Here is a 144,179-nt window from a genome sequence, read left to right on the forward strand (position 1 = left end):
TCGAACACTATTAGTGTTGCACTCATCCAGACAAGTGGGGACTATCCCAGTAAAATCCTTGGATGCTGGAGAGGCTTTGGGCAGTCTTGCCATGGAATTCCCAGTCTCTGACCTGCTCCCTTAATCATAGTATTGATATGATTAGCCCAGTTCAGTCTCTGGTTAATGGAATCCTCTGAGATGTTGAAGGTGAAGGATTTAGCAACAGTGATATTATTGAACATCAAGGGTGTAAAGGTGCTGTGCCTTTGACAAGATTATTCTGTCCTTGGTTCTTCTTGAGAGGGGTCATAAACGCAGAAGTTCCGATGTGTCTGGTTTGTATGGGTTTTAGGGCCAATTTGATTTTGCTAACAGATACTGCCTCAGCCAAAAGGTTTTCAAGTTTTAAAGAAACACTTGTACAATGAAAGGGGAGTGGCCAATTCTGGTTTGTTTTGGTTTTAACAAGCTGTTTTGTTTGTAGGTGCTGGTCAAGTTAGTTAGCTGGGAACCCATAGGAGCTGCTGGACCCAAAGGAACAGCTCCATGTTGATGCCAAGGAGGTGTTTATGGGAATGTTGCAAGTATTTGGAGCAGCATCATTAAGTTGTGATAGAGTCGATTGGGGTTTTGAGATAAATTAAGTTATTCAATATTCTGTTTTATTTTGTTCGTGTTTAAATAAATTCTGTTTTGTTTAAAACTCAGTGGTTGGGCCAGCTGTAGTCACTCCTGGTACATAACACTTTTCACCAGCTTAAAACTAGAAAAGTTAGGGTCTGGGCTACCTTCTTGAAATTGTTTGAGGGGGTCTGGCCTGGTCCTTAGCAGGGGGTGATGATTGGATTCTCTTTTGTCGGAGGTGGTCTTTCCCTGACTTATGTCTGGTGTGAATATAACTTGTCACTTGTCATCCCATACCAGGATATTGTTCAGATCTTGCTACTTTTTGACACTGCTTCAGTATCTGAGGTTGAAAATGATACGGAACATCGTGCAATCATCAGCAAACATCCCTACTTCTGACCTTATAATGGAGGGAAGATCATTGATGAAGCAATTTTAAATGGTTGGGCCTAGGACACTACCCTGAGGAAACCCTGCAGAGATAGATTCATAGAGTCATACTGTATTGAAATAGACCCTTCGGTCCAACCAGTCCACACCAACCATAATACCAAACTAAACCAGTCCCATCTACCTGTGCTTGGCCTACATCCCTCAAACCTTTCCTTTTCGTGTACTTATCTGTCTTTTCAATGTTGTAACTTATCTGCGTCCACCACTTCCTCTGGAATTTCATTCCACATACGAACCACTCTCTGTGTAAAACAGTTACCCCTCATGTCTTTTCTAAATCTTTCCCTTCTCACCTGAAAATATACCCACTAGTTCCCCAATCCTAGGGAAAAGACACCTGACATTCACCTTATCTATACCCCTCATGAATTTTAACATCTGTATAAGGTCATCCTTCAACCTCCTACACTCCAGTGAAAAAAGTCCCAAACTCAAACCCTCCGTTCCTAGCAACGTCCTGTTAAATCTCTTCTGAACCCTCTCCACCTTAATAATATCCATCCTATAACAGGGCAACTAGAATTGCACACAGTACTCCAGAAGAGGTCTCACCAACATCCTGTCCAACCTAAACATGTCCTGGAGCTGAGATGACCGACCTCCAACAATCATGACCATCTTCCTGTTATATATGATTCCAACCAGTGGACAGTTTCCCATCTGATTCCTATTGGCTCTAATTTTGCCAATGCCTCTTGATGCCACACTCAGGGGTATTTGGGTAGTAGGACTGAGGTCTTGAAATTGGACTTGTAGAAAAAGTGGATCATTGGGATGAGGGATTTGGGAAGGAAGGTGGGCAATGAAATGAGGGATTTGCGGAGAAGGTTGGTCCTTGGGATGACGGATTTGGGGAGAAGGTGGATTCTATACTGTATGACTGTATGATTCTATAATGGAATGAAGGAACATATGATTGAGGAACAAGGCGTAATCTGTGAAAAGGGAAAGTCTTGTAGAATCTGCTGATCTATGTTCCTCCAATCCATTCCACTTTATGTTTAAACTAAACAGCATGAAGTTTCAGGGGAGACCTAATTTGTCTTAATACAGTCTGTACAAGGATAGAAAATTTCTTTCCAATTTATGAACGCACTGGCACCATTACTGAGACTTTACATTTCAACCTTTCTTTTATTGATTGAGTTTTAATTCCACCAGCTGCTATTATGGGATTTAAACACACAACTCAGAGCAATGATTGGCAACCTTTGCGTTGCTATTCCAATGACATTACAACTACATCAGCCAATCCCACACATCTCAGATTTGAATTCAGAACCTCTGGATTGTTCATACTGTACAAATGGCTGAATAACAGAATTCTGTAACTGCCATGATTAGAACCATAGAATCCCTACACTGTGGAAACTGGCCATTCAGCCCAAGTCCTTACCAAACCTCTGAAGAGTAACCCACCCAGTCCCATTCCCCTACATTTCCCTTGACTACACATCCCTGAACACTATGGGCAACTTAGCATGGCCAACTCACCTAACCTGCACATGTTTGGATTGTGGGAAGAAACCAGAGCACCTGGAGGAAACCCTGACTGTGTGCAAACTCCACACAGACTCCGAGGCTGGAATTGAACCTGGGTGCCTGATGCTGTGAGGCAGCAGTGGTAACCACTGAGCCACCATAGCATTACTAATCCAGAGATTGGCAGAAAGGGCTCTCTTACAATGTAGATGTTACAGTTGGGGCATTGGAGGAGAGGGATGGAGAGCTGGGTCTGTGTGAAACCTGATTGACTTCTATAACTTAGTTGTGTCTGTGGTGCATTGTATAAAATACAGAAAGGCATTGGGGACACTGAAAAAATCAAAATGTTCAGAACAGAATTTGGAGTATATGGGATTGAGATGAGGATTTTTTTACAATCAAGAGGGTGAGTTCTTTATCTCAGAGGGCTGTAGCTGTTCAATCATTGAGCAGGTACAAGACTGAGACTGATTAGATTACATTACAGTGTGGAAACAGGCCCTTCGGCCCAACAAGTCCACACCGACCCGTAACCCACCCATACCCCTACATTTACCCCTTACCTAACACTACGGGCAATTTAGCATGGCCAATTCACCTAACCTGCACATCTTTGGACTGTGGGAGTAAGTTTCTGCAAATGAATGACCAATAAGACATGAGGAAATAGTGCAGGAAAGTGGTGTTGAGGGGATGGTCAGGCAATTTCTCCAATAACCAGGGAGGCTGGATGGGTTTGAGTGGCATAATCTTGTTCCTATGTTGGGCTCTGTCTGAAGGGTGTCACTAGGTCGTGGATCGCAGAGGGGCTTCAATGCAGAACGGAGATTCTCTCTGCCTCAGACCTCCTCCTGGTTTTGACCTGATGTGGATGTGGAGCAGCCTCTCAGCCCATTCTGCCCCCTCGCCTGGGTGAAAGGAGGGCAGTGCCCTCTGGGCAAACAGCTGATCTCTGAGGGGAACTTGCTGGGACCTGCCGAAAGGTGGCAGCACCGCCAACTTAAAGGCTCCTCCCAATTGGTGGAAGCATTGGCACCGCCTGTCCAATCAGGGGAGAGAGAGAGAGAGAGAGAGCATGCGCGGAAACCCGGAAGCGAATGGGCGAGGGTGGGCCGTGACCCGGTAACTGTCCGTCATCGAGGCGCACGGGGGCGGGGGAGAAAATACGTATTGTGTAGGTTCAAAAGGTAAATATTATAAATAACTGTATATTAGTGAGGAAAGAGTCGGGGAGAGAAGTGATGAGGTTGTGGGAAGAGGGAGGGATCGGGATCCCTGGGAGGAGACAGGGAGAGGGGGTGGGTCAGGGAATGGGGGGGTGGGTCAGGGGCTTGGCAACAACGGGGGGGACAGGGGCTTGGCAACAACGGGGGGGACAGGGGCTTGGCAACAACGGGGGGGGGGACAGGGGCTTGGCAACAACGGGGGGGGGAGGACAGGGGCTTGGCAACAACGGGGGGGGGAGGACAGGGGCTTGGCAACAACGGGGGGGGGGGACAGGGGCTTGGCAACAACAGGGGCTTGGCAACAACGGGGGGAGGACAGGGGCTTGGCAACAACGGGGGGGGGGGGGACAGGGGCTTGGCAACAACAGGGGCTTGGCAACAATGGGGGGGGGGGACAGGGGCTTGGCAACAACGTGTGTGGGGGGGGGGAGTTTGAGGGGGTTATTGTGCTGCTCCTCGTATCTTTGTTTGCGCCAATAAATGCTCTCATCGCTTTTCCTTCAGGATGGTGTACCTTTCAGAGCCTGAGGCTGACCCGGCTTGACTGGGAGGAGAAAGTGAGGGCTGCAGATGGGAGCTGAAAATGTGTTGCTGGAAAAGCGCAGCATCCAAGGAGCAGGAGAGTCCTGAATTCCTGAAGAAGGGCTCCTGCCCGAAACGTCGATTCTCCTGCTCCCTGGATGCTGCCTGACCTGCTGCGCTTTTCCAGCAACACATTTTCAGCTCTGGCTTGACTGGGAGCCAATCTGGTATTTCTGTCGTGTTATAATGTAGCAACGCAGTGACCAGTTAACTTTCAGCTAAGTCCCATGAGCAGCAGTGTGTCAATGCCATTTGATAGCAGATTGGGCCGTGGATTAGATTCTCATCTAAAGACAGCACTTTTGACAAGGCAGCTTTTCCCTCAGTGTTGCTCCCCTCATTGGAGATGAGAAGGTGATATAAGGATCCTGTGATAAGGAGGAACAGGTGAGCTAAGGACCCTTAGAGAGAAGCAGACAGTTCAGTAATGAGTTTGACTCTGGACAAACAAGGATAAGATTTTTCTCGGCTGTATTTAAGTAGAAGTAAGAGTAAATGAAAAGCAAATATTCCCTTTAGTTAAGGTATGTCTGGGAAGATCCTGATTTGTGCATCCTGCTTTACTGTATGTGGGAAATCCTAGATGCTTCTGGAGACCTGGCCAACTGTGTGTCTGGGAAGTGTCTCCAGCTGGAGCAATTTGAGTCCAGGGGTTTAGAACATAGAACAGTTAAGTGCAGGCCCTTTGCTTCGAAGTTGTGCTGGCCTTTTATCCTACTCAGACTAACCTTCATTTTACTAACTTCCATGTGCCTATCCAAGAGTCACTTAAATGTCCTTAATGTATCTGACTCGACTACCACTGCTGGCAATGCATTCCACGCACGCACCACACTCTGTGTAAAGCTTGTATCTCTGACATCTCACCTAAACCTTCCTTCAATTCCCTTAAAATTATACCCCCTTTCTGCCATGGGAAACTGTCTCTGTCTATCTACTCTAACTATGCCTCTCAACATCTTTTGGAGATGCCGGTGTTGGACTGGGGTGTACAAAGTTAAAAATCACACAACACCAGGTTATAGTCCAACAGGTTTAATTGGAAGCACACTAGCTTTTGGAGCGCCGCTCCTTCATCATGTCGTTGTGGAGTATGCAATTGTAAGACAGAATTTGTAGCAAAATTTTACAGTGTCATATAAATGAAATTATACATTGATTGTTTGTTAAGTCTCTCATCTGTTAGACTGACCATGATAGTTTTCACTTTTTAGATTAGATTAGATTAGATTAGATTACATTACAGTGTGGAAACAGGCCCTTCGGCCCAACAAGTCCACACCGACCCGCCGAAGCGAAACCCACTCATACCCCTACATTTACCCCTTACCTAACACTACGGGCAATTTAGCATGGCCAATTCACCTGACCCTGCACATCTTTGGACTGTGGGACGAAACCGGAGCACCCGGAGGAAACCCACGCAGACACGGGGAGAACGTGCAAACTCCACACAGTCAGTCGCCTGAGGCGGGAATTGAACCCGGGTCTCAGGCGCTGTGAGGCAGCAGTGCTAACCACTGTGCCACCGTGCCGCCCACACTTCTTTCATTGTAACTCTCAAAACTTTTTTTAAAAAAGTTACATTCTCAGGTTAACTGTAACAATTGGTGTCAGCGCAGATAGGATGTTGAGATGCTGAAGGTGTTAGACCCCTGTGTTCCCTGTCTGTGCCATAATGTTTAGACTGATTCTAATCAAAAAAGTGCATTAGCAGACTCATGCAGTTTTTGAGCAAAGTACAATGTAACTCTGCAAGCACAAATTCACCCCACAAGCGTATATTGTATGTGTGCATATGGGTTTTTGTGTGTGTCTGGGGTGGGGGTTGTGAGTGTCTGTGTGAGAATGTATATGTGTGTGTGAGTGTAAAGTAGTCTAAGTCTGTGAAAGGGTGCATGTGAGTGTGGGAGTGTGTGTATCTGTAGGAGTGTGTGTGAGTGTGTGTATAGTGCAATGGTGGTCACCTGTCTGGTGACATGAAACCAAGGTCTCGGTTGAAGCACTCCCTATGGGTACCGAACTTAGCTATCAGCCTCTGCTGGTGACCACCATTGCACTATACACAGACACTCCTACGTGCGCACGCACACACACAGATACACATACCCACTCCTACAGACACACACATTCCCACACTCTCACATGCACCCTCTCACAGACTTAGACCACTTTACACTCACACACACACACACACACACACACACATATACACTTTCTCTCACAGACACATTCAAACCTCCACACCAGACACATACACACAAACCCACAAGTACACATATACATTTGTGGAGTGAATTTGTACTTGCAGAGTTATGTTGTATTTTGCTCAAAAACTGCATGAATCCATGTAACACTTTTTTAACGCACTTTTTAGATTAGAATCAATCTAAACATTATGGCACAGACAGGGAACACAGGGGCTAATGCCTTCAACATTTCAACATCTTATCTGCGCTGACATCAATTGTTACAGTTAACCTGAGAATGTAATTTAAAAAAAGTTCTGTGATTTACATATGAAAGAAGTGAAACTATCATGGTCATTCTAACAGATGAGAGACTTAACAAATAATCAAGGTATTTTTCAATGTATAATTTCATTTACATCACACTTTTGCTCCAAATTCTGTGTCTTACAATTGTGTATTCCACAACGACCTGATGAAGGAGCAGCGCTCTGAAAGGCAGTGCTTCCAATTAAACCTGTTGGACTATAACCTGGTGTTGTGTGATTTTTGTATGCCTCAATCAAGTTACCCCTCATCCTTCTTCGCTCCAATGAGAAAAGCCCTATCTCCTTCAGCCTTCCTTCATAAGACAGGTCCTCCAGTCCAGGCAGCATCATGATATACCTCCTCTACAGCCTCTCTAAAGCTTCCACGTCTTTCCTATAATGAGGCAAACAGAACTGAGCACAATATTCCAAGTGGGTGGTCTAACCAGGACTCTACAGAGCCGCAGCATAACCTCGCAGCTCTTAAACTCATTCCCCCTGCTAATGAAAGCCAACACACAATACACCTTCTTAACAACCCTATCAACCTGGGTGGCAACTTTGAGGGATCTGTGGACGTTGACTGCAAGATCCCTATGTTCCTCCACACTGCCAAGAATCCTGCCTTTAACCCTGTATTCTCCATTCAAATTCGACCGTCCAAAGTGAATGACTTCACTTTTCCAGGTTGAACTCCATTTGCCACTTTGCCGAGATCTGCATCCTGTCAATGTCCTGTTGCAACCTACAAGAGCCCTCCACACTACCCACAAATTCCACCAATCTTCGTGTTTGCTCGAACAGCTTGCTCTAGGGTGTGCTCAGGAGACCGAGAGGTTTGTAGCTCAGGATATGGTCACTCTCTAAGGAAAATCAGGCAGTGAAGGAATGGGTGCTAGTGAGGAGGAGGAGACTAAGAAGGGAGCGAAGGAGTCTTCTGAGTGCATCTTGTTTAAAAGCTGTTTTTCTGTGTTGGTTCCTCAATGGGGGCCAAGGACACAGCACTGAGCAGGGGAAAGAGATGTGGAAAGACAGTAGTGGTTGGGGACTCATTAATAAGGAGAATAGATGGGTACCTCTGTGACGTGACTCCAGGATGATAGGTATGTTGCCTTCTGGATGGCAGGGTCAAAGATGTCAGCGAACAGCAGCTGGGCATTCTGAAGTGGGGAGGGTGAACAGTCCATATTGTATAAAATTTTAAGGGCCCAAATATTAACTGGACAGTTCTACTTATAAGGTGAGGAAGGAATAACACTTTTTTCCAATGTTTTTAGCCAGTATGTAGAAAGTCCAAAACAGTTCTGAACTTAATATTGGGAAATGAGCCCAGGTAGGTGGAAGATGTATCAACAGGGGAACATTTTGGAGGTGGTGACCATAATTCAGTTAGATTTTGGCTAGTTATGGAAAAGGGTAAGGATAGGCCAGGAATTCAAGTTCTAAAATGAGGAAAGGTTAATTTTACAAGGATAAGGAATAATTTAGCCCAGGTAGACTGGGAGCAGCTACTTACAGATAAATCAGTGTCAAACCAGTGGGAAACAATCAAGGGATAATAATCAGATTACAGGGTAAATATGTTCCTATAAAAACAGAGTGGGGCTGAGACTGGAGAATCCTGGATGTGAATGTTAAGGTTAGGTAGCAAAAGAGAAATTAATGGCAAGTGCCCAAGACCTCCATGTCTGCATGGGTTTCCACTGGGTAATCAGGTTTCCATCCACAGTCTAAAGATGTGAGGGTTAGGTGGATTGGCCACGTTAAATTACCCATAGTATCAGGGGTTATGCAAGCTAGTTGGGTTAGCCATGGGAAATGTAGGGTTTACTGGTATAGGGTGGGTGAGAGGGCTGAGTCTGGGTGGGATGCTCTTCGGAGGGTCGGTGTGGACTCGGTGGACTAAATGGCCTCTTTCTGCACCATTAAGGATTCTGATTCTATTCTATGACTTCAAAAGGAAACTTATTGGGCTCTGGGATAGAATTGGGGGTTGGACCTGAGTGAATTGCTGTACAGGGAAACACGGATTTGATAGGCCAAATGTCCCACTGTGTCAAAATATGTACATGATGATGACATATCCAAGAACTGCTTGGATGCAGCAACTGGGATTATATTTCCTCTTTGTTTTTCCAAAGATCCGACATGGACACGCGCTTCACCAGAGGCAAGTCTCCCATCCTGGAGCGCTCGCTAACTCGTCCAAAGACTGAGGTCAGCCTGAGTGCATTTGCTCTGCTCTTCTCCGAGATTGTACAATACTGTCAGAACCGAGTGTACTCTGTGTCAGAGCTGCAGAACAAGCTGTCTGAGCTGGGTCAGCAGGTCGGCATGCGTATCCTGGATGTGCTGGTGATGCGCGAGAAAAATGGCAAGCGTGAGACCAAGGTCATCAACATGCTGCTCTTCATCAAGGTCAATGTATGGAAGGCACTGTTCGGCAAGGAGGCTGACAAACTGGAGCAGGCCAATGATGACGACAAGACCTACTACATCATTGAGAAGGAGCCCCTCATCAACGCTTACATCTCAGTGCCCAAGGAGAACAGCACGCTAAACTGTGCCTCTTTCACTGCAGGCATTGTGGAGGCCATTCTTTCTTACAGTGGCTTCCCTGCCAAGGTCACTGCTCACTGGCACAAGGGCACCACGCTGATGATCAAGTTTGACGAGTCGGTCATTGCGCGAGATAAAGCTCTGGATGGACGCTAAGCTTCCGCCCGACTCACTCTGCCCTGTTTAGGTGTATCCTCAGCCCTCCCCTTTCTCTTACTACACTGTCCACCATCCTGCCCTTCTCAAACCAATGAATGTCTGCTTCATGTTGTAACATTGAAATAATCTTGCCTTCAGCCCTCACTGACCTTTCTAACTTCCAAGATTCTGCTATGGTCACGCCTCTGTTCCTGGCTCTGTCCTGCAGTAGCCTCCCCTGTGCTGTGGGACCTGACCGATACAAATCGTATCTGAAAGAAGGCCAGCTCTTCCAAGTGTTTGCACTATCTGAACTTGTATGGAAAAGTTAACAGTTATAAAATCAAATTGCAGAGATGGTGGCAAAACTCTCTTTTGTCTGGGAGGCTGCCACGATTTAGGAATCATTCTCACCTTGATAATAGTTGGCATGAACAGTGGGACAGGATTTTACAGATTTCAGTTTTAATCCCCTGAAAAGGACCACTGAATGTGGGATATGGGATATTTCTGGAAATTGGCAAACTGATCCCTCTGCATCTAGGGCTGATATTGTCTCACTGGGACATTGTGGAGGAAGCTTCTTTCTCTGTTTAACCCTGTGTGTAATTGCTTTGGGAGTGTTTGGGAGGTGGGGCCGCTGGAGGGGAATGTTTGGGGACAGTGTACAGGAAACATTATACTGTGTCAACCCAATGGCATACCTGTGCTGAGGGTGTTCCAAGTGTAGAGGGAGCTTCACTTTTGGTTTAAAGTAGTAGATGGACCTGTACTCTGTATCTAACCCTCTGCTGTCCCTGTCCTGGGAGTGTTTACTGGCACTGCATACCTGAAACCACTCACATTTGACAATAGATTGCTTTGTTTCTCTTCTTTCATTGAAGAACTGTGAGATGGTTGGGTGTCTGAGTTGAGGGTTTGTTTCCCAGTGTTATGTTGAGGTGGTTCATTTGTCCGATCTCCATGTGAAGTTAATCCTTTTACTTGAACCCAGCCCAAGCAGAAAGTAGAACTATGAACAACTGTGTATATTATTTCAATAAATCCAATAAACCAAATAAATTTATGTGAAGAGAATGGGCTGTCTCATAATTTGTGATTAAAATGGGTGTAGCTGGTGTGTAACTCCCTGGTAGTTTCAGTTCCAAGTCAGTGTGTGCTGCAGAGAAAAGCCTCCCCCTCTAAAAAGTGTGTAAAATCTAAGAGGTTATCATCAGCACAGTGAATCACAGTGAAATCATTTGTTTATCTAATCAAGGCTCCAATTCTTTGCCTGTTTGAGTTTTTGCCTCTGGGTACCTCTGTAGCTCTCTCCCTCTAATTTTGTGGCTGGTTTTTCCTCAATGGTATATGAAGGGTTTAGTTACAGGAATATCAACTAATCTTTTGACCACCAAAATCCCTCTCTGAATGCAAGATTGTCCAAAATAAGATGGACCAAAACGTTTTGGGTAGTACTGCGAATGTGCTCCTTACCAATGTCCCGTACAGCTGTAACATGGATGTTCCAATGCTTTCCTCACCACCCTGTCTGCCTGTGACGCCATTTCAAGGAACTATGTACCTGCACCCCAGCTTTTTCTATTCCAATAGAATCTCTGTAATATGGAATTGAGTCCATCGGGTCCACAGCGATCACCTAGAGAACACACCACACGCGCACACACCCTCCCCAACAGCTCTGGAGTCCTATATTTACCATAGTTAACCCAACTAGCCTGCACACCCATGGACACATTGGGCAATTTAGAATGGCTAATCCACCGAACCTGCACAGCTTTGGACTGTTGAAGGTAACCCACGCAGACACCGAGAATGCAAATTCCACGCACAGTTGTTCGGGGGTAAAATTGAAACGGGGTCCTTGCACTGTGAGGCAGCAGTGCTAACCACTGAGGCACTGTGCTGCTGGGTCACTGGGTTGTTTCAGCAGTATGAAAACAGAAGCAATTCTGAACCCATGACCTCCATACCAGAAATAACACTATTCCCTACTTGATCAAGCTCAACCCTTCTTTGCTTAACCTCAATACACTATGCTGAGCTAAACATCAAAGGAAGAGACTGCCTCTCTTTAGTGCCTTTCATCACCTCAGGATGTCTCTGGGTACTGGTGACGCAGTTGTTGCAGCGAAGAAGGAAGCTATTTGGCACTTGTGTCTGTGGAGCAATCTGGTCAGTCTTATTGCATGACGATATAGGAGCAGAAGGAAGCTGATCGTCCTTCGAGACTGTTCCACATTTAATAAGGTCATGATTGATGTGATAATCATCAAGCCTTTTCTTCATAGCCCTTGATCCCCTTACTGATTAAAAATCTACCTCTATCTATTTGATTATACTTAGCGATCCAACCTTGGCAGCCCTCTGTGCTAAAGAATTCCACAAATGTATTACCCATTGAAGAAATTACTCCACATTCCTGTTTTAAATTGAGCTATGTACCTGCACCCTGGGTCTTTGTTCTCCGTAGAATCCCAACATGTAAAATTTAGCTCATTGAGTTCGCGAGTGGAAGCATCCACTCCCCATCTATTTTATCCATACCGTTTATCATCTTGAATACCTCACTTTGATATCCCCTCATTTTTCTAAATTCCAGATGATAAACTGTTCAATCTCTCATCATATGACAAACTCCTCATTTCTGGGATCAATCCAGTGATCAGGAGAAGCACAGCAGCAAAGACCAGGGAGGGTTTTCAGAGGAAAAAAAAAGCTTCTTTTAAAAGTCCCTGTATCTTCCTCTGGTCAATTCCCCTGATCTCTCAACCCTTGGGCATCTATTCTAATTTACAAAATGACATTGCTTTTCTTGCTGCTGGCTTGTGTAGATTTGGATTTGGATGCCCAGCTGAATCCACCAGAACCACCCACAGCTTTCCACTCTTTGAGAATTGGCAAAGTGGCTATGTCAGGGGAGATCCCTACCCTCCCAGGCTTGCTTCAGTCAATTCCTTTCCTCCCCTTCTTCCAAAGTTTGCCAAAGCAAAATGCTCTCGTTCACTGCTGTGTGTATATAAAAGAAAGCTCCCTTACATGACCTTCCTGTAGACTGAAATTACAAACTTTGGAGCTGTAACCCTTTCCGCTGACAATCTCGCCCTGCTGATTAAGTGCTGATCTACCTCCTTATTCTGGGCCCTAGTGGTGTTCATTTAGGTTAGATTAGATTCCCTACAGGCCCTTCGGCCCAAACAGTCCACACCAACCCTCTGGAGAGCAACCAAGATCCATTTCCTTCTGACTAATGCACCCAAAACTATGGGCAATTTAGCATAGCCAATTAACCTGACCCGCACATCTTTGGACTGTGGGAGGAAACCCATGCAGACACGGAGAATGTGCAAACTCCGCACAGGCAGTCGCCCGAGGCTGGAAATGAACCTGGGATCCTGGTGCTGTGAGGCAGCAGTGCTAACCACTGTGCCGCCCCCAAAGGAATGTGGATCATTGTGGCAATGAGCGGTTTAACATATATTTTACAGCTAGGAACTATGGCTAATGATAGAGGGCCCAACATTCATTCTAACACAACAGAGCAGCAATCTTTACTGCCTGTCCCTGGAAATTAGGATTTTCAAGTTGATGCTCAACCTGTTGGTCTACGTCATGAATGCACCTTCCTTGGCTATCCGATCCTGGAGTGAAACTGGAATCCAGACTTTCTGGCAGGGGCAGGGGTACTACCCACTGCAGTGAGCTATTGTCAGTGTTCACGCTACCAGTGAATGGGAGCAGTTTTTCTTTGTCGTCATTCTGTATGCTTTCAGCTACACCAACAACCGATTTAAGATCATGGTTCAAGCTTGCAGTGTGGATCATTCTATTTGCTGGAAGTTTTTATTGATTCATGGGCTGTGGGTGCTCCTGGATGAGCCAGTATTTATTGCCTGTCCCTAATTGCCATTCAGAAGGTGATGGTGAGCTGCCTCCTTGACCTGCTACAGTCCATGTGCTGTGGGTTGACCCACAATGCATTTAAGGAGGGAATTCCAGGATTTTGACGCAGTGACAGTGAGGGAACAGTGATATGTTTCCAAGTCAGATTGGAAGACAACATGATCTGTGACCCGATTCCCTTGTCTTTCTAGGTGGTCGTCAGTTTCCTAAGGAGCCTCAGTGAATTTCTGTAGTGTATTCTGTAAATAGTGCACACTGCTGTTATAGAGCTTTGATGGTGGTGACTGAAGGTTTGTGGATGTCAATCAAGCAGTCTGTTTTGCCCTGCCAGCTTATCAAGTATTGTTGGAGTTGCACCCATCCAGGTAAATGGGAAGTAGCTGAAAATGTGTTGCTGGAAAAGCGCAGAAGGTCAGGCAGCATCCAGGGAACAGGAGAATCGACGTTTCGGGCATAAGCCCTTCTTCAGGAATGGGAAGTATTCCATCACAGTGCTGACTTGTGCCTTGTAGGTGGTGGACAGGCTTTGGGGAGTCAGGAGCAGTATTTGTAACCCCACTCCCCAACTTTTTCTAGTAGCCACTGTATTTTAATGGCTAGTTCTTCCAGTTTCTGGTCAATGGTAACTTCCTGGATGTCGGCATAAGGGATTCTTTGCAGGGACTCGTTCTCAGAAACCTTGCACCATTTTTCAAATTACCTGGACACTTGGGGGCTGATATCACCTGTTGTTGTCTCAGAAGATGCTATTTAATTATAAACTCACATTTTTCGGTATTTTTCTCAAATGTCAAAGATTGAAAACATGTCATTTCCACTTAATTGGAAAAAACACCCAACTACTTCCTTTCAACCTGGTTTATACTCCCTAGCCCTTTTGTTCAAGATGTATAGCAGGGATAGGCCAGGTAATTACAGGCCAGGGAATTAATCAGATGTCAGCAGTAGAGAATTTATTCGAAAAAATTCTGAGGGACAGGATTAATCGTGGATAGTCAGCACAAATTTGTTAGACTAATTTATTGTCTGACTAATTTTAGAGTTTTTTGAAAAGTTCCCTGAATATATTGATAGTACAGTTGATATGATTTACATGGACTTCAGTAAGGCCAGTTTACAAGGTCCCACATGGAAGCCTAGTCTAAAAGGTAAGATCCCATGGGACCCAAAAGCAAGTTGATAAAATGGATCTAAAATTGGCTTGCAAATAGGCAAAAAATTATGGAAGGTAGTTTTTGAGGTTGGTAGCCTATGATCAATGGTGTTAGGGCCTTTGCTGTTATGTAATTTAACGATTTGGATGAGAATATAGAAGGTATACTTAGTAGGTTTGCAGATGACACAAAAATTGATGGTGGTATTGTTAATAGTGAAATGGCAGATGGAATTCAATCCTGATTAGTGTGAGGTGATGCATTTTGGGAAATCTAATAAGGTAAAGATGTACAAGGGATCATGGCCAGGAGTTATTGGTGTGTGGGTGGAACCACTTGTGATTGAAAGTTGGTGTGGAGCCCTGAATGATAACAGGGCCAAGAAGAAAAATTATGGATCCTCGCACACTCCTATTTTCTGGTGTTTTCACCATCCCCACCCCCTTAACCTTAACCATCTGCTATCAATCACCCATGTTATTTTTCCATTTCCAAGATTCATCAAACAATTTCCCATAGAGAGGGTCTTGCTAAACGATGATTCCTACTGATGACATCTGGATATAATTATCATTGCATATTTGTAGGATGGGTCACCATCAATGTAACAGTACAATGGCACACTAGTTCGTCTGTGCTCTGCAAGTGATTCCCACTGCAACTATTCAATAAACCAGAAAGTACAAATTTTGTTGTGATAACGTTTTGCAATCTTGTTAATTTGGCAGGAAAGTATTCAGTGACTGCCTGAGCCCTCAAACATGTGGTGTAAATTACAGAACATGTCCATGGTGACAGTAAATTTGTGTGTAGGGGAAAGATGCAATTGGTTTGCAACTGAGAAAAGTGCACAAGATCCTTCCTGTTCTGTGGAAGAAGTAGAAGGATTGGGCAGAGCAATGGTAAATGGGATTTAATCCTGTTAAGTGAGAGGTAGTATATTTTGGTGGATCTGATAAGAGAAAGATGTACAGATGAACTGTAGATCTCTAGGGAGTACTGAGGGACAAATGGATGCTGATGTGCAAACCATAAATCCCTGAAGGCGTCAGCACAGGTAAACAGAGTGGTGAAGAAGGCGTACTGGATGCTTGCCTTCATTAGACAGGGCATATAATATAGGAGCAAGGAAATCTTGTTACAACTTAATAAAACGTTGGTCAAGCCACAGATGGAGTACTGTGCAGTTCTGGTCACTACATGATCAGTAGGATGTGATTGCATTGGAGAGGGGACAGAGAAGATTCATCAGGATGTTGCCTGCGGTAGAAAGTCTGCATTAAGAGAGACTGGATAGGCTAGATTTGTTCTCCTTGGAGTAAATTGACATGGGATCTAATTAATATACAAAATTATGACAGGCGCAGATCGAGTACAGGTCATTCTGTAATAATGCACATTTCATCTGTGCAAATTGGCTATAACACAATTGACTAATTGTTGATGCCATTTGGATAATGTGAACTTTCTACTGAATAGGTATCGTGATTTTCTATTAGCAATCCTCTACAGTGTGATTTTTTTATAGTGAGTTTCCACACTGTGATTTTTGTAGAGTGCGAGGTTATTATGGAACGCAATTGTCTTGTTATAGTAGAACGACCTGTAATTAAAATGACACAGCATAGTAGGCTATGGACCAAGTGCAAGCAAATGGGTTTAGTGTAGTTTGTTTGTCAGCATACATAGGGGGCCAAACATCCGGTTTCTGTATGACTTTCTCCTACCTGGCTGAGTGATGTTGTTCAATATAATTATTTCACAGCAGGATTGTAATTGGGTTCTATTTTAACAATAACAGGGGAGATCGAGCATATGACATCTAAGCAATGAAGTGAAATGATTGAACAATGTGAGTCTCTACTGCCAGTGAGGGGTGCTGGAGCCTGGGTATCTGTGCCAGGGACGAGCGGGCACATTCTGAAAAATTCGCAATTACGTCTGCATTTACTTGATCAAGAAGACTCTACTTCTGAAAACAACATAATTTCAATATCACCTACAACTTTATCACACTTCAAACAGTCCTCACAAAAGCACCAAGATAAAGCCGGATAATTAACCAGAGGAAAGGGCAGTGGTTAAGACTATTATAAGCCATGTACATAGTGAATCAGTAACCTAGTTTGCAATGGTCCATCACACATCGCGGGTCCTGACATTTCATCCCACAGTGCCTGCAGCCATTTGCAACAATTAAACAGAAATCCAGCCATCATCCCATTCTCTCATCACAAGAGAATTCTGAATGATTTAGGCCATCTAGCCCAGCTCAACCACGTCCAAGCTAAATGAGCAGCATGGTCTCCTTCCATACTATACAATAAGATGACATATGAATGCAGGTTTTAGGACCAGGACTACCTGCTGACAGAAGAACTGAAGCTTGGGATAGCTGCTGCAGCAGGACAATCAGGAAAGGTTGCTGTCTAAGGCCTTTCAGCTGAGGGGCTGGAGGCCGGCAGAATCCCTCAGGCAGTGTGCCTTACAAAAAAGTTACATTATGAACATCAACAGTATTGAAATTGTATGAGAGAGCTCAGAGTGAAACATGGAGAAAAGTTTACAATGAAAGTCCAATGCCTACATTAGACTAGCTTTGAGAACTGATTGGCTGTAAAGCAGTTTTGGACATGTGAAAGGTACTATGTAAATGTAGGATTTGTCTTTTTTCATTGTCTCTGCATGCTGTAGGTGGTAAGTGAACCAATGGCTAGAACAGATTCATAGAAACCCTACAGTATTGAAGCAGGTTATTTAGCCCATTGAGTTCACATTAGACCTCTGAAGAGTGTCCTATCCAGCCCCAGTCCCTCACCCTATCTCTGTAACCTTGCATTTCCCATGGCTAACCCATCTATCTTGTACATCCATGGTTAAGGGACAATTTAGCATTGCCAATCTACCTATTAGACTGTGAGAGGAAACTGGAGTACGCAGAGGAAACCCACACAGACAAGGAGAATGTATAAACTTCAGACAGGCACAGTCACCTGAGGGTGGAATCAAACATCGGTTCCCTAAGGCAGCTGAGCCACCCCAGATTCTCAGGATAAATGAATCATGTGAAAATCAACTTGTGTTTGCAAAGTGCATGTAAAGAAATCATGGCCTTTACAAAACAATTCAACTGTATAGCTTACACAGCCCTTTTATTCTGACTTCTGTGGTATTAGAAGAGGATCAATTGTTATGGGGGTAAGGCATAAAAGTAGAGTTGAGAATTATGGGATCATCCATAATCTCATTGAATGGTGATGGGTTAAATGGCTTATTTCTGCTCCTCACTGTTATATTCTAGCCCACAATATGCTGTAAATGACCAAGAAATACATACCTCAGGAGAAACGATAATTACTGACCTGAATTCTCAAAGGTGAATGATACCTGGTACAAAAAGTCAGTTTGGTCTTAAATAGACAAATTGATTGTTTACCCTGCATTCAGAAGCTGTCCTAAACTGTGAATTTACAGCTGATCCCTAAAGATTCCATATGGTTACCTCTTACACTTATACTAAATAAATGTGAAATTGGAACTCTTAAAAATATTTGCTGTTTGAGGTATGAAACACGTAAAAATGCGAATAGTCAGACTCTTTCTCTCCACAGGGCGAAAGTGAGGACTGATAGAGAGCTTTTGCCCGAAGCGTAGACTCTCCTGCTCCTCGGATGCTGCCTGACCTGTTGTGCTTTTCCAGCAACACACTCTGGACCCTGTTTCTCTCCACATGCTGCAAGACCTGCTGAGATTAACCAGCACCTATTGCAAATTCACTCAAGAGGTGCCAAGAAACAGGACCATTAATACATGCAATATTCCGTGTGGCAAACAAAAGGCAAATAGTGGGGTTCTGGAAAAGTACAGTTGGTCAGGCAGGATCTGAGCAGCAGGAAAGTCGAAATTTCGAGTGTAAAGTCATCTGGAATCGTGAGGGGGCGTGGCCCAATCTGATTGACAGTTGCCAGGGACACGTCCTAGTTTGATTGACGTATTGGGTCGTGTCCTTATTTGATTGACGTGACAGGGGCGGGTCCTGGTTTGCCGGGCAGTGGGGGCGCGCGTCCAAATGTGATTGACGTGTGCGGGGCGTGGCCTAATCTGAATGACGTACCGGGGGCGGGCCCTCCTCGGTCACGGGTTGATGGCGCCCTGGGCCTCCGGAGCTCCCGGCTGTGGGAGTGAGAGCGTCCGCCGCTGGAGCCGGCTGTGGGTGGCGGAGTGAGGCTGAGTGTGCGGTCCGCCTGCAGACGGGCACCATGGACGCCGAGAGCCGGCCGTCAGGTAGGAGCCGGTAAACCAGACACCGGAGAAACACGGGGCCCCGCACAATCTGCTGCTTTCTCTCTCTGGAGATACAGGCGGACCTGCTGAGCTTTTACACCCAGCCCTGGTCATGTGAGGCTGTGAGGGGGGGGTGAGGTGGTGAGGGGGGGGTGGTGAGGCGGTGAGAGGGGGGTGGTGAGGGGGGGTGGTGAGGCGGTGAGGGGGGGGATGGTGAGGGGGGGGTGGTGAGGCGGTGAGGGGGGGGTGGTGAGGCGGTGAGGGGGGGGCGGTGAGGCGGTGAGGGGGGGGCGGTGAGGCGGTGAGGGGTGAGGCTGAGGGGGGGGTGGTGAGGTGGGGGGGTGGTGAGGTGGGGGGGGGGGTGGTGAGGCGGTGAGGGGGGGGCGGTGAGGGCGGGGGTGAGGCTGAGGGGGGGGTGGTGAGGTGGGGGGGGTGGTGAGGTGGTGAGGGGGGGGTGGTGAGGCGGTGAGGGGGGGGCGGTGAGGCGGTGAGGGGGGGGCGGTGAGGCTGAGGGGGGGGTGGTGAGGTGGGGGGGTGGTGAGGTGGGGGGGTGGTGAGGTGGGGGGGTGGTGAGGTGGGGGGGGTGGTGAGGTGGGGGGGGTGGTGAGGTGGGGGGGGTGGTGAGGTGGTGAGGGGGGGGCGGTGAGGCGGTGAGGGCGGGGGTGAGGCTGAGGGGGGGTGGTGAGGTGGGGGGGGTGGTGAGGTGGTGGGGGGGGGTGGTGAGGCGGTGAGGGGGGGGTGGTGAGGTGGGGGGGGTGGTGAGGGGGGGGTGGTGAGGCGGTGAGGGGGGGGTGGTGAGGTGGGGGGGGTGGTGAGGCGGTGAGGGGGGGGTGGTGAGGCGGTGAGGGGGGGGTGGTGAGGCGGTGAGGCGGGGGGGGTGGTGAGGCGGTGAGGGGGGGGTGGTGAGGCGGTGAGGGGGGGGTGGTGAGGCGGTGAGGGGGGGGTGGTGAGGCGGTGAGGGCGGGGGTGAGGCTGAGGGGGGGGTGGTGAGGTGGGGGGGGTGGTGAGGTGGGGGGGGTGGTGAGGTGGGGGGGGTGGTGAGGTGGGGGGGGTGGTGAGGTGGGGGGGGTGGTGAGGTGGGGGGGGTGGTGAGGTGGTGAGGGGGGGGTGGTGAGGCGGTGAGGGGGGGCGGTGAGGCGGTGAGGGGGGGCGGTGAGGCGGTGAGGGCGGGGGTGAGGCTGAGGGGGGGGTGGTGAGGTGGGGGGGGTGGTGAGGCGGTGAGGGGGGGGTGGTGAGGCGGTGAGGGGGGGGTGGTGAGGTGGGGGGGGTGGTGAGGGGGGGGTGGTGAGGCGGTGAGGGGGGGGTGGTGAGGTGGGGGGGTGGTGAGGCGGTGAGGGGGGGGTGGTGAGGTGGGGGGGGTGGTGAGGCGGTGAGGGGGGGGTGGTGAGGCGGGGAGGGGGGGGGTGGTGAGGCGGGGAGGGGGGGGTGGTGAGGCGGGGAGGGGGGGGTGGTGAGGCGGGGAGGGGGGGGTGGTGAGGCGGGGAGGGGGGGGTGGTGAGGCGGGGAGGGGGGGGTGGTGAGGCGGGGAGGGGGGGGTGGTGAGGCGGGGAGGGGGGGGTGGTGAGGCGGTGAGGGGGGGGTGGTGAGGCGGTGAGGGGGGGGTGGTGAGGCGGTGAGGGGGGGGTGGTGAGGCGGTGAGGGGGGGGTGGTGAGGCGGGGAGGGGGGGTGGTGAGGCGGTGAGGGGGGGGTGGTGAGGGGGGGGTGGTGAGGGGGGGGTGGTGAGGGGGGGGTGGTGAGGCGGGGGTGGTGAGGCGGGGAGGGGGGGTGGTGAGGCGGGGAGGGGGGGGTGGTGAGGGGGGGGTGGTGAGGCGGTGAGGGGGGGGTGGTGAGGCGGTGAGGGGGGGGTGGTGAGGCGGTGAGGGGGGGGTGGTGAGGCGGTGAGGGGGGGGTGGTGAGGCGGTGAGGGGGGGTGGTGAGGCGGTGAGGGGGGGGGTGGTGAGGGGGTGAGGGGGGGGTGGTGAGGGGGGGGTGGTGAGGTGGTGAGGGGGGGGTGGGGGGGTGGTGAGGGGGGGGTGGTGAGGTGGTGAGGGGGGGGTGGTGAGGTGGTGAGGGGGGGGTGGTGAGGTGGTGAGGGGGGGGTGGTGAGGTGGTGAGGGGGGGGTGGTGAGGTGGTGAGGGGGGGGTGGTGAGGTGGGGGGTGAGGTGGTGAGGTGGGGGGTGAGGTGGTGAGGTGGGGGGTGAGGTGGTGAGGTGGGGGGTGAGGTGGTGAGGTGGGGGGTGAGGTGGTGAGGGGGGGGTGGTGAGGCGGTGAGGTGGGGGGTGGTGAGGCGGTGAGGTGGGGGGTGGTGAGGCGGTGAGGGGGGGGTGGTGAGGCGGTGAGGGGGGGGGTGGTGAGGCTGAGGGGGGGGTGAGGTGGTGGGGGTGAGGCTGAGGGGGGGTGAGGCTGAGGGGGGGAGGGGGGGTGAGGCTGGGGGGGGTGAGGCTGAGGGGGGGTGGGGGGTGAGGCTGGGGGGGGGTGAGGTGAGTCGGTGAAGGTGAGGGTTGCAATGAGGAGGCTGAAGGTGAAGGGGGGGCAGGGATGAGGAGTGTGTAGGATCTGATGGTAAGGCTGAGGATGATGTGTGGGGGTGGGGGTCTGCTGCTGAGGGTGGAGGAGTGTGATTTCAGGGGTTGAAGAATGGTCATGGGAGTGAGAGAGTGGAGTCTGAGTCTGAGGTTGAGGTTGAGGCTGAGGCAGGTGAGTTTGGTGGGGGGTTATCTCTGCCAAGGTTTGGGTGGAAATCAAGTTATTTCCCACAGCTGGAAGTCGCTGTCCTTCACCAGCAGTGTGTGGGTTACCGAGAAGGGCTTTCCTCCTGCCTCTTTCCCCTGACTCCCCACTCATCCATAGGACTGGGCTGTCTCCCCTTGCTCATTTTTGGCGTCTTGGGCTCTCCTCTTGATGTCCTGTGTGAAATGCTTTCAGTTGTAGAATGGCTGTCACTGTGTTGTGTGACAAGTTAACATTTTGATTGTGGCATTTCTGATTGTTGTTCAGGGTATCGTGTCTTTTATTTTTCTGCGTTCTGTGTGAATTCATCCCTGTCCTACCCCCAACTCCCATGCAGTCAGTTGATTTCAGACATCTATTGGAAGCAGCTATGCTCACTGGCGTGAACAAAATGTTTGAATGGTAAAGGAATGAGGAGAAAGTGAAGACTGCAGATGCTGGAGATCAGAGTCAAGTGTGTGGTGCTGGAAAAGCACAGCAGGTCAGGCAGCATCCGTGGAGCAGGAGAATCAACGTTTCAGATGTAAGCCCTTCATCAGGGATGAGGCCTGTGGGCCGGAGGGGCTGAGAAATAAATGGGATGGGGATGTGGCTGGGGTGGGGTTGTGGGGGGGGGGGGGGGGGAGGTAGCTGAGAATGCAATAGGTAGAATAAGGTAGGGACACACTTGATAGATCAGAGAGGACAGTGGAGCAGATAGATGGGAAGGACGATGGACAGGTCAAGAGGGTGGTGCCAAGTTGGAGGCTTGGGACTGGGAAGTGAGGGGGAGGGGAAATAAGGACACTGGTGAAATCCACACTAATCCCATGTGGTTGCAGGGTTCTATGGCAGAAGATGAGGTGTTGTTTCTGTAGGTGTCGGGTGGTTTGGGTTTGGGGACGGTGGTGGAGGAATTAGTCTTGCAGTTGTCTTCTCCGTGTGTGTATGGATGGAGTCTGTGTACATTTGGTATTTTTCGAGGGGGTATTTAGGGGGGGATGTATGAGTTGCATGGTCTGCCTTCATGAGGAGGACAACACACCTGAGAAACAGGAGCAAGGGGTCTCCAACCTGTTTAATTATGACTTTCTGCACCTCCATCTGTTTCTTTCCTTTATCCTGATATCCTTGTCCAACAACATTGAAGGACTTGAACAGCTATTGATGCAGTGAGCTGCGTAACAACAGCTTGCCCTTTATAAAGCACGTTTAAAAATATTGGTGCTGGAAATCACAGCTGGTCAGGCAGCATCTGAGGAGCAGAATAGTCAACGTTTCGAGCATAAGCTGTCCTTGAAATGTTGACTCTCCTCCTCAGATGCTGTCTGATCAGCTGTGCTCCTCCAGCACCATATGTTTTGACTCTGATTTGTAGCATCTGCAGTCCTCACTTTCTCCACCTCTAAAAATACAGCAGGAAATTCCGAAGAGCCTAGTCAGAAATTCTGCGCTGAACTGCATCAGGGCAACATTTTTTTATAGGAGCCCTGTGTTTGAGGCCTAAGCAGTGGAAGGTACCATTTCCTGGAGTATGTTGACAAAGCAGAGCAGAATTGGAAGGCTTCTGGTTGAGTGTGGATTTTTGGCTAAGTTTAGCCGAAGTGGGAAGAAACTTTCAGTATGTTTGTACGATGTGAAGAAGCTGCTGCTATTTGTAAAATTGCACTTCAGAATGAATCAGCTTTCCCTATAAGACAGAGGAACTTAAAGCCAAAGCAGCTTTGCACATGACCTGCAGCGTGTGATTGTGTGAGGTGGTTTGCAGCTAAATTGCTGTTCTCGATTTCTTTTGTCTCTGCCTCATTGTTCACACATAGTGAACAGGATGAAATCTGATAGCACCTTGAGCCTATCCCATGCATGTGGTAGCCTGTTCATCCCAATATTTACTCCCTAATTCAAAACCAATTAATCCTAGAAAGGTGAAACATAGGGTTACTAATCAGGAGGATGGTATCTTATCTCATGTCCAATCTCTCCCTCAAGTATTTGCTACTTGTGGTCGTGAGTGACAGCAGGAAGGTCTCAGATAATTTCTTGGTCCCTGGACTTATAGCATGCACAGTGGCTGCCAATTATTAAACTGCGCGAGCCTTCTCTTCTGGGCAGCCCATGGCGTCTGAATTCAGCAGCTTGTGCTCCACTCCTTCCCACACCAAGCCACTAATTTCCATTCCATAGATATAACTGCATAACTCAAACTGCATCCCAGCACCACATTGTCTGAGGTATGTTGGTGTCTTCGTGATCTGCTCACTCTGGTGCACATAAAGGATCCATGTTTGGAAAAAACACATGGATGTTCTTTTCCCAGTATCCACTCCAGTATTTATCCCACCAACAGCATCGTCAAAACCAGCATAATCTGGTTTTGACTGTACTGCCTTGCTTGACTCAACTACCCATCAGGAGGTAGAGTGGGCAAAGGTGGTCTGCAGTCCATAGGGAAATAGAGGAGCACTGAATTTATAATGCACCTATCATGACCACCAGTGTGTCAGAAGGTTGCACAGCTAATAATGGATGTCAACTCAGTGTTCCAAAGTTTGGATTTTGATTTCTAGTTCCTAAGGAAGTTCCTAAGGAATACTGTTCCAATGCCTGTTTCTCCAAGGTTACCAATAAAATTAGGCTTTTCACTGTGCCTTATATCCAGCTTATCACCTTAGTCACTGCATCTGGTACAGCACGAGGGACTTTGCTTCAGTGATTATGGGCATCACATTGGCTCAGTGGTTAGCACTGCTGCCTCCTGGCACCAGGAACTGGGTTTGATTCCACTCTTCAGGTGACTGTCCATGTGGAATTTGAACGTTCTCCCTGTATCTGCATGGGTTTCCTCCAGTTGCCCTGGTTTCCTCCCACAGTTCAAAGATGTGCAGGTTAGGTGAATTAGCCATGCAAAATTGCCTGTAGTGTCCAGGGATGTGCAGGCTTGGTGGATTACCCATGGAAAATGTAGGGTTACAGGGATAAGTTAGGAGGGTTGGGTCTGGATGGGATGATCTTCAGAGAGCCGGTGTGGACTTGATAGGCCAAATGGTCTGCTGACACACTGATATCAGTGGGCAAGAAGAGTTAGTCACATTGCTCTGGGTCTGGAGCCTCATGTCAGCTGAAGTGGATAAGGACAGCAGATGTCTTCCCTAAAGGACATGGGTGAACCAGATGGTTTTGTTTTTAGTTATGGTCACCATCACTAGCTTCCAATTCCAGATTTATTTATTGAATTTAAATTTCACCAGGGACTGTGATGGGATTTGAACCCTGGGACTGTCGATTCCTAATGCAGTGATATTAATGGTATATCACTATCTCCATTCATTCCCCTTGAGATTCTGTGGGTACTGAAATGCCTGTTCTTTGTATGACAGCCTGAATACAGTGATAACAGCATGTTGAACATGGGCTTCACAGCTGAGCTCCAGTCTTGGCCTGACTTTGTGCTCCCACTTGACACTAAGTGCAGTCAAAAGACAGGAGACCCTGATGTCTTGTTACGTACATATTTATGTTTGTTGTGGAACTGACTGCATGTAGTCGGTGTATGAATACAGGTTCTTAAATCTGTTCAAGGACAGGGTGTAGTTTAAGATGCCTACATAGCAGGAGGGAATTTGATTACCATAATTGTTCTTGTGACTAAACATTAATCCACAGTTTCCTCATTAGTATCGATGTAATCAACTTTAGAGTAACATGATAACTAATCAAATGTTAGTTTTAGGTATGCAGTTAATACTTGTTTATATTCTTTATATTAGAGTGCCCTTTTGCCTGCTTGTGTGCTTTGTTTGGCTTCCAAAATACTTTATGACACAACTTGAGATGTTCATTTGTGATGAGTGTTGCTTGAGGTGTCATACCATTTCCCCCTCAGTTGAAGCAAAATGTTCAGAGACACTGTATAGTTTTACTTCCTTCATCTTTATTCCGGGCCCTAAGGGAGAGGGAATGATCGACCATGTGCAAAGGGAGATGAGTTCACGGTCTTCTCTGGAGCAGCAGTTTCTCAATGATCTATATAGTAATTTTACAGGGAGGAGCATCCAGATAAGGCAACATACATACTAATTGGATGACCGTTACAATCAGTGAGTATCAACAGTAAAGATTAAGCCATCTGCTGTTACATGATTAATCATTGGCTTCACTCAACGAATATCTTTCACCTTGTTAACTGACATTACATACTGAATGCTACCTCGTCTTTGTTACATGGCTCTATATAATGAATGCTTTTCCACCTTGTTAACCCATTACCCTTGCCTTCAGCACCCATTGGTAACTGTAAGTTCTTATCTGATCTGAGTCATGCTCAGCTGAACCTCTTGTTTCACAAAACTCAGAACTTAGCTCTTTCCCTGCCTGCTTATATCCTATACACATTCTTATTCCCTCCTTTATTATTTCATGATAAGCAGCGCAATGGCACTACCAGCTTTTGTAAGACTCTGACAGCCAGTATTTAAGCAAGTTATTGACACACAACATGCAGTGATTATAACAAAAATTACTAGTCCGTTACAGTAATTAGTTTGAAGAATAGTCCCACGTGAAAAAAATTCACCAGTAAAGTTCTTAAATCCATAGTCACCACTCCATCCCCTCCAAGTCGAGTGGAAATGAGCCAGGTCTCCAAGATCTCCTTTAGTAATGTCCAATCTGAAAGCAAAATTCAGTCTGTCCTTGTTTATCGCTCCACGGAGAAATCTGATTTCTTGGATAATGGCGGCTAATACTTAACAAAACTGACGAGACTTCCATCCTTCCGAAGATGCTTCAAATGGAGGATACCAGCGCCTGAGTGTGCAGTGCAGCAGCTGCAACTGCAGGCTCAGTGAATGCAGCATTCTTTGTTGAGTCTGCTCTCGCTTTGCTGTTAAATGTAACAAAGCCAACTGGCCGTTTTGATGTTAGCTTGGTCAATGAACCATCATAACCGTAAATGATCGAAAGATAAGGTAAAGCTCACGTGGTTTAATGTCCATAGTAAGGCCACTGACACAAAGTCTACAGACCTTGATTGTTGTTAGCTGCTTCACTTTTCATGCTTGTGACTGCGGAGCTGATTGAATCCGTTGGATCAGGTTGTGGAGGGTTGGGCAGTGGTCTGAAGATGTGCTTTACCTGTGAATGGAGAAACTCAAGAGAGGATGTTAGCTGCTGAAAGTATCTTTGCATTTCTTCTCTCATGCCTTCCATGCCAAGTGGTTATCAGTATAGACAGTCACGCATTTAACTACACTAAATCGTGTCAGCCTATTTCAACATTATTTGAATTCTTAAAGTCTGTTACTCTGTTCACTATTTATGACATTATCGAGTTTTATATAATCCATAAACTTCTAAGTTATATTGCCTTAACTATCAACAACAATCGATGGTCCTAAAATCAAACCCTCAGGAGACCCCATTCAGGGTTATTCAAAAATTATTTTCCTGTAACAAATTGATACCTGGCTACTGTGAAAGCTGTCAGGAAACGTATTTCAAAAATCTGGAACAGCAAGAAAACAACAATGCCTCTTCAGTTGCTAAAGCACAGGAAACAGTTTCAGTTTTGATTTAAATTCCAAATATTCATGGAAAACAAATGCTGAATATCTTAAAATATGGTGACAGGCCAGGCAAATACTTAGCATATCTCGCTAGGAAAAGGAGCGCCCCCTCAAGGCATTACGGTGATTAGGGAAGGGTCTGGGAGCCTAACATGTGACGCTAAAAAAAATAAATGTGACATTCCAGAGATTTTACTCTAAGTTATACCAATCTGAGGATTGTGAGGAGGATGGGCCAAAATGGAATTTTTTTAAGGATCGGGCGTGACCCCCGAACAAGAGTCCTTTCTCAATGTTCCCTTATCAGAGCAAGAAGTGCAGGATGCTGTGAGGCAGCTACAGAGTGGAAAGGCGCCCATTCCTGACGAGCTTCCCAGTGAATTCTATAAGGAATTTATAAACATACTGTCAAGCTCGATGCTCAATATGTTTAATGATTCATACACTCATGATTATCTGCTGCCATTTGAGTGTGGCCAATATTTCACTTATGCTTAAAAAAGGGAAGGTCCTGGAGGACTCAGCTTCACACATGCCCATTTCACTTTTAAATGTGGACTTTAAAATCCTCTCTCATACTCTGTACAAACAAATACTACAGTGGGCAGCATGGTGGCACAGTGGTTAGCACTGCTGCCTCTCAGCACCAGAGACCCGGGTTCAATTCCCACCTCAGGCGACTCTGTGTGGAGTTTGCACATTCTCCCCGTATCTGCGTGGGTTTCCTCTGGGTGCTCCGGTTTCCTCCCACAATTCAAAAAAGTGCAGGTTAGGGTGAATTGGCCATGCTAAATTGCCCGTAGTGTTAGATGAAGAGGTAAATGTAGGGGAAAGGGTCTGGGTGGGTTGCGCTTCGGTGGGTGGGTGTGGACTTGTTGGGTCGAAGGGCCTGTTTCCACACTAAGTAGTCTAGTCTACATTGGACAAACAGGCAGAAAACTAGCCAGCAGGATACATGAACACCAACTAGACACATGACCCTCTCTCACTAGTATCCTGATAAACGGATGAGGAAGGACACTTTGACTGGGACAATACATCCATCCTAGGACAAGCCAAACAAAGACATGCACAAGAATTCCTAGAAGCATAGAGTTCTGGTTGGAATGCCATCAGCAAACGCACCAAGTTAGACCCCATCCACCACCCCCCTGAGAAAAGGAACAGGAAGTGTCTTCACAGGAAATGACATCACCAGCCCAAGGAAACCCAAACATATAAATAGAAAGCAGGAATTTTTAGCATTGCTTCACATGAGGTCCACTGAAGATGTTACCTGTTAAGGTAACAAAACATCTGGAAATGAACCTTTCAGCTCAGCGAGCAAACCTACATCCAAAATGGTTAGATATCGAAGCCTCCCAGGCAAGGTGCCCCCTTACCAGTTTTCTGTTTTTGGGCAAAATGAGGACAGTTAGGGAATATTGCCATAACCCAATAGTCTTCAATGTTGTTAAAGCATGGAGGGCAATTCGGCAGAGGGAAGACAGTATTGGCAAAACATCTTCTTTTACACCTTTTGTCGGTATGCTCGGTTTTCAACAGGGGATGATGGATTCAGGATTCAAACATTGGGCAGCTGGAGTGTGTCTTGCATGGGCAGTTTATTTGAGGGAGACGTAATGTCCTTCGATCAGTTGATACGGAAATATGAGCTATCTAATAGGGACCTCTTTCATTTTTTTAGAGACTTTATTCAAAAAAAGCTTCACTTTTGACTGATCCCTACAAATCTGACGTAGAGAGGGGTGTGCTCAGTGCTAAAAATCACTGTCAGTACTTTATATCATCAATTGGGGAGTGCCCCCTCAGATGAGTTTGATTGACTCTGCAGGATGTGGGAGAGAGAGCAGGGTGTTGAAGTTTCCTCAGAGGCATGTGACGATACTTTGGGAAAGCGCAAGAAAGATATCAATTTGCAATAGGACCTATGCTTTACAGTTGAAGATTCTCCAGAGGGTGCACTTGGCTCCAGACAGTTTGTCAAAATTTAAACCAGGAGTCTGTTCAACATGTTCCAAGTGCAAGGTCTGCACGGGCACTCTGGTCTTGTGGTAGGCTTCAATGGAGAGGATTTTGAGTGTAAGGGTGGAGAAGGACCCGACCCCTCTCTTCTGGGCCTGCCCAGTGTGTTCCCTGCAGACGCGCATATGAAAAAGTTTTTCAATATTCTCACGTTCTGTGCAAGAAAGAATATTTTGCTAGGTTGGGTATCCGAAAACCCCCTGGGCCAGTTGGGTTGGCGGCAAAGTGTTATGGAGCATATTCCCTTGGATTTTTCTCACAAGTATGGTCCATCACAAAACTGAGAATTTTTATAAGATAAGGGATTTTATAAGCCCTTCTTGGAATATTTGGACACTGATTTATCTGTATAAAAGAGCTTTTATATAGTCCGTAACATTTGTGTTTTCCGAGTCCAATATCTGGGGAGGAGGAACCATAAACATTTGAGTGTTTGGCTGAGCTGACTTATTACTATTTATTAGTTTGTTGGTTATTTGTTTATTTGGTTAAATAGCTAGTTTGGTTTTTTATTCTATACTTATCTATGTTTATACATTTGTACATGACGGTGGGTTGGGGTTTTTATTACTTGTGTTTTTTTGTACTGTTTTGAATTATATTGTTTTGTATTTGTAATGTTAAAAATCTATTTTTTTCAATAAAAAATATTTTTAAAAAAATACTACTCAAACTGAGATTGACAGAAGTTTCAATGCCATTGGATTGAGAGTGAGAGTGTGAAGGTGAGTAAATGATCTTATTGAGTGGTGGGGCAAGCTGCAGGAACTGAATGGCTGACTCGCCCTCCTGTTTGTGTTTTTGCAAGCAAAGTAGTTTTATTTTGTTAAAGTGGGATATCTATGAGGGACAGTGAGCACGTCTACAAGCATTGCACAGTCAGCTCCATGATCTCTTACTGCTCCTTATTTGAAGACAGTACAGTGGACCCAATGTGTGAGCTGTTTCTTTCATAGTTTAGTCACTTTGTGCCAATAATGATTCTCAAACAGTAGTCCGTTGAGTGACCAGATGCTGGTAGTTACTGAGGAAGGAGTGTCGATGAGGGAACCTCTCCTCAAGTGGAAGCCCTCCATCTTTAACTCTTCAGATGAAGAAGGTGCTTTGGATTCGCATACCACATGAGGTGTAGTTAGTGCCTTGAGAAAGCCATTTGCTTTGTACTGTTGTGACATGGCTTATGGCACAAGGTGAAGTAGTGGTGACACCTTGGAACAGTTTCCTCTGAGCAAAAGGGAGGCACAAATTGTGATAGGGATAAGTCTAGTCTGCTCTGCCATTTAATTAGATCGTTACTTATGATTATTCCATGTCGTTAGTGGGGAGCTGGAAAAGCACAGCAGATCTGGCAGCATCCAAGGAGCAGGGGAATCAATGTTTCGGGCAAGAGCCTTTCATCAGGAATATGGCTTGTGAGCCGAGGGGGTGGAGAGATAAATGAGGGGGAGAGGTGGAGGTAGCTGAGAGTGCGATAGGTAGACAGAGATGGGCGTAATCGTGATAGGTCAGAGAGGAGGGCGGAGCAGATAGGTGTGAAGGAAGATGGACAGGTAGGACAGGTATCGCCACTACGCCCATCTCTGTCTACCTATCTAACTCTCAGCTGCTTCCCATCCCAGCACCACCCGATATCTCTCCACCCACTTGGCTCACAAGCCTCATTCCTGATGAAGGGCTCTTCCCTGAAACATCGATTCTCCTGCTCCTTGGGTGCTGCTTGTCCTGCTGTGCTTTTCCAGCACTTCACCCTCGACTCTGATCTCCAACTTCTGCAGTGCTCACTTTCTCCTGATTATTTCATGTCCCGTAGACCAATAGCCTGCCCCCCACCTTGCTCATCAAGAATGTATCCATCTCTGTCTTAAAAATATTCAATGTCTCTGCTTCCAGCACCTTTTGAATGCCATTGTGTCAGGCTGGGAGTTGGACTTAATAACCAAGGCTAATGTTTGCTGCTTGACTGAAAGTGTAACACTGGATCCCATTTGGTATTTTTCTTCTCTCTGTTCAGAAAGTGCGAAGCTGCTGACTCCGGTGAACAGCTATGGTTCCCAGGACAGTGACCATGTTGTGGGCTCTCAGCCTACCCACCTGTGCCAGGGGCAAGAGGAAGAACTGAGGAGGAAACTAAAATATTTCTTCATGAGTCCCTGCGACAAATTCCGAGCGAAGGGCCGGAAACCCTTCAAACTTATTGTGCAAATATTGAAGCTCATCGTAGTCACAGTGCAGGTAAGGAGTAACCTTGGAGAAATCCACTGAGAGAGATTGACACAGGTTGGACTATTGAGCCCGTGATGATAAAGAGGAGACTTGGGGGTAACCTCAATGCTTTAGTAATGCAGATACCCAGGATAATACTGCAGGGATGTGACTTTAGATCTCACCTTTGCTAGAATTTAAATTAAATTCATTGAAGAAACAAAAAAATCTGAAGTCCTGTAATAGTGACCATGAATAAATTGTCATAAATACCCATCTGGTTCATTTTAGGAAGAAAATCTGCCAACCTTGACCAATCTGACCTACATGTGACACCAGACCTACAATTATGGGACTGACTCTTAATGACCCTCAAGGGCAATTAGGAGTAGGCAAATAATCTGGCCTTGCCAGTGACGTCAACATCCCATGATAGAATTTAGTGAAGGATGTTCACTGTTAGAGTCATCGTTATAGAAATATATAGCCAGAAAAAGGTCAGTTGCATTCCCACTGGTCAAAACCAACCAAATAGCATTCTAACCCCATTTTCCAACACTTGCCCCATAGTTTTGCATGCCTCGTGCACACCTAAATACTTATTAAACATTGAGGTTTCTGTCGTATCACCCTTATGGCAGTGAGCTCCAAATTCCCACCACCCTCTGGGTGGAAAACGTTTTTCCTTGCAGTTCCTCTGAACATCCCACCCTTACCTTAAAACTATGTCCTCTGGTCATTGATCCCTCCATCAAGGGGAAAAGGTTCTTCCTGTCTGCCCTATCTACGCCCCTAATAATTGTCATGTCCCCTCTGTCTCCTGTGCTTCATGGTAAACATCCACTCTGTCATTGAAACTTCTAGCCCAGGCAACGTCCTGGTAAATCTCCTCTGCACCTTCTCCGGTGCTACCACATCCCCCTATAATGTGGATTCCAGAACTGCATACATACTCTAGCTGTGGCCAAACCAACAACTTCCAGCATAACCCATCTGCTCTTAAACTCTGTGCCTCAGCTAATAAACGCAAGTATCCCATATGCCTTCATAAAATAATATAGCATGGAAACAGGCCCTTTGGCCCAAACTGGTCCATGCTGACTCAGCTAGTTTCAATTGCCCGCAATTGGTCCATATCCCTCTAAACCCTTCCCATCCATGAATCTATTCAATTATTTTTGAAATGTTGCTGTCTTCTCTGGCAGCTCATTCCATATACGCATCTCTCTCTGTGAAGAAATTGCCCATTAGGTCTGTCTTAACTCTTTCTCCTCTCGTCTTAAATCTATGCCCTCTAGTTTTCAATTCACCATCCCTGGGAAAAAGACTATATGCATTCATTCTATCCATCTCCCTCATGATTTTATACACCTCAATAAGGTCACTCCTCATTCTCCTATATTCCAAGGAATAAAGGCCTATCCTGGCCAACCTCTCCCTATAACCCAGGCATACTAGTCTTGGCAACATTCTCATAAATCATATTTGCACTCTTTCCAGTTTAACTACGTCTTTCCTATAACAGGGTGACCAAAACTATTCCCAATGCTCCAAGTGTGGCCTCATCAACAACTTATACAACTGTAATATGTCAGCTTCTATACTCAAAGCCTTGACCGATGAATGTCAACATGCTAAATGCCGCCTTCACCCTGTCGACCTGTGATGCTGTTTTCAAAAAACGATGTACTTGTACTCCTAGGTCTCTCAGTTCCACAACACTCCTCAAGATCTTACCATTTACTGTATTAAGTCCTACCTTGGTTTGACTTTCCAAAGTGCAACACCTCTCATTTATTTGTGTTGGATTGTATTTGCTAATCCTCCGCCCACTTCCCCATTTGATCAAGGTCCCTCTGTGATTTTTGATAACCTCTTAACCACTTTATGCATCTGATAACCTTGAGGGACCAACATATGTGCACACCATGGGCACTCTGATTCTCGGTGCTGCCCAGAATCCTACCTTTTTTCATATTTTTGCTTGCCTTATTTGTTCTACCCAAATGTAGCACTTCACATTTATCCAGCTTGAATACTATTTACCACTAGTCAGCCCCTTTTTATTTTCTTGTAGTCTAAGGTGGCCTTCCTCCATCTTTATCACCCCACCAATTTTTGTATCATCTGCACACTTACTTAAGTGTAGGAGTCTTGGTCAGTTTAAATCACATATAAACCACAAACCACCTAAAACCGACCTCTGTGGGATTCCATTGGAGACAGACTTTCAGTTTGATAAACACCCTTCAACCGTCGCTCTGCTTCCTGCCACTGCAACGAATACAGATCTAATTTGCAGGTTTTGCACTTCCTGCAGTGGCAGAGAAAGGTACCAGGAGTGTGGTGTGGGCTGACTACCCCAGTTGACCCATTGTCTCAGCCTGCGCCTGTCCCACCGAACTCCCCTCTTCCTACATCGCCACCATCCTGTCCCCTTTAGTCCTGGAGCTCCTCACCTATGTTAGTGACACTACGCATGCTCTTCAGTACCTCCAAGATTTTTGTTTCCCCAGCCCCCAACGCCTCATATTCACCATGAACATCCAGTCCCTGTACACATTGATCCACCACGACAAAGGCCTCCACTCTCTCCGTTTCTTCCTCTCATGCCATCCCAAACAGTACCCTTCCACCAACACCCTCATCCGTCTGGCTGCATTGGTCCTCACCCTCAACAACCCCTCCTTCCAATCCTCCCACTTCCTCCAAACCAAAGGGGTAGCCATGGGCAGCCGCGTGGGACCCAGCTATGCCTGTTTGTCGGATATGTGGAACAGTCCATCTTCTGGAGTTACACCGGCACCATCCCCCACCTGTTCCTCTGCTACATCAATAATTGTATCGGCGCCGCCTTGTCCTCCCACAAGGAGGTTCATCAGGTTTACCAACACCTTCCACCCCAACCTCAAATTCACCTGGACCATCTCGGACACCTCCCTCCCCTTCCTGAATCTCTCCATCACCGTCTTTGGCGACCAACTAACCACAGACAAGCCCAATTCCCACAGCTACCTAGACTACACCACCTCCCACCCTACCTCCTGTATAAAAATGCCATCCCTTATCCCCAATTCCTCAGCTGCATCTGTACCCAGGATGACCAATTCCACCACAAAGTCCCAGCTGGTCGCCTCCTTCCACGATTGCAACTTCCCTTCCCATGTGGTTGATGATGCCCTCCAGCGCATCTCCTCTACTTGATGCACCATCGCCCTTAAACCCCACTCCTCCCAATACATCAAGGACAGAACCCCCCACCCCCAACCTCCGTATACATCGCATCATCCTTCCCACACTTTTGCCATCTCCAAACGGACCCCACCACCAGAGATATATTTCCTTCCCCACCCCATCAGGGTTCTGAAAAGATCATTCCCTCCGTGACTCCCTCATTAGGTCCACACCCTCCGCCAGCCGACACCCCACTCCTGGCACCTTTCCCTGCCAATGCAGGAAGTGCAAAACCTGTGTCCACACCACTCCTCTCACCTCCATACAAGGCCCCAAGGGATATTTCCATATCTGTCATAAATTTACCTGTACCTCCTACCAATGTCATCTGCATCCGTTGCACCCGGTGTGGTCTCCTCTACGTTGATGAGACTGGATACTGCCTTGCGGATTGTTTCAGAGAACATCTCTGGGACACCTGCACCCACCGACCCCACTGCCCCGTGGCTGAGCACCTCGACTCCCCCTCCCACTCCACCAAGGACATGTAGGTCCTGGGCCACCTCCACTGCCAAACCCTAACCACCCGACGCCTGGAGAAGGAACGCCTCGTATTCAGCCTTGGGACTGTGCAACCACACAAGATCAATGTGGATTTCAACAGTTTCCTTATTTCCCCTCTTCCCACATTATCCTAGTTCCAAGCCTCCAACTTGGCACCGCCCTCCAGACTTGTCAATCACTCCTCCCTTTGACCTATTACCTTCTCCCTTACCTTCATTACCTATTGCTTTCTCAGCTATCTTTCCCCAAACCCCACCCCCTGCCATTTATCTCTAAGCCCCGACCCACAAGCCTCAAATCAAAGCAGGACTTATACATTTAATGGTAAGGTCCTGGGGAGTGTTGCTGAACAAAGAGACCTCGGAGTGCAAGTTCATGGTTCCTTGGAAGTGGAGTCTCAGTTCGATAGAATAGTGAAGAAGGTATTTGGTAAACTTTCCTTTATTGGTTAGAGCATTGAATATAGGAGTTGGGAAGTCATCTTGCGTCTGTACAGGACATTGGTTAGGCCACTTTTGGAATACTGTGTGCAACTCTCGTCTCACTTCCAGCAGAAGGAGGTTGTGAAACTTGAAAGGGTTCAGAAAAGATTTACAAGGAAGTTGCCAGGGTTGGAGAGTTTGAGCTATAGGAAGAGGCTAAATTGTCTGGGGCGGGTTTCCCTGGAGCATCGGAGGCTTAGGGGTGACCTTTTTAGAGTCTTATAAAATTATGAGGTGCATGGATAGAGTAAATATCCAAGGTGTTTTCCCTGGAGTGAGGGAGCCCAGAACTAGAGGGCATAGGTTTAGGGTGAGAGGGGAAAGATTTTAAAAGGGGCCTGAGGAGTATCTTTTTCATGCAGAGGGGGTGTGTGTGTGTGTGTGTGTGTGTGTGTATGGAATGAGCTGCCAGAGGAAGTGGTGGAACCTGATGCAATTACAACATCTGAAAGTCATCTGGATGGGTATATGAATAGGAAGGGTTTAGAGGGATATGGGTCAAGTGCTGGCAAATGGGACTAGATTAGGTGAGGATATGTGGTTGGCATGGATGAGTTGGACGAAAAGGTCTGTTTCCATGTTTCTCTATGACTCTAGTCCCACCTGCCTGCTCCTGGCCCATATCCCTCCCAACTTTTCCAATTCATGTACTTACCCAAATGACTTAAATATTGTAACTGTCAACATCGGCCCTTTCTTCTGGAAGCTCATTCCACATACGAACCACTCGCTGTGTAGAAAAAAAAATTGCCCTTTTATGTCTCTTTTAGATCTCTGTCCTCTCACCTTAAAAGGATGCCTGCTATTAACCCTATCTATACCCCTCATGATTGTATAAACCATAGAAGGTCACCTTTCAACCTCCTATGCTTCAGTGGAAAAAGTTCCAGTTATTCTTTATAATTCAAACCTTCCATACCCAGTAACATCCTGGTAAATCTTTTCTGAACCCTTCCCAGTTTAATAATATCCTTCCTACAACAGGGTGACCAGAACAAAACATGTTACTCCATAAGAGGCCTCAACAATGACCTGTACAACCTCAGCATGACGTCCCAACTCCTATACTCCAATATTCTGAGCAAGGGAGGCAAGCTTGCGATATTCAATTCTTTGATTATAGGGATCAAGGAAATGAGTTTCGGTCCTGAAATTGAGACTCTGGCTCACTGAATGCTCTGTTCTCATCACTAGGAATTAATTATGTTGCCAGTTCTAAAGAAAGGAGTTTGAAGAAAACATTGCATTTCTGTGGTGACTGGTAGTGACTGTTGCAATGTGAGAATCAAAGCAGTCACTTTGTGCCAAGCAAATTCCTGCAAACAGCAATGTGTGGTCATAACCAGACAATTTGCTTTTATCTCTTAGATGATTGTTAAATGCCGCAGATTCTGGTGAGAACTTGCCTCCTGCTCTTTGAAATAGTGTTCAAAGATCGTTTACACCCAGCATAGGAAACTTGGTCCCGGTGATTAATCTGGTGGAGCTCTGTTGTACAGTTCTCTGTGGCAGATGTAAGCTTATTTGGATAAGCACACCAATCCTGTAAATGCGATTTCAGGTGTGCTGCCCTGTGTGGGACTGGATGCTGTATTTTATTTTTTGCCTGTGAGCATTACTAGTGAGACGAGCATTTACTTCCCCACCTTAATTGCTCAAGAAAGTGGTTGTGGGCCTCCGCCTTGATCTGTTTCAGTCAGCAGGGTGGAGGTACACCCAGAGTATGAGGAGGGAGAGAGTTCCAGCATTTTTCCTCTTTGGTAAAGTCCCAAGTCAGGTTGGTGTGGTTTGGAGGGGAAGTTGCATGCATTCAGAATTCAGTGCAAAAGGACCAAGGAATTGATGAAGAAAGGAAAAATGGAATATGGAGGTAAATTACCAAAAAAAAATCCACACTGGCTGTAAAAAGGAAAAGATTCACCCAGACCAATGTGGGCAGAGCCAGGGGAATTTATAACTGAGAATAGGAAAATGGCAGAAACACAAGCAATTGCTTTATCTCTGTCTTCACAAGGGAGATGCAACAACATCTTCACGAGCAGCAAAGATCTGGGAGGAATTGGTATTCATAAGAAAGTAGTACAGGTTAGAAAGAGCAGTTAACGGGTCTGAAAGTTGTGAAATTCTCTGGTCCTGATATGTTACATTGAATGCGGTGGCTGCAGAGGTAACAGATGCATTGGTGGTCATCTTTAGAATTGGTTCCTGCATACTGGAGAGAAGCAAGTGTAACCCAACTCTCTATGACAGGAGGGTGACAGAAACCTGGGAACTAGACATGTCAGCCTGACAGCAGCAGGGAAAATGCTGGAAATTATTTATAAACTAGACACTTAGAAAAAAAGTAGGGTTAAACCGTCAGTGTGGATTTATGAAAAGGGGAAATCTGATCAATCTGTTGGAGATCTTTTGAAGCTGTGACTAACAGAGTAGAATAGGCTAAACCAATGGATGTAGTGTATTTGGATTTTCAGGAGGCTTTCGATAAGACCTCATACACGTTACGAAGCAAAATTAAGATATGTGGGATTGAGAATAGTATAAAGGCATGATTTGAGAACTGCTGGATAGAAGACCGTCAGATAAACAGGTACTCTGGAGGTTGGCAGGTGACAACCTCCAGGATCTGTGCCTGTGCCCCCAGCTATTCCCAAACTTTGCAAGTAGGCACCAAATTTACAATATTTTCAAGTTTATTGATGATACAGAGCTAGGTGGGAATGAGAATTGTGAACAGGAAGCAAAGGAGTTTCAAGGGGACTTAGACTGGCTGAGTGAATGGGCAAGAGTGTGTCAGATGGAAGTTAACATGGAAGAATGTGAAGTCATCAACTTTGATAACCAAAACAGAAATACTGAGTATATCTTTGTAGTCAGAGATTAGGCAATGTTGATGTCCAAAGGAACCTGGTGGCCTTGTTCAGATGTCACTGAAAATTAACTATAGGTGCAACAAGAAATTAACAGGACTGTAGTGTGTTGGTCTTTGTTGTTGCAAATTTGTATTGAGCACAAGAGTGAAGGTGCCTTGTTGCAGTTGTATAGAAAATTGATTTACCCCACCTGATGTATTGTGTACTGTTTTGGCCTCTTTACCTAAGGAAGGGTAAATTTATAGAGTCATAAAGCACGGAAGCAGACACTTCAGTCCAAAGCAGCCATGCTGACCAAATATCCTAAATTAAGCTTGTCCCATTTGCTAGCATTTGTCTCATATCCATCTAAACCGCTCCTATTCATGTACCTATCTAGATGCCTTTTAACTGTTGTAATGGTACCAGCCTTCATCGCCACCTCTGGCAGCTCATTCCAATATTACACCACCCTCTGCATAGAAACATTTGTCCCTCAGGTACCTTTTAAATCTCTCCCCCGTCACCTTAAATCCATGTTTCCTAGTTTTGGACTCCACTACCCTGGGAAAAGACCTTGGCTATTTACCTATCAATGTCGCTCATGATTTTATAACCCTCTAAAAGGACACTCCTCAGCCTCTGATGCTCCAGAGATGATAGCTCCAGCTTTTTCAGGCTTTTCCTATATATCAAACACTCCAACCCTGGTAACGTCCTTGTAAATCTTTTCTGAGCCCTTTCAAACTTAACAACATCCTTTCTACAGCAGGGGAGACCAGAACTGAACTTGTTATAGAAGAAATTCAACAAAACTCAATAAATTAATCCCAGGATTAATTAAGTAGGATTGCCTATGAGGAGATTTGAGACTGGTCCTGTACTGTCTGAAATTTAGAATTGGAGGGGATCTGATTGAGACACAAACGGGTCTTACAGGGGTCGCCAAGATGGATGCAGCAAGAATACTTCTCGTTGAGGCCCAGTCTCAGAATAATGGATAGGCCCTTTAGGACTGAAATGAGGAATTCCTTAATTCTGAGGGAGGTGAATTTTCAGAATTCTCCACCCCAGAAGGTTGTAGAAACTTAACTATTGGCAATGTTCAAAACATGGATTGATACATTTTGAAATATTAAAAATATCAAGTGATGGGAATAGTTTGGGAAAAATGGCATTGAGGTAGAAAACCAGTCATAATGTAGTTGAATGATGGAGCAAGTTTGCTGGGCCCAATGGCTGCCTCATTTTTCCTGTATGAATGTGTCTGCTCTCCATGTCTTTGAGTGGTAGAGGTTGCAGGTTTGGAAGGCGCTTTTGAAGGAAGGTAGCTGAGTTGCTTCCGTAGCCTCTGTCCGAAGTGGCCAATATTTCTCCACGAAGAGGGGCTAGTATTTGTGGAAGCAGTGCTTGCAAGGAGCAATAGGACATGAGGTCAGTGGCGACTAGAGAGTTAACTGTTGTGTGGGCACGTTGCTCTGTCATTGAGCTGTACAGGCAAATGTGTTTATTTAACAAACATCCAACATATTTAATAAATAAGGAATTAAACTAAACAATCAGAACATCATTTACTGGTATTTCCTCTTACCATTTTACCAACAGCGCACAATAAAGGTGAAAGTTCATATACATATTGTGTAACACCCTGCACCACTGTCAGAGAAATTAGCCCAATAAAGCAGAGATCACAAAACACAGATCGAAGTGAAATTAGCAAACCGTTTATTAACACAGCAATATCGCAGAAGAGAAATTAACTAAGCTGAAACAGCACAGGGAGTCTGTCCAGGTAGCCGAAACACACTTCCCCGAGCTGAGAATCAAGCCGGGTTTTATAGGAATACTGTACAATGATAATAAAAATCGGGAAAAGACAATGTATTTGATAATTGAGTAATCCAGTTACGATGGTGATAATCACTATGTAGTATCAGAAGAATGTCCTGATTGTAGATACAATGTAGCTTCCTGGCAGCATCAAACAGCTTTTGGGTGAGAATGTCCCTTTTAAGGCAGGTATTGTGAGCGAGGTATTCTGGTAACTCTCTGCCTGTCACTGGGGTATGAGACTGCCCTTAGGGCTTTGGGACGTCTGTGTTGATTGGATCCAGAAAGCTTATTGTCAGTTTGTCTTGGGAAGTGTATTCTCTGGTCTGTGAGTGACTATGGTCATGTCTGGTTTCTCTTGTCAGTTTTTGTTTGGTCAATGCTGAGGCATTCTGGGTGTTTCTTGTATGGTTTGGACAGGCTTGACTTTGTGTTCTGTGTGGCCATGCTCTGGGTAGGCAGGGTGGCAGATTTTTTCCCACAGCCGCCAATACTCAGCAGCAGCAGCAGTGTGGACTACCTCTAAGATACTCTATAGAAATACTCTGTGGGCGGCACAGTGGCACTGCTGCCTCACAGCGCCAGAGACCCAGGTTCAATTCCCGACTCAGGCGACTGACTGTGGAGTTTGCACGTTCTCCCTGTGTCTGCGTGGGTTTCCTCCAGGTGCTCCGGTTTCCTCCCACAGTCCAAAAGATGTGTAGGTCAGGTGAATTGGCCATGCTAAATTGCCCGTAGTGTTAGGTAAGAAGGGGTAAATGTAGGGGTATGGGTGGGTTGCGTTATGGCGGGTCGGTGTGGACTTGTTGGGCCAAAGGGCCTGTTTCCACACTAAGTAATCTAATCTAATCTAAAATCCACCAAAAACTCAACAGCACCTTCCAAACCTGCAACCAGTTCCATCTAGAAGGACAAGGGCAGCATATACACAGAAGCACCACCCCCTGCAAGTTCACCTTCAAGCCAGTCTCTATCCTGATTTGGAAATATATCATTGTTCCTTTGCTGTCATAGGGTCAAATCCTAGAATTCCCTTCCCAAGAGCATTGTGGGTGTACCTATAGCACATGGATTGCAGCGGTTCAACAACCGCCACCTTCTGTCGGGCAAATGTTGACCCAGCCACTAACACCCATGTCCTGTGAAGTAATAATAAAAAAAAAAGCACAAGTGTACCAAAGTCACCAGCTCAATTATGTCCATTACTCATGTCGCAGTTTGCTAATCAGGGATGTCAGTTGCCATGTCCTGACCAAAGTCAATATTAGTGTGGAATTCCTGATGAAGGGCGTTTGCCTGAAACATCGATTTTCCTGCTTCTCGGATGCTGCCTGACCTGCTGGGCTTTTCCAGCACTACTCTAATCTTGATTCTGATCTCTAGCATCTGCAGTCCTCACTTTCGTCTATGTTCTGACCAATGGTTGCTCTGCTCAGCTGAGCAGTAGACAGGTTCAGGCTAACTTAGGCCACATACTTTTCACAAAAGGATTTTGTTGCCTTTTGCACAATCATAGCAATTATTCTTGTTTGATTCTTGGTGTGTGCGAACAGACTTAGCTGTTCATTTTTATATGTTCACAGAATGTAGGCATCACTGAAGCCATAATTTTTTTGCCCACTCTTGTTGTCCAGAGGGCAGTTAAGAGTCACCCACATTGCTGTAGGTCTGGAGTCATGTGTACGCCAAACCAGGTAAGAATGACAGACCTCCTCCCAACAGGACATTAGTGACCCAGATGGGCTTTTACTGCAATTGTCAGCAGTTTCCAAATCGCCATTCAATACAGGTGTTAAATTGTCTTTCCAGCTAGTGTGATGGAGTTTGAATTCCTGGTCCTAGAGAATTAGCAAGGTTCTGGATTACTAGTGACATTACCACTGTCACCCCGCCGGGCTGCTGACAGTGTCATAGAGCTGGACAGCACGGAAACAGATCCTTCAGTCCAATTCGTCTATGCCGACCAGTTATCCTAAATTAATCTTGGCTCATGTCCCTCCACCTTTCCCATTCACATACCCATCCTTTTTAAATTTAAATGATGTAATTGCACCAGCCTCCACAATTTCCTCTGGCAGCTCATGCCATATGTGGACCACCCTCTGTGTGAAAAAATTGCCTCTTGGGTCCCTTTTAAATCTTTTTCCCCCTCACCTTAAACATACGCTCTCTAGTTTTGGACTCCGCTGCCCTTAGGGGAAGGCCTTGGTTATTAACCCTATCCATGCCCCTCATTTTATAAACCTCTATAAGGTCACCCCTCTGTCTCCGACGCTCCAGTGCAAATAGCCCCAGCATATTCAGCCTCTCCCTATAGCTCAAACTTTGCAATCCTGGCAATGTCTTTGTAAATCTTTTTCGTACCCTTTCAAGTTTAGCTATTTTTCCTATTGGAGGGAGTCTAGAATTGTGCACAGTATTTCAAAAGTGGCCTAGCTAATGTCCTCTACAGCTGCTACATGACATCCCAATGCCTGTACTCAATGTACTGACCAATAAGGGTAGGCATACCAAATGCAGCCTTCACTATCCTGTCTGCTTGTGGTAGACAGTGGTACAGTTAATCTTGCTTCAAGATGATTGCAGCAATGTTGGATGAGTGAGCTGTCTAGCAGAAACCACAGTAAATCTTCAAATGTAACCATTTTGGAGTTTTTTGTGGGTTAGAAGGAGCAGGAACACAAGTTCCAATTGTCTTCTGATTCAGTGGCCAGTTGCAGTTACTATCGGCTGTTTGCTGTTCCCACTTCTCAGCTAATGGTAACAGGATAATGACAAGGTACCTGGCAGAACTCCCAGAGCTTTTTATTGAAATAAATCCATTATGATTGGCAGGGCTGTTTGTCACTGAACTCACCAGTTACGTCGCCCATTGCCCGATCTCTCTCCATTCCATTCCTGTATCTGATAGGTTACCCTGTAAAATGGGCACCTTTGTTAGGACCATATCGTAGTTTGTTACCATAGACCCCGCACTGAGAATATAATTTAGTATCCGAATCCCTTTTGAGACATTTTGGCAATGTGTCAAAGTGCCGTAACTGGGTGTTTAAAAACAGTGGTTTGCAAAACTAAACTGCCCCTGGCTCTGATATTGTTTTCTGCTATAAATAGAGAATTTATTGCTTGTGGTAATTTATGCTGATGAAAAGAAATGACCATTTGAGATTTTAAAAATCCTTTCATGGGATGTAGGCAATACCGGCAAGGCCAGCATTTGTTGCTCAAACCAAGTTGCTGCTTGAGAAATGGTGGTGGATTGCTTTCTTGAATGATTACAATCTGAGAGACGTAAGGACACAGCAGTGAGGTAATTCCAGTTGACCCAGTGATGGTGAAGAAACAGTGATATTGTTTCAAATCAGGATAGTGTGAGGGGAACTTGCAGGCATTGATGTTCCCATGTCTCTGCTTAGCGAAGGGTGCAGTTAGTTCTGAAGCCTTTATTACTATTGAACCTTTTATACAAAAGTACTTGTGAAAAGTATTCAATGTTGCCTTGTGGAGTACGCATCCGCTACTTTGGTTACAGCGTGTTCTCAAAGATAACGATGAGGTGAATTAATCAGATTAACTTTGAATCCATTGATTATGATAAAGTTGACCCCTGAATGTCTGCCTCTCTCTGGCTCAGGGCGATGATGCAAGTCTTGCAGGGCTTCCCAAAGTTAGGGGTTGCGAGCTCGGGCAACAATAGCTGCTGTGGACTGAATTAAAACAGCTACTCTCCTGCATTCTCGGCCCTTACTGCATGATATCTCTGTTCTCCACTGAGGGGTGACAACAATTTTCTAGTCGCAAAATAGGGTCATAGTGGGGAAGCAAGTTCAGGCAGCACTGATTTATTATGTGTGCTGTTATAAAGTCATACAGACCATTTGGTCCAACCAGTCCATGGCAAACAGAATTCCAAACTAAACTAGTCCCACCTGCCTGCTCCTGGCCTATATTCCCTCCAAATCTTCCAATTCATGTACTTATTCATGCTTTTCTTGAATGTTGTAATTGTGCCTGTATCCACCACTTCCTGTCATGTGGAATGAACATGCAGAGGAAGTGGTAGATATGGGTGCAGCAACAACATTCAAGAGACGTTTGGATAAGTACATGAATGGGAAAGATTTGGGGGGATATGGGGCCATGAGCAGGCAGGTGGGACTAGTTTAATTTGGGATTATGTTCAGCATGGACTGGTTGGACTAGGCCCTGCAAGACTTGTCATCATGCTATGTCAGACAAAGAGAGGCGGGCATCCACGGGTCACCTTTATCATAATTAGCGGTTTCAAAGTTAATCTGATTAATTCACCTTGTTGTTAACTTTGAGAACATGCTGGACTCCACAAGGTAACAATGAATACGTTTCACAAGTAATTTTAGACAAAATGTTCAATGGTACTGAAGAGTCATGCTCCAAAACTAACTGCCCCTTTTGCCAAGCAGAGGTCAAAGCATTGAATATAGGAGCTGGGAGGTCCTGTTGCATCTGTTATTGGTTAGACTACTTTTGCAATATTGAGTGCAATTCTGATCTCCATTCTATAGGAAGGATGTTGTGTAACTTGAAAGGGTTCAGAAAAGATTTAGAAGGATATTGCTAAAGTTGGGGGTTTGAACTACAGGGAGAGGCTGATGCTGGGGCGTCAGAGGCTGAGGCGCGACTTTATAGTTGTTTGTAAACTTGAGGTGTATGGAGAGGGTAAATAGACAAAATCTTTTCCTTGGCTTGGGGGAGTCCAGAACTAGAGGGCATAGGTTTATGGTGAGAGGGGAAAGATTTAAAAGAGATTTAGGGGGCAACTTCTTCATGCACATATGGAATGAGTTGCCAGAGGAAGTGGTGGAGGCAGGTGCAATTACAACATTTAAAAGGCATCTGGATGGGTATGTGAATAGGAAGGGTTTAGAGGGATATGGGCCAATTGCTGCCAAATGTGACCAGAATAATTTAGAATGTTTGATTAGCATGGATGAGTTGGACCGAAGGGTCTGTTTCCACACTACACCTCTGACTCAATGCGTACCACCCTCTTGTTTTAAAAAAAAGTCCATGTCTTTTTTTTAATCTCTCTCTCACCTTAAAAATGAGGCCTCCAGTCTTGAAATCCCCCATCCTAGGGAAAAGCCAACTACCATTAACCCTATCTGTGCGGCTTACTATGTTATACTTGTCAGATGCCCTTTTACCTGCAAACAGTCTACTTCAATCAACTTTTAAAAGTTCTTGTCTCATATCATTAAAATTTGCCTTATTCCAATTAAACAAAATTAGCTTTTATGGAAGGGTTATCCGTTTCCATAACCATTTTGAAATTAATAGAATTATGATCGCGAGACCCAAAGTGTTCCCCCACTTTTACTTCAGTCACCTGCCCAACCTTGCCCAAAAGGTCATGTTTTGCTCCTTCTCCAGTAGGAGCATCCACGCATTGATTAAAGGTTTGTGAAGGTTTGTAGCTCAGGTTAAGGATTAGGGTGTAGCTTTGCTCGCTGAGCTGTAGGTTTGATATCCAGACATTTCATTACCTGGCTAGGTAACATCATCAGTGGCGACCTCCAAGTGAAGCGAAGCTGTTGTCTCCTGCTTTCTATTTATATGTTTGTCCTGGATGGGGTTCCTGGGTTTGTGGTGATGTCATTTCCTGTTTGTTTTCTGAGGGGTTGACAGATGGTATCTAGATCTATGTGTTTGTTTATGACGTTGTGGTTGGAGTGCCAGGCCTCTAGGAATTCTCTGGCATGTCTTTGCTTAGCCTGTCCCAGGATAGATGTGTTGTCCCAGTCGAATTGGTGGTTTTTTTCATCTGTGTGTAGGGCACCCTAAACATAGATGAAAATGTTTTCTAGAACACATTTGACAAATTCTTCACCATCCAAACCTTTAACACTATGGTATCCCCAGTCAATGTTTAGAAAATTAAAATCCCCCATTAATACAACCTTATCATGCTTATATATATCTGAGATATCTCTACATGTTTGTTTCTAAGTTTCCCTTTAACTAGGGAGGCCTATATTACAATCCTATCAAGCTAATCTTTCTTATTTATAACTTCTACCCATATTTTCAGTAGACTATTTTTCAGAAGTACCTTTAATCAAAACTGCTTCCTCTCCCTCCCCACCCCCACCCCCAGTCTCCTTTCCTAGTCTTCCTATAGCATCTAAAACTCGGAACATTGAGCTTCCAGTCTTGTCCATCTCTCAGCTAAGTTACTGTAATAGTGATGATGTCCCAATCCCATGTTCTTAAACATGCCCTGACTTCATGCGGTCTTACCTGTAAGATCTTCAGAATTACTACATACTCTGACTCTCTTGCCTTTTCTAATTAATGAGCTCTCCTCACATTCAGAGGAGAAAGTGAGGACTGCAGATGCTGGAGATCAGAGTCGAAAAGTGTGGCACTGGAAAAGCACAGCAGGTCAGTCAACACTGAAGGAGCAGGAGAGTTGACATGTCAGGCATAAGTCCTTCATGTTACTGTTGAAGGGCTTATGCCCAACATGTCGACTTTCCTCTTATTGTCTGACCTGCTGTGCTTTTCCTGCGCCACGCTTTTCGACTACTCATATTCAGAGCCTTCTCATCAATCTTTCTATTTACACTGCTGCTTAGAATTCCTCTAACACAGTAGGTAGTCAGGCCAACAAGGGGTGAGGCCACGTTGGGTTTGGTGCTGGGTAATGAACCATGCCAGGTGTTAGATTTGGAGGTAGTGAGCACTTTGGTGATAGTGACCACAATTTGGTTATGATTACTTGAGCGATGGAAAGTGGTAGGTACATACTGCAGGCAAGAGTTATAGCTGGGGGGAGGCAATTATGATGCAATGAGGCAAGATTTAAGGTGCATAGGATGGTGGAGGAAACTGCAGGGGATTGACACAATTGAAATGTGGAGTTTATTCAGGGAACAGCTACTGCATGTCCTTGATAAATATGTACCTGACAGGCAGGGAGGAAGTGGTCGAGCGAGGCAGCTATGGTTTACTAAGGAAGTTGAACCTCTTGTCAAGAGGAAGAAGTAGTTTTATATGAGGATGAACATGAAGTACTTGAGATAGTACAAGTTAACCAGGAAGGACCTAAAGAGAGAGCTAAGATCCAGGAGGGGACATGAGAAGGCGTTGGCAGCTAGGATCAAGGGAAATCCCTAAGCTTTCTATCGGTATGTCAGGAATAAAAGAATCACGAGACTAGAATTACGGCCAAATCAGAACAGTAGTGAGAAGTTGTGTGTGGAATCAGAGGAGATGAGAGAAACGCTAAATGAATTTTTTTTGTCTTTTTCCAGTGTGAATACTGACAATGTTGTCAAGGAGAATACTGAGATACAGTCTACTAGACTAGAAAGGGTTGAGGTTCACAAAGAGGTGGTGGTAGCAATTCTGGAAAGTGTGAAGATAGGTAAGTCCCCTGGGCAGGATGGGATTTATCCAAGGATTCTCTGGGAAGCCAGGGAGGAGATTGCAGAGCCTTTGGATTTGATCTTTGTTGTCATTTCTACAGGAATAGTGCCATAAGACTGGAGGACAGCAAATGTCTCATTGCTCAAGAAGGGGCGTAGAGACAACCCTGGTAATTATAGACTAGTGAGCCTTACTTTGGTTGTGGGTAAAGTATTGGGAGGAGTTATAAGAGAGAAGTCTTAAAATCATCTCGATAGGGATAAGTTAATTAGGGATAGTCAACACGGTTTTGTGAAAGGTAGTTTGTACCTCACAAACCTTATTGAGTTCTTTGAGAAGGTCCCCAAACAGGTGGATGAGGGTAAAGTGGTTGGTGTGGTGTACACTGATTTCAATAAGGCGTCTTATAAGGTTCCCCGTGGTAGGCTATTGCACAAAATACAGAGGCATGGGATTGAGGGTGATTTAGCAGTTTGAATCAGAAATTGGCTAGCTGAAAGAAGAGAGGGTGGCAATTAATGGGAGATGTTCATTGTGGAGTTCAGTTACTCACGATATACTGCAAGGGTCTGTTTTGGGTCCACTGCTGTTTGTCATTTTTCTCAATGACCTGGATGAGGGTGTGGAAGGATGGGTTAGTAAACTTGCAGATGACACTGAGGTCAGTGGAGTTGTGGGTAGTGTTGAAAGATGTTGTAGGTTACAGAGGGACATAGATAAGCTGCAGAGCTGGACTGAGAGGTGGTAAATGGAGTTTAATGTAGAAAAGTGAGGTGATTCACTTTGGAAAGAACAACAAGAATGCAGAGTATTGGCTAATGGTAAGATTCTTGGTGGCATAGATGAGCAGAGAGATCATGGTGTCCATATGCATAGATCCCCAAAAGTTGCCACCCAGGTTGGTAAGGTTTTTAAGAACACATACGGTGTATTGGCTTTTATTGGCAGAGGGATTCCGTTTCAGAGCCATGAGGCCTTGTTGCAGCCGTACAAAACTCTGGTACGGCTGCAGTTGGGGTTCTGTTTTGATCACCACATTATAGGAAGGTTTGGAAGCTTTGAAAAGGGTTCAGAGGAGATTTTACTAGGATGTTGCCTGATATGGAGGGAAAGTCTTATGAGGAAAGGCTGAGGCTGTTTTCATTTAGAGAGCAGAAGGTTGAGGGGTGACTTAATTGAAACATATAAGATGATCAGAGGGTTAGATAGGTTGGGCAGTGAGAGCCTTTTTCCTCAGATGGTGATGGCCAGCGTGAAGGGACATAGCTTTAAATTGAGGGGTGATGGATATAGGACATATGTCTGAGGAAATTTCTTTATGCCCTCCCTGCACCAGTAGTAGACTAGCCAACTTTACGGGCATTTAAAAGGTCATTGGATAAAAATATGGATGAAAATTGAATAGGAGAAAGTGAGGACTGCAGATTCTGGAGATCAGAGTTGAGAGTAGGGTGCTGGAAAAGCACAGCAGGTCTGGCAACATCCGAGAATCAGGAGCATCGACATTTCTGGCCCTGATGAAGAATTTGTGCCCAAAACATCAATTTTCCTTCTCTTCAGATGCTGTGTGACCTCCTGTGCTTTTCTAGTACTCCACACTCAACTTTGAAAATGGAATAGTTTAGGTTCGATGAGCTTCAGATTGGTATCACAGTTCGGCGCAACATTAAAGCCAAAGGGCCTGTAATGCGTTGTAATTTTCTATGTACTTGCCTGTCTATCAGTACAATGTCACGCTAATGAAACAAGCAAATCTCCCTGGTAAGGTATTGGCTCCTGTCTAGTTTGGGTTAGACCCATCCTTTTTGAGCAGGGCATTTCTGTCCCAAAAGTTGCCCAAAAACCTGAATTCCTGAACAATACACCACCTCTTCAGCCATTTATCGTGTTGCTTTTGTCCAAGTTTGGCATTGGGAGTAAGCCAGAGATTGCTACTTCAAAGGTTTTTAAAATCTTCCACCTAACTTCTTACGTTTTCTCTGTAGAGCTTTAATCTTTTCCGAAACGTATCATTCTTACTGTTATGACACTGGGTTTACCCAAAAAGCTCACCTCGCCTCATAATCTGTTAAGGTATGAGTGACAAAGAATACCAAATCCCACTATTTAAAGAAAAAAATAACAATTTATTCTTTAACTCCAAGAAAAAAATGTTGAACAACAGCTATCTACACTGAAAACATCCTTTTGCCTTATCAATTTATTTACCTTCCACTCTACAACACTGTAGTAATCCGATAAAACCCCCTGGTTAGGTTTTACAAAAATTCAAATTTCAAAACCAGTCAGCTGTGTCGATTCTCCTCTATATCTTCCTCTAGATTTCTTATGGGTTTTTTTTTCGGTCTTCTGCACAAATTTCATCTGAACAGGTATCTTTCGCAGTGCAATTCTATGGGCTGTCTGTGTTTGTTGATGCTCTTTGCTGCTCTGGCTAACCGTTCAAAATGTCTGATTTTTATAGGCCAAAACATCAGATTGTCTCTTGATTTGATGCTGTCAAAACAGTAAAATTCAAATTTGACTGGATTTGGTATCTTGTGGCATAATTTAATCTGATTGGCCAAATTCAAATTTGTTATGTACCACAGCAACAGCTCAGCTATTTGTTTCACAGCCAAATGTTATATTTTAAAATTTTTCAGCATACTCTGTGCTTTCCTAGATCTGTGCCAGCTTTTGCTCTCTCTTAAAGGTACACTGCACACCTACTTCTTCATAACACCACTAATGTGTACAACAATTTTGTTGCATTAGTTAGTGGAGTACAGGATCATTGCCCAACAGCTAACCTTCCTGCCATGGTCAAGCATCACAATGAAGAATACCAAATCTGTGCATATTTGGTCCCTTTAAAGAAAAATAAGATTTAAAAAATTCATTCATGGGATGTGGATGTCGCTGGCCAAACTAGCATTTATCCCTAACTGCCCAAAGAGCAGGCAAAATTCAACCACATTGATTACCTGGTCTAGGGTGGCATGGAGACCAAACCAGGTAAGGACGACAGTTGCCTTCCCTAAAGTTCATTAGTGAACTCGATGAGTTTTTCTGACAATTGACAATGGATTTATGGCCGTGATTAGACTTGTCATTTCAGTTTTTTTTAAATTAAAATCAAATTCCACCATATCCCACGGAGGGACTTGAACCTGGGTCCCAGAGCATTTCCTGGGCCTTTGCATTAATAGTTCAGTGGTGAAACTACGAGGCGTTGTCCCACTTGGTACATACTGTCTTTTGTGACCACAGGGCATCCCAAAGCACCTTACAGCTAATTATATACTTTTGAAGTGTAGTCACTATTATAATGTACGTAACATGTCAAGATCCACTTTGTAAAAATTCATTCATGGAATTGGGTGCTGCTGGCTGAGTCAGTGCTTATTGGCTGTCCCCAGTTGTCCTTCCTGAACTGCTGTAGTCCATTTGGTGTGGTACTGTTGGGGAAGGACCAGTGTGGTAGTGACCAGATAATCCTGGTTTTGTGATGCAGGTTTGGAAGATGAAAAGCTAATGGAGGAATTCAGGAGCTCTCCCTGCTCTTTGAAGGACAGTTTTCTTTTTACCAATCTACATGAGAGAAGACAGAAGGGGAGCTCTGTTAAATGCCACATCGGAAACGTGGCTTTCTGACAATGCAACGCTATACTACAATGGTGTGTCAGCCTTTAGTTTTGTACTGAAGCTCTGAGAATGGGATTTGGACCCACAAACACCTAGCTCAGGCAGGAATGCTGTCAACTATGTTATAATTTAAGCTAGAATGCCAAATGACAGGGAGCCCTTTTACCAGGCCAGCATGTTAATGTTTAGAGACTGATGCCACTTGCTAATTGTTTTCCACAGTTGATCCTGTTTGGATTGAGTAACCAAATGGTGGTAGATTTTACAGAAGAAAACACAATGACATTTAAGCACCTCTTCCTGAAGGATTACACAGATGGGTTGGATGATTCTTACGCTGTGTATACACAGAAGGATGTCTACGATTCTATTTTCTACACAGTTAAACAGGTTAATGGCTGTCATACTTCCTCTTTTTATGGTTTGAACACTTTACAGTTTACTCTTTCTGTAACCCTGCCAAATTGAACTTTCTAGTGGCAACCCATGCTTATCGAGTCAAACTGCTATTTCAGCATGTAGTTTGAACTGGATAAATATGCCATATTGTAAAATAATAGCACATAAGTTTGAATCTCGTTGAAAGAAGGAACTCACTTGTATAGATTGTCTTTATGAGCTTCCTTAAGCATGATGCAGACAATTAAGTAATTTTTCAAGGATAATAACTGTTGCCCTGTGAGAAATGGGCAATCAGTTTGCATGCACCAAGCTCTCTCAAACAGCAATGACCAAGCAATTTCTTTCAAGAAAGAAAACCCTGGGAATATTCAATGGCATCTGTAGGGAGAGAACAAGAATTACCATTTCAAATCCATGACCCCTCATCAGAACTGGAGAAAGACGAAAATGTAATAGATGTTGTGAGGGGAGTAAGAAAGGTGACTGAGAGAGATGGGTTGGGAGGCAAAAGCGGTTCAATGACAAGAACTAGTCTTAGAGGGCCAGAGGGGGACAATAAAGGTGAATGAGGGAGAAGATGCAAGCAAACAATGCCTTCAGAAAGTACAGAGCTGAAAATGTGTTGCTGGAAAAGCGCAGCAGGTCAGGCAGCATCCAAGGAACAGGAGAATCGACGTTTCTGGCATAAGCCCTTCTTCAGGAATGAAGAAAGTGTGTCCAGCAGGCTAAGATAAAAGGTAGGGAGGAGGGACTTGGGGGAGGGGCGTTGGAAATGCGATAAGTGGAAGGAGGTCAAGGTGAGGGTGATAGGCCGGAGTGGGGTGGGGGCGGAGAGGTCAGGAAGAAGATTGCAGGTTAGGAAGGCAGTGCTGAGTTTGAGGGATTTGACTGAGACAAGGTGGGGGGAGGGGAAATGACGAAACTGGAGAAATCCGAGTTCATCCCTTGTGGTTGGAGGGTTCCTAGGCGGAAGATGAGGCGTTCTTCCTCCAACCGTCGTGTTGCTATGGTCTGGCGATGGAGGAGTCCAAGGACCTGCATGTCCTTGGTGGAGTGGGAGGGAGAGTTGAAGTGTTGAGCCACGAGGTGGTTGGTCCGGGTGTCCCAGAGGTGTTCTCTGAAACGTTCCACAAGTAGGCAGCCTGTCTCCCCAATATAGAGGAGGCCACATCGGGTGCAGCGGATGCAATAAATGATGTGTGTGGAGGTGCAGGTGAATTTGTGGCGGATATGGAAGTATCCCTTGGGGCCTTGGAGGGAAGTAAGGGGGGAGGTGTAGGCGCAAGTTTTGCATTTCTTGCGGTTGCAGGGGAAGGTGCTGGGAGTGGAGGTTGGGTTGGTGGGGGGTGTGGACCTGACGAGGGAGTCACGGAGGGAGTGGTCTTTTCGGAACGCTGATAGGGGAGGGGAATATATCCATGGTGGTGGGGCCCGTTTGGAGGTGGCGGAAATGACAGTGGATGATAGGCTGTATATGGAGGTTGGTGGCGTGGTAGGTGAGGACCAGTGGGGTTCTGTCCTGGTGGCGGTTGGAGGGGCGCGGCTCAAGGGCGGAGGAGTGGGAAGTGGAGGAGATGCGGTGGAGGGCATCGTCAACCACGTCTGGGGGGAAATTGCTGTGGCATCGTCGACAGCAGAGCTTCAAGGTGTACGTTCCTGGATGAGAGATGGTAATTAAATGAACACGAATGAAAAGCAGAATTTTTTGGCAATCTGAAAGAAGAATGGAAGTTCTACCTTGCTATATCTTGTATGTCATGCCAATTGCCCTGAGAGAAATCTAAATCCTTTACCCAATAAAATCCTGCTCTGCTGTTTGCTCCTCTTTAGCATTCAGCCCTACAGGGAATGCCTACTGTGTATGATCCAGTTCTTTTCCCTTAGTATTCACAAATGCCCTTCTGGTGATGCAGTTTTTAATTCACCTAGGAAGTGGATATCATTAGCTGCACCAGCATTTCTTGCCCGTACCTATTTGCCCTTGAGACGGTAGTGGTGAGCTACTGCAGTCCACTTGCTTTAGGTTGACCCACAATGCCGTTTGGGAGGGAATTCCAGAACCTTGGCCCAGTGATAGTGAATAAACTCTAATTTATTTCCATGTTAAGATGGTGACTGATTTGGAGGGAATCTTGCAGAGGGTGGTGTTCCCCTGTATCTGCTGCCCTTCCTTCAAGATGGAAGTGGCTGTGGGTTTGGAAGTTGCTGTCTGAGGTTCTTTGAATTTCTGCAGTCCATCTTGTAGGTAGTACACACTGCTACTGGGCATCTGTGGTGGAGGGAGTGGATGTTGGTATTAATAATGCAGGTTGCTTTGTCTTGGATGGTGTCTAGTTTCTTGACTGTTGGAGCTGCACCCACCCAGGCAAATGTGTATTCCATGACAGTCCTGACTTGTGCCTTATAGATGGTGGAAAGGCTTTGGGGAGTCGGGGGGTAAGTTACTTGCTGTAATATTTCTAGCCTGTAACCTGCTATTGTAGCCACTGTGTTTATGTGGCAAGTCCAGTTGAGTTTCTAATCATTGGTTACCCAAAGGATGTTGACAGTGGGATTATGCCATTGCATGTCAAATTGAATAATCAGAGCTGGAATCCTGGACATTTTTCCTCAGCCACCGCCTACCCCAAGACACTTAATGCAAAATTACTGGCTTCCTTCTGCAGTGTTACGATTTAAACAGTTTCAGCTTGTTATGCCTGGGGTTGCAAGGTTTGAGGGTTCAAGTTTCACCCCAGCTCTTGAGGGCCTATAAACTGAGTGTAGTATGGAAGGAAGTGGCTGAGGGTGCCGTCAGCCTTTGTGTTCAGTTGGATCTTTTCAATAAACTAATCTCTCATCAGAATTTGGAAGCCCCATAGAAATCTCTCCAGAGTCCTGGTATGTTCCCTCCTCAATCAGTATCACTGAAAGCAAGCGATTAATCGCACTTGTTATTGAGGTTTTTGTTGTGTCTGTATGTTGGTGATGCTCAAAGTGTTATCTCTTAATCTTTTAGTTATGTTGCTGTTGAGTGTCTGTCCTGTAAATCTGGGAGATGCTGAACTTTGTGGTTTTACATACTCCACTCAACCCCGTTCTTTTGGACTGTTTACTTGATGAGTGTGTTAAAGGCAAACTGGCAAAAATGGGGCAAGAAGGCCAAGGCTTTGTGAATGAATTGCAAGGACTGGACAAAGATTTGGCTAAGGAAGTGGCTTTGGGTGAAGCATTAAGCGGAGAATTCCAGAGGTGGTGGCATTTGTAGCTGAAAGTGGAGCTATCATTGGTGAGGCAAAGGGATTGGGATATTGTCTAAAGGACTGGGTGAACTCAGGCAACATACTTATTCTGGCTCAAAGTTAGCTATGCTCTGTTTCCTATCTCCAGTCTTTGTCCAGTGATTGCTGGTAGGTGTGGAGTGGAATTGTTCAAACACTGAGGAGAGAGCCAGCACCATTGAGATAGTGGGGACAGGGGAAGAACATATGTATGGCTCCAGTCCCGATCTTGAGACATGAGTAGATATCACAGGGCTGCACACAATTGTACAGTATTAAACCATTGGGCTTGTCTGGCTCCTTTGGTACAGGTGTCTCTGTTTCAAAGTAGCCAGTGAACCCCAACTCTTGGCCAATGATTATCTACACGCCGATCACTAAGGCATATTGAGTTGGTCATTGCTGTTTGTGGGATCTTCCGATGCACGTAGACTTCTGGGTTTCCTGCTTTGCAGCAATAACAATTTTATAATATTCCACCACTGCAAAGCTCTCATGAAAATCCTGGGCTTGTGAAATCTGCTGTCGGAATATAAGTTTCTTAGTTTTTCATCAAACCTTCCCTGGTACGATTCTGCAGCTCCTACCTCTGTGTGCTTATGATGTAATTCAGAATTGCTGTTTGTGTCCCTGCTGTTTGGCTGTGTCCTGTCACATTGCTCAATGTCCTTTACAGTGCAGTAGCTTGGTCCTACATTGGCTGGGTGGACCTCGAGCAACTGCAGGGTGGCTGAAGTCAGATACTTTATCTTCCTTGTAGTACCTGGCTCTGCAAAACATGACTTTGGGACGGTACGCCTATGTGTTCGGTGGTGATGAGAATCGCACTGCGCTGCAGCTCTGCCAGCGCTTTTACAAGAAAGGCAGCATCAATCCAGCAAACGACACCTTCAACATCAACCCACAGGTGATAACAGGTGAGAGATTCATGTGCCCACAATAGGGAACACACAAATGGAAAGCTCTTCTTTCACCTGCCTGCTGTGAGGATAGTTCCAGGATTTAATCCACCCCTAACAAAGGGGCAGAGACATGTCGACATTGGCATGGTGTGTTACTTGAGGAACTCTGAGCTTAAAGTGATCCAATGAGATTGCAGCTCCCCATACCACCTTGATGGTGGTAGTGAGGGGTTTAGGCACTGGTGTAGGAGCAGCCTGGGTGAGTTGCTGCCCAAGCAGTATGTTGGGGGAAGTGACATTGATTAACAAACTGCAACACCTCAGATGTTTTCAAGCCTTGAGTACAGTTACACTTGTCCCATTGAAATGAGTGGTGAGGTTTCTTTCTCAATCCTAACTTGAGCCCTGCAGATCATTAAGGGGATGTGGCAGCTACAAAAAGTGAGACACCATCTCTTGCAGTCAGTGTTGATGTAGCTGTCTCACTCCCTCCCCGTGGTACTGACTTGTGTCCCAAGGCCTTGTGTACATTCAGAGCCCCTTCATGTGTGGTTTTGGTGGTGAATACCAGTTTTAAACCATTGGAACTTAATTGGCCAGTCAGAGTGAGGGATGACCTTAAAAAGGTTTATAAAATCATAAAGGGCATGGATACGGTGAATAGTCAAGGTCTTTTTCCTAAGGTAGATGAATCCAGAACTAGAGGGCATAGGTTTAAAGTAAGAGGGGAAAGATTTAAAAGGGACCTCAGGGGCAACTTATTCATGCAGAGGATAGTGCATGTATGGAGTGAGCTGATAGAGGAAGTGGTGGAGGCTGATATAATTACAACATTTAAAAGACATCTGAATGGGTACATAAAGAGGAAGAGTCTGGAGGGAAATGGGCCAAATAATCGTGAATGGGACTAGGTCAGATTGGGATATCTGGTTGGCTTGGACTAATTGGACCGTAGGCTTCATGTTTCCATATTGTATTGTTTTCGGACTCTAATTTGGTTATATTACCATCACAGCAAGTGTCCGGGGCAGATTGCACTAGATTATGGGAAGTTTCTGGTGGGTCACTGACAATCTTGTTTGCCCATAGAGCTGGGACAGTGGAAAAGGCCTTCTTCCTGGGAAAGGGTAGTTTTTTTATGCTGTAATTTAGTTTAATCCATCTCCAACGACACAAATTTAATTTGCTTTGTCACTGTAGTTACAAAGAATCCTTGCAGTGAGGCATCATATCCCAGTGGGAGGGTGGAGACCATATAGAACTCCAGGTTTTATAAAAGTAGAAATCAGTTCTAAATGAGTCAACTGCAATTGCATAGTGCTTTTGACTTGGTAACCAGTCTCAAAGTGAATGCCCTCAACCATGCTAGAGTGGACGAAAGGAGGTCAGGGCGCATAGCTGATGGGTAAGTCAGTGTGCAGCAATGTGATGGGCTGGATTGAGCCTGCAGTTTCTCCTTGCCATGCTGTCTCACTGTTCAACTACAGCACTAATCCAGTAGTGAGCACCATTGCACTTTCCCCAGGCAGTACAAACTCCCAAGATGCACCCCAATGCATGTGTGTCTGACGCTGATGGGGTTGTAGGGGTGTATTTTCGTAGAATCCCTAAAGTGAGACAGGCCATTTGGCCCAACAAGTCCACACCAGCTCTCCAAAGAGCATCTTACCCAAATAGAGTAGAAGTGAATTTGGACTTTGAGTTTAAATTTGAGTCATTGGTGAGAGGTAGTTTAGGGGCACTGTTACACTAAGTGGAGTCAGAGAGATGTGCAGCACAGAAACAGACCCTTCAGTCCAACTTGTCCATGTCGACCAGATATCCCAACCCAATCTAGTCCCACCTGCCAGCACGTGGCCCATATCCCTCAAAACCCTCCTTATTTATAAACCATCCAAATGTCTTTTAAATGTTGCAATTGTACTAGTCTCCTCCACTTCCTCTGACAACTCACTCCATACATATACTAACCTCTGCGTGAAAACGTTGCCCCTTAGGTCTCTTTTATATCTTTTCCCTCTCACCCTAAACCTATGCCCTCTAATTCTGGACTCCTCCAACCCAGGGAGGACATTTTGTCTATTTATCTATCCATTCCCTTCATGATTTTGTAAACCTTTAGAAGGTAACCCCTCAGCCTCCGATGCTACAGGGAAAATAGCCCAGTGTATTCAACCTCTCCCTATAGCTCAAATCCTCCAACCCTGGCAACATCCTTCTAAATCTTTTCTGAACCCTTTCAAGTTTCACAACATCTTTCTGATAGGCAGGAGACCAGAATTGTGCCACACTATTCCAAAAGTGGCCTAACCAATGTCCTGTACAGCCGCAACATGACCTCCCAACTCCTGTACTCAATACTCTGCCCAATAAAGGAAAGCATACCAAATGTCGCCTTCACTATCCTATCTACCTGCGGCTTCACTTTCAAGGAGCTATGAACCTGCGCTCCAAGGTCTCTTTGTTCAGCAACACTTCCTTGGACCTTCCCATTAAGTGTTTGTCCTGCTAAGACTTGCTTTCCCAAAATGCAGCACCTCACATTTAGCTAAATTAAACTCCATCTGCCACTTCTCAGCCCATTGGCCCATCTGATCAAGATCCCATTGTAATCTGAGGTAATCCTCACTGTCCACTACACTTCCAATTTTGGTGTCATCTGCAAACTTACTAACTGTACCTCTTATGCTCACATCCAAATCATTAGTAGAATCAGGCTGGGAACACTGTGCTGGCCCACTAGCAGTGGTGAGGCAAGTTCAGTTTTTGGATGGGGCAGTTCAATCTTGAATGGAATCACAGAGTGATTACCAAGGCATCACTGAGTGCTGAAGAAAGGCTTCATGTTTGGGCTGGGACCCCTAAAATTAAAATTGAGATTGAAGGTTGTACCTGAGTTATTAGCCTCCTCTTTCAGCTGTTGTCAGACCTGTATTGGATACTCAGTATTATCTGTTTGATTGATGGGCCTAAAATATTAAGCGGTAGTTTGTGTTAGGAGCTGTAACTTCTGGTAAGCTATTGCTTATCAGAATCCTCAATAGGAGCGAGAGTGACAGAGTCGTTTTTATGAGGGACTTCAACTTTCCAAATATTGACTGGGAATACTATAGTTCAAGTACTTTAGATGGGTCAGTTTTTGTCCAATGTGTGCAGGAGAGTTTCCTGACAAAATATGTAGACAGGCCAACAAGGGGCGAAGCCAGATTAAATTTGGTACCGGGTAATGAACTTGGTCAGTTGTTAGATTTGGAGGTAGGTGAGCACTTTGGTGATTGAGACCACAATTCAGTTATGCTTATTTTAGCTATGGAAAGGGATAGGTGTAGACAGCAGGGCAAGAGTGAGAGCTGGGAGTGGAGAAGAAAATTACAATGTGATTAGGCAAGATTTAGGGTGTATGGATGGGGGAGGAAACTGCACGGGAGCTGTGGTTTACTAAGGAAGTTGAATCTCTTGTCAAGAGGAAGAAGAAGGCGTATGTTAAGATGAGGTATGATGGCTTAAAAATGTGTTGCTGGAAAAGCGCAGCAAGTCAGGCAGCATCCAAGGAGAAGGAGAATCAATGTTTCGGGCATGAGCCCTTCTTCAGGAAACTTTCCTGAAGAAGGGCTCATGCCCGAAACGTCGATTCTCCTGCTCCTTGGATGCTGCCTCACCTGCTGCGCTTTTCCAGCAACACATTTTCAGCTCTGATCTCCAGCATTTGCAGTCCTCACTTTCTCCCGAAGTACATGAATAAGAAATATTTTGAGGGATGTGGAGCAAGTGCAGGCAGGTGGGGCTCCTTTACTTTGGGATTATGGTTGGCATGGACTGTTTGGACTGAAGAATCTGTTTCTGGGCAATATAACTATCTATTGAGCCATCCTATATAAAAAAAATCAAAATTAAACTAATTCATATTGTTTTGACAGACAATGATGCACATGAACCAATCAGTTGTGCAAGACCTGTAGTACCAGTGAGCACTTTGTTGTATCTCTACTTAACCTCAGTATTATTAAGATTCATTAAGTGGGCTCTTGCGGTGCAATTGGGTTCAATAATGTCACTACCTCTGGAGCAGGAGAGCCAGGTTTCAGTCCCACCTGCTCCAGAGCTGTATAATATGTTCACATTTCAGGTCATTGACTTTGCAATCAGAGAACTCTTGTAGCACCGTAATAATGTCCCTTCTTCTGGATCAGGAGGCCTGTGAATCAAGTCCCACTTGATTCAGAACTGTGCATTTGCATGTCCGACAGGTTGATTAGAAAAAGGATATGATTCCCTGGTATTTCAGAGCATTCTCTTGCGGCACAGTGGTAGTGCCCCTACCTCTGGGCTATGAGGTCTGAGTTCAAGTGCCACCTGCTCCAGTGATGTGTCATAAGATCTCTGAATAGGTTGGTTAGACTATATACAGAACAACCTCAATTATCCGAACGAAACGGACGGGAGTATTTTGTTCAGATAACGGATTGTTCAGATAATGGATAGCTTTCTTATTGGGACCTTGCGATCTTGGTTGGATAATCCAAAATTCAGGTAATTCATATTCGGATAATCGGGGTTGTTATGCACGTATTTTTTTAAAAAAGATTAATTAACCTGTGATAGATGAAACTAGAGGCACTCATGCAGTGAATTTTTAACATTTTTTCTTTCAGAGTGTGTGTATGTGAATCCCTCTTTTCACATCAATCCCAGAGAAACACCGCAATACAGGAATATCACATTAAAATTCTACAAGTAAGGCTGTCCTTCTTTGAAAATTGATGATTGTGATTGTTTTATTCAGTCCAGCTTGCTTGATAATTGAGTAGCATATTTCATATCAAGAATTAAAGATGATTGTGTATAAATTTGTGTTGCAGACATTTCGTCCCCTGTCTCGGTGACATCCTCAGTGCTTGGGAGCCTCCTGTGAAGCGCTTCTGTGATGTTTCCTCCGGCATTTATAGTGGCTTGAATCTGCCACTTCCGGTTGTCACTTCCAGCTGTCCGCTGCAGTGGTCGGTATATTGGGTCCAGGTCGATGGTGCTTATTGATTGAATCTGTGGATGAGTGCCATGCTTCTAGGAATTCCCTGGCTGTTCTCTGTTTGACTTGTCCTATAATAGTAGTGTTGTCCCAGTCAAATTCATGTTGCTTGTCATCTGCGTGTGTGGCTACTAAGGATAGCTGGTCGTGTCGTTTTGTGGCTAGTTAGTGTTCATGGACAAAGCAGACTACATCCAAAAAGTGCAACAACTACCTACAGGTACCAACACCTACCAAAAGAGGGAGTTTGACCTCACCCCACAGCTCACCAAAAGGATAAACAACACACTGAGGAACCTACCAAAAAACGGACAGATAACCAGGTTTGACCTACAAAGAATGAAACCTGAAAGCAACAACACTCCCAGATTCTATGGACTACCTAAAGTGCACAAACCAGACATCCCACTCAGACCCATAGTATCACTACCAGGGACACCATCACACAAACTGGCTAAAGAACTACAGCAGAAACTGAAACACCCTGATCAGCGGATCCAGACACTCTATACAGTCAACACAGGAATTCTTGGACATCATCAGAAATATACGCATAGACAAGGAAGAAACCATGGTCTCATTCGATGTAACGGCACTGTTCACTTCTATCGACAAAACCCTAGCCAGAGAAACAATAGCCAACCTGCTGGACATACAGAACAGACAACAGGAAGTTGAACCTATCAACAAAGACGGCATACTCAAACTACTGGACCTGTGCCTCACAACACACTTCACATTCAACAACCAAATAAATGAACAAATCAACGGCACACCCATGGGCTCACCCATCTCTGGACTCATAGCAGAAGCGGTAATGCAAAGATTAGAACAAACAGTCTTACCACAAATTCAACCCAAACTCTGGGTCAGATATGTGGATGACACCTTTTGTAATCATTAAAAACACAGAAATAGAAAACACACACCGGATCATCAACGCCACACTCACAGGAATCCGATTCACTAGAGAGGAAGAAAAGGACAACCAACTCCCATTCCTAGACATGATGGTGCAGAGAACACCGATCGGAGAATTCACCACAAAGGTATACAGGAAAGCCACATACACAGACCAAGTCCTAAACTACGAAAGCAACCACCCCAACACACACACAAGAAGTTGCATCAAGACACTATTCAAAAGGGCCACAACACACTGCAGTACACCAGAACTGCAAAAAGAGGAAGAAGAACACCTATACAATGTATTCGCCAAAAACAGATACCTGCGCAATTTCATCAACAGATGCCTAAGGGAAAGACAACGGAACGAGGACATGCCACAACACAAAGTACTAGCCACACTACCATACATCAAGAGCATTTCCGAACTGAAAGCCAGTCTACTGCGACCACTAGGACTCATAACAGCACACAAACCAACAGCCACTCTCAGACAACAACTCACCAGGTCGAAGGACCCGATACCCAGCATGAGCAAAACCAATGTAGTGTACAAAATCCCATGCAAGGACTGCACAAAACACTATATAGGACAAACAGGAAGACAGCTAACGATCCGCATCCATGAACACCAACTAGCCACGAAACGACATGACCAGCTATCCTTAGTAGCCACACACTCAGATGACAAGCAACAATAATTCGACTGCTATTATAGGACAAGCCAAACAGAACAGCCAGGGAATTCCTAGAGGCATGGCACTCATCCACAGATTCAATCAATAAGCACATCGACCTGGACCCAATATACCGACCACTGCAGCGGACAGCTGGAACTGACAACCGGAAGTGGCAGATTCAAGCCACTACAAATGCCGGAGGAAACATCACAGAAGCGCTTCACAGGAGGCTCCCAAGCACTGAGGATGTCACCTAGCCAGGGGACGAAACGTCTGCAACACAAATTCCCAGCTCGGCGAACAGAACCATAACGAGCACCCGAGCTACAAATCTTTTCACAAACTTTGATTGTGTATAAAACTGAATTAGAATAACTCTGAACAATAGGAAGGCACTGAGGGTTTAGAGGGTGTAATGTAGGTTTTCAATGTTGTTGCCTGGTTTGAGGAGCTATATAGGAGGAAGGGCCTGAAATTGACTTTTGCCATTCCAGCCTGTTAGATTACTGTGCAATAGGGCAGAATTTCAAATCAACGGATGACTCAGTGTCGGTACAACCAGGTGGACCATAGAAACCAGGATGGCATGGTGCCTCAGTGGTGGTTCAGCACTGCTCGGGTGACTGTCTGTGTGGAGTTTGCACATTCTCCCTGTGCCTCCAGGTGCTCCGGTTTCCTCCCACATTTCAAAAGATGTTCAGGTTAGGTGAATTGGCCATGCTTAAATTAGCCGTAGTGTTAGGTGAATTTGTCGGAGTTAAATGTAGGGAAATGAGTCAAGGTGGGTTACTCTGAGGGTCAGTGTGGATTTGTTGGACACATTGTAGGGAATCTAATCAAATTGAATCTAAACTCAGAGTTCAAACTCAGGACATGAGAAATTTCTTCAGAGTCACACAACTAAGGATTTTCTTCCCAGGTTTGTTGTCAAGGCAAAGATTGTGACCAGATTCAAGAGAGTTTTGGGTAAAGGCAGATGAGATTTGGGTGGAGGTAAATTTTATTTTTAATTCATTCAGGGAATGATGACGTCGCTGGCCAGCCCAGTGTTTATTGCCTATCCCTAATTGCTCAGAGGGCAGTTAAGAATCAACTGTATTGCTGTGGGTCTAGAGTCACATGTAGGCCAGACTGGGTAAGGATGGCAGATTTCCTTCTCTAAAGGACATTAGTGAGCTAGAAGGGTTTTCCTGACAAACAACAATTGGTTTCACAGTCATCATTAGACTCTTAATTTCAAATTTTTATTGAATTCAAATTCCACCACCCAGGTCCCCAGAACATTACCTGGATCTCTGAAATAATCGACTCTTGATAATAGCACTAGGTTATCACCTGCCCATATGATCATGACTGCAGTGTATCTCCTGCCAACACACTTGAATTGGAAGTTAGTGCCGTTGACATTGTCATTGTAGCGCTAATATTCTGTTGAAATGGGAGAATTGTATCTTGCGGCCAGTATCCAGCCATCCTGCTGGTTCCTTTCTTTTTTGCTCTTTGTAACAGCCAGTGCTATTATTAAGTTGGATAGCAAGCCTATCGTTTATAATGGGAGACTCTGCCACTACATCACTATAGATTCAACAAAGCCAGTAGCTGAAGTCTCCAAGGTCTGTAGTCAGGTTGTGAATAACCTAGAGGTTACGACAACTACTGTTCCCAGTAGTGTCCTGTTTCAGGTGATTCGAGGTAAGCTGGAGGCAGATCTTTGATAACCTCAGGACGTAGTGATAATATCATGAGCATGTTTCTTGAAGACCAATTACAATACTCATTGAAAGATGTATCATTAAACATCAGGATGATAATGGAAGCTTAGATGGCTTCAGATTGGTTTCACTGATCGGTGCAACATCGAGGGCGAAAGAGCCTGTACTGCACTGTAATATGTTCTATAACACCAACTGCTTTCCACTGGTCATTACTGTGCGACTGTATGGACTGAGTGTGCCTCCTGTAGTTCATGTGGCAACAAATGTAAAATTTTAAGATTATTTGCTCCCTTGGAGGTCATCCAAATAACCTGTTTAGCTTGTGTGTATCCATGTGCGCTGTTAACATCATCAAACCTTTCTTACAACTAACTATCTTGCATGAAAGGTACTTTTCTCAGGCACACAAGTGTCCAGGCAGGTTTTTAACCTGTTAGGTTACAGCAAAGGAGCTTTCAGTAGAGTGTCATCCTTCAAGTGACCGAAGTGAGGCAGAGTATACGATTGTTGCACCCTCAGGTCACCTACTGTGATTGGGATAATGAGTATCTCTCTAAGGCTGACAACACATTCACTGTGAAATGTAATACAATGCCAACTATCTCATTAAAAAGGTTTCATCTGAATTATTTTATTAGTTGCTATGTGCCTTGATCCATCCATACTTTCCTGTTAACCCATTCTGTACAGGGCTCTAGCCTTTGACCCAACTCCAACTTAGCCTGGATTTATACCGCTGTTTGGAAACTGGGTGAGCCCAGATGTTGAGTGCACCATTGCTCTTGTTTCATCCTGACCAGCTACAATATTCCATGATAATGTTAAAGTATGTTAAAGTAACTGTTGCAGCCCTCAGAGACTTACTAATGAGAACTGCCCTGTGTGAAGCAAACTGGAGCAGTACCTACTTCAGACCTTGGTGTGTTGTGTTAAACTGGGACAAGTGTGTGAGGGTGTGGGGTGGGGTGCATTCATAGTTGGAAAACTTCTCAGTGCATTTCTGTCCTAGGCACCAGACATGAGTGAGAGACGTGTGGGCCGATTGGAGTAGTAAGGATAGGAGGGGTCCTATACCCCATTGAGAGCCAGGAGAAAGTGAAGGTTGTTGGGGATAGGTAGGAATGTAGAGTTGAGGCCATAATAGGATTAGCCATGATCCTAGTGAATGGAAGAAAAGCCTGGAAGGACCAATGGTCTACTCCTAATTGATATAGTTGAAACTTTATTGCTGGAACAGCACAGCAGGTCAGGCAGCATCCAGGGAACAGGAGATTCGACGTTTCGGGCACAGGCCCTTCTTTCCTGAAGAAGGGCCTGTGCCCGAAACGTCGAATCTCCTGTTCCCTGGATGCTGCCTGACCTGCTGTGCTGTTCCAGCAATAAAGTTTCAACTTTGATCTCCAGCATCTGCAGACCTCACTTTCTCCTCCTAATTGATATACCCTAATTGATATACATATATGCAAAGCTCTTGATCAGATGGGCCAATGAGCCAAGGAGTGTAGATAGAGTTTAATTTAGGTAAGTAGAGGTCCTATGTTTGGAAAAGCAAATCAGGGCAGGGCTTATATACTTAATGGTAAGGTCCTAGGGAATGTTGCTGCACATGTTCAATTTCTAAATTGGAGAAAGGCCAATTTTGACGGGTATTAAGCAAGAACTTTCGAAAGCTGATTGGAGGCAGATGTTCGCAGGTAAAGGGATGGCTGGAAAATGGGAAGCCTTCAGAAATGAGATAACAAGAATCCAGAGAAAGTATATTCCTGTCAGGGTGAAAGAGAAGGCTGGTAGGTATAGGGAATGCTGGATGACTAAAGAAATTGAGGGTTTGGTTAAGAAAAAGAAAGAAGCCTATGTCAGGTATAGATAGGATAGATTGAGTGAATCCTTAAAAGAGTATAAAGAAAGTAGGAGTATACTTAAGAGGGAAATCAGGAGGGCAAAATGGGGACATGAGATAGCTTTGGCAGCTAGAATTAAGGAGAATCCAAAGGATTTTTACAAATATATTAAGGACAAAAGGGTAACTAGGGAGAAAATAGGGCCCCTCCAAGATCAGCAAGGCGGCCTTTGTGTGGAGCCACAGAAAATGGGGGAGATACTAAATGAATATTTTGCAACAGTATTTACTGTGAAAAAGGATATGAAAGATGTAGACTACAGGGAAATAGATGGTGACATCTTGCAAAATGTCCAGATGACACAGGTGGAAGTGCTGGATGTCTTGATAAGGTTAAAAGTGGATAAATCCCCAGAACCTGATCAGGTGTATCCAAGTACTCTGTGGGAAGCTAGAGAAGTGATTGCTGGGCCTCTTGCTGAGATATTTGTATCATCAGTAGTCACAGATGAGGTGCCAGAAGACTGGAGGTTGGCAAACATGGTGCCATTGTTTAAGAAGGGCGGTAAAGACAAGCCAGGGAACTATAGACCGGTGAGCCTGACCTCGATAGTGGGCAAGTTGTTGGAGGGAATCCTGAGGGACAGGATGTACATGTATTTGGAAAGGCAAGGACTGATTAGGGATAAGCTAAAATAGTCAACATGGCTTTGTGCGTGGGAAATCATGTCTCTCAAACTTGATTGAGTTTTTTGAAGAAGTAACAAAGAAGATTGATGAGGGCAGAGCAATAGATGTGATCGATATGGACTTCAGTAAGGCGTTCCACAAGGTTCCCCATGGGAGACTGATTAGCAAGGTTAGATCTCATGGAATACAGGGAGAACTAGCCATTTGGATACAGAACTGGCTCAAAGCTAGAAGACCGAGGGTAGTGGTGGAGGGTTGTTTTTCAGACTGGAGGCCTGTGACCAGTGGAGTGCCACAAGGATTGGTGCTGGGCCCTCTACTTTTTGTCATTTACATAAATGATTTGGGTGCGAGCATAAGAGGTACTGTTAGTAAGTTTGCAGATGACACCGAAATTGGAGGCGTAGTGGACAGCGAAGAGGGTTACCTCAGATTCCAACAGGATCTTGACCAGATGGGCCTGTGGGCTGAGAAGTGGCAGATGGAGTTTAATTCGGATAAATGCGAGGTGCTGCATTTTGGGAAAGCACATCTCAGCAGGACTTAAACACTTAATGCTAAGGTCCTAGGGAGTGTTGCTGAACAAAGAGACCTTGGAGTGCAGGTTCATAGCTCCTTGAAAGTGGAGTCGCAGGTAGAAAGTATAGCGAAGAAGATGTTTGTATGCTTTCCTTTATTGTTCAGAGTATTGAGTACAGGAGTTGGCAGGTCGTATTGCAGCTGTACAGGACATTGGTTAGGCCACTGTTGGAATATTGCATGCAATTCTGGTTTCCTTCCTATCGGAAAGATGTTGCAAAACTTGAAAGGTTTCAGAAAAGATTTACAAGGATGTTGCCAGGGTTGGAGGATCTGAGCTACAGGGAGAGGCTGAACAGGCTGGGGCTGTTTTCCCTGGATCATCGGAGGCTAAGGGGTGACCTTATAGGGGTTTACAAAATCATGAGGGGCATGTATAGGATAAATAGAAGAAGTCTTTTCCCTTGGGTCGGGGAGTACAGAACTAGAGGACATAGGTTTAGGGTGAGAGAGGAAAGATATAAAAGAGACCTAAGGGGCAACTTTTTCACGTACATGTATGGAATGAGCTGCCAGAGGAAGTGGTGGAGGCTGGTACAATTGCAACATTTAAGAAGCATTTGGATGGGTATATGAATAGGAAGGGTTTGGAGGGATATGGGCCGGGTGCTGGCAGGTGGGACTAGATTGGGTTGGGATATCTGGTCAGCATGGACAGGTTGGACCGAAGGGTCTGTTTCCATGCTGTACATCTCTGACTTTAAACAGACCTTGGAGTGCAAGTTCACAGCTGCTTGAAGGTGGAGTCTCAGGTCGATAGGATAGGGATGAAGGCAATTGGTCTGCTTTGCTTTATTGATCAGAGCATTAAATATAGACGTTAGGAGGTCATGTTGTGGCTGTACAGTACATTGGTTAGGCCACTTTTGGACTACTGTGTACAATTCTGGTCTCCCTTCTTGCAGAAGGATGTTGTGAAACTTGGAAGTGTTCAGATAAAGGCTTGCAAAGATGTTGACAGGGTTGGCGGTTTGAGCTATAGGGAGAGGCTGAATAGGCTGGGGCTCTTTTCCCTGGAGCATCGGAGGCTGAGGGGTGACTTTAGAAGTTTATAAAATCATGAGGGGCATGGATAGGATAAATAGACAAGGTATTTTCCCTGGATTGGGGGAGTCAAGAACTCAAGGGCATAGGTTTAGGGTGAGAGGGGAAAAATTTAACAGGGACTTAAGAGGCCACTTTTCACCCAGAAGGTGGTGCCTTACGGAATGAGCTGACCGAGGAAGTAGTGGAGGTTGATACAATTACAACATTTAAAAAGCATCTGGATAGTTTATGAGTAGGAAAGGTTTAGAGAGATATGGACAAAAGGCTGGCAAATGGGACTAGATTAGTTTAGGATATCTGGTTGGCATGGACGAGTTTGACCGAAGGGTCTGTTTCTATGCTGTTTATCCCTATGACTCCAAGTATAATTACTTCTATTTTAAAAAAATTAATTGGCCAGAGACACATTGTTTAATGGAGCCTCAAACTGGAAAGCTACTAGTCCAGTTCTAATGGAACTGCATTTGAAACAGTTCCGAAAAGGTCCATTCAATTGACTTCTGTGATGGAGTAAACCTATGAGGGAAGATCAGACAGGATCAGCCTCTATCCATTAGAGCTTGGAAGAATAAGAAGTGATCTCACTAAAATGCTCAAGACCCTAAGAGGACGATGAAGGATGTTTCCTCTTGTGGAAGAGGCCAGAACCAGGAATAATATTAAAAGAAGGGATCTGACATGTAAGATGGAGAGGAAGAGAAATATTCGGTCATGAATCTGTGAAACGCCTAGCCCAGAGAACGCTGGAGGAACTGGGTCAATGACTGTTTAAGGCACCTAAGGTAGGTAGATTCTTGACAAACGAGAAAGTTGAAAGGTATATGGTGTAGTTAGGAATGTGGAGTTGAAGCCACAAACAGATCAGCCATTATCTTATCAAATGGTGGAGCAGGTTCAACGAGCTAATTGGCCTACTCCCGATTTATGTGCCCATGTGTACATGTCATGTCAAGCCACTTGTGTTGAAACATCCAGAGTTGTCTGATATACTTTGCTGGGAAACCAATTTTGTCAACGGAAGGGAGATGTAATCCTTTGTGAGTGCTCGGAAGAGATGAGGGAGGAGTTAATTGGACATGGTTACATTTAACTTGCTGCTAGTTGTTTCACTCTCTCTTAATGCTCACCTGATGCAAGTTGACGTCATAAAAATAAGGCATTCCAATTTTGCCAGCACTTCAAGAGAATCTGTTTGTTCCACATCTCTGCTCTTTCCCAATTTCTGTGCCAACCTTTCAAGTGGGCAAGTTATTGGAGGGCATCCTAAGGGACAGGGTGTACATGTATTTGGAAAGGCAAGGACTAATTAGGGACAGTCAACATGGCTTTGTGCGTGGGGCTGTTTTCCCTGGAGTGTCAGAGTTTGAGGGGTGATCTTTATAGAGGTTTACAAAATCATGAGGGGCATGGATAGAATAAGTAGACAAAGTCTTTTCCATGGGGTGGGGGAGTCCAAACTAGAGGGCGTAGGTTGAGGGTGAGAGGGGAAAGATATAAAAGAGTCCTAAGGGGCAACGTTTTCCAACGGAGGGTGGTACGCATATGGAATGAGCTGTCAGAGGATGTGGTGGAGGCTGGTACAATTGCAACATTTAAAAGGCGTTTGGATGGGTTTGTGAATAGGAAGGGTTTGGAGGGATATGGGCTGGGTGCTGGTAGGTGGGACTAAATTTGGTTGGGATATCTAGTCAGCATGGACGAGTTGGACCGAAGGGTCTGTTTCCATGCTGTACATCTCTATGACTCGAAGTGTTTCTCAATGTGTTTTCAAAAGCTCCATTGTGTCTATTTTGGGCAGTGCATTCTATGTCAGATCATGCCTCAGATGTGATCTGTAATTGTTATTAGCTTAGTGATGATGGTCCATGCAGTCTAAGCCTTGATTAATCAGTCTCCTAAGGTGCTGACCAGTTTTGCACTCTGCCCCTGTGTTGAGCTGGGACATTTGACCATGATTTGGAAGATTTTGTCTATTCACTGTGAAAACTGACAGATGGGGAATGGCGAATTGCAGGCAACCTGTTAAAACCTATTCTGAATTTGTGTTCTCAGGCTGATAGATGTCTCCATAAGATTTAAACTGAAGGCAATTAACATTCAGACCATTATCAACCGTGAAATCCCAGATTGTTACACGTTTCAGATTCTAGTAAGTACAATCCTCATTCTTGTTTTTGTAAATGGCCTGTTCCTCTCCCTTCAAGTGGCTTGCCTAATATTAAGCTCACTTGCATGTTAACTTGTGGAAGAATTAGTCCATCCAGCCATATGATAGGATGAACAGGAAAGAGCTAATCCTGACTTGGCGGCACAGCCAATAGCTGAACTTGGGTCTGTCTACTGACTCTCCGAGGACTGCAGTGGTTTGAGAAGACCGCTCATCAGTGCCTTCTCAAGGGCAGTCAGGAATGCTGGCCTGAACAGCATCACCAGAATTGAGAAATGTATTTTAGGGAACAAAAAACCTTTGTATTTTGTCATACTGCCATATTTCTTTCTGAGTTAACGTGTCACTGTGGACCCATTGACCAATCCCAATGTTAGAATGATCAGGAATAGATGAAGCTGTCTCTCCTCTTGAGGTGAGAAGTAGAAGGTCTGATGTATTAAAGATCTTTAAAGTTTCAGAAGGTTTCATTGGAGTGTAGACTGAGAGAATGTTCCCACTTGTGGGAAGAGCAAAATTGGAAGCCATGGTGGTTACCAAGAAATAAATCGGGAATTTGAAAGAAACGTTTTTACATTGTTAAAGGTGAGACCAAGGTACGAGTTGAATTGAACAGTACAGATTTATTTAAGGGGACTAAATACGTATGAGGGAATGAGACTACAAGTTAGGTGAAACATGGGAAGTTGCTCAAGTGGTGTACAAACATTAGCATTGTCTAGTTGAGCCAAATGGCCGATCTGTCCCAAGTCCTTTTCTTTAAAAAGCAGTTGATCATTTGTAATCCCTCCATTCATTCAGTAGTAATTGTGCTGTCCAGCGTGGGACTGATCACCCAGACTGGCTGCAGGTTTAATTCCATTCAGAGGGGTTTACTACTATCAGCTGGGGCTACTATGGGTGCCTGCCATCCTGAATCTGTGGAGGAACGTAGAAGAAGCTAACTTTTCTTCTATCTACTCCTGTCCAGCGATGTCCTGTCGTCATTCTAGCTGTCACAAAAAGCAAGAACAAAAGGACAAGTTCAGGACTGGCTGTGATGCTCCTTGCAGTTAAACAGCCAACTATGTTCACTGTTTGGACTCTTCAGTAACGTGGAAGGGCTGCCTGGGGCATGATAGGATCTGTAACCCCAGTAGCTGCATGACACAGTGAGGTGATGCTGTTGCTTGTCAAATGAGGAATGATTGAGGACTCTTAAGTCTCTACTTGATGGAGTTTAGAAGAATGAACGGGGAATCTAATTGAAACTTGCTGAGAGGCCTTGATAGAATGGTCATTGGGAAGATGCTGAGAGTTGAGGGTTTTATCACAACCTGTCACACAGATTCCGAGTGTAGGGCTCCTTTAGAACCGAGAGTCGTACCCTTTGATCAGGAGAAATTCCTTCAGCCATGTGGTTGTGAATCTGTGGAATTCATTGCTGCAGAAGCCTATGGAGGCCAACTGATTGTGCATTTAAGACAAAGGTAGGTTGGTTCGTGAGGGGACCAAACATCGCGGGTAGAAGGAAGAGAGTGTTTCTCAAACCGACATCAGTCATAATCACGTGGCAGAGCAAACTTGATGGACCAACTGGCTTAATTCTGCTCTTGTATCTTATGACACTGGGGATTGTGGTGTTGAGAGCACAAAAGCAGGTGGTGACTAATTATTTCTATTCCCTTTCAGATCCTGTTTGATAATAAAGCGCACAGTGGCAGGATAAAGATCACCCTGGATAATGATGTGGTTATTAATGAATGTGTTGATCCCAGTGTTCTTGGATATGGTAAGGATATCTAATGGAGAGTCCTGAAGGCCTGTCTGATATACAGTCAGTAGGGAGATAGTGGGGCTTTGGGATTAAGGGGAGAGCACAGGACATTGGGATTAGGTTTGGGATTGATGCAGATCAATGGAAAATGAGTTGGGCAGTGGGATTAGTTTGGGAATGACCTGGCACAAGGCACACCTTCAAACGTGTATTGATCACGTGACTTTTATAGCTCTGCTGACAAGTACCATGGGGCATTTCATTACACTGCAGACATTATGCAAATGTTAGTTATTGTAGTACACTCAGTATAGCCTTTTGGCCTGTGCTGTCGTCTCCTCTGGCCTCTGGTGTTCTGCCTGATTTCAGTTAAACTATCCATACTAATAATAGTTGTTAACCCATTCTCAGGATGGGCTGACACTTTGTTACACCCCACAGTTGAACCAAGGCTATGAAGGAGCGGTTGGCTATGATACAAGGTGCCCACAGAGGTGACACACCACCTGTATTGTTGGAATGTGATTCTACAGATGAGCCCTAATGGGATACAGTTCCAATTGCAAAGCTTATCCATGCAGCCACTTGTAATGGCCAGGAATTCTACTACCCCCCCCCCCCCCCCCCTCAGAGCCACTCTGTCTCTCCTGACCTGTTGCTTGTTGTGCTCTCCCAAAAACCCAATAATAATCTCAAACTAATCCCTGACTAATAGGAACCCTGTTGCTAGCTCCCAGCCAAAACTGAGCTGGAGACTTGGGCAGACTTACAATTTTATGTCACCGTCCTGAATTGCAAAGTGCTTTGCAGACAATCCACGTCTCTGTAGTGTTCTCACTGTGTAATGTGGAAAGTATATGATCCTTCGTGTACCTGAAGGGAGTGCTAACTGTACCTCAGGTCAATGAATGAAAGTTAGGGCCCCTGAAAGTGCAACATTGCAGTAGCATCAGTACATTACTGCATATTGTTCTGAGAACATTTAACACCTATCATGTTAAACAGTTTTTCCCAGAAATCACGCCTGACTTTGGATTGACTTGCAGGGTAGCTTCCATTGCATGAAAGGAGCTGTTTAACATTATGATGTGCCTGTCTGCTTATTGTTTGACACTCATTAAAACACCCAGGAACTAGCCCCACACCATAGCCTGGTTCCAATCATGCCTCCAGGCATGCACCACATCCTCTTCTACCTATCCGGATGGTGGAAACTGGTTCAATAGTATTTTTTTGTATAATAATTTTAAATATTTGAAAACTTGCTGGGAATGGGGCTAATTGCAGAGCCCGACAGAAAAGCTCATACAGGATAAATTGACTGAATGGTGGCCTCCTATAACACCTGACTTTATCTGGATGTATGGTTGTAATTGGGTGTTTAATTTTGTTGCCACTAGCTCAGTATGAGTGTGAATTATTCACCTGATTGAATTCCAAGTGGTAGCGTTAACAATGCAACATCCAGGGAACATAACAAACAGCCTATGCCTGTTGAAATAGTGGGATGGTTGAAAGGCTGTGCATTGTCCTGATTGCTCAAGATTTCTGCAGTGGTTTAATTCACCCTCCCCCCATTCTGTATATTTAAAGACTTTACTTTTCTCTCCACCTCCCCCAAAATGCAGCTAATAACGACGCTGGACGATTGATTTTTGACATTTTTATTATTTTGTTGTGTCTGCTTTCATTGGTCCTGTGCACAAGATCAGTTATCCGAGGATTCATGCTGCAACATGTGAGTATATTTGTGTTTGAAAACTTAGATGGATGGGTTAGCAAGTTTGCAGATGACACAAAGATCAGTAGAATTGTGGATAATGTAGAAGGCTGTCAAAGGATACATCGGGATATAGATCAGATATATGCTGGAGAAATAGCAGATGGATTTAATCTGGTCAAGAGTGTGGTGTTGCTTTTTGGATGATCAAATGTTAAGAGGAAGTATACAGTTAATGGCAGGACTCTGAACAACATTGATCTATAGAGGGATATTGGGGTTCAAGTCCATAGCTCCCTGAAAGTGGCCATGGAAGTAGATAGGGTGGTAAAGAAGACATATGATATGCTTGCCTTTATTGGTTGGGGGACTGAGTACAAGAGTCAGGATGTCACGTTGCAGCTTGATAAGACTTTGGTTAGGCTACATTTGGAGTATTGTATTCAGTTCTGGTCACTGCATAACAGAAGATGTTGAAGCTTTGGAGAGGGTGGAGAAGAGGTTGACCAGGTTTTTTTAAGAATTCATTTGTGTAATGTGGGTGTCGCTGGTTTGCCTCCATTTATTGCCTGTCCCTAGTTGTCCTTGAGAAGGTGGTGGTGAACTGCCTCTTTGATCTGCTGCAGGCTACCTGCTGTGGGTTGACCCACAATGCCATTAGGGAAGGAATTCCAGGATTTTGACCCAGCGAGAGTGAAGGAACAAAGATATTTTTCCAAGTCAAGACGGTGAGTGGCTTGGAGGGGGCTTGAAATTGGAGGTATTCCCATGTATCTACTGCCCCTGTCCTTGTAGATGGAATTAGTTGTGGGTTTGGAAGATGCTGTCGTAGGATTTCTGGTGAGTTCCTGCCCTGCATCTTGCAGATAGGAGCAGTAGTGCGTACTAAACATTGGTGGTGGAGGGAGGGGATGCTTGTAGGTGTCGTGCCAATCAGGTGGGTTGCTTTGTCCTGATGGTGTCAAGCTTCTTGAGTGTTGGTAAAGCTGCACCCATCCGGGCAAGTGGGGAGTTTTCCATCACACTCCTGACTTGTGCTTTTGTCGATGTTGGACAGGCTTTGAGAGTCAGAAAGTGAGTTACTCGCTGCAGTATTCCTAGCTTCTGATGTGCAGTTGTAGCCAATGTGTTTATGTGGTGAGTCCAGTTGAGTTTTTGGCCTGTGGTAACCCTCAGGATGTTGGTAATGGGGGATTCAGTGATGGTAATACTGTTGAATGACAAGGGGTGGTGGTTAGATTGTCTGTTATTAGAGATGGGTACAACCTGGCATTTGTGTGACGTGAATGTTACTTGCCACTTCTCAGCCCAAGAATCAAGAGTGTGGTGCTGAAAAAGCACAACAGGTCAAGCAACGTCCGAGGAGCAGGAGAGTCAATGTTTCGGGCATAAGCCCTTCATCAGGGGCTTATACCCGAAACATCAATTCTCTTCCTCCTCAGATGCTGCCTGACCTGCTGTGCTTTGCCAGTACCACACTCTCGACTCTGATCTCCAGCATCTGCAGTCTTTACTTTCTCTCACTTGCCAGCCCAAGCCTGGAAATTGTCCAGATCTTGTTTCATTTTGGGCACAGACTGCATCAGTATATGAGGAATTACGAATGGTGCTGAACGTAGTGCAATCATCGGCGAACAATCTTTGACCTTATGGAGGGGAAGGTTATTGATGAAGCAGCTGAAGCTGGTCAGGCCAAGGGCACTACCCTAAGGAACTCCCGCAGAGCTGAGATGACTGACCTCCAACATCTATAACCGTCTTCCTATGTGTCAGGTACGGCTCCAACCACCAGACAGTTTGCTCCTAATACCCAAAGAATCCAGTTTTGCTTGGGCTCCTTAATGTCAAATGCAGTATTGATGTAAATGGTTGTCAGTCTCACCTCACCTCTGGAATTCAGCATTTTGTTTGTGTTTGAACTAAGGCTGTAATGAGGTCAGGAGCTAGTGGACCTGGTGGAACCCAAAATGGGCACTGCTGAGTGGGTGCTGCCTGATGGCAATGTTGATGACATCTTCTATCACTTTACTGATGATCAAGGATAGACTGATGGCGCATTAATTGGCTGGGTTGGATTTGTCCTGCTTTTTAATGTACAGAACATACTTGGGCAATTATCTACGTTGTCAGGTAGACAGTGGATGCTGCCTAGATTAGAGGGTATAAACTATAAGGAGTGGCTAGAAAAACTCTGGTTGTTTTCTCTGGAGTGCAGAGAGTGAGGGGAAATCTAATAATAGTTTACAAAATTGAGATGCATAAATAAGGCTAGAATCTTTCCCAGAGTTGAAATGTCTATGACGAGAGGGCATGCATTTAAGGTGAGAGAGTCAAAGTTCAAAGGAAGTGTGAGGGGCAAATTGTTTTTGCACAGTGGTAGGTGTTGGAATGTGCTGCTAGGGTGGGGGTAGGGGCAGAGGCAGATACGATAGGGGCATTTAAGGGGCCTTTTTAGATAGATGCATGAATAAACAAAGAATGGAGGTATATGGATAAAAGGCAGACGAAAGGGATTGGTTTAATTTGGCATCATGTTCAGCACAGCATCCTGGGTTGAAGGGCCTGTTCCTGTGCTGTACTGTTATATGTTTGATCTTTCTGTTGTACAAAGATGGTGCCCTGAGAGGCAGAACATCTCCCCCAGTTTCTGGCCCTGTAATAAACACGAGCACTACCAGCTCACGTATATAGGGTGACCCTGTTTGTGATGCTTGTGCAAGGCTGCTTACTCAACCTTTTGAGTCATTCAGCATAGAAAAAGGCCCTTCAACCCACTATGTCTGTGCTGACCATCAAACTGTACTAATCCTATATACTTACACTTGGTCCATTGCCCTCTATGCCCTGTCATTTTAACTGCTCGCCCAGATGCTGCTTAAATGTTACAAGAGTACCTGCTTCCACCCCCTCACAGGCAACACATTTCATATTTCTACCAGCCTCTGGGTCAATAAAGGTCTCTGTACACTAATTCCATTTTCCAGCCTTGGAGGTTATGGCAACACAAGTGAGGGCTCAATATGGCACAGTCCCCAGAGGAGAGTAAAAGGTTGAGGAGAGCTTGAAAAGGAAAGCAAAGCGAGTGCATGAGAAAATAGGAGAGTTGAATAAAGGAAAACCCTGAGAGTTTAAAAAAATTACTTGTATATAAAGACCAGGAGAATACGTAGGGTCCATTAGGGATATAGAGGTAATCTGTAAACGTACAAGAATGTCTCTGTGACTGGAAGTTTACTTCCCACAAAGCTTGGGATGGGGGCTTTTGCTGTTTGTGGTGGACATTAATGATTTGGGATTTAACCGAAAGGCTATGATTAAGTTGTTTGCGGATGACACATTGTTCATATAGTAAATAGTTTGAAGGATAGTCATAGTTGTACAGCGCAAATAGACTGTTCAGTCCAACCCGAAATTAATCTAGTTCCATTTACCAGCATTTAGCCCATATCCCTGTAAACCAGGTTGCACCTGAACTGCAGGGGTACTAATATCGTGGATGGGAAGTTTGCTAGAGCTCTTCAGGAGGGTTTGAACTAGTTTGGCAGGGGGTTGGGGACCAGAGCTAAAGATCAAAGGGTGGGGTAGCTGGTGACAGGCAGATACAGCATGCAGAGAGTCTGTGAAGAAGGATAGACAGTTGATTAGACCAATTTGCAGTCAATGTGATGGGTTGAAATGTGTATATTTTAATGCAGAAAGTGTCAGGAATGAAGGTGATTAATTTGGAGCATGGATCAGTACTTGGAACAACAATTTTGTGGCCATTAAGGAGACTTGGATATCACAGGTGCAGGAATCGTTGATGGATGTTCCGGGGTTTCTATGTTTTAAAAGGAATAAGGAAGGAGGTAAAAGAGGTGGGGGAGTGGCATTGCTAATCAAGGATAGTATCGTAGCTGCAGAATGGCAGTTTGTTGAGGTGGGTTGGTCTACACAGTCTGTATGTCTAGAAGTCAGAAACAGGAAAGGAGTATTCTATTGGGAGTTTTCTACAGGCCCTGCAATAGCAACACCACCACAGAGTAGATTGGGGAGCAGATTATGGAAAGGTGCAGAAATAACAAGGTGGTTGTTATGGGTGATTTCAACTTTCCTAATATTGATTGGTACTTCCTTAATGCAAATAGTTTGGTTGGAGCACTTTTTGTCAGGTGTCAAGGAAGGATTCCTGACTCAGTATTTGGATCGGCTGACTAGAGGGGAGACCATATTGGATTTGGTGCTTGCCAATGAACCAGGTCAGGTGTCAAATCTCTCAGTGGGAAAGCATTTCAGTGATAGTGATCACATCTCCCTGAACTTTACTGTCGTCATGGAGAGGGATAGGAGCAGGCAGTATGGGAAAGTATTTAATTGGGGGGGGGGCAGGAGAAGGGGAATTACAATGCTACTAGGCAGGAACTGTGGAGCATAAATTGGGAGCAGATATTATCTCGGAAAAGCACAACAGAAATGTGGAGGTTATTTAGGAAACATTTGCGAGTGCAAAATAGGTTTGTCGCGCTGAGGCAAGGAAGGGATGGGAGGGTGAAGAAACCTTGGTTGACAAGGAATGTGGAACATCTAGTCAAGAGAATGAGGGAATCTTGCTTAATGTTGAGGAAGCAAGGATCAGACAGGGCTCTGGAAAGATGGAAGGTAGCCAGGATGGAACTGGAAAGCTAGAAGGGGACATGAAAAAGTCTTGGCAGATATGATTAAGGAAAACCCCAAGGCGTTCTGCACTTGTGTGAGGATCAAGAGGGCAGTCACCGTGAGGGTAGGGCCGATGGGGGATAGCAGAGGGAACTTGTGCATGGAGTCAGACGAGGTAGGGGAGTTGCTTAATGAATACTTTGCTTCAGTATTCACTAGTGAGAGGGACCTTGTCATTTGTGAGGACAGCGTGGAACAGGTTGATATGCTCGAACAGGTTGATGTTAAGAAGGAGGATTTGCTGGAAATATAGAAAAACAGGAGGAAAGATAAGTCTCCTGGGCAAGGTGGAATATACTCAAAGTTATTACTGGAAGCGTGGGAAGAGATTGTTGCACTATTGGCGGTGATCTTTGCATCCTCACTATCCACTGGAGTAGTACCAGGTGATTGGAGGGTGGCAAATGTTACTTCCTTGTTCAAGAAAGGGAATAGGGATAACCTGGGAATTACAGACCAGTCAGTCCTGTCAGTGGTGGGCAAAGTATTGGAGAGGATTCTGAGAGAATTTGATTATTGGAAAAGTCTCGCTTGATTAGAGATAGTCAGCCCGGATTTGAGGGGGGCAGGTTATGCCTCAAAGCCTTATTGAATTCTTTGAGGATGTGACAAAACACTTTTGAAGGCGTGGTAGTGGTGTAAATGGATTTTAGCAAGGTGTTTGATAAGGCTCCCCATGGTGGGCTCATTCAAAATACAGAGGCATGGGATGCAGAGAAATTTGGCTGTCTGGATACAGAATTGGCTGGCCCATAGAGGGTGGTAGTAGATGGAATGTATTTAGCTTGGAGCTTGGTGACCAGTAGTATTCTGCAGGGATCTGTTCTGGGGCATTTGCTGTTTGATTTTTATAAATGAAATAAAAGGATGAGGGAGTGGAAGAGTGACTTTGTAAGTTTACTGATGACACAAAGGTTGGTGTTATGGATAGTGTGGAGGGCTGTTGTTAGTCACAACTGAACATTGACAGGATGCAGAAGTGGCAGATGGAGTTCAACCTGGAAAAGTATGAAGTGATTCATTTTGGAAGGTCAAATTTGAATGCAGATTATAGGATTAAAGGCAGGATTCTTGGCAGTGTGGAGGAACAGAGGGATTGGGGTCCACATACAAAGATTCCTCAATGTTGCCACCTCAGTTGATAGGGTTGTTAAGAAGGCGTATGGTATATTGGCTTTCATTAGTAGAGGGATTGAGTTTAAGAGCTGCGAGGTTATGCTGCAGCTCTATAAAACCTGGCTAGGCTACACTTGGAATATTGTGTACAGTTCTGTTTGCTCATTATAGGAAGGATGTGGATGGTCTAAAGAGGGTGCAGAGGAGATTTACCAGGATGCTACCTGGACTGGAGAGCATGTCTTATGAAGAAAAGTTGAGGGAGCTAGGGCTTTTCTCATTGGAGCAAAGAAGGGTGAGAGGTGACTTGAGAGAGGTGTACAAGATGATGAGAGATATAGATACAATGAATAGCCAGAGACGTTTTCCCAGGACGGAAATGTCTGTCACGAGGGGGCATAATTTTAAGGTAATTAGGGGAGATATCAGAGGTGGATTCATTACACCAAGAGTGGTGAGTCCATGGAATGCAATGCCAGCAGTGATGGTAGAGTCAGATACGTTAGGGACGTTTAAGTGACTCTAGGACAGGTGCATGGTTATTAGTAAAGTGAAGGGTATGTAGGTTTGTTTGATCTTAGAATAGGATAAAACGTCAGCGCAACATCGAGGCCTGAAGGGCCTGTACTAAGCTGTTCTATGTTTAACCCTTCCTAGTTATAATCCCATCCAGAGGCCATTGAAATGTTGTAATTGTATCCGCCTACACCACTTCCTTTGGCAGCTCGTTCTAAACATGCATCACCGTCACCGCCCTCCATGCTTGAAATGTCAAGAGGGAAGCAACTGGTCAGAGGGGCAGTGGCAAACGGAATTCAATCCAGAAAATTGAGAGTTACTGCACTTGGGGAGGACTAACAAGTCAAGGGGACTGGGAAGTACTGAAGGTCAGAGAGATGTTGGTGTGCATATCCACACATTTCTCAAGGAAACAGGTGTACTAAATAAGATGATTGAGAAGGTATGGGGATACATGTCTTAGCGAAGGAGTGTTGTTTCATGGATATCTTTGGCAAGGCTGGTCTTTGTTGCCCTTTCTCTCATTTCCCATGAATTGAGTTGGCTCAACCATTCAGTGGGCAGTCAAGAGTCAACCACATGGCTGTGGGTCTGGAATTGGATGTAGCCTTGACTGGGTAAGGATGGCAGATTTCCTTCCCCAAAGGACATTTGTTAACCAGATGTGTTTGTGCCACAAAGGGTGAAGTAGTTTCATGGTCCCCATTCCTGAGGCTAGCTTTCAAATCCTCATTTATTTATTTGAATTTAAATTCCACCAGTTGCCTTGGCCAGATTATAAACTGTGTCCCAGAGACGTTGCAACATTACTACCGTGTAATTGTCACCTATGAAGCTCAGCCCTCTCTCTGTTCTCTCTCACCATGCTCACCTACACAGCCTATGCAAATTCTATTGTGTAGGAGCTTCTGAAAGGATATATATATCAGCCGTAAGATCCTCAATGCCTGAGATTTGCTTTTTATTTCCACAGGAGTTTTAAAAAATGGCGAAGTTTGAATGAAGGATTTCAAAACAAACTGTATTCCAGCAAGTTTTTAAAGAAGCAAAATGTGGTTAAAATGTTCATGAGTTATGCAGTTACATAATGTGTAGCACAGTGGTCTTAGGCAGTCCCTTGGGATTGAGAATGACTTTTACTCCAGTTCGGTGAGCACAGTATTGGCCTATTTGACTGAACTCTTGTGGTTATGCCCCACGCCAGTCTCATCCCATTCTGCCTCACTAAGCTTGAAATTGTGGTTCTGTTTTGTCAGGTGTTTTTATTTCTTTGTTCTGTGAATGGAGAGAAAAGCACTTGCTGACAGTCAGACTTTAAAGCTTGAATCAATGTAGGCAGCATAGGATGGATAGAAATAAATGTAAATAGTTAGAAGTTATTGTTTCATATTTGAAGAGAGAATTCATAAATTTAAAACTTTTATATCCTACTGTACTGATTGAGTCAAGTGTGCAGTTTGATCTCCAAAATCCAGGAAGAATATAGAGCAACCAGCAAAAGATACAAATAAGACACTCCAAGCTGCTCCTCAAACTGAGATAATAAAAAGATTGAAGGATTTGTATTAACTATCGAGAAAAGCATTTTGAGGGTGAACTAATAACAGCTGGAGAGGCATGATGGGGATATTTCTACCTGAGACAGGATGTAGCTCTGCTTGGAGCATTCCATCTCTTCCTTTCTCCTATCTCCACGGTCCCTCCACTAATCCTCTTTCAACACCCCCCCCCCCAAAAAAAAAGTTGTGTGCAATTGTTATCCACACTCTCTTCTCGTTCTGCTGTCAGTGTTGACGCTAGAGTCTGGCAGGCCCGGAGATCTTCATACCACTGATCCCAGAATGAAACAGTACATTTTCCCTATCTCTCTCTTTTCTCCAGGAATTTGGGAAATTCTTCCTGTTGAAACATGGGAAGGAGGTGTCACCTGCAACTCGCATGGAGTTTCTCAACGGCTGGTATGTTCTGCTGATCATCAGTGACATTTTCACCTTTGTGGGAACAATCATGAAGGTCGGAATTGAGTCCAAGGTAAAGGAGGTTGTGCCATTTGTCTTGGGTGCCCTGACTGGTCCCTGACCTTGCTCAGCAGTGACCTGTTACACGCACAGTTAGAATTCCACCAAAGCCGATCCACAAGGGAAGAGTATGGCCCTCCCACATTGCTTGACAGAACTACCCCTTAGCACAGTGGTTAGCACTGCTGCCTCGCACTGCCAGGGACCTGGGTTCGATTCCAGTTTTGGGCAATGGTCTATGTGGAGTTTATACATTCTCCCCGTGTCTGAGTGGGTTTCTCCCACAATCCAGAGATGTGCAGATTAGGTGGATTGGCCATGATAAATTGCTGATTGTGTCTCATCAGTAGAAAAACACTTCTGATTATTTATTGAAGTGATGGCCTGGGTTGGATCTATACTCAGGGGAAATAAACTTGCAGGATTACAAAGATAGAGCTGGAAATGGGACTATCTGGGTTGTTCTAGAGAGCCAGAATGGTCTCAGTGGGCCAAACGACCTCATTCTATGCTGGGGTTCAATCTGCCATCATTCAACCCAGGCCAGAGAGCTGCCAATTGATCCAGTCTGGCACAGTCTAGTCAGATTCTGTGGGCATGCAGCATGGGGAGAGAGGCCAGTCCTGTTTCTAAATCCTAATATCTCCCTGTTACAATGGGTGGAAAGAATTGCATTGCCCTATTAAGAGATGCATCCTTGGTCAGCGTTGCTCCCTGAACCAGCACAAAAACAGCAAATTAAATAGTTATTCTTTTCACTTGCTGCCCAAGGACAACTGCTAAACTTCATAAATCAATGACTGCACCCCAGAAGCAATAAACTTTGAGGTACCATTTCATTTGGATGTTTCAACATATTTAAGGTACTGTAAATCTCTATTGCACTGTACTTTGCAATACCAGTACAGTACCAAGTGGTTCCACTGAGTGGCAGCATCGATCATGACACCACAGAGTCCTGGTCTCAATTTACCCACATAGGTCAGAGTCTGACAGAGATTTGGAACCCAGACTGCTCTAGGTATGAATCAGGTGATGGAGAAAACACAATAGAAAACTGCTAGCATTTATAGGACAACAAAAGAGTATCCTTGGCCACTTCCAATACTAGAAGTCACTCTGCACTGAACAGATTTCCACAGTTCAACAGAAGTTCTCTCATTTTCAATTGCTAACAAGCATGCAATTACTCCTGGTATTTACACCATCGCATCCCTGTCCTATTGCGCTAGGCATACCATCCCTTCATTCTCAGCCCCACTGCAGCACACTCACTCCTGCAGTCCTTTAACCATCCTCCTCCCTTACATATTCCTCTCTTCTCTGACTAGCTTAATATTCAGTACCTTGGCAGTAAATGCACAGCTATTTTTATTTCATAGAATAGTATCCCTGCAATGTGGAAACAGGCCATTCGGCCCTACAATTCGACACTGATTCACCGAAGATTAACCCACCCAAACCCATTTCTCAACCCTTTACCCCTGACTAATGTACCTTCCCTACACATATGTTAAGCTGAGGACTGCATCTGAAGTTTCAGATGGCTGTTTTTTAAAAAAAAAAGTCCCATGACACTATTTAAAGTCTTCTGGTGACCTGCCTGCCAAAGACTGCTCATTGGAGATTGCACATTCTCCCCATGTCTGCGTGGGTTTCCTCTTGGTGCTCCGGCTTCCTCCCACAATCCAAAGATGTGCAGATCAGGTGAATTGGCCATGCTAAATTGCCCGTAGCATTCAGGGATGTATAGGTTAGGTACATTAGTCAGGTAAATGTAGGGGCTGGGTCAGGGTGGGGTACTCTTCAGAAGGTTGGTGTGGATTTGTAGGGCCCAAGTTTCCCCACAATAGGGATTCTGATTCTAATTAGTTTTGCCCTGCTGGTGCTGAAAGGTTGCTGTGCAAGAGTCTGGGGCAATAACTGGTGATTCATTGGCTATCAAACCTTTTGCACAAGCCCAGGAGATGTGATAAGTACAAGTTTATTCATTTGTGTCCTGAGAAATGCTCAAACGCTGAGGTGTGACTACTGACTGCTAAGCCCAACACACTGGAGATGCTGTATACAGTTATGTTGTCTGTTAATAAACCTCCATTTAAATGCCAGCTTTCACAACCTTGAGTGGCCCAGAGTGCTTTACTGCCAATGAACTACTTTTGGAGGGTTGCCACTGTTGTAATGTGGAAAATCCAGAGTCCATTTTATGCATTGCAACACCCCATCAGCAGCACAATGGTAGGTAGAGTCATACACTCATACCGCATGGAAACCGACCAATCAGTCCAACCAGTTCATGCCGAACATAATCCCAAACTAAACTAATCCCAAATCTCCACCTGTCTCCTCCAAACTTTTGCTATTCACTCACTTATCCAAATATCTTTTAAATATTGTAATTGTGGTCACACCCACCACTTCCTCAGGAAGTCCATTCCACATGCAAACCACCTTCTGTGTAAAGTATTTAACCCTCATGTCTTTTTCTTTAAATCTCGCTCCTCTCACCTTAATGTGCCCTTTAGTCTTGAAATCCTCCATCCTAGGGAAAAGACGACAACGACCATTAACCCTATCTATACCCTTCATGACCTTACAAACCTCTATAAAGTCACCCCTCAACTTGCTACACCCAGTCAAAAAAAGTCGCAGCCTATCCGTGGGCGGCATGGTGGGTGGCACGGTGGCACAGTGGTTAGCACTGCTGCCTCACAGCGCCAGAGACCCGGGTTCATTTCCCGCCTCAGGCAACTGACTGTGTGGAGTTTGCACGTTCTCCCCGTGTCTGCGTGGGTTTCCTCCGGGTGCTCCGGTTTCCTCTCTCAGTCCAAAGATGTGCAGGTCAGGTTAATTGGCCATACTAAATTGCCCGTAGTGTTAGGTAAGGGGTAAATGTAGGGGTATGGGTGGGTTGCGCTTCGGCGGGTCGGTGTGGACTTGTTGGGCTGAAGGGCCTGTTTCCACACTGTAATGTAATCTAATCTAATCTATCCAGCCTTCTGATAGCTCAAAACTTCCATATCCAGCAACATCCTGGTAAATCTTTCCTGAACCCTCCCCAATTTAATAATACCCTTCCTATAGCAGGGCCACCAGAATTGTGCACAGTACTCTAGAAGAGGCCTCACCATTGTCCTGTACAACCTCACCAGCTAATTCACTTGATCTGGTGGTTGAATGATAAATATTGGCTAGGATACCCCCCTGCTCTTTTTGGAAATAATGCTATGTGATTTATTATGAGCTGAGAATGCAGACTTGGCCTCAGTTTAATAACAATCAAACTTAATAAAATTTGACAATAATGTAAGCCTTTGATTTTATAAGCAATTGCTGTTCCATATCTTAACCAAATCTCATCCATTCCATTCCCTGGGTTTCTTTTACAGAATTTTGCATCCTATGATGTGTGCAGTATTTTACTGGGAACCTCGACCCTGTTGGTTTGGGTTGGAGTTATTCGCTATTTGAGTTTCTTTCAGAAGTACAATGTAAGTATTGTGCCTCACCACAGAAAATAGTGAAATTTCAACTGTCACCAAACTGAGATTAAACTCTAACCTTGAAAGTTTTCCTTCTGTTGTTAAATAGGTTGTATCTGTATTTTAACCTCAACTACCTTGCATGCAGGTCATTCTGTTATGATGCACGTTTCATTAACACAAATTTGCTCTAACTCGATGAGTTGGGGGATACTTACTATACTGTGAATGTTTAAAGTGTGCATTGGCTATAATGCGATTTCAGTCCCATTAATTTAAATGGTGCTGTTATTACGTGATTTTCTTAATGCAGGATTGCACGAGAACGGAACTTCGACCTGACTGTAGTCCTATATCTTGAACAGAAACCTGTCAATCTCTGTTGTCTCCAGTTTCAACAGCATTGTAGTGCAGGAGGATGGCATGAGTTCTAGATTTTCACATCCATTTGTGTTAATGAAGTGCTTCCTGATGTCACCCTGAGCAGTCTAACTCTAATTTACAGTTATGGCCCTTCCTCTGGACCTTCATCAGAAGACACAGTTTTTCTTTCTGTTAGTCTCCCCCGCCCCCCCTGTCTCGATGAAATTTATCGCAGTGGTTAGCATTGCTGCTTCTCAGTGCCGGTGACCTGGGTTGGATTCCACTCTTGGGCGACTGTCTGTGTGGAGTTTGTACATTCTCTGTGTCTGCAAGGGTTTCCTCCCACGGTCCAAATATGCAGGCTAGGGTGGATTGGCCTTGGGAAATGTGGAGTTACAGGGATAGGGTACGGGGGTGGGAAGCTCTCTGGAGGGGAATTATGGACCCAGTGAGTTGAATGGCTTGTTTCCGCATTGTACGGATTCTATGATTCTATGAAATTCTTGAATAATTAGATCACCCCCACCCTTCTCCAACGCCTATGAAATCTATCCTCGTCATTTAACCTTTTTAGCACCTGTATTATTTCCTGTTAGGCCAATTTAACCTTCAAATTGTATGGTGTCTATATTGTCTAGTCTTTCTCCCTGTCCCCCTTCTTCAATATCTGTCTTTCAGTCCTCTAACTCAACCTGAACTTCCTTTTTTTTTTTAAATATTGCCCCTCACAGTTGTAATTCTTCTTGAAGTGCATGTTTATTGTCATGGTCTGTGTTGCTGTATGGTGTACTCTTTACTCTGGTTACTGACCTGACGCTGCTTTTTTTCACAGATCCTCATTGTAACTCTCCGAGCGGCGTTCCCCAATGTGATCCGCTTCTGCTGCTGCGTGGCTGTCATTTACATGGGTTATTGCTTCTGTGGGTGGATAGTGCTGGGACCTTATCATGACAAGGTAGGTGGGGGCACAGTGGCATGGGTGGCAGTGGCAGTGGCAAGAGATGCATTTCTTAGTGGGCTATGCAACCTCTTCTGCTTTTTAAAGGCACCACAGTACCTTTAGAACTTACTTTAACCAAAGGAACGCAGCAGTCAAATTGTACACTACAAGATGTGATAAATGGCTAGCTCATCTGTTTTAGTGTGAAATGCTGTGTGAAAGATGATTGTTAGCCAGGATACTGGGAGCGAGTTCTACTGTTCTTCAAATAGTGGTCTCAGAAACACTGGAGAGGACAAGGCAGACCTCAGATTAACATCTGAGTGGTACATGTCTGTAGTAATGCTGTCAGCTTGGGGTTTTGTTTTTCAAATATCTTGGATGACACTTGAATCAACAATATTGTGGCTCAGATGGGGTTCATCAGGTTAATTCCAGGGATGAAAAGGCTCTCGTATGAGGAGTGGTTGAATAGCTTGGGCTTGTACTCGTTGGAGTTCAGAAGAGTGGGGCGGGGAGGTGTGATCTGATTGAGGTATATAAAATGCTAAAGGAAATAAAAGGAAATTCTCTCTTAGTCTCGAGCAAGAGGGTATAGATATAGAGTGAGAACAGGTGGGTTCAAAACTGAAATGTGGCGAAACTGCTCATCTCGGTTGTGAATCTGTGGAAGTCACTGCCTTGGAGCGTAGTGGAGGCAGAAGCAATCAACAGATTCAAGAAAGAAATTGATACGTTTCTGATGAAAAAAGGGTTAATGTGCTATGGGGAGCAGACAGGAAAGTGGAGTCGAGACCAGGAAGAGATCAATCATGATTGCTGTAAATGGCGGAGCAGGTTTGAACGCCTGAATTTCTGACTCCTGCTGTTAATTCCTATGTTCCTGTGGGTGTTAACCATTGAACTGTAGTCCCTCACTGCTGTATATGTTCCAGTTCTCTTAGCCTTCGGTAAGGTTGGGTGCAGGATGAAGTCTCCCCTCTTGGAGCAAAATGAAAGGAAGTGTTAGCAGAAATGAGCCTTAGGTGCCCTATCTGCACTGTCTTGAAGTGCAGTGTATTCCTCCATCCTGCTGATCTATCACTCCTGCCCTTATTGTTTCAAGCACTCAGCCCTTTGACTTCACTCCGTAGATTGTTAGGTTCTCTAACTCCAGAGCTTCCCTCTCCAAACCATCGATCCTCCACTTTACCCCTTCTATTTGACCTTGGCTGTCTTCACCTTCAAAAACCCACTCCCTCTCCCGTTGCACAACCTGCCTCCCACAACTGGCCCTCTGTCTGTCCACTTTTCCTGTTAAGCTGCTAAGTGAATGTTGATCATTCAGCGTCTCTTATTTTCAGCCTCTCCTATTGAGCCAGAGTTCACACAGTAGGAGGCAGGCCATACCTTGTGCGAGTGTGTTTGGGTCATTCAGTGTTGGGGGGGGTGGAGAGTCCCTGAGTGTATTTGGGTCACAGTAAGGGGGGGGGGGGGAAGACCCCCTGTGTGTTTGGACGACAGTGAGGCGGAGTGAGAGCCCCCATGGGGGTGCATTTCTATCTGAGCTATGCTGAAGCAGGAGTGTTACGTTGAAATTGCACTAACGTTTCTCCCGTCTGTTTTGCAGTTTCGCACACTGTCGATGGTTTCAGAATGTTTGTTTTCACTCATCAATGGGGATGACATGTTTGTGACGTTCTCTCGCATGCGACAGAAAAGTACGCTGGTGTGGCTATTCAGCCAGCTGTACCTGTACACCTTTATCAGCCTCTTCATCTACATGGTCCTCAGCCTCTTCATCGCCCTCATCACTGGCTCATATGAAGCCATAAAGGTTAGTGATAACTGGGCTGCCTAGAGGTTGATTCAGTGAAATGCAACATTTAAACACCTTTTGTAGGAGGCTAGTGAAGCATATGGATAGTTGGAATGATGGGGTGAGGGTAGACATGGAGTGTGAACTGGTTGGATTGAATGGTCTGTCTCTACAGTGAAGTACTGTTTTGATTTAATTTTGTGTATTGTTACTTATATATTCTTACATTAAAAAACACTCCATACCAACTTCAGTGCTGTGGCTGGGGTGCAGACTAAGGAAAGGCAGTGGATTGTAGCTGTTATAAAGGGTGACAGTCACTGTTAAACTGGGTAATTGCATTTGTGCCAATATGCACCTTTACCAGGACATTTGTGGATATATTCTGTGTACAAGTAAAAATTACTGACATTCTGGGAGAACTTTCAGTGTGCTGGGGTGCAGGCTAATGGAAACAGCAAAAACAAACCAGCTTCTTATCTCCTGATGAAGTGTCACATTGCAATGGTTTGTAATGTGACAATAACTCCATCAGTGCTGCATGGGTCAGAGAGGTTTCTGAATTGTTTTTGACAGGAGAGCATTGGAGTTTCTATAATCCCTGACCACCACCTACCCTTCATCCTGCTGCAACATTGTGTAATCTTACCATGTACACACTGGCTACTGTGATGGATTACCTCTGAGGGTTTTTGTGATCTGAGCAACATGATATGCAAGCCTTTCACTTGTTGCTGTTCCCCACTACGGTCAAAACTTCAGGGGCTGGCTCTCGTCCTAGACAAATATCCCTTGGCTGGATTGTCCCGAAACCCCTGGATGCAGTGTGTCACTGGTGGGATAGAGCGGAGCTGGTGTGGATAGACTGTCTTGTGAAGGCATTGTCACATCAGGCATGATCATTGACTGGTGACCATTCCTCCGGAAACTGATGGTGCTGCTGCCCTCAGTGCACTGTCTCAGTAACGTATAGCTGTTCACCAACTCCGTCATCATAGAACCAAATATTGCAGTGACCTCAGCACATCCCAAAGCACTAATACCTGAAACCAGCAGTCAGTTTGAACACAGCAGCATTCCATATGTAACCATGTGATATCCCGTTTTAAATATGTTGATTAAGGGGTAAATATTGACTGAGACATTGGTTGTAATTCCATTGTGCCTGGTTTTACTGTCTTTCCCCTGTCCCCAGCCGCCTCGATGTTACTGTCTCCTCTCCCTAGCATGTTGTTTTTATTTCAGCACCATGGAATTAGTGGGGTCCGTCCCATGGAGCTGCGTGATTTCATCGCTGAGTGCACAGACGCTCCAAACTCTGGCAAGTTCCGTGAAATGGAGAGTTCGGTTTGCTCCTTTTTCTGCTGCTGTGACAGGTAAAGTCTGAGACGGTGAGTGTGTTGTTTCTATACGCTGCCCTGTGAGGAATACTGCAGGCCTCGCTGCACCCCCACTCTGAGTGGAAGAGGACTGGGCCATTGAGGGCTCAAACCAACAATAGGAGTTCTCAAATGGTTAATTCAGCCCCTCAATCTTGTTTGGCCTGTTCTTTTCATGCTTGGCTGATTTGGTTGATACTCTCATCCATCTGCCTTTGATATCCCTCCATGACCTGTATATCAACAATCTCATAGCTGCAGTCTTTAACCTTTTAACTCATTCCCAGTCTACACAACTGCTGGGAGAGAGGATTCCTGATTGCTACCGGCCTGCGTATGAATCAGTATATCCTCACTACTACACTGGGCCTAATTTGAAGGTTGCCCTCTTGCCTGTTTTTCTCTTTCTCTACCCCGTAACATCATTTACACCTCAACATCAGCTGTTGCTTCTCTGTATCCTGGGGTATGCAAGTTGTATTCATGTAATCTGTGCTCATATTTTAACCTTTTGAACCTGGCAAGCTACCCCCTCTCTGCACACTGGGATATAACGCAGTTAATGCCAGCTTGAAGCCCACAGAATGGATAGCAGTCCTTTTTCGAGTGGCATTAATCTGAGAATTGAAGGCAGTCTCAGTACCACTGTAACTGCCCCATCAAACCAGGTCTCCATTGTTCCACTGTATCTCAACAAATGCCCATTCATGGGCAGAATGAATGGTTGGTAGCAAGGTAGGCCAGCTGGTGAAGAACACTTCTAAAGAATGCTTAAAGTAACAAGATCAGCTGTATGATCTTTCCCATACTTATATGACTGTCTATAATCACCAAGGGGACATAAAGTTCATTGAAGCTGGGATTCCCAATCAGTCTCCCATTCGAGATCTAACCAAGATCTAACCAAGATCTAACCAAGATCTAACCAAGATCTAACCAAGATCTAACCAAGATCTAACCAAGATCTAACCAAGATCTAACCAAGATCTAACCAAGATCTAACCAAGATCTAACCAAGATCTAACCAAGATCTAACCAAGATCTAACCAAGATCTAACCAAGATCTAACCAAGATCTGCAATGAAACCAGAGGGGATTGGGAGACTTTTTTATTCATTTGTGGAATGTGGGTATCACTGGCTGAGCCAGCATTTATTGCCCTTGAGGTCGTGCTGAACTACTTTCTTGTGCTGTAAGAAGACCCATAATGCACTTTGGAAGGGGATTTCACACTGTGATTGGTAGGCCTTGATTTGGTTCAGCGTTGCTCTCAAAATGATTGGGAATAGTGCCTGGTTGTTCTGTGTGGCTTCGGGAGCTGTCTTTTGTGTGGCAGAGTCTTGGTTTGAAAACCCGCTTATCTTCCCTCCCTCTCCACAGGATGACCACTTATGAGGACACCCTCTTGGTAAACTGACTACAGCGTCTGCTCGAGGCGCTGCCAGGATCTTGTGTGGTGATTCCAGTCGGTTGTGTGCAGTGAACGATAACCAAAGCCTTCCGGTGAAATACCAAGATCGGCGAAGGCGTACCCCCAGTGTCAGTGAAAAGCAGAATGGTTTGAAGAGACAGGAAATGGAAATGCTTTCTCCAAATAACTGATTAAATGGTTGGCAGGTTTATAGTAAGAGGAATATTTTCTCCGATTTTAGTTTTTACATATGAAGGGTGCATTGTTGTGAGACTATCATGTTATTTAATTACTTTAATCCAATAACTTGGAGGCATCGAAATCTTTGTCTTCCCCATATTCCATTGGCTGGATAGGAAATGACATAGAGTTGACCAGACGGCTGTTGCTGGAAGCTTCAATCATTATTCAGTGTGTGAAAAGCATTCTCTGCTAAATCCTCTCCTACCCTGGCTTCTGCCTCTCTCTGACAATAATCTTCTTCTTCTACCCAATGAGAATGAACTGGATCAGTGTGTTGGTAAACGGGAGCTGTGTAGTCATTAGTAGTCTTGCTGTACTCCCAAAAATAATCAGTCTGTAGGTTATTCCTCCTTGCAAATCTGTTCCATGGTTTATTTACATCCTGGGTAAATATTTACATGATACTTCTATAATCTTAAAGACTTCAACTGCATCATCCTTCATCCTCTGTCCTGTGGACCTAGTCTATTCAACTTAATCCTTTTAGCCCTGCTAATACGCTGGTGAAACTGTACTGTATAAATCTGAGGCCAGCATACCCTTTGTTGTCAGGGCTGAACATCGTATGTCCGCTTTTTATTGGCTTTCTAGATTTCTGTTACTGGTTTTCCCACAAGTCCAGGCATCGTCTGGGAAGTCTGTTTCTCCATTGTAAACAAATCATGCAAGACGTCACTTCACAAGTCCCTGCCCTCTGTGTGAGATGGATGCTAATGTTGGCCAATGAACTGGAGTTGGTGATGGACTCAACAAGCCTAGCAGCCGTATTGTACAGCAAATGGTTATTTATTCCACGGAATCTGTTTAAACTGTGTGCTCTACAGAGTCTATTTTTAAAAAAAGTGCTTTCCAATACTGCCTGCCCACAAAAGGAGGGTTAATTCTCTCCTGCCTGGAGTGGAGGGTAGTTGCGTAATGCAAATTATGTGCACAAAGCTAATTGTTTGCTGATAGCTAAACAGTGTCTGGATGTGGATCTGTCCAGTCACCTGCACTCTGACTGAGACTTGTGCTGCTTGTGTATCCCTTCTGGGGCGACATTACTTATTGAGATGCTACAGATTGTATATTCATACAGCTGCCCCACTGTCCAGTTTCAAGTCTCAGTTTCAAGTCTCAGTTCAAGGCCGTTTAATCTCATCATACTGATAAAATGAATTTGTGCAGCATGTCTTGGGATCAGGAGACCCTGTCAACAAAATCATGTCCGAATTGAAACTCTGGTACAAGTGGGATCCCCACTGCATTTGAGTTGTCAGAGTTAAGAGTTTGTAAAGTTAAAGGGTCTAAGTTTCTTTTTAGAAAAGTGCGAGCTAAAATATTTTAAAACGTTTTAAAATATTGTATGATATTGGTTCCTGTTAGGACTAGGAGAAAGTGAGGACTGCAGATGCTGGAGATCAGAGCTGAAAATGTGTTGCTGGAAAAGCGCAGCAGGTCAGGCAGGAGAATCAACGTTTCGGGCATGAGCCCTTCATTCCAGCAACACATTTTCAGCTTCTGTTAGGACTATACCATATTAAGTGCAAGTACAGTAGAATTGTGCGAAGTTGAATTGCGAGAGGCCTTGAGTGGAGTTTCGAGTGTGCTAAGAAGCCGTTCTATAACCCGATCTGCCTGCAAATACACTCAAAAAAAAACACATGATAACGCAATGCTGAATGTGAGATATGCTTTTAATTTTCAGTCTACTTTAACTATGACCTGACCTTTTACAGTAAAAGGCATTGAAAAGCAGTTTGAGTTGGTTCTGGAAAAGCTCAGTAAATATTTTCAGCTTACTCTGTTGTCTTCAGGATTGTGACACACTCCTCCATGTTGTGAAGCAGTCCATTCTGTCATGCTGTCTAGTGAAATCGCAGAGCATCTCCACAATTTTTGCTGTTTCAGTGAGAGAGAGATGGGTACTGGGAGTGAGTATCCATCGCACTCTTCAGTGTCTTCAGGGCAATAACCTTCCTTTACTTACATTGATGCATTTCCCTGGTCCATGCCTCTAGATGCTGGAGGTCACTGACGAGGTATTGCAAGCCCTGTGCTGCCTGGGTATTGATGGATACAAATCCATGTGGTTCCCTGCAGTTTCCAATAACAAGAACTGGTATCTTTCTGGTGCCAACCCTGTTTGCACCATCACTTAGGTGCCACATTCCTTGTCTCACTTTCCATCGCTACATATTCCATCCTCAAGTATTGAAGAACAGTCTGGAGTGGTCCAGTTGCTAGTTGGTTACACTTTTTAGGGGAGAGGTAAAGTGAGCAGTGTTTAGGAGCCGAGGTGCTAGAGGGGGGGGGGGGGCTTTGGGCTACACCCAGGCTGAGGGTTAGTGGCTCTGGGTATTTTGTGATCAACACCAGCAGGACACTCTTGTCAGATTGTGGTGATTTCTGGCCAGCTTTTGAACTGTGTTGAGAGACCTCTCCGAGATACTTGCCTGAGGCTGTTGTCTGAATTGCTTCCTTCAGACAGTGGGGAAGAGGGAGAAAATGGTAAATTCTAGGAAAATCCACATTAAAAACTGAGGACTTTGCAGCGCACAAGGTCACTGAGAAGAAGAGAGGACATGTTGACATTTGGAGTAGCCTCCCTGAACTGTCCAGTGTTGAAAGCAGTCTGTGCCCAGTGCACTGTGGAGGTCACTTCGGATGGAGGGTCTGCGCTCAGTGTCCGTTCAGGTATGTGCCTGAACCCCTCATATACTGACAGACCTGTGTGTTTATCCTGTGTTGTGCAGGAGTTTGCACCACATCTTGGTCTGTATCTGGAAGCACTGGGAATTGTGTCAATTGTGATCCATGTGTTGAAGATTTTCACTAAAACATTGTTCATTTCACTCCTTGTTGTGGATCATTTTATGGATATATGCAAGTTGTTTTAGACCGTTAAAGTGCACACTTGTATTGTTTTGGCCTTGACAATGTGGACCATTTTCTCAACTGCATGTTTCCCTGTGTTTTCTGCCTCTGTGTTGCTCAGAATTCCAGAGGAGTCCTTTTCAAGGTAACATAATAATGTGTACAATTTCCTATCTTAAGCTGTTTCCAAGACGCACAATAATAAATTAAATTCAATCCACTCACCATGTGTGGGCTTTTATTCTGAATCCTGTCCCTGGTTCTTTGTTGCCTGTAAACTTCTCTAAGTGACCTTGTGTCTGTGGCGACCTGGAGTGTGTTTTTTTAACCGCAGAACTTCTAGTTCAAATGATGTAATCTCGTGCTTTTTCAAGACTGCAGAGGCAGTGCAATGAAAAGCATTTTTGTGTGATGAGACATGCTGGTAAACCACCAAATTAGTTTATTTTTAATAACAGGTAAAAATGAGTACAAAAGTGTTTGTGATCTGTTAATGTAAGACTGCACATCATTTCCTGGAATAACAAAAGATACAACCTCTGTTAACACTTCGGGTGAATGCCTATTTGCAAGACTTGATTTGTTGTGTGTTGCAACATGCATATGTTTATCTCTCACTGAAAGAAAAAAAGATTTGTCCTCCTTCCTTAACTCTTGGGGAACTGGTCTGTAAGCTATCAATATTTGCATTCTGTTTTCTCTCTTTTTGATGTGGAAGCCTCAGCTCTCTGCCTGTTCATTCAGCTGAAACACTGCTGAGCATTTTGAATTTGTAAAAAAAAAAACATTGTTGGGCACTTAACTTTTACATGAAATGGTTCCCACTGTTTACTAAATTACCATCACAAAGATCTGGAGTGCATGCCCACTGCTTTAGCAGTTTTATATGAAAACATTGCTAAAAAAAGAGACATGAAGTCATTGCGTTTGCGTCAGGACTGAAACACAAGAAAGCCAATTTTAGCTTAGAAATAACAACAAAGCTGGTTGATTGGACTATGGTTATACAGCAAGAGATGTTAACTGTTGATCTTAGTTAACTGATTCAGTTCAAACCAGGTAAGATGCTCAAACTGCGCAACAGCATTGTCCTGGGGATACAGCAGAGGCTTAGCTGTCTGTATAGTCCTTTTCACATTGAAAAGGTTGCAGTACGTGGACATATTCCTTTTGCTAATGGAGAACAGGGTTCTGTGCGAGAGAATAATGTCAGTCATTAGTGGAGGCAATATGGTGGCACAAATGGGTCTAACTGAGTGGACCAAATTTGTGTAATTCACACTGTGTAGTATAAAACAGTAGTTTACCCCTGCCACCAATCTGATCATATCAAGTATAAAAGTGTGGAATCGTAGAATCCCTACAGTGCAGAAAGAGGCCATTCGGCCTGCTGAGTCTGCACCAACCCTCTGAAGAGCATCCTACCTAGACCGAGCCCCCTGTCAACCCTATTCCCATGGCTAACCCATCTAGACTGCAAATCCCTGGAAAGAATGGGATCAATCCATAAGGTGATTGGCCTAGTGGAATTATTGCTGGACTGTTAATCCAGTGACCCAGATAATGTTCTAGGGGCTAGGGTTCAAATCCCACCATAGCAATTGGTGGAATTGGAATTAAGCCTAATGAGTCGATTTTTGAAAAAACCCATATAGTTCACTAATGTTCTTTAGGGAATGAAACTGCCATCCTTACCTGGTCTAGTCTACATGTGACTCCAGACCTGAAGGAAAGTGGTTGATCTTGATCGTCCTCTGGGCATTGAGGGATGGGTAATGAATGCTACCTGGCCAGTGATGCCCTCATCCAGTCAATGAATAAAAAAAATGCAAATTTTTTACTATAATCATATTTAAATGTTGGAGCAGACTAAAGGGGCTGAATGGCCTTACCCCTATTGCAGGGGTGCTGCAGTGCAGGAGCTATGTCCCAGGGCATGCCCGGAAGAGTTTTACCTGAATGTCTCTGGTATTTTAGATTGCAAGATTTCAGAACTGACCAAGGGCCATATTGGACTCAACACGTTAACTGTTTCTCTCCCCACAGATATTGACAGCCCTGCTGAGTTCCTCCAACATTTTGATTTCATCCAAAATCTGGATTTGTTAAATGGGTTCATAGAGTACAAAAACAATGTAAGTTATGATAAACTTGTGGGAAAACACTGGTTTGATATGCATGAGAGTATTCTGTACAATTCTAGGCACTGTGCTTAAGGGTGAATAGGAAGGTATTTGGAAAGGGTGCAGAAAAATTTTACAAGACTGGATCCAGGCATGAGGAACATGAGTCAAGTGGTTAGGTTGGAAAGGCTATCAAGTTCGAGTCCAAGTACGTGCAGTTAGGTGGATTGGCCACGATGGTGATTAGCACTGCTGTCTCTTAGCGCCAGGGAACTGGATTTGATTCTAGCCTTGGGTGGCTGTCTGTATGGAGTTTGCACATTCTCTGTGTCTGCATCGGTTTCCTCTGGGTGCTCTGGTTTACTCCCACAGATTAGGTAGATTGGCGATGCTAAATTCCCCATGGTGTCCAGGGATGTGCAGGCTCGGTACATTAGCCATGGGAAATGCAAGAATAAGGTAGGAGGGTGTGGCTCTGGTTGGGATGCCTTTTGGAGGGTTGATATGCTTCCACACTGTAGGGATTCAATGAAGGTGGGTCAGTTTTCCTGGAGAATTGAAGATTAGGAGGGAGTTGGGTAGAGGGGCTCAAAATCATGTAGGGTCTGGATAGAGTAAATGGGGGAAGAACCCTTTTCCTTTTGGAAGGATGGAGGACCATAGATTGCAAGCTGTGTCACCTTCTCAAGGGCAAACGGGGTGGACAAAAAATGCTGACCTTACCAGTCACATCCACATCCACACCCCAAGAACAAATGTAAAGCAGAAGTAGTAAAGGAAGCAACAGCAACAGTGAGGAATAGTTTAACACAGTGAGTGGTTAGGATTGACAATATATTGCCTTGAGATTGGGCTGCAGGCAGGTTCAACCTTGGCTTTCAATGGGGTGTTGGATAGATGCCTGCAGAGAGAATATTGGCAGGGCTGGTGTAGAAAAGGTGAGGATAAGGGTCTAAATATCTCCATGAGAACGGGCCTGCTCACACATGGACCCAGTGGTGGTCTCCTGTGCCTCCAACTCCATTTTGCTCCCTGGCCCCGTACTTGCGCTGAACCGGACTATGTGCCAATACTGTTCAAGTTGATCTTCTGAATGTAAGATTTCTTCTGTTGCCAAAACTGACCACATCTGCCTGACTGTTCCCCCACATCACTCCTTGTGTGCGTATAGCCGTTTCTGCGCTCTCGTGGCTGATATCCTATCCTTGCTGCGAAAAAGCAAACTTATCTGAAACTGCTGGCCACGTCCTGACTCTCACCAGACATCCACCTGTGACCCCTCTGCTCTCACATGCCTCCATTTTAAAATGTTCATCCTCTTCCCTTTACCGCTCCTTTGCAAAGTGCCTCATTATCCAAGCTCTTGATCATTGGCCATGAAGTACCGTGAGATGTTTTCCTGTGCCAAAGAAGCTGGGTCATTGCATGTTGGTGAGCAATTTAATGACAGAAGATGTCCCAGCCTGCTCTGAACAACCCCCTAATGGGCCTGTGAGTGAATTTGTTTAAAAAGAAATCTGCATTCTGGAGGAGTTCGTGGTAATACTGAGGGAGAAATGTGCAAAATCCTGCACTCTCCCTCTTTCCCTCTCTCTCAAAACTGCAAAAGCAACGAGATGGCTTCTGTTGTCCCAAAGGTAGACAGGCAGGAGGCTGGAAGAACACAGCAAGCCAGGCAGCAACAGGAGATGGAGAAGTCAACGTTTCGGCGACTTTGAAGAAGTTCTCTGTTGCCCTGATTGCAATAGCCTTCACAGGACAGAGCATCCCTCAGGGCTGTTATCCTGCAGGCCTATCCCCCTGCTGGGGCAGTGAATGGGTATTGCGGGTATTTAATTTAGTTGACAACTCTGGCAAAACTGTGCCAGATTTCTGAAGTTATTTTTGTTTAAAATAAATCCTGGTTAAGAAATTCTGCATAATTTGTAAAACAGCAGGCTCTGCTCTGATCTGTGTGTCAGCGAGCTGTCTTTAATCCTTTGTGATGAATTTTTTTTATTGCCCCGACTCTCACCCGCCTGGGTTCTGATGGCAGCAGCTGTAAGTTATTACCTGGTTCCTGATTGTTGACTCTCTACTGATATGTTTTTCTCTCTCCGTGTCTGTGGATTCTGGCATGATTAAGGTCTTCTGTTGAGGGGCTGTGGGGGAGTGGGTGAATGGTGATGGGTTCCTGTTCTGGTCACGCTATCAGTGACTGGACTGAAAGTAATTCCTCCTAGGTTTCACCAGGGGACAGGACACAACTGCAGTGATGACCCCCTCCCACAGTTCTCTCCATGCCCTGCTCTCAGACTGTGTGGCACTCCAGACCAAGCATGCTAAAATCTAGATTTTTTTTTCTTTTGGCTCTTTCTTTTATTTCTCCTGTGGATTTTTAAAATTATGAATTTGAAATCAAGATGGCGCCAGTGAATGGTGACTTCGTACATTGTACTCCTGTATTCTAATACTTGTGTACATGTGACAATAACTCTAATTCTCTCTAACTCCCTCGCTCACTTTTACGCACCTCTGCATTTGTGTGCATACATGCACATATAATGGCACTTGAGCACACTAATATATAGGTTTTGCCAGAGCTCAAGGATTCAACCAGATGTAGAAGAAGTCTTTAAAAGGATTAGGCAGAAAGAAGTCTGTCCTCCCTGCCTGAGCTATAGGGAGAGGCTGAATAGGCTGGGACTGTTTTCCCTGGAACGTTGATAGCTGAGGAGTGTCCTTATAGAGGTTTATAAAGTTATGAGGGGCATAGATAGTGTAAATAAACAACATTTTTTTCCCTGGGGTTCAGAACTAGAAGACATCGTTTTAGGGTGAGGGGAAAGATTTAAAAGGGACCTAAGGGACAACTGTTTCACGCTAAGGATGGTGTGTGTTTGGAGTGAGCTGCCAGAGGAAGTATTGCAGGCTGGTACAATTACAACATGTAAAACGCAAATCGATGGGTATATGAATAGGAAGGGTTTAGAGCGATATGAGCCAAATGCTGGCAAATGGGACTGGCCGGTGTGAATGAGTTGGACTGCAGGGTTTGTTTCCGTGGTGTCTATCTCTTTGACTCTACGGTCTGGCCTTTAGGTGACTCTAGACCTATGTGCTCCCTCTATAAGTGGGGATGGGCATGAATATTGGTCTAACTGGAAATGACCATATCCCATGATTTAAAAAAAAACGCAAAAATTCTTTAAAACAAAAATTCAGCTCGGCGTGTGAAAAAGTGACAAATGCTCCACTGGAGATTTTTCGACATTGAGCATCCCAAACATGAAGCTACTTCCATCTCCCCCTTCCCCATTCTCTGCTTGCTGTTACCTGTGCTAATGATCCCTTATGTTCTGCAGTGCAGCTAAGCTGAGCTAACCAAGGGTCATGGGGTGTGGGGGGGGGAAGCAGTGTGGTGTTGGAATGGGGGTAAGATACTAGAAGGGTGAATTCTAGGCGAGGGGAGAAAGAATGGGCCAATGGACCGAGGGCAGGCAAGGGGCTGGAGCTGAGGAGTGAGGGTGCTTAGCTCCCAGAAATGCATTTAAAATGAATAAACTCTTGGAAATGAACCTGCTGGTCCTTCGTTTTGAATTGCAAGAGTCCGGCTAGTGTGTGTATCATTCACACAGTAATTCCTCCTGAGCTATTCCTTCACCAAGACACTTAAGTTTCAGAGCAAATCCTGTGATCAAGGTTCCTTAATGCTTACTGACTGTGTTTTGTTTAAAAATAAAATTATTTTATGGGGTGTGCTCATCATGGCTACACCAACTTTTATTGCCTGTCCCTAGTTGCCCTAGAGAATCTTAGAATCCCACCAGTGCGGAAGCAGGCCATTTGCTCCATTGAGTCTACACCGATCCTCTGAAGAGCATCCCACCCAGATCTGCCCCGTCCCTGTAGCTTTGCATTTCCCGCAGTTAGCCTGCACATCTCTAGACACTGAGAGATTCAACACAGCCAATCCACCTAACCTGCACATCTTTGGACTGTGGGAGGAAGCCCACTCCGACACTGGGAGAATGCAAATTGCACGCAGTAAGTCACTTGAGGCAGGATTCTTGGGTCCCTGGTGCCATGAGCCAGCAGTGCTAATCACTGAACCAGCATGCTGAAAAGATGGTGGTGAGCCGCCGCCTTGAACTGCTGTGGTCCACGTGTGGTTTGGAGGAGAACTTGCAGAGGATGGTGTTACCATGCATCTGCTGCCTTTGTCCCTCTAGATGGAAGTAGTTGTGGTTTTGGAACATGTTATCTCAGGACCCTTGGTGAATTTCTGCAGTACATCTTGCAGACAATGTGCACTATTGCTACTGAGTGTTTGTAGTGGAGGGAATGGATACATGGGTGACAAGTGAGCTGCTTCATCCTGGGTGGTGTTGAGCCACAGGATGAAAGAACAGTGATCTATTTCGAAGCTGGTTATAATGCCTGGGCAATCTCGTTATAAACTAATCTTTTCTTTTAAAAGACAGCAAAAATAATGTGTCATTGTGATAGAAACCAGTAATGGAGAGACTGTTGAAAGATTTAACTTGGATCTTGTGGCTTTTCAGGCATGCATATTCCTGGCAGCAGCTCCTGCCAATGCAGAGGGCAGCAGGAGTTGACTTCTGCTTAATTCCATTGCCATGACAGATCCCTGAATGCATCAAACATAATTTGGAAAAGCCAGCCTACCATCTCAGTAAGGGAGCAGCTTCTGTCAAGCAGCCAGACTGAAACAATGGGAATCCAAGACCGAATTTAAAAAGGGCAAGTCAGCCTGTTTCTCCTTACACACAGGCTTGCGGGTGTTTCAAATGAGAGCTGGTTCTTCGAGATCAGGAAGATTAAAGGGCTTGAGGGAGGGGAAAGAGAAAAATTTAGACTTTGTGGCTCATGGCACAATGAGGTGGGATGGGATCAGTCAGTACACTCTCGTGCTGTTGTATTTTGTTGCCAGCTGGTGTGCTTTCTGAGAATCACGAAGCTATTCTTTCACGGGGCGTAGATGTCGGTGAGGCTAGTATTTGTTGGCTGATTGCTGGGGACCATTTCAGATGGCAGTTAGGAGTCAGCCACACTGCAGTGTGTCTGGAGTCACAAGGAGGCCAGACTGGGTAAGGGTGGCAGATTTCCTTCCCCATAAATGGGCATTAATGTACCAGCTGGCTTTTTATAGTAACATGATAATTCCTCATGGGGACTAGCTTGCAATTCTAGATTATTGCTTGAACTTGGTGGCTGGGGTAGGATTTGAATGCATTGTCCAGAGTGTTAGTCTAGACCTCAGTGTTGGTTAAAAAAGCAATTGTGAAGGCCTGAAACGGGGGGTGTGGGATCACTGTGGGGAGGCAGGGTATCATAGCGTTAAAGTCACACAAAGCAAACATTTAGGGAGAGAGAGAGAGTAGGGGCGTCCTGACTTCTGAGGCAGTGTGGTCAGGATATGCTGTGTGTGTTGAAACAGAAATCCGAATCAGTCGCCCCATCCCAGTTTGATTTGAGAGCTGTTCGAATTTGACTATCCGACCTCGCTCCAAAACCCAGAAAATTTAGTGGTAGAAATAAGCCATTTGGCCCATTGAGTTAGCTCCCGTGTCCAAGGAGATTATAGCTGATCATCTCATTCTGAATTTGATTTCCCTGTCTTTATCCCATAAACACTTTGTTTTGTATTTTATCCGCCTTCCTCCTGCGCTTCAGATTCCCCACCACCCTTCATCTACCCCTTTTTTAAATTAGATTCACTACAGTATGGAAACAGGCCCTTCGGCCCAACAAGTCCACACCAACCTTCTGAAGAGTAACCCCCCCCCCCCAAACCCATTCCCTTACCGTATATTTACCACTGACTAATACTCCTAACGACCAATTCACCGGAGCACCCAGAGGAAACCCACACACACATGGGGAGCATGTGTGAACTCCATACAGACAGTCGCCTGAGGCTGGAATTGAACCCAGCGCCCTGGCGCTGAGGCAACAGTGCTAACCACTGAGCCACCCTCCGGTACAGTCTCTCTCGTGCCCTTTTCTCCTCTTTGCCCTCCTCATGTCTCTTCCCCTCTTTCCTTCCTCCTTATTGGCCCTGCCACAAGCTTCCTTCTGGTAACTCCATCTGGGTAATCTCTTGCCACCTGGCTGGAGGCAAACCGTTTGACTGACTGTGGGTGGCATCGTAAGAGAACCTGGGTGCCGGCACTGATTGGTTCGGAGTATTTGCAACTCAAGCTGGTTCGGGTGATTGGGGAGCGGGGAACTCTGCTGTTTCCCACTCACCATGTCCAAAGATAGTGGCGCAAGGAGCTCTGTACCCTTTGACCAATTTAGTTCAACGATCTCAGCACAGGCCTGAGATCTGATGCTTCTGTGTTCATGGTTGTGATTGTACCTGAATCTTAGATACATCGCCCATGTTTGTGGCAAGTTTCTAATTGGCTGGTTTCACTTTGTGGTGCCCATCAATTGCTGCTGCCCAAAGCCCTTCCCTGCTGTTTTCTTGACTCATCTCACCCACTCTTTGCCTAAATATCATGCGTCTCTTGACATCTGGAAGTTCTGGTAGAAGACCATGAACTTGAAATGATGCTGCCAGATTTGCTGAGTGTTATTTCAGATTTCCATTGTTTGCCTCTTCACTGTTCCCCTTTCACTTCGTTTCCATTCCAGTGACAGTGGATAATGTTGCACAGTCACAGAGTGACTTGAGAGAAGACTGCTGAGGACAGTGTGGTCCCTTCTTTCCCTTTACGGCCTTATCTGATACTTAAATCCCTGCAGCTTCACTCGATTTTCTGACTCAACACAAATCTATTCATCCCAGCTTGCATGTTGGTGGTTCAGCCCCAACCCCTGGTGTGGGGCAGGAGAAGTGCCATTTTCCTCTGCAGTAGAATGCGAATGAATGTGTCAATGGTAGTAATATCATTTTGATGTCAGCATCACATACTATCACTGTTCTGGGGAGAGAGGTACCCGCAAACTATATTACAGAGATCACTGTTCTGTACATCGGTGTTTTAAAAATAAAGTTAGTTGGAGCTCCTGGGAGTTTGACAGCAATCACTCTTAGATAAGGCAGGGACAGAGGTGTAGCAGACTCAGAATAGGGACAATCTGACCTGAGAGCAGCCTTTACACTGTAGAACAAGACCAGACCTCTGTGGGCTGAATCCATCTGGGAGCTCAAACCATCCACCACTTTTCTGTGAAGAATTTCTTCCTGACTTTGCCCCCTGAATATCATGGTTGTATTTAAGTTATTATAAAAAGCAGAAAGTGTTTTTTTATAATTTCTGTTAATGTTCTGTACGCGTTACTTGTTGGGCCAGCATTTATTGCCCATCCCTAGTTGCCCCTTGAGAAGATGGGGTAAGTTGCCATCTTGAACCAGTTGCAGTCCACATGCTGTCAGTTGACCCACAGTGCCCTCAGGCAGTGAATTCCAGGATTTGACTCGGCAACAGTGAAGGGATGGTGATATATTTCCAAGTAAGAATGGTAAGTAGTGTGGAGGGAAATTTGCAGGAGATGGTGTTCCTACATATCTGCTGCCCTTATCCTTCTAGACGGAAGTGGCAGTGGAAGTTGCTGTCTAAGAAGCCTTGATGAATTGGATTGTGGATTCAGAAAATGCTGTTGAAGGAAGCCAAATATGTTGATGCACTGTCTTGTCCATGATGCAGTCTGCTCGAAGGGCAGAGTGGCCTACTCCTGCACCTATTGTCTATTGCCTATTGCTAACACTGTATTGGTGGTGGTGGGAGTGAGTGTTGAAGGTGATGGATGGAGTGAATGCCAGCGAGACTGCTTTATCCTATATAGTGTTGACTTTCCTGTGTTAGAGCTAATTTCATTCAGTGAGGCGTACTCCATCTCACTCTTAACTTGTGCCTTCTGAATGGGGAGGTGGAGGGGGCAGGCTTCAGGGAGTCAGGAATTGAGTTTGCCCCTGCAGAATTTCTGACCTCTTGTAGCCACAATTGTTTCCAGTTCAGTTTCTGCTGATGGTAACCAGTCCTCAGGATGTTCTATATAGTGCCTTTCACGACCTCCAGGATGTGTTCAGGTGCTGTAACCATTGAAGTGTTGTTTGAACTGTAGTCCCTGTTCTAATGTGTGATATAGCAGCCAAGTTCAACAGAGCTAACTCTCACAGCTAAACAACAAGTGTTGTCTGAGGGATAAATATTGGCCATGTTTTTGGGAACTCCCTGCTCTGAAAGTTATTTTTAGGTTCTTTCACATACACCTCAAGCAGACTAGATCTCTGCTGAACATCTCATCTGAAACTTAGGGCTTAAGAGAGATGGAGGAGATGTGAAAAAAACTTGGTGGGTAGCATTAAGAAAAACTCCAAGGTGTTATAGAACTTATGTGAGGAACAAGAGGATGACCAGAGTGAGGGTTGGACTGAATAGGGATAGTGAATCAAACTTGTGCCTGGAGTCAGAGGAGGTAGGGGAGCTCCTTAATGCATGCTTTGCTTCACGAGTGAGGGGGGGAGAGAGAAGGACAATGTTAAACAGGCTTTTTATGCTCGAGCAGGTTGGTGTTAAGAAGGAGGATGTGCTGGAAATTTTGAAAAACATGATAAGTCCCTGGGCCAGACAGGATATACCCAAGGTCACCATGGGAATAGAGGGAAGAGATTACTTGTGCCTTTGGGCAATGATCTTTAAGTCCTCGCTGTGCACTGGAGTAGTACCAGATGGTTGGAAGATGGCAAATTGTTCAAGAAATGGAATAGGGATAATCCTGGGAATTACAGACCAGTTAGTCTTACAACGGTGGTGGCCACATTATTGGAGAGGATTCGGAGACGCAGGATTTATGATTATTTGGACAAGTATAACTTGATTAGAGACAGTCAGTCAGCATGGCTTTGTGAGGGGCAGGTTATGCCTCGCAAGCCTTATTGAATTCTTTGAGGATGTGACAAAACAGAATAGTGGATGTAGTGTATGTGAATTTTAGCAGTGTTTGATAAGGTTCCCCATGGTAGGCTCATTCAGAAAGTAAGGAGGCATGAGATACAGGGAAATTTGGCTGTCTAGATACAGAATTGGCTGGCTCATAGAAGACAGAGGGTGGTAGTAGGTGGAAAGTATTTAGCCTGGAGCTCAATGACCAGTGGTGTTCCTCAGGGATGTGTTCTGGGACCTCTGCTCTTTGTGATTTTTATAAGTAATTTGGATAAGGAAGTGAAAGCGTGGGTTAGTAAGTTTGCTGATGATGCGTAGGTTGGTGGCATGGTAGATAGTGTGGAGGGCTGTTGGAGGTTGCAACAGGACATTGACAGGATGCAGAGCTGGGCTGAGAAGTGGCAGATGGAGTTCAATCTGGAAAAATGTGAAGTGATTCATTTTGGAAGGTTAAATTTAAATGCAGATTACAGGGTTAAAGGCAGGATTCTTGGCAGTGTGGAGGAACAGAGGGATCTTGCGGTCCACGTCCATAGATCCCTCAAAGTTGCTACCCAAATTATAGGGTTACTCAGAAGGTGTATGGTATATAGGCTTTCATTCGCAGGGGGATTGCATTTAAGAGTTGCAAGGTTATGCTGCAACTCTGTATAGCCCTGGTTAGACTAAACTTTGGAATATTGTGTTTAGTTTTGGTCACCTCATTATAGGAAGGATGTGGAAGCTTTAGGGAGGGTGCAGAGGAGATTTACCAGGATGCTGCCTGGACTGAAGGACAAGTTTTATGAGGGAGCTAGGACTTTTCTTATTGGAGTGAAGAAGGATGAGAGGTGACTTGGTAGAGGTGTACAAGTTGATGAAAGGCATAGATAGAGTGGATAGCCAGAGACATTTCCCCAGGACAGAAATCGCTGTCCTGAGGGGGCATAATTTTTAGGTGATTGGAGGAAGGGGAAATGTCAGAGGTCGATTCTTTGTACAGTGTGGCGGATGCGTGGAATGCTCTGTCAGCAGTGGTAGTAGAGTCAGAGAAATTAGGGACATTTGAGGGACTCTTTTTTTTTGGGTAGGCACATGAATGATAGTAAAATGTAGGGTACGTAGAATGGTTTGATCTTTAGAGTAGGATAAAAGTTGGCATAACATCAAGGGCCAAAGGGCCTGTACTGTACTGTACTGTGCTGTATGTTCTATGAAAGGCTGTACCCCTGACATTGTAGCATTGGGTGTTTTGGCCATTTCCCACTCTTCTCAGTTTGGAGTCCATGTTCCAGAATGTCCCTTTTGAGGCTGGAATTCCCAGCACCTGATCTGAACTGTCCCCCGAGAGATTAGCGGCTCATACCGTGTGGGATTAGTGGCTGTTTTGTTGCGGGATTGGCTAAATTGCTTTTCCTCTAGCCAGTTGGTTTCACCTCTAACTTTATTTGGAGGGCAGTAGCGCTGGTGGGTGGGCTATAACACAGATCAGTGGGATTGGGCGGGTGGTTGCTGTGGTCAGTGGAATTGGTGGGTGGGTGGTGGCTTGTGGTCAGTGGGATTCGTGGGTGGCTGGTGGCTTGTGGTCAGTGGGATTCGTGGGTGGCTGGTGGCTTGTGGTCAGTGGGATTCGTGGGTGGCTGGTGGCTTGTGGTCAGTGGGATTCGTGGGTGGCTGGTGGCTTGTGGTCAGTGGGATTGGTGGATGGGCGGTGGCTGTGGTCAGTGGGATTGGTGGGTGGGCGGTGGCTGTGATGGGTGGGCCCTGGCTGTGGTCCGTGGGATTGGTGGGCGGGCTCTGGCTGTGGTCAGTGGGATTGGTGGGTGGGTGGTGGCTGTGATGGGTGGGCCCTGGCTGTGGGTCAGTGGGATTGGTGGGCGGGCCCTGGCTGTGGTCAGTGGGATTGGTGGGCGGGCCCTGGCTGTGGTCAGTGGGATTGGGCAAGCCCTGGCTGTGGTCAGTGGGATTGGTGGGCGGGCCCTGGCTGTGGTCAGTGGGATTGGGCAAGCCCTGGCTGTGGTCAGTGGGATTGGTGGGCAGGCCCTGGCTGTGGTCAGTGGGATTGGTGGGCAGGCCCTGGCTGTGGTCATTGGGATTGGTGGGCAGGCCCTAGCTGTGGTCAGTAGGATTGGTGGTCAGTGGCTGTGGTCAGTGGGATTGGTGGGTGGGCTCTGTCATTGATCAGTGGGATTGGTGGGTGGGCTCTGTCATTGATCAGTGGGATTGGTGGGCAGGCGGTGGCTCTGGTCAATGGAATTGGTGGGCGGGCTATGGCACTGTTCAGTGGGATTGGTGGGCGGTCCTTGGCTGTGGTCAGTGGGATTGGTGGGCAGTCCCTGGCTGTGGTCAGTGGGATTGGTGGGTGGGCCATGGTACTAGTCAGCAAGAGTGGTCTGTATGGTAGAAAAGCAACATAGTGCAGATGCTGCAAATCTGAAATAAACAGCACAGAAAATGCTAGAAAAACTCTGGAGAGAGAAACGAGTGAATGTTTCAGGTTGGTGACCTCTCATCAGGCTCTTGGCTGGTTGAGAGTTTGCAGGAAGTATTTATCAATATTACTGGACACAGGGAGGATGAGTCCTCTGAGTGAGGGGAGTCTCAAACCAGGGGACATCATCTCGGGATATGGGATAAGGACTGAGATGAGGAAAGATTCCTTCACTCATAGGGCCGTGAGCCTGTGGGATGTTGCTACCACAGAAAGGCCATGTCACTGAATATTCAGAAAAGACATGGGTTTTTTATAGATTTTAAAGGCATCAAGAGTAGGGGGAGACAGTGTGATTGTGGCATTGAGATAGGGGATTATATGATAATACTGAGTGGCAGAGAAGGCTTGAAGGGGGTGATTGGCTTGTTTGTGCTGCTGGTGTCTTTGTTCGAATTATATAGTGTTAATGACCACACATGTCACTTGGATTGAGTGATTCAGAGCTGATTTTGTTTCCTTTGGTTCATGGCAAAGATTACAAGTGCATGGAGGTCACAAACTCAGATCAAGTTGTCGAAAAGCCAGTTTATTACCAAACAGTACAGTGACTGTTCCAGTTATACAATAGACTGATACAACCAGCTGTAGACCTAGGATGATCAAACTTGGCCTCTATAGATGTTGGACTTCCGACTGTCTTATTCCCCTTTCTGTGAGAGGTATATCAGATGATTTGCAGACTGGATATTAACGCAATTTCCTGAGTACACAACCTTCAGACCTAACATAAAGAGCATCTTTGATGGTTTAACTGCTGAGCAGTTATTATCACAAAGGAACAGGATGACCTCAACAATCCCAAGTGCTCTCATTGTTCTGGTCAATACCTGTCACCTAATATATGGGGTGTAACCAATGTGTTTGCTATCGTATTCTTCTGCCCAGCGACTATGTTAACAGAAATTCACATTGAAACTAGCTAACACGGGTGGATTTGCACAGAGAGTCTGGAAGCTGGCCCTGCATGACTCAGATGCTCATTACCAATGGACACACTGTTCTTGGAGGCTGTGACACATCATCGCATTATGCTGAGCTGCCAGCAGACAGCTGGTCTCCAGCTTCCCATGGAACACCGACTGGTAAAGGAGAGTGACCATCATTCTCAGCAACCGAGACTAAGCTTCACCCTATACAGACGTGATGACAATTTTTACCTCAACGAGGAGCCAGGTCTAGCAGCTAAAGCAAACAATAGAAGGCAGCCCTCGGCATTTGTGTAGCGCCTCTGAACGTTTGTACAATGTCTCAAGGGTTGTGGCGTGAGTGCGATTGGGCATCGATTGGCACTGATCCAGGCTGTGTTAAGGTGAGTAAGGCTTGTTCTGGGGAGCTGCAGGAGGGTGAGAAGTTCAGGGCACAAGTTATGGATGTTTGGCCACAGAGCATTGGCGTTTTGGATATAGGTAAGAAGAATGGGTTGGGGCAACATTGGAGTCTCCTGTCCTTGTTCCCCACCCTTTTGGTTTACCCTGATCTTTCCACTTTACCCACACCACTACTCTTTGTCCTCCGACCTGACCCCTGACCTGTCAGACTTGTCTGCACTTTGCCTCGCTGTTCTCGCCTCATGATGTTTGATCATTGCCCTGTGTCTTGTATTCCTCTCATAAAGCATCACTGAATGGTGGAATGAGGCGATTGCTTTCCCTCAGTGGTTGTGGGGCCAGTGTTAATATCCCATTGGCTCTCCTCGGGCTAGGTTAGATCAGGGATTAGTTTGGGGGGGTGCGTAAGGGAGGGTTAATGCTGGTGATTGATTCTGGAGCCCCAACCAGACAGGTGCCAAGTGTTGCTCTCCCAGGTTAAGCCACCCAGGGCACACTTCTGAACAACTTGGTTGTTTCATGAGATCTCCCAAAGCATTAGGTCATCCCATGAGGCTGCTTTCAGTGTCATAAGGCACGAATCGTGATGGGCAATTTGTACACAGCAGGATTCCAGAAAGCCATGACGTGCCAACCAGAGGACTAGATTAAAGGATACTCAGCCTTGATGTCAAATATCAGGAAGATTGGGAGCCATAGAGAGATATATAGCATGGGAACAGACCCCTCAGTCCAATTTGTCCATGCTGACCAGATATCCTAAATTAATGTAGTCCCCTCGCCAGCATTTGGCCCATATCCCTCTAAATCCTTCCTATTCATATACCCATCCAGATGCCTTTTAAATGTTGTAACTGTACCAGCCTCCACCACTTCCTTTGGCAGCTCATTCCATACACACACCACTCTCTGCATAATTTAGGGTCCCTTTTAAATCTTTTCCCTCTCACCTTAAACTTATGCCCTTTAAGTTTGCACTCCCCTACCCTGGGGAAAGGACCTTGGCTGTTCAACTTATTCATGCCTCTCATGATTTTATAAACCTCTATAAGGTCACCCAGAGAAAATACTCCTGGCCTATTCAGCCTCTCCCTATAACTCAAACCCTCCAAATCTGACAACATCCTTTTTGTTAATCTTTTCTGAATCCTTTCAAGTTTAACACTGAGTCTCCTATAGGTATACTTTGGAGAAAGAATACTGTGGGTGCTGGAGGATCCAAACCTGATCCGAAATTGGTCTTGAGCTGTTAGGTCGGCTCCTTTCTCCACAGATGCTGCCAGAGGGTGTTTTTTAATGCAATTGTAGCATACCTGTTCCCCAAATACTCCTCCGCAAGCCTGAATGAGCAGAAACCACATCAGTTTAATGTCTTAGATGGCACCTCTGACAGCACAGAACTCTCTCAGTAAGGCACTGAGGTGTCAGTCCAGTGCTTTGGGATCAAGTCTGAAGAAGGGCTCATGCCCGAAACGTCGATTCTCCTGCTCCTTTGATGCTGCCTGACCTGCTGCGCTTTTCCAGCAACACATTTTTAAGCTCTGATCTCTAGCATCTGCAGTCCTCGCTTTCTCCTGTATGGAGTCAGACTTGAACCCACAACCTTCTGAGGCAGAAGTGAGTGGGTTCAACACTGCCACTAGTGGGAAGCATTCCTCATATAAAATCCAAGCACAGTCGGAAGCTTCTGCAGTTGACTCTGGGTCAATAGATCTTTGCGTGAGGGGCAGCTTTGGGACGTTCTACCTGCCTCTCCCAATTTTGTAAGTACCTACGGTTTTTGTTATCGAGCTATGCTTATTTGAGGATTTTCAATACTGTAGGATAGTACAGCACAATGTGGGCTCACTCGGAACTGGACCTGGCCTCAGGACCTTCTGGGTAAAAACAATGACTGCAGATACTGGAAACCTTTCCCCATTTCCTCCGTGACTACCTGGTCAGGTCCACGCCCCCCAACAACCCACCCTCCTGTCCTGGCACCTTCCCCTGCCCCGCAGGAACTGTAAAACCTGCGCCCACACCTCCTCCCTCACCTCTATCCAAGGCCCTAAAGGAGCCTTCCACATCCATCAAAGTTTTATCTACACATCCACTAATATCATTTATTGTATCCGTTGCTCCCGATGCCATCTCCTCTACATTGGGGAGACTGGACGCTTCCTAGCAGAGCGCTTTAGGGAACATCTCTGGGACACCCGCACCAATCAACCACACCGCCCTGTGGCTCAACATTTTAACTCCCCCCTCCCAGTCAGCCGAGGACATGGAGGTCCTGGGCCTCCTTCACCGCTGCTCCCTCACCACTCGACGCCTGGAGGAAGAACGCCTCATCTTCCGCCTCTGAACACTTCAACCCCAGGACATCAATGTGGACTTCACCAGTTTCCTCATTTCCCCTTCCCCCACCTCACCCCAGTTCCAGCTCAACACTGTCCCGATGACCTGTCCTACCTGCCTATCTTCCTTTCCACCTATCCACTCCACCCTCCTCTCTGACCTAACACCTTCATCCCCACCCCCATTCACCTATTGTACTCTGTGCTACTTTCTCCCCATTCCCCTCCTCCTCTCATTTATCTCTCCACCCTTCAGGCACTCTGCCTGTATTCCTGATGAAGGGCTTTTGCCCGAAACGTTGATTTTCCTGTTCCTCTGGACCTTCTGACTGAGGTAAGAAATATCAATTGGTGTTCCCTCTCTGATCCTAAAGCTGCCTGTAGTGGGAGGTGCAGGAGTGATAAAAGATCAGGGATTGGTGTGATGGTCCATTTGGTTGAATAGCTAACTGATATTCACTGATTTGAATATTCACTGATGTGGCTGATCTCACCCACAGCCTGCCAGCCCCTGCCACAAGTGAGAGAAATGGATGGGACAGGCAAGACTGCTCTGGGGCACGCTCCAACTGCTGTGACATTCCTGTTAAATTGTTGTGCAATCCATGATCCTCAATAACATGTGCACTGGGAACAGCGGGAACTGTTGGAGCTGCATCACTTTCAGCACAGAGCCGTTACCAACTTCTGTCACTGAGCTGCAGTAGAGTTAAACAGTCATAGAGATCTACAGCACAGGAAAAAGCCGCTCAAACTAACCATTCTCATCCCATTTTCCAACACTTGGCCCATTGTTTTGTGTGTTTAGCATCACAAGTGCACGCTAAGTACTAAAATGTTCTGAGTTTATGAATTATTGTAGTAAGTTCAGTAATTAAAACATTACGGTCTCTGCCTCTATTCCCCCTCACAGGTAATGAGTTCCATATTCTTACCAGCTTCGGATGAAAACCTTCTCCCTCCCATCTCATTCTGTCCCTTACTTACAGTCTTGGTCTTGATCTTTTCATCAAGAGGAAAAATCCTTCCTGTCTGTATGCCCCTTATAATATTTTATATCTTAATCATGTCCCCTCTCAATCTCCTCTGCTCTAAGGAAAACTATCCCAGTCTGTCCAATCTCTTCAACACAAAAACGAGTTCCATACATACACCACACTCTGCATGAAAAAGTTGTCCTTATGTCCCTTTTAAATCTTTCCCCTCTCACCTTAAATCTCTGCCATCTAGTTTTGGCCTTCCTTGGCCATGGGGTAAAGACCTTGGCTATTCACTCTATCCATGCTCCATGTGATTTTATAAACCTCTATAAGTTCACCCCTCAGCTTGTGACGCTCCAGGGAAAATAACCCCAGCCTATTTGGTCTCTCCCTGTAGCTCAAACCCTCCAACCCTGGCAATATCTTTCCTACAGCAGGTAGACCAGAATTGCTTATAGTATTCCAATAGTGGCCTAACTAATGCCTAATACAGTCCCAACCAAACCTCCCAACTCCTATACTCGATGCTTTAACCAATAAAGGCAAGGATGCCATATGCCGCCTTCACTATCCTATTTATCTGTGACATCACTTTCAAGGAACTATCAACCTGCACTCCACCGGTCTCTTTGTTCACCAACACTCTCCAGGGCCTTACCATTAAGTGTACACGTCCTGCTATGATTTGCCTTTCCAAAATGTAGCACTTCACATTTATTTAAATTCAACTCCATCTGTCATCCCTCAGCCCATTGGCCCATCTGCTCAAGATCCTGTTGTACTCTGAGGTAACCTTCTTCACTGTCCACTACAGTCTAACCTCTGTTAGAGATGATTGAAAGGAATTCTGAGTGAGAGTTAATCTGCATTTGGAGAGGCATGGATTAATCAAGAACAAGATTGGGGGCCGATCCAAGATGGCGGCGACCGAGCAAGTCTGAGCCTATAGTGCTCCTCCCAAGACTTGGGCAAAGTGGGCCACCTGCCTCCACCACAGGAACCCCTCCCCAGCTGCAGCAGAGGCGTCCGCAGCCGCCCCGGGGAACTTACCCACGGTGGCGAGCCTCGTGGAAGCAATTTCCAAACTTAACGTGAAGATCGACGCCTTCATCGAAGAGTCACGGAGCAGATGGAATTCACTCTCGGCCGCGCTACTAAAGCACAACCAAGACATTGAGGAAATAGAGCGCCGAAGGGAGGGGAGGAGCTAAAGGCCGAGACTATAGCAGAATCGGCCTTGGGTCGGGTCCGGACACTCGGACCTTAGAAAATCACATCGACCTCAAAAAAATATTCATTTGCTGGACCTTCCCGAATGGGAAGTGGAAGCTAGCTTACAGCATTCCTCGAGCTTCCACAGCTGTTTAAAACTGGAGGCTGGATCAGGCCAGGTAAGGGTGGAATGGGCCTACCGGGTTGCAGTGCGCGGGCCTGGCTCAAACCAGCACCCCCACCCAGTCCTGTTCCGGCTGCAGAGCTACAAGGAGAGGCAGATATTCTTAGAAGCTCCCAGAAATCTTGGGAAAGATCCCCACAAGCCATGATTTATAAAGGATCCAAGATTATGCTATTCCAGGACTTTTCCCCAGCTTTGGTCCGAAAGAGGAAGGCGTTTGATGAAGTGAAGAAGTGTTTAAGGGACTTAAACATTCAGTACTCCCTGTGCTACCCAGCAACGCTACGCTTTAGCCATGAAGGGTCTGTGTACAACTTTGGATCGCCGGAGAAGGCCAAGGAATTTTTGGACACACACAATTTATCTAAGAGTTAATTTGAGTGGTGAACGATGTTGTTCTGCCCTCCCCTCACCCCGGTTTACCTCCCCTTTTTTTTCCATTCATTACCTTACTGTTTAATATTAATCTCCAGGGCGTGGGGAGAGGGGTTTATTTATTTGTTCTTCACTTAGTGATTTTCTCCCCGTTATATATAGGCCGGGGGGGGTCTAGTTAATGTAGGTGGGGAGAGGTGGTTACCTTATCCTATTTTATCTCTGTAATTTCGAGCGGGGCTGTTTTCCCCTGTTATTTTGTATTACTATATTTAATTATTATTTTTTGAGACTAATTTTATAGTTATATATGTTCATACATGGTATTAACATTACCAAATATATCTAGGTGTTGGTGGGGGGAGGGGGAGGGTACTCACTGTTAACTCTCTAGCTTTGTAGTATATTCAAATTTTCTTTATTCTATCGTGGGGTGCCTAGGTCAAGGGTGGGGCACTGGTTGGGAGAGGATATGATGGGCTTTTGGAAAGGAAGTGATGTCCCCTGGGAACAAGGGGGAAAATCTCAGTTTAAATGCGTTTTTTAAAATTTAGAAATAGCTTTTTAATTATATTGATGTGAGTGTATTAAAGAACCTTTATTTTTGTGAATTTTATATGTTCTATGCTCGGGATGTTTCTTCTCCTGAGGGGTCTCGGACTTGCCCGGACGATTATGGTTAATCAGTCGATTAAACGGTGTACCTGGAATGTCAAGGGGAGTAATTCACCAATCAAAAGGAAGAAAATATTATCAAACCTTAAGAAAGAAAGAGTTGATATAGCACTCCTACAGGAGACACACCTGTTGGATAAAGAACACTTGAAATTACGACAGGGTGGATTTGATCAGGCCTTTTTTTCTTCTTTTAGCTCAAAAAGTAGGGGAGTTGTTATTCTTGTTCAGAAGAATTTCCCTTTCAAAATCCTAAATCAGATAAAAGACGAATCTGGACGATATATTCTGATTAAAGCCCTTATAAATGGAGAGGAATATGGGATCTTAAATCTGTATTGTCCCCCATCACATCCTTTTAAATTTATAACGGAAGCCTTCTCCAAATTGATGGCTCTCGGTGCTCGTCATATAATTAAAATCTCCCCCTATAATTGTAGTATGGACCCAGAAATAGATAGGATTCCCAAGAGTACTGCAGAAGTATCCCCCAGATCCAGACAATTGGTGGATCTGAACAAAGAATTAGCACTGGTAGATGTATGGAGATGCCTTCATCCACAGGGCAGACATTTTTCTTTTTACTCCAATCCACATAAATGTCACATCAGAATTGATATGTTTTTTGCCCCCTCGATTTTTTAAAATTCCATATCATCCTGTAAAATAGGTAGTATAACAATTTCTGATCACGCTGCTGTATATATGGAAATCAAGGCAAGGAACAATTAGACATCCCCCCGGCATTTGCGTATGGACCCCTTCCTAATCAAAGACAGTAAATTTGTAAAGTATTTCTCTCAAGAATTTAAAACTTTTTTAGGAATTAATTCAGGTACGGCTAGCAACCCATCAATGATGTGGGAGACCATCAAAGCTTACGCATGAGGTTTGATCATTTCATACTCAGCGACCCAGAAACAATTAAAGGGAGAACAACAGCGTCTGCTTGAAGCTCGCTTAAATGCGGCTGAAACAGCATACGCTGACAGACCTTCTGTTATCAAGTTACAAAGGATTACGGCCCTTAGGACAGCTCTGAACATCACGCTTACCCAAACAGCTAAGAGGGAAATATTATTTGCAAAACAAAGGTTATGTGAATTTGGCGAGAAACCTGTTAGATACTTAGCATTTCTCGCAAAGAATAAAAAGGCCCCTCAAACTATTACATCCATCTAGGAAAGTGCAGGTACTCTGACTCATGATCATAAAAGGATTAATACAATCTTTAGAAAATTTTATTCTGATTTATATAAATCGCAGGATTGCGAAGACAGGACTAGGAGGATGCAGTCATTTTTAAAAAACTTGATCTTTCCGGGCCTAACTCCAGAACAGGTATCGGTCCTGAATGTTCCCCTAACAATCCAAGAAATACTTGACACAATCAGGCAACTTCAGAGCGGTAAGGCACCGGGCCCAGATGGCTTTCAAGCTGAATTCTATAAAGAATTTACAGTAATATTGGCTGGTCCACTTATGGACATGTATAACTACTCACATAGTCAGGGCTGTCTCCCGCCTTCGCTGAAAGAGGCGAATATCTCTCTTATTCTCAAAAAAGGAAAGGACCCAAAAGATTGTGCATCGTACAGACCAATATCCTTGCTAAATGTAGATTTTAAAATCCTTTCTAAATCATTGAGGCAGGAAAGGGTATTGCCATACATCATAAAGGAGGATCAGATGGGGTTTATTAAGGGCCGTAGATCATCCAATAATGTCAGAAGGGTTTTGAATGTGATTCAAGCCTGCCATCAGGGAAAGATACCAGGAGTAGTAGTCTCATTAGATGCGGAAAAGGCATTCGACAGGGTTGAATGGTCATATCTGTTTTACACATTGGAAAGTTTTGGCGTTGGCCAGGTGTTAGCCAAATGGGTCTCAACACTGTATAATGATCCAAAAGCAATTGTGATTACCAATGGACTAGACTTGAATAACTTCAGTGTGGGTAGGGGCTGCCGTCAGGGATGTCCTCTCTCACCATTGCTATTTACGCTGATAATCGAGCCATTAGCAGAAGCTATATGGGCTGACCCTAATATAACGGCCCCGAGGATTGGTACAGGTAAACATAAAATTATGCAGATGATGTTCCCCTATTCCTCAGTAATCCCCTGCTGTCCATGCTTTGCTTAATCCAAGTTATTAATATATTTAGTGCATTTTCAGTTTATAAAATTACCTTTTTGAAATCTGACGCTATGCCAATGGGCGGCCTGGCTAGTATATTCTACCTATCGAATGGATCCCGCTTTCCCTTTCGGTGGTCCCCGGAGGGTTTCTTATATTTAGGCATTTTTATTGCCCCAGTATTTGGTCAGTTGTATAAGGTTAACTATGTGCATTTACTGGAGAGGGTAAGGCAGGACCTCCAGCGATGGGGAGACCTTCCAATTTCCTGGTTAGGCAGAATCGCACGAATTAAAATGAATGTCCTATACCCTATGAGAATGCTTCTGGTGATGCTGCCGAGGCTGGCACTACGTAAATTATATGGCTGGCTGGGTTCCTTCATCTGGAATCATAGAACGGTCCCTCATTAAGCTGAAGAAGCTACAGCTTCCACAGGCAAGGGGAGGACTGGATTTTCCAGATTTTAGGAAATATCAGTTCAGTTCCCTATTAATCTACATATCCGATTGGGTCTTGTCTGACCTGCAATCAATCTGGCTGGACATCGAGGCTTATCAAGTAAAATGCCCACTTATTATTAACCTCTTATTTTCAATCAAAAGGAAAATCATCACGGATCAATGTAAAAACCCTATGATACTAAATATAATTAAAGCTTGGAATATAATATGGCAAAATGAGGGCAATTCACATAAAACATCCCCCTATACTCCAATAATGGGGGCATGGGGGTTTCAACCTGGGCTTACAGATGCCACTTTCAAACTCTGGAGATCCAGGAGTATCTCCTGTTTAGGGGATCTGTTTAAGGAAGGGGTCCTGATGTCTTTTGAACAGCTGCATCAGAAATTTGGATTACCTAATGGTGATCTCTTTCGATACTTCCAAATTCGACATTACATACAGAAGAAGACTACGTTTTAGATTGTTTTTATAAATCAGACAGAGAACATAGTGCGTTATGGCCAATGGGGGTACCTTCGGTCAGCACTCTTTATCATTTATTACATGATGAAGTATCGGAAGATGTGGACAATCTACTTAAAACATGGGATCAGGATTTGGGGCTGGAAATCTCTATAGAAATGTGGAATGACATCTGGGAAAATGCCAGAAAAATCTCCATTTGCAACAGAACTCAGGCCATTCAGTTGAAGATACTTCACAGGGCTCATATAGCACCGGACCGATGGGCAAAATTTAAGGCAGGAGCATCTCCAATGTGTCCCAAATGTAAAATAGAGGTGGGCACTCTTGTACATTGCTTATGGACCTGTCATAAGATCCATAGACATTGGACTAAAGTAGCAAACACTCTGACAGAAATCTTGGGAACGGAAATTAGAGTGGACCCTGTATCTCTCCTTTTGGGCTTTTCGAGCTTGCCTTCCCTGGATATGCACGGGAAGAGATTATTTTCCATTCTCTCTTTCTGTGCAAGGAAAAATATTTTGGTAAACTGGGAGGCTGAGGGCCCTCCTGGACTTTCGAATTGGCACAGAATAGTCATGGAATATATTCCCCTTGACTTCCTTACAAACATGGTGCACCCAAAAACTGAATTATTCCATAAAATATGGCAGCCCTTCTTGAATTACACAAATACAGAGATTTTGGCCATTCTAACAAGGGCTTTTATTTAATTGAGATAGCGACCCTGGCTGGTCCGGGGCCTCTTGGGAGAAGAATCACGCACGAATACGGGTTTTGTTACGATCTGATGTTAACACATTCCGAGCATGTACTCAATTTCTGAGTATCCATTTTTTTTCTTTTCTTGAGTAATGTAATCAGACGCTCTGGTTAGTTGTAGGTTAGATTAGTAGTTAGTTGAGTTTTGTCTTTTTTTTTCTCGGTATAATTCTATATCAATGTTTATACTTGGGTTTTTAAAAATTATTTGTAAACTTGTAAAGAAACATGTTAAATTTTCAATAAAAAATCTATAAAAAAAGAACAAGATTGATTTTTTTCAAAAAGGTGACCAGGTGTATAGCTGAGGGCAATGCTTTTGATATAGTCTGCCTGGATTTCAGCAAGACGTCTGATAAAGTACTGTGAGAGAGCCCTGGAGATCCAAGGAAATTAGATAAATTGGATTCACAGTTGGCTAAGTGGCAGGAAGCAGAGGATGGTTGCAGGGTGGTCTTTCCGACTGTGTCCAGTGGGGTCAGTGTTGGGGCCCCTGCTGTTGTGGTTTATATGAATGATTTAAACTTGGAATGTAGGAGGGTTGATCAGTAAGTATGCAGATGATAAAAGATTACAATAAATAGTGAGGAAGTAGACTTAGGTTACAGGAGGGGTATGGACAGGCTGATCAGTGGCAATTGGAATTCAACCTGGATAACTATCAGGTGATGCACTTGGGCAGGACAAGGCAAGGAAATACATGATTAATGGTAAGACCCCATGATCAGAGGGACCTCGGTGTGCATGCCTACTGGTCCCTTAAGGTATCAGGACAATGGATAAGGTCTTTTCCCCATGGTGGGGGAGTCCAGAACTAGAAGACATACATTTAGGGTGAGGGGGAAAGGTTTAAAAGGGACCTAAGGGGCAACTTTTTTCAAGCATAGGGTGTTGTGTGTATAGAATGAGCTGCCAGGAGAAGTGGTGGAAGCTAGAACAATTACAAGATTTAAAGGCATCTGGATGGGTATATGAATTGGAAGGGCTTAGAGGGATATGGGCCAAGTGCTGGCAAATACAGTCATAGAGTCATAGAGATGTACAGCATGGAAACAGACCCTTCGGTCCAACCTGTCCATGCCGACCAGATATCCCAACCCAATCTAGTCCCACCTGCCAGCACCCAGCCCATATCCCTCCAAACCCTTCCTATTCATATACCAATCCAAATGCCTCTTAAATGTTGCAATTGTACCAGCCTCCACCACTTCCTCTGGCAGCTCATTCCATACACGCACCACCCTCTGCATGAAAAAGTTGCCCCTTAGGTCTCTTTTATATCTTTCCCCTCTCACCCTTAACCTATGCCCTCTAGTTCTGGACTCCCCAACCCCAGGAAAAAGACTTTGTCTATTTACCCTCTCCATGCCCCTCATAATTTTGTAAACCTCTATAATGTCATCCCTCAGCCTCTGACACTCCAGGGAAAACAGCCCCAGCCTGTTCAGCCTCTCTCTACAGCTCAAATCCTCCAACCCTGGCAACATCCTTGTAAATCTTTTCTGAACCCTTTCAAGCTTCACAACATTTTTTCGATAGGAAGGAGACCAGAATTGCACACAATATTCCAACAGTAGCCTAACCAATGTCCTGTACAGCTGCAACATGACCTCCAAACTTTTGTACTCACTACTCTGACCAATAAAGGAAAGCATACCAAACATCTTCTTCGCTATACTTTCTACCTGCGACTCCACTTTCAAGGAGCTATGAACCTGCACTCCAAGGTCTCTTTGTTGAGCAACACTCCCTCGGACCTTACCATTAAGTGTATAAGTCCTGCTAAGATTTGCTTTCCCAAAATGCAATGCCTCACATTTATCTGAATTAAACTCCATCTGCCACGTCTCAGCCCATTGGCCCGTCTGGTCAAGATCCTGTTGTAATCTGAGGTAACCCTCTTCGCTATCCACTACACCTCCAATTTTGGTGTCATCTTCAAAATGGGACTAGATCAATTTGGATATTTGATTGGCATGGATGAGTTGGACCAAACGGTCTGTTTCTGTGCTGAAAATGTCTCTGACTCTGTGTGTACATCTCTGACTCTGTCTGTGGCTCATAAACAACATGCTGATACTAAGGCATTTTTCAAAGGCAGACGTAAACCTAAGAAGGGAAGAAATGTGTTCGAGGCGCCCTAAGTGACCTACTTGGGCTACAGACCTGACAAGACCTGGTTACACCCATTGGAAGATCAGAGGTGACTCAGCTCTCATGTTTATCTAGGAACTTAGATCATTTCTTGGGCTGGGAAATTATTATGGAAAGTTCATACATATACTGGCGTCCATCCTGGCACCTTTACATCAACTTCTGAAAAAAAGGGTCAGCCTTGGAAATGTTTGCATGAGCAAGAAAATAACGACAGCTGAGTGAATCACATAAGAGACATTGACTGACTGAGGCTTGAAGAAGTGAGACCATGTTGATTGGCAACAAATGTACCTGGTTTCCAACAATACAGGCCCCAATCTCTGCTGTCTTGCAGAAGGTGACTCGTAATACTCTGAAAGAGCAGTAACTTTCAATAACCTTTTTGTCTACACTGCCCATGAAAAGAGGAAGGGTACACTGTGTGCAGAAGATGTGTCAGCCAACGAGTTCCTAGCGAGATTACCGAGAGTTGTGAACACCTTATTAGAGAAAGGATGTGATCACACCAGAGAGGTTACAGAAAAGATTTGCCAAAAGTTGTCATTAGTAACGATTTAACGTTAGCGATGAGGCAAGGGTGGTTTGCATAGCTTTTATCATTGTAACCGGTGGGAGATTTAATTGAACTATATAAAACAGTGAGGAAACAGAAACTGGAATGTTCTCTGGCACAGAGGGCAATAATCAAGAGTCATAGATTTAAAGTAGAGTTATTGATCTTTTACAGACCATTTCACCCATCATTTCTGTGCTGGCCCTCTTGAGGGGATATTTTTTCAATCTGCCCCTCCTTCCAGATGTGGTAGAGTTTGGATTAACCCTAACCCTGTTTTAAAACTGATCGGTAAAAGTGTATCAGAGGAAGGATGAGACAGGAGTTGAGGAGAACCCTTTTCACCCAGAGGATGGGCAGGTATCAGGAAGTCACCACCTATAATGGCGATAAGGGCACCTTTAGCACACTTGAGATGCTGTAAGTTGCAGGGCTATGGCCAAGAGCTGGGAGGTGGGATTTGGCTGAAGATCAGTACCTCAACCAGTAGGAACATGATGGACCCTTCTGCACTGCCATTCTTTGTACAGATCTTGGTTCTGAGGAGAGGGAAAACACAGCTTTTCAACCCCAAAGCCAAAAGGAGAAGTTATTAAATTTGATTGTGAAAGTTAGAGGGGGACGTGGTAGGAGTGACATTATTTAGAAAATGGACTGTAAGGGTTCACTTGAAGTCAGTGACAGAAAACTCAACTCACTAACATTGTCGGGTTGCTGGCTGAACCATTAGAGGAGCATACAATAGGGCATCTTTAAAAAGACAGTCATGCAGTTTAAAACGCTCCTATTGATAAATAGCAGAGTCATAAAATCATAGAGTCATAGAGATGTACAGCATGGAAACAGACCCTTTGGTCCAACCCGTCCATGCCGACCAGATATCCCAACCCAATCTAGTCCCACCTGCCAGCACCCGGCCCATATCCCTCCAAACCCTTCCTATTCATATACACATCCAAATGCCTCTTAAATGTTGCAATTGTACCAGCCTCCACCACTTCTTCTGGCAGCTCATTCCATACATGTACCACCCTCTGCGTGAAAAAGTTGTCCCTTAGGTCTCTTTTATATCTTTCCCCTCTCACCCTAAACCTATGCCCTCTAGTTCTGGACTCCCTGACCCCAGGGAACAGACTTTGTCTATTTATCCTATCCAGCCCTCTCATAATTTTGTAAACCTCTATAAGGTCACCCCTCAGCCTCCAACGCTCCAGGGAAAACAGCCCCAGCCTGTTCAGCCTCTCCCTATAGCTCAAATCCTCCAACTCTGGCAACATCTTTATAAATCTTTTCTGAACCCTTTCAAGTTTAACAACATCTTTCCGATAGGAAGGAGACCAGAATTGCACACAATATTCCAACAGTGGCCTAACCAATGTCCTGTACAGCTGCAACATGACCTCCCAACTCCTGTACTCAATACTCTGACCAATAAAGGAAAGCATACCAAACGTCTTCTTCACTATCCTATCTACCTGCGACTCCACTTTCAAGGAGCTATGAATTATATACGAGGGGTATACTTTTTCTAATTCCTTCACAGGATGCGGGCATCACAAGTAAGGCCAGCATTTATTGCCCATCCCTAATTGCCCATAGGGCGATGATGTCGAGGTGCCTGTGTTGGGCAAGGTCAGAAGTCACACTCCACCGGTTATAGTCATAGAACATAGAACATTACAGCGTAGTACAGGGCCTTTGGCCCTCAATGTTGTGCTGACTTGTGAAACCAATCTGAAGCCCATCTAAACTACACTATTCCATTCTCATCCATATGCCTATCCAATGACCATTTAAATTCCCGTAAAGTTGGCGAGTCTACGACTGTTGCAGGTAGTATGTTCCATGCCCCTAATACACACTGAGTAAATAAACTACATCTGACATCTGTCCTATATCTATCTCCCATCAATTTGAAGCTATGTCCCCTCATGCTAGCCATCACCATCCTTGGATAAAGGCTGCCAATGTCCACCCTCTGATTATCTTATGTCTCAATTAAGTCACCTCTCAACCACGTTCTCTCTAACAAATTCCAACAGGTTTGTTTGAAATCACAAGCTTTCAGAGTGTAGCCTCTTCATCAGGTGAAATGAAGAGGCCGGTGTTGCACTGGGGTGTACAAAGTTAAAAAAATCACACAACAGCAGATTATAGTCCAGCAGGTTTATTTGGAAGTATAGTGGTGCCTCGGAATCCGAATTTAATTCGTTCCAGGAGGCTGTTCGGATTGCGAAAAGTTCGGATTCCGAAACCATTTTCCCCATAAGAAATAATGGAAAGTGAATTAATCCATTACTGGACCCAAAAAAAATTTTCAAGACACTTTTAATAAAAGCAAGAAATAAATGTACTAACATGAAAATAACTTCATTTACCTTAGTGAGGAATGCTAATGGTGAATGCACTTATTTGCTTCACTGCTCTTCTTGGGTGCAATGGTGAATGCATAAGGGTGATAATTAAAAAAACCCAGCACAAATCACGAGGTAAACTAGTGATGGACACTCGAGAGATGCTTTCGCGACGACTTCGGGGACGAACTGAACAAACAATGTGCGACCTGAATGGTATGTGGTGTTTGGATTCTGAAAATGTGTTCAGATTTTAGGGCAAAATTTTCTCGAAATAATTGTTCGAATTCTGACTTGTTCGAACAATAGGGCATTCGGATTCCGGGGTCAGCACTGTACTAGCTTTCGGAGCGCTGCTCCTTCATCAGGCAGTGTCACAACCACCTGGCAAAGAGGCAGCGCCTCGAAAGCTAGTGCTTCCAAATAAACCTGTTGCACTATAACCTGGTGTTGTGATTTTTAACAGAATTTATAGGCAGAGAGATCAAAAGATCATACAAATGGTGTGAGTGGCATGTCCACAGGCTGAATAGCAAGTCTCCGCAGGTGATTAAAAGTGTCAGACTGTGTGAGAAAAGTGTTAGCAGCTGAATACCAAGTGAAGGGATGACCTATAATCTGATTAACTGAGGCAGAGAGATAATTACAAAATAATTAAAAATAAAGTGGTGCTGGAGACAAACAGAATGGCTGGAAATAACATCCTAAATAAGAGTCACATGCCAAGTGTCTAACTAAAGTAACAAGTAATCCAAAACTGTACTAACTAGTTAAGGTTGAGAGAGATCATAACAAGTTGTCAAGGTGATGATGTCAAAACAGGACAGTAGGGAAGGTTTTACAAATACAGAACTGTGTGGAGGGGTTATGTGTAACGTGACATGAACCCAAGATCACTGTTGAGGACATCCTCGTGGGTATGGAACTTGGCTATCAGTTTCTGCTTAGCGATTCTGCATTGTTGTGTATCTCAAAGGCCACCTTGGAGGATGCTTACCCAAAGATCAGAGGCTGAATGTCCTTGACTGTTGAAGTGTTCCCCGATTGGGAGGGAACACTCCTGTCTGGCGATTGTTGCACGGTGTCCATTCATCCGTTGTCATAGCATCTGCATGGTCTCACCAATGTACCATGCCTCGGGGCATCCCTGCCTGCAGCATATGAGATAGACAACGTTGGCCAAGTCACATGAGTATCTGCCTGTGTGCTTCTCTCTCACTTCACCTGATGAAGGAGCAGCTTGTGATTTCAAACAGTAAATAAATAAACCTGTTAGACTATAACCTGGTCTCATGTGACTTCTGATCTTGCCCAGAGGGCAGTTAAGAGTCAACCACATTACTGCGGGTCTGGAGTCACGTGTAGGCCAAACCAGGTGAGGGTGGCCATTTCCTTCCCTCAAGGGCAAAGGTGAACTAGATGGGATTTTTCAAACATTTGGTTCATGGTCATCATTAGACTCTTAATTCCAAATTATTTTCTATTGACTGCAAATACCGTCTGCCTTGGTGAGATTCGCACCCAGGTGCCCTGGATTAATAGTCCAGCAATAATAGCACTAGGCCATTGCCTCTTGCTGTGTTTGAGTAAGAGAGAGTGTCTGTGGACACATTGCTGGACACTGGTGTATGGGCAGGACCAGCTCGGTGCTCTGTAAGAGCTGCAGCTCGCAGTGACGGTTCCTGTCACCATCCACTTTGATGTAGGAAAGTTCAGACCCTGCTGATGTGAAGAACCACTCCTGGGGTCTAACTAGAAGAGTCTCATGTTATTATTAATGTACAGTTTAAAGCAGATTAGATTAGATTCCCTTCCCTACAGTGTGGAAACAGGCCCTTCAGCCTAACAAGTCCACACCGAACCGACAAAGAGTAACCCACCCAGACCGTTTCCCTCTGACTAATGCACCTAACACTATGGGTAATGTAGCATGGCCAATTCATCTGAACTGCACATCTTTGGACTGTGGGAGGAAACTGGAGCACCTGGAGGAAACCCATGCACACAGGGGGAGAATGTGCAAACTCCACACAGACAGTCGCCCGAGGTTGGAAACGAACATGGGACCCTGGTGCTTTGAGCCACCGTGCCGCACAGGTTATGTTGATGTGATTGACATTGTTTACAGAGTCTTTGTGGGAGGTCAGATATTAGCGCTACTCCTTCCAGATCCTAAACTGTTCTACTTTCAAATCCGTCATATAGGGCAGAACTTTAGTCTCCTCAGTATTAACCCTTCCAGCCCCAGCTGCAACAGAAGTGACCTGATATCGAACATGACACTCAAAACTGTAAACGTCGAATTGGATGTGCTGTTGATACATAGAATCACAGAATCACGACAGTGTGGAAAGAAACCGTCCAGCCCATTGAGTCTGTGGTGACTCTTTGAAGAGCATCCCATCCAGACCCACTCTATCCCGGTAACCCTGTATTTCCCATGGCTAGCCCACCTAACCTGCACATCCCTGTACACTACAGACAATTTAGCATGGCCAATCCACCTAACCTGTACATCTTTGGACCACATATCATGGGATGTCTCATTTTCCCTAACCTCCTGGCCTGGGAATGAAAGGGGAGGCTGGATTAGGCAGGAAAGGTACAGCAAGAGCCCAGAGTCAGACAGCCTTGTGGGTCTGACTACTATTTGCCCCTCTTCCCCACTCCCCACCCCAAGCCCCAGACCTGTTGGCAGGGAGTGCTTTCCAAGCAGGGCTCTCGCTACAGATCTGCGTGTGTTTTCTCTCTCACTCTGTCTCGGTGAAACATTGCTGCATTTGTATTCTGCGACTAAATGTACCTTCACCACTGCCTCCCTGACAGGAAATAACAAGTTTGTGGCTGGGTTCTGGCTCCTGGACCTCTTGCCCAAAGCCAGTTCCCTCAGCCCCCTCTTTCCACTGCCCACAGACTCTGACCCTACATCAACGGTGTAGATCCCACAATCTACTCAGCACTAACCCCAGCCCAGGGGTAACCACAGCCCCTGTCCTTTAAAGAGGGCATGTCAGGCAGAAGAGAAAATAAAACTAAACTGATCAAAGTGCTTATGTCAAACGTGTGCGGAATGTGGTTAAGTAACTGTCTCACTTATGAGTTAGCGAAGGTTATAGGTTCAAGACCAACAGCAGGAACATGAGCAGAAGGTAGTTAGGGCTGCACAGGTAGTCAGATAAAAACCATGATGTGAAGCTGCTGGTGTTGGACTGGGGTGGACAAAGTTTAAAATTTACGCACCAGGTTATAGCCCAACAGGTTTATTTGGAAGCACTAGCTTTCAGAGTACTGCTCCTTCATCAGGTAACTAGTGGGGCAGGATTATAAGACAAGAATTTATAGCAAAAGATCAAAATGTCTTGCAATTAAAATGACATATTGAATAAACCCAGATTGCTGTTGACTCTTTCATCTTTTAGAATGGGTTGCGGGTTTTGATTCATTAATATGCAAATCCCAGAACTTCTTTTAAGTCACATTCTCGAGGTAACTTAAGGTTTGATTAAAAAAAGGTGACATCTCAGCTCAGACAACGTATTGAGGTGTGAGGTTAGAGTCTGTCTGTATCCCAACCTTGAGTCTGACTGGTTGTATTTCCATAGTAGGAATTTGTAAAATGTTAAATGGATTGACTGCCTGCTGATTGTGTGCTTTTTGAGCAAAAACAGAATGTATCTGCAAATACAATTCTGCAAATGCAAATTCACCCCATAGACTGTGTGTGTGTGCGAGCATGCATGTGAGGGAGGGAGAGAGAGAGAGAGAGAGAGCGCGCAAAAGAGAGCGTGTAAGTTTGTGCATGCGAGTGCGTGCATGTGAATGTGAGTGCAATTGAGAGAGTGTGTGTTTGTGTGAATGTGTGCTTGGTTGAGGGTGTGTGCATGGGTGTGAGTGTGGGGGTGTATGTGTGTGTATGTGAGAGAGGGTCTGCGTGAGTGTATCAGTGTAGGGGTGTATGTGTGTGTATGTGAGAGAGGGTCTGCGTGAGTGTGTCCGTGTGGGGGTGTATGTGTGTGTATGTGAGAGAGGGTCTGCGTGAGTGTGTCCGTGTGGGGGTGCATGTGTGTGTATGTGAGAGAGGGTCTGCGTGAGTGTGTCAGTGTGGGGGTGTATGTGTGTGTATGTGAGAGAGGGTCTGCGTGAGTGTATCAGTGTAGGGGTGTATGTGTGTGTATGTGAGAGAGGGTCTGCGTGAGTGTGTCCGTGTGGGGGTGTATGTGTGTGTATGTGAGAGAGGGTCTGCGTGAGTGTGTCCGTGTGGGGGTGCATGTGTGTGTATGTGAGAGAGGGTCTGCGTGAGTGTGTCAGTGTGGGGGTGTATGTGTGCGTATGTGAGAGAGGGTCTGCGTGAGTGTGTCCGTGTGGGGGTGTATGTGTGCGTATGTGAGAGAGGGTCTGCGTGAGTGTGTCAGTGTAGGGGTGTATGTGTGTGTATGTGAGAGAGGGTCTGCGTGAGTGTGTCCGTGTGGGGGTGTATGTGTGTGTATGTGAGAGAGGGTCTGCGTGAGTGTGTCAGTGAGGGTCAGCCATGGTGTGATGTGAACCCAAGGTCTCGGTTGAGGCTGTCCTCATGGGTGCTGAACTTGGCTACACACTACAGGTGACCCCACTACACTATACACTTTCATGCACACACTTTCTTACATACTCACACACTCTCAGACACAAGCTTTCCCTCAGACACACGCACATACATTCCACACTCTCACACCCACGCACACAACCTCTCACAGGCTTATAAACCTTCACACTCCGGTACACACTCTACCAAGCACGCACACACACACAAACACACACTGTCTCACATGCACTCATACTCTCTCTCTCTCTCTTCCTTCCTCACATGCAGACACATAGATATAGATCTATAGGGTGGATTTTCATTTGCAGAATTGTATTTGCAGATACATTATATATTTGCTCGAAAAGCACACAATCTGCAGGCAGTCAATCTATAAAACATTTTATAAATTCCTACTTTGGAAATAGAACCAAGATTCTATTGGGCTCAAGATTGGGATACAGACAGACTCTAACTGCACACCTTTAATACATTGTCTGAGCTGAGATGTCACTTTTTTTTATAAAACCTTAAATTATCTTGAGAATGTGACTTAAAAGAAGTTCTTGAATTTACATATTAATGAACCGAAACCTGCAACCGATTCTAAGATGAAAGACTGAACAGCAGTCTGGGTTTATTCAATATATCATTTTAATTGCATGACACTGTGATCTTTTGCTATAAATTCTGTACCTTATGATCCTGCCCCACTAGTTACCTGATGAAGGAGTAGCCCTCTGAAAGCTAGTACTTCCAAATAACCCTGAGAAAGTGGGGACTGCAGATGCTTGGCATGCCAGCCTCATTCCTGAAGAAGGGCTTATGCCCGAAACGTCGATTCTCCTGCTCCTCGGATGCTGCCTGGCCTGCTGTGTTTTTCCAGCACCACATTTTTCACTTCCAAATAACCCTGTTTACTGTGACCTGGTGTTGTATGATTTTTAAATCAGTTAAAAACCCAAGAGAGAATTTAAAAGATCACATGATTTAGAAGAAGGACTAGTTTTTTGATATATATTTATCTCTTGACTGAACCGGTATTATCTGATCCTTGATACTGTGCACAGATTGGCTCTCGTTGTTTCCTACATTGCAACATTGCACTCGAGAAAAAGAAATGAATTAGCTGTAAAGTTCCTCCGGAAAGACATTTCTTTCAGATTTTTTTTAAACTGGGGCCCACATTGGTGTGCATTGCCCTTTTAAGCCACACAGGCAATAAACTCAAGTGACAGATGAACTGGTCCCAGTTCGTTTGGAGTTGTTGGCTCCTGGATGGCTTTCCCTGTTTGTGTTGGAAAAGGATTTGTTTGCAAAAGCTCGGCCAGGAATGCTGTTACAGAGCAGCGTGCAGGACCCAGTGAGTGTCAGGGAATGTGTCAGCAAGTGTGTCACTGAGTGTGCCAGGGAATATGTCAGCTTGTGTGTCAATGTGTGTGCCAGGGAATTACGAGGGGGCATAGCTTTAAATTAAGGGGTGGTAGGTATAGGACAGATGTTAGGGGTCGATTCTTTACTCAGCGAGTCGTGGGTTCATGGAATGCCCTGCCAGTAGCAGTGGTTGACTCTCCCTCTTTATGGGCATTTAAACGGGCATTGGATAGGCTTATGGAGGATAGTGGGCTAGTGTAGGTTAGGTGGGCTTGGATCGGCGCAACATCGAGGGCCAAAGGGCCTGTACTGTGTTGTATTTTTCTATGTTCTATGTTCTATGTTCTATGTCAGCTTGTGTATCAATGTGTGTGCCAGTGAGTGTGATGAGAGTATGCCAGTGAGTGTATCAATGAACATGTCAGTGTCAGCAAATGTAGCAGTGAGTGTGGCAGGAAGTATGCCTGTGTACGTGTCAGTGAGTGTCAGTGAGTGTGTCAATGTGTGTGTGTGTCAGTGTGAATGTGCCAGTGAGTGTATCAGCAAGTGTGCAGTGAATGTGTCAGATTGCGTGTCAGTTTGTCAGCAGGTGTCAATGTGTCAGCGAGTGTGCCCGTGTGTGTCAGTGAATGTGTCAGATTGCGTATCAGTGAGTATGCCAGCGAGCATATCAATGAGTGTGCCAATGAATGTGTCAGAGAGTGTGTCAGCCAGTGTATCTGTGACCTTGCCAGTGAATGCGTCAATGTGTGTGTCAGCAAGTGTGTCAGTTAACGTGTCTGTTCACAATCATTGTGTTACATTTTGTCAAAGGGAAACTTCCAAAGACCTTGACTCTGACCACCCAATTCCACCTGTGTAACTTCACCCAACTTCACACAGAGTCATACAATGCAGAAACAGACCCTTTGATCCAACTAGTCCATGCTGACCATGGTTCCCAAACTAAGCTAGTCCTCCCTATCTGCTGCTGGCCCATATCCCTCCAAACCTTTCTTATTCATGAATTTTCCAAATGTCTTTTAAATGTTGTACTGTACCCATATCCACAGTTTCCTCTGGCAGATAGCTTGGTTAATTCTTTGCTGAAATCTGACTATTCCAGGAGATTTCAGGCTGATACCTCATATCCTGCAAACTTGGGATTGTCCTCTCCGCTGATGTTTGGGACTAAATTGGCAGTGAGTCCCATTTCCCTGTCACTCCCCTGCCTTCCACTTACCCCAATCAAGTGACATCTTTATTTTAAAATTCGTATGACAAGGGGACTTGACAGACTCAAATCTGAGGCGATGACCCCCCCTCCCATTATCTGTTACAGAGATTAGAATTAGAAGACACTTTAAAAATAAGGGGGTTGCCATTTCAAAGGGAGATGAAGCGATGAAATAGATCCCAGAAATTGCTGGAAAGGTTCTGGCAGTCTGGCAGCATCTGTGGAGAAAAATCAGAGTTAACGTTTCGAGACCAGTCCTCAGGACAGACAGAGATGAGGAGATTTTGTTTTGTCTGTGAGTCTGTGGAATTCTCTTCCCCAGTGAGTATTTGAGTAATTTGAATATTTTCAAGAAAGAGGTAGGTTTTATACAGAGACTTTATTGTCACTCTTGGGAAATAGGGCAGTACAGATGACTGAAGTGACAGTGGGAGAGCAGTTTATTAATGTTAAAATAGTTCTATTAATTTTAAAATAGTTCTGGAGAGGAACAAGTGGTTCAAGTTCTAAATTGGGGCAAGGCAAATTTTGATGGAATTAGGCAGGAGCTTGCAGGGATTGATTGGAGTAGTTTGTTTGCAGGCAAAAGCAAGTGGGAGGCCTTTAAAAGTGAGATAGCTCAAGTTCAAGGTCTACATGTTCCTGGGAAGGTGAAAGGCAAGGTTGGCAGGAAAAGGGAACCCTGGATGACTAGAGATAATGAGGCTTTGACCAGAAAAAAGTGGGTACGGCTTGATATAAGCAGTTGGGATGTAGGGAATCTATGGAGGTATATAGGGAATAGAGGAACTTACTGAAGAGAGAAATCAGGAGGTTGAAAAGGGAGCACGAGATAGCCTTGGCTGAGAAAATTAGGGTGAATCTAAAGAGGTTATTTAAGTTTATTAAAGGAAAAGAATAACTAGAGAGAGAAGAGGACCCTTGAAGGGCCAAAGTGGATGTGTATATGTGGTATTGCAGGAGATGGGCAAGGTCCTCAGTGAATGTTTCTCCTGTGTTTACTGTGGAGAAAGACATGAAGATTTGGGAACTTGGGGAAGTTAGTGGTAATATCTTGGGGACAGCACATATCACAGTAGAGGAGCTGTTGGCCGTATTAGAAAGTCGATAAATCTTCTTGTACTGACCAGATATATCCAAGAACACTGCAAGAGGCTAGAGAAGAAATTGCATCCTAGATATTGCCTAATTGCCCAGCTATAACTCATGCCCTGTGGAATTACACCTATCCATTTCCATCGCTAAAGTAAACGGTGGCACAGTGGTTAGCACTGCTGCCTCACAGCGCCAGAGACCCAGGTTCAATTCCTGCCTCAGGCGACTGACTGTGTGGAGTTTGCACATTCTCCCTGTGTCTGCGTGGGTTTCCTCTGGGTGCTCTGGTTTCCTCCCACAGTTCAAAGATGTGCAAGTTAGGTGAATTGGCCATTATGATGGGCATGGAGAAGGTGAATAGCCAAGATCTTTTCCCAGGGTGGGGGAGTCTGAAACTAGAGATTTAAGGTGAGAGGGGAAAGATTTAAAAGGGACCTAAGTGGCAATATTTCCATGCAGAGGGTGGTCTGTGAGCTGCCAGAGGACGTGGTGGTGGTTGGTATGGTAGTACATTTAAAAGGCATCAGGATGGGTAAGTGAATAGGAAGCGTTTAAAGGCATATGGGCTAAATGCTGGCAAATGGAACTAAATTAATGTAGGGTATCTGGTCGGCATGGATGAGTTGGACCGAAGGATCTGTTTCTGTGCTGTGACTCTAAGTTAGACTGAGACGAAAGAAATTATAATGGGAGTAATGACATGATACAGATGATATTTTGTATTAAGAACGAAATGCTAATGAGTTCTCAGGTCGTAATCGACTGCGTAGTAGGATCTGAAAGGAAATGTTTGCTGAGATGGTAGATGCATTGGTATAAATTTTCCAAAGCTCTGGGGGAGGGTAACACCAGACTGGAAAACCATGAATGAACTCTTCTGTTCAAGAAATGTAGGAGACTATGGCTGTGAAGAGGACTTGAGAAGTATGCAAATAGATATAGATAGGATAAGGGAGTGGGTCAGAAAACTGATGGATGGGAAGATATGAACTTGTCCATTGTGGCAGGAAGAATATATAAACAGTGTGTTATTTAAATGGAGAGAGATTGTAAAACACATTCCAAGGATCTGAGCTTCCTGGTACATGAATCATAAAGAGTGAGTATGTAGAGACAACAAGTGATTCGGAAAGCATTGTGAATGTTGTCATTTATGAGAATATAAATGCAGGGAAATTATGCTACATGGCATTGGTGAGATCCTATCTGGAATATTCTGTGCAGCTTTTTGTTTCCTTAATTAAGAATTACATAATATTTAGCAGAAGAAATTCAGAGAAAGATGTTGTCTTTCGAGTTTGTACATGTTATGCCCGTATCCGTTGAAATTTCAAAGAATAGGAGAGTTCAATAAGAAATACGAATAGGAATGTGACTAAAAAGTTCTGAATTAAATCACCTTTTGGGCAGCATGGTGGCTCAGTGGTTAGCACTGCTGCTTCACAGCACCGGGGACCAGCCTGCAATTCTAGCCTCAGGAGACTCTGTGAAATTTGCACATTCTCCCCATGTCTGCCTAGATTTTCTCTGGGGGTGCTCCGGTTTCCTCCCATAGTCCAAAGATGTGCAGGTTAGGTGGATTGGGCATGCTCAATTGCCCATTGTGTCCAGGGATGTGCAGGACAGGTGGGTTAGCCATGGGGAAATGCAGGGATAGGGTAGAGGGGGGAAATCTGGGTGGGATGGTCTTTGGAGGGTCGGTGTGGACTCACTGGGCCAAATGGCCTGCTTCCACACTATAGGGATTCTATGGTAAATGGGTATCTCCTAATTTTTGAACATTGACCCCTAGATTTAAAAAGAAAATCACTCAGTGGTGAGAGATTACAGATCTGGGAGTCTTGGTGCATGAATCACAAGGTGTTATTTCACAGGTACAGCAAGTAATTTAAAAAATCTAAGAGAATGCTATCAGTTAACATGAGGGGAATTAAATTCAAAAGTATGGAGGTTATGCTTCAGTTCTGCAGACGACTGGGAGACCCCATCTGGAGTATCGTGTACAATTCTGGTCTCTACATTTAAGGAAGGATGAATATGAGTCAGAGAAAGTTTACCAGACTAATATCTGAGGTGGGAGGGTTGTCTTATGAGGAAGGATTGAACAGGCTGGGCTTGTATTTCCTAGCGATCAGAGCAGGTGACTTGGTTGAAATATCTAAAATCCTGAGGGGTCTGAAAAGGGTAGATTTGGAGAAATGTTCCTCTTTTGGGAGAATCTAGATCTAGGCTTCTATGTTCAAAATTCAGGGATCACCCATTTAATACAGAGATGAGGCAATTTATTTTCTTACAAAGGATCATGAGCCTTTGGAACTCTCTTCTTGAAAAGGAGGTGCAAGTGAGGACTGAATATTTTTAAGGCAAAGGTGAATAGATTTGTGTTAAGTGAGGGGGTGAAAGGTTAGCACTGATAGGTAGGAATATGGATTACTTTGATTATCCCTGTTATAACAGCTTCAAACATTTTTCCTAGGACAGATGTTAAGCTTAAAGGCTTGTAGTTTCCAGCTCTCTGTCTCCCTCCCTTTTTGAATAAAGGAGTGGCATCTTCTATCTTCCCGGATGTTGCCTGAATCAAAGAAGTTTGGAAAATTAAGGCCAATGCATCAACTATCTCACAAACCACATCTTTTAAGATGAAGTTCCTGAGAATCCAGACACTTATCAGCCCTCATTCCTGGTGAAGAGCTTTTGCCCGAAACATCGATTCACCTGCTCCTCGGATGCTGCCTGACCTGCTGTGCTTTTCCAGCATCATACTCTTGACTCTGATCTCCAGCATTCGCAGTCCTCACTTTCGCCTAGTCCAACTATTTACTGTCTACCATTTCTCTGGAGTTTAGAAATTGAGTTGGGGGTTCTGATCAAAACTTACAGAACACTGAAAGGCCTGGGTAGAGTGGACATGGAGCAGATGTTTCCACACGTAGGAGAGACTGGGACCCGAGGGCACAGCCTCACAGTGAAGGGTCGACCCTTTAGAACTGAGAGGGGAAGAAATCTCTTCAGCCAGAGGGGTGGTGAATCTGTGGAACTCATTGCTGCAGAGGGCTGTGGAGGCCAAGTATCAGCCATGATCGAATGGTTGAGCAGACTTGATGGGCTGAATGGCCTCATACTGCTCCCATATCTTATGACCTATGATTTTCCTAAGTTCCTTCCTCACATTTCCAGGTTCATTGCTGCCTCTGGGATCTTACTTGTATCCTCCCTGGTGAAATATTGCAAAATACCTGTTCAATTCATCTGCCATTTCCCTAGTCTCTATGATTAATTCTCCAGATTCACTTTTTATCGAACCAATGCTTTTTGAACTATTTAAGTCTTTTTGAAATATTTATAGAATCTCCTATCTGCTTCTATATTTCTGCCTAGCTGTGTCTCACACTCTAATTTTCTCTGATTATCCATTCTTTAGCACTTGTTGCTGTTATTTTATAATCAGACCGATCTTTTAACTTGCTACAATTATATGCTTTTACTTTTAGTTTGATGCTAATTTTAAAATGTCTGTTTAACCAAGGATGGCAGATCTACTGTTTGGAATTTTTCCTATTTGTTGGAATGTATCTTTTCTGTGCTTCTGAAATATTGTTAAATATCACTACATCTCCACTGAACTTACCTTTAGCAACTTTGACAACTAACTTTAGCCAATTTTGCTTTCATGTCCTCATCATTGCTCTTATTTTAAAATGAAGAAATAGTCTCAGAGCCTCTGCTCTCGCCCTCAAACTGAATATAAAATTCAATCATATTATGATCGCTGCTACCGAGCCCACCTTCACATGAATGATTCCCAGCTCAGTGCAGAAGAGGTTATCTCATTGAAACATGGAAAATTCTGAGGGGGCTTAATATGATGGATGCTAAAGGGATGTTCCTCCCTGTGACAGAAACTACAACTAGGGGCTACAGTTTCAGAATCAGGAATTTTTTTTTTCTTTCTCTCCCCAGAGAATTTTCTTCCCCAGAGAGCAGTGGAAGCAGGGTCACCAAATAATTTTAAAGTTACATGGATTCTTGATGAACAAAGAGGTCAGAGGGCATTGAGATCAAAGAGCAAAGCAGACTCCAACGGCCAAATTGGCTACTCTGACTCCTAATTCATCACTATTGTGTGGAAGTAGGCCATTCAGCCCATTGAGTCCATACCCACCCTCCTGAGAGCATCCCATCCAGACCCAGACCCTATCCTTTAACCTTGCATTTCCCATGGTTAAGCCACCCAGCCTGCACATCCCTGAACACTATGGGGCAATTTAGCATGGCCAATCCACCCTAACCTGCACATCCCTGGACACTATGGGACAATTTAGCATGGCCAATTCACCCTAACCTATACATCCCTGGGCACTATGGGACAATTTAGCATGGCCAATCCACCCTAACCTAAACATCCCTGAACACTATGGGACAATTTCCCATGGCTAATCCACCCTAACCTGCACATCCCTGGACACTATGGGTAATTTAGCATGGCCAATCCACCCTAATCTCTGCATCTTTGTGCTGTGGGAGGAAACTGAAGCACCTGGAGGAACTTCACACAGTCACAGGAAGAAATTGCATACGCCACACAGACAGTTGCCCAAGACTGGAATCGCATCTGGGGCCCTGGCGCTGTGAGCAACCATGCTGCCTATTTGTTTTTTTGTGTGTTGTCACATCTGATGATACAAAACAAATATAGTTGGTAAGCAAGGATTTAAGTCAAGATTAGAGTGGTGCTGGAAAAGCGCAGCAGGTCAGGCAGCATCCAAGGAGCAGGAAAATAGACATTTTGGGCAAAAGCCCTTAAACAGGAATACATCAGACTTGCTGTGCTTTTCCAGCATCACTCTAACCTTGAGTCTAATCTCCAGCATCTGCAGTACCCACCTCCACCAAGCAAGGATTTAAAATGAGTGAGAAACTATCACTATCAACACAAGAGGCTACTAAAGAAATGAATGGGCATTCAAGACTACAGTTCCGATCCCAAAGTTTCCTTCTAATGTCCTATAGGGAAGGAAATCTGTCATCCCTAACTGGTATGGTCTACATGTGACTACAGATCCACAGCTGTACAGTTGACTCTTATCTGCTCCCTGACAATTCACTCTAATCAAGGGCAGTTAGGGATGGGCTTGCCAGTGATGCCTGTTCCCATGAACAAATAAGGGAACTAAAAAGTGCTTTTGAAATCCCACCCTTAAACTAGAGAATTTCTCCTCACAGTGCGAGTCCCGTCACATTCTGTTACACCTGTTCGTTGGGGTCCTGCATGAGGCCACTCCCTTTTTTTTACTTCAAAAATATACTTTATTAATAGAAATATCTTTATATATACATTGCCACAAATGCAGTTTTGTTCTGTACCTTCGCATATTGAGGAAACAAACAATGGAGTTTGAAACAACCCAAAGACATCTCTTACACATATTTACATGCATTTAAGGCACTAGGAGGGTACAATAACTGAATGGACCCCCATTTACCTTCAGCAGAAAGACCTCAGGTGGTCTTTCCCAACTGCACCTTGGTAACAGCTGCCCCAAGCTTTAATGTGTCCCTCGGCCCATTGTCCTGAATCTTGGAATGGGCTCTTTGCTGGGACATGTGACTGAGGCAAGGCGCCCAGATTTGACAATCTGCACTGGACAGTTCATGATGGGGGGGGGGGGGGTCGTCACCACCTTCTCAGTTCGTGTATGTATGGGGTGGGGGTTGGGGATGGGTATGAGATGCCCATGACCAAAGGAAGAATGCTCAGCACTGCCTGCCCTCTGGTTGGTTGTCGGACATGTGAGTGGCTGGGGGAACCTAAGGGGCGGGGCACTTGGAATGGAGAGGCAGGACTTGCCATGCGAATGAGACGCCTTCCTATTGGCTGCGGTGTTGCGATTGACATGGAGCAGACAAATGGGGCGGGAGCTGTGCTCCAGCAGTTACAGACAGGGGCGAGCGGCCGGAGGAGCGAGTATTGTGAGTAACTTTTTATCAACTTTTGGAAACTTTTTCTACTGGGCGGGGAAGAGATTCTCTTTCTTCCTGAAGACGATGATGGTCTCGTTTTTACTTTGAGAGGCGACGAGATGTAAAAGCAATGTTTTCGAGATTTGATTTCAGGCAGTGAAATGTTACCAGATTAAAACTGACCAAGGGGTAAATTTCTCCCACGCACCTTTCTCTCTCTCTCTCCCTCCCTCTCCCTCTCTCTCCAAAGCGTGGTGAAAAGTCTCCGTCTTTAGTTCCCAGCTCTTTTGTTTCTGCATCTCGCCTTTGTGTTAAAGAAACCTCTTAAATTGCAATCCCTCCTCTCCCCTCTTTACCCGTCGGTGGTAGAGTTTAGGGTTTAGGATTTAGGAGAGAGAACTGTAGGGTGTCAGACGGAATCCGTGAGAGCTGTGTGGAACCAGCCCCCCGAGGGGTGTTGTACTCTTTTAAGTGGTCTCTGCAGTTACCTGGTGAAGTTCCGGTTAGTTTCAGTCTGATTTTAGCCACACAGCAGTGTCTCCTTTCAGAACAAGAGAGGGGGGGTCAGTAAACCCCTCTATTTCTAGGCTGGGTATCGTGGCAAACGAGGTTTGATTCGAAGATTTCCCTACACCCTCCACTCCTCTCCCTGTTTATTCCTTTTTGAAATGCAGGGTTTGAGTGTAGTAGGAGCGTCCCCACTGTTGAATAGGCGCCTCCATCTCTGGGCTCCTCAAGAGACTGTACAGTATCTCTCATTAGACTTCTCTCTCTCTAACTGACTACCAGGGGAGAGAGGGTTAACTCTACCTCCTCTCCATCTATTTCCCCATCTCCCCCTCCTGCATCCTGATTCAGTGCCCAGTCCTCTCCACCCCTGTCCCCAGGTGTTGATGGAATGCTTACAGAGCGAGGCAAACATCTACTTTTGTGGATTAACTCACTGGTGACTTTTAATTCACTGGATCTGCGAGTCCAATAGCCCCAATTTATAATCAATAAACGGGAAGCAAAGGACACATTAATAAGGGAGAGACCATTCAGCCCATAAATTCAGTCCGATTCTAGTTGACCTGCAGGTGACCTGACTGCTCGATAATGTCTGACACATGGGCAAATATCTCGATCTTAATATCAAGTTGTGTAACTTGAAAAGATTCAGAGAAGATTTACAAGGATGTTGCCCGGGTTGGAGGGTTTGAACTATCGGGTTAAGGTGAGAGGGGAATGATTTAAAAGGGACCTGAGGGGCAATGTTTTCACGCAGAGGGTGGTGTGTGTATGGAATGAGCTCCCAGAGGAAGTGGTGGAGGTGGGTACAATTACATTTAAAAGGCTTCTGGATGGGTATATGTATGGGAAGGGTTTAGAGGGACATGGGCCAAATGCTGGCAAATGGGACTAGTTAATTTAGGATATCTGGGTTGGCATGAACGAGTTGGACCGAAGGCTCTGTTTCAGTGTTGAACCACTCCATGACTCTATCAGTTTATATTTTTGTGGCATTTGGGAAATGTAAGCTGAGTCTGTGCAGCTGGGAAGTTTCTGTTGGGATAGTTTGATCCCAGATTGGTGTAGAGATCCCTCCCCCCTCCTGTATAGGTAGCCTGAGAACTCTCAGAGCTCCTTGGAGAGGCAGTGATGAGATACAAACAAAGCTGACATTGGAGATGAGGATGAGGACTGTCTCCATCTCTCTGTCTCCATCTCTCTGTCACACTTCTGCATTCCCACTAGTGGCCCCTGAGTGACCATCAGGAGCTCTGGCACCCAGCCACAGTTTCTAGCCTGTGGCTGTGATTGAGAGGATAAAGCATGGCACGCTTTGGCTCTGCTGTCTGTGATTTAGTTGAGTGCTGAGTGGTTTTCATTTTAACTCTTTCTCTCTCTATTGCAGTGAGCTGTGCCCTGCACAACACACTCCCATATTTTCTCTGTCCTTCCTTTTTAAGCAAATTTTCAGTTTCTCTGTCTGTCTCTCATAAGCAGGAATTTGTTGCTGGAATTTGAATCCCTGTGGATAGAATCGTGGATTCTATGCTTGAGCTCCGTCACAGTGCATTCCGGTCAATTTTGAGAGGGTCTTCAGGGTAGTGTTGGCCTTTTTGGTGATGTGTACAATTTCAGAAAGGCCACGGAATGTAACCATAAATCATTCTGAACAGTTGCAACTCTCCTTTCTGCCAATAACTGTGTAATCATGGTGACTGTTTGCAAGGTGTCTACAGACTTATTCTTACAATTCATCAACACAACTCTAAGTCATTGCATTCTATTCCTCACTATTATCCTAATGCATATTGTATTCCTCCTATTATCCTAATGCATATTGTATGATATGACCTGTCTGTATTGCATGCAAAACAAAATTGTTTTCACTGTCCCTTGATATGTGATAACAATAAATCAATTAATTTATCCCCTCCACCTACCTACACTCTATATTCCTTTCTCCCTTCTGTCTGCCAATCACTATCTCCCTGTGTCTTGCGCAATTCTTCAGTGCAGCAAGGGTTAATTCTTTTTAGTTAAATGTTTTTGGATCTGTACAAACAGGCAGTTTAAAAATGCAGGGTGGTGGTCTGAAGCCAGGGGCATGGTGTGTGTGGAGTTAATTGCTCCCAGGCAGGCTGCCTGTGCAGATCTTCATTCATAAAGCTTGGAAATTCCCTCTGGGCTGCATTCTTCCTAATTCCAGTGCCATAGCCTTTCACATACTGAGGAGATTTTAAAGAGAAAGAATCCATGCCGTGTGAACAAGGACTGACAGATCACGATCCTTTATTCTACCTACTCTGTCCCACACAACTCTGTGTGGGCATGTTCTGAAATATGCCGTCCCCATTTCCAACCAAAAATGTGATAGGTGGGGGTGGAGTGAGGGTTATTAATCCAGGCTAAATATTTGGGGAAATTCCTCTCCAGTTACATTCCGCGCGCGCACACACACACATACAACACCCTCACGGTCAAATTAACATCTCGATTGCAACAGCAGTCCTCTCAGTACAAGTTGCCAAAGTGGTAACCAAATCAAAATGCTCTGGAGAAAGCAACTTCCAAGTTGTTCATGTGTGGAAATAGACTGTGGAAAAACACAAGAGACCTGACCTTGACAATTCTGAACTGATAGAATTTGGAAGTTGCTGTGGGGAGATGGTGGCGTCGAGGCAGTGTGGCTGGGCTAGTAACCCAAAAGCCTAGGACAGTGCTGTGGATGTGGGTTCATTATTTAAAATGAAACTCATGAATTTGAAACCTATTTCAATTATTTAAAAAAGACTTGTATTTATAGCTAGGCTCAATAATGAATTTATCATTATTTTAAAAACCCACCTGACTCACTAATGTCCTTTTCGGAAATCTGCCATCCTTGCCTGGTCTGGCCTACATACGACTCTAGCTTTACAGCGACGTGGTTGACTCTTAACTACCCTCTGAAATGGCCGATTTGGCTATGCTCAGATAAAGGGCAATTAGGGATGGGCAACAAGCAACTGGCCCACATCCTATGAAAGTAATTGTTTCTTCTGAGTTGGAAAGACAGGGTTACATCTCAGAGGCTTAATATTATTGGAAGACTGAACATTCCTGTTTCTTATATTCACTCATGTGATGTGGCTGAACCAGCCTTTATCACATCCCTGTTGCCCTTGACAAGATAGTGAGCTGTCTCCTTGAATTGCAGCAGTCCTTGCCGCTTAGGGACAATGTGAGGGAGGGAATTCCAAGATTTTAACCCAGCGACGCTGAGGAAATATGTTGAGTCAGGAAGGTGAGTGTCTTGGTGGGGAGCTTGCAGGTGGCAGAATTCTAAAGTTCCCTGATGTCCTTTTCCTTCTAGATGAGAGAGATTGTGGGCTTGGAGAATCCCATAGATTGCTATGGAGCAGAGGGAGGCCATTTGGTCCATCATATGTGCTCCAGTCCTATTACCTGGCAGGTACTGTTGGAGGAACCAACTGATTTGAAACGTGCCTGTTCTATGGTAAAAGTCCATATCCTTGTCAAGAGTGAGCTTCTGAATTATCGTTCACATTCTATGTCACGGTCTTTGTTTAGAAATTGAGGTCTGTAGCAGTGTTGCAACTGCTTCTTTGAGTCTAAGTTTAAGTGGTGGCATAGCTATTGACATCCGACTGTGCAGAAACTCAGTGTAGACTGCTAGAATCTATTGTGACAGGATCAACCGACAGCATTTCTTCTTCATTCAGCTAAAGGAAATCTTCAATTTTTAACACCAACAGCTTTTCAATAACTTCCATCAAATAATTGTCCCTCCCATTTTGCCACACTTGACCCAAATCTGCCACCCTGTCTCTGTTAATCTGGCAACCGTGGATGTGACGGAGCAAGGAAGAAGCAGGAATCATAGTCATACTACACAGAAACAGACCCCTTGATCCAACCTGACCATAATCCTACATTAATCTAGTCCCATTTGCCCCATATTCCTCTAAACCCTTCCTATTGATTATACCCATCCAGATGCCTTTTAAGTGTTGTAATTGTACCAGCCTCTGCCACTTCCTCTGGCTAAAGTGACGACTGCAGATGCTGGAGATCAGAGTCTAGGTTAGAGTGGTACTGGAAAAGCACAGCAGGTCAGGCAGCATCCGAGGAGCAGGAGGAAAATCGACATTTCGGGCAGGAGATTCCTGCGTGAAAAAAAATTGCCCTTTCGTCCCTTTAAAATCCTTCCCGTCTCACCTTAAATCTATGCCCTCTAGTTTTGGACTCGCCCAGCATGGGAAACAGACCTTGTTTATTCACCCTATCGAATATTCTATAAATCTCTATAAGGTCACCTCTCACCTCTGATGCTGCAGGGATAATAGCCCCAGTCTCTTAACCCTCTCCCTCCAGATCAAACCCTCCAACCCTTGCAATGTCCTTGTAAATCTTTTCTGAACCCTTTCAGTTTCACAACATATTTCCTATTGCGGGGAGACCAGAATTGAATGCACCAGCTTTTGGAGTCCTGCTCCTTCAGGTGGTTGTGGAGTATAAGATCGTAAGATCTGTCTTACGATCTTATACTCCATAACCACTCGATGAAGGAGCAACACTCTGAAAGCTAGTGCTTCCAAATAAACCTCTTGGACTTTAACCTGGTGTTGTGATTTTTAACTTTGTAAACCCCAGTCCAACACCGGCAACTCCAAATTAGAATTGAATGCAGTATTCCAAAAGTGGCCTAACCAATGTCATGTACAGCCACGACATGACCTCTCAGCCCCTATACTCAGTGCACTGACCAACAAAGTCAAATATGCCTGTACTTACTATTTCTTCCTTTCACAGACCAACTTCAACCTGCTGGAAAACTGCTTCTGAAAAAATAAACCCCTCTGTTAATGAGGCACCCTAACAAAACAAAAGTTCAAAACAATTTTAAAATTATATCCATCCAAAGTGGCATTGAATATGTTGCATTATGTTGTCCCCTCTGGTTATAGAAGTCTGTTTCTTATCAGCTGTCGTTATTCACGACTAGAGCCTATGCATAGTCCTCACTGACATTTGTATAATTAGCAATCCTCATAGCAACTCCCATCAATTCCATCCCATTTCCCCCATGGAGCCGATCTCATTCCACCTCTCTCTGGATTTCCTTTACCTTTTCCCCCATTTTTATTCCTTCCTTCCCCCACCCTTGCCTCTGATG

At 45.0% G+C, this 144,179-nt stretch overlaps 3 protein-coding genes across 5 annotated transcripts in view; all 3 read left to right on the forward strand.

Annotated features, from left to right (window-relative positions):
* The first annotated feature begins 3,654 nt into the window (after positions 1-3,654).
* On the forward strand, positions 3,655-10,626 carry trappc5 (trafficking protein particle complex subunit 5). The gene is made up of 2 exons (XM_043694698.2): positions 3,655-3,734; positions 8,994-10,626. The coding sequence occupies exon 2, from the start codon at positions 9,001-9,003 to the stop codon at positions 9,565-9,567; it is 567 nt and encodes a 188-aa protein (XP_043550633.1). The 5' UTR covers positions 3,655-3,734; positions 8,994-9,000; the 3' UTR covers positions 9,568-10,626.
* An 8,108-nt stretch (positions 10,627-18,734) lies between these two features.
* mcoln1a (mucolipin TRP cation channel 1a) lies at positions 18,735-95,044 on the forward strand. Of its 3 annotated transcripts, none has more exons than XM_043694696.2 (14): positions 18,735-18,890; positions 31,181-31,401; positions 51,533-51,700; positions 55,733-55,889; positions 60,527-60,608; positions 70,410-70,506; positions 72,196-72,295; positions 73,909-74,018; positions 82,212-82,361; positions 85,738-85,839; positions 87,026-87,148; positions 88,743-88,949; positions 90,177-90,322; positions 91,691-95,044. In XM_043694696.2, the coding sequence occupies exons 1-13, from the start codon at positions 18,866-18,868 to the stop codon at positions 90,309-90,311; spliced, it is 1,677 nt and encodes a 558-aa protein (XP_043550631.2). In that variant the 5' UTR covers positions 18,735-18,865; the 3' UTR covers positions 90,312-90,322; positions 91,691-95,044. The 3 variants fall into 3 exon arrangements, with proteins under 3 accessions (XP_043550631.2, XP_043550630.2, XP_087839506.1); XM_043694695.2 differs by having other exon boundaries at positions 90,177-90,307; XM_087983380.1 differs by lacking the exon at positions 82,212-82,361 and having other exon boundaries at positions 90,177-90,307.
* A 43,462-nt stretch (positions 95,045-138,506) lies between these two features.
* The window catches only part of LOC122548295 (lysophosphatidic acid receptor 1-like), an 85,327-nt gene continuing 79,654 nt past the window's right edge, over positions 138,507-144,179 (forward strand). The window contains exon 1 of the mRNA XM_087983158.1: positions 138,507-138,520. The gene's annotated coding sequence lies outside the window, so the exon portion shown is untranslated. The remainder of the gene's footprint in view (positions 138,521-144,179) is intronic.

Source organism: Chiloscyllium plagiosum, unplaced genomic scaffold (genome assembly GCF_037043375.1).
Source record: "Chiloscyllium plagiosum isolate Xiang-an unplaced genomic scaffold, Cpla_swu_hap1 HiC_scaffold_45, whole genome shotgun sequence".
In the NCBI taxonomy this organism is placed as follows: Eukaryota; Metazoa; Chordata; class Chondrichthyes; order Orectolobiformes; family Hemiscylliidae; genus Chiloscyllium; species Chiloscyllium plagiosum.

Bases quoted from the DNA above. Each gene is read 5' to 3' on its own strand.
- mcoln1a (XM_043694695.2), top strand. From the start codon at position 18,866: ATGGACGCCGAGAGCCGGCCGTCAG. The intron at 87,149-88,742 runs GTAGGTGGGGGC...TCTGTTTTGCAG, and splicing joins TGGGACCTTATCATGACAAG to TTTCGCACACTGTCGATGGT. The intron at 88,950-90,176 runs GTTAGTGATAAC...TTTTTATTTCAG, and splicing joins GCTCATATGAAGCCATAAAG to CACCATGGAATTAGTGGGGT.
- trappc5 (XM_043694698.2), top strand. From the start codon at position 9,001: ATGGACACGCGCTTCACCAGAGGCAAGTCTCCCATCCTGGAGCGCTCG.